The following is a 144,179-nucleotide window of genomic DNA, read 5'->3' on the forward strand; positions in this document are numbered from 1 at the left end:
CGCTTTAATTGGAGGGTCCCGGATCTGCAGGCAACAGGATCCCTCCAGCGACAGGCTGGCCTCGGCGAAAAGACCAGACTTCTCCTCCATGGGACTGTCCGGCTCACCTCTGAACAATCCCGACGACGCCATGTCTAGCAGGAACGGGTTCCCATCCCGGCCCGACATGGGCACAGGGGCGTTACTGGAAACGCATTAAGTAGCGCCTCCTACGCACCCCCGTTCGTCGCCTGCGGACGGAGGCCTCGTCGGCGGCCCCCTCTCTCATCCGCTCGTCGTTCTCCTTCTGGGACATTACTGTCTCGCAGAAGGAGACCATCGCCTTCCAGGACTCGTCGTCGCCGAGCATCGCGGTGATAACGCTCGGCAGTGACAAGTCCCCTCCGAGGACTGTCGTCAGATCGCGACGTAGCGCCGCCCATCTCGGGCACACCTCGAGGGTGTGCTGGGCAGAGTCCACCGCTGCGCCACAATCGTGACATTCAGTCATCGGCTCCCTTTGGGCCGTCCGACACAAGTATTCACCAAAGCAGCCGTGCCCGGTGAGAACCTGCGTCAGACGGAAGGTGAGGGGTTTGCGCTTACGGCGCATCCACCGCTCAAGGACCGGGCGCAAGGCAGCCGTTACGCGTGTGCCATACGGCTGCTCCGCCAGGTCCTCCCCCCACCTCCGCATTAGTGCTTCTTGCCCCATCCGGCGCACCCGTAGGATCCCGTCCAACGTGGGGTTCTCACCGAGAGCCCTCCTACCCGAGACGTATGAGTAAGTCTCGGCAAGGACCTCCGCCACGAGTTCCCACGGGGGATCGCCGGCTAGAGCAGTAGCTGCAGCCCACGATACCGTACGGTACCCCCGGATCACCCTCACCGCGATGATCCTCTGCGCAGACCGCAGCGCGGCCTTATTCCTCGCAGTGAGGCGATCCGCCCAAACCGGGGCACCGTACGTCGCCATACTCGCCTTTAATGTATTATCATATCTATTAATATCTATTAATATGAATACCTATTCATATTAGTTTGAATAGGTATTTTGAATAGGTATCCGTATTGAGAGTGTGGTATCTACTTAAAATATTTGATATGGTAAAAAAAATAATATGTACCTATTATTATTGGTCATTTGCCATTTAAAGCTTTCCAAGGAGTTTTATGTAATGTATTGTGAAACATTAGTAAACATAACGACTCTTAGTAACACTATAATTTTTCTTCTTTTTCGTGTATATTGATCAATTGAACCTGATTTGAGAATAAAAACTCTACTATTCTAGATTCTCTTTCCAGCTCACTCGATCAGGAAATAATGAGTCTAATACTAGGTACATTATTATTAAAAGGTCAAGTTCGTGAGTTTGTTAGCAGGTTTGCAAGTACATCTCTGAAACTACTGAACATTAGTTACAGGGCCTCTGCGTAAAATAAAATTTAACGCCAAGCGAGGTAAACACGGGTGAGCTAGTTATACCTACACAACGTTTATACCTACGTTTGTTATAACTTTGGGTATAAAACTTGAGGCGTTACATCCGTAAGTACTTTAAAATACTCATAATATGATAATAAAAAGCTTTGAGGTCCTCATTCATAATGTTTGAGATGACCCAGTCAATAGTATACATAAACTTATACTGGAATGTTGTTAACTACCACCTCATACTAGAGCTACTAAACTTGCTTTATACATTTCATTTCATACATAAACATTATGTTATGCGACTTCAAATTGTAATTTTAAATCACTGTAATACCATCTCTGATACATTTACCAATTTAAAATTACGGGTGAGTAGCTAGTATTGGATCATTCTGCTTCCGGGGCGAGGTGGCGAATGCTAGCGCGAACCTATCTCGCCCCACCCAGGCGGATGACTGCTCACACGTAGTGGCTTTTTAGTCAGTAGGAGTCTGAAATAATCCACAGGCACCCCCGCGCCGGAGGGTATCCATGATGGATTTTCCCCACGTTAAAAAAAGGATCATTCTGCTTTTTTACAAGTAGGCAGGTACTGATATATTGACGCTTCCTAAGTCCTTTTTTTATAAACAAATCTGGTTTCTTGGCGGAAGATCTTAAGATCCATTTTATTATTACTGTTCTAGGTTTATTTCTTCACTTCTCACTATCACAGGTTGGCTGGAAGAGATCTCTTCTTTGTATACATATAACTGTACAAACATTTATTTGATTATCAAAAAAAGTTTGAATGACTTGATCCAGGCAATAGCTATGCGAAGTAGTAGGTATAACTTTTGTCAGTGAACGATAAACTTCTTACAACCTATGACCAATTCGGTTACATGTTCGGCTACAAATTCCTTTTGTCTATGCAGAAAAATATTACAACACGTAGGTATTTTGACATCGTTTTGCATGGTTAGGAGTTTCACACGATGTTGAAGAATTTTTTAGCGAAATGAATATAATAGAATGAGAATAATTTACTTGAGAAAGAAAATTAAAATAACATTTTTTCATAAAATACTATTGACGAATTGATTATGTTCAAAAACGCCACTTGGGTAATTTTACCGAAGAGAAATAAAAGTAGAGTCCAGAGCATCAAATATAAGACTTTAAATTTAATAGCGTATTATACAATTGTAATTTAATTCATTCCGAATAAAAGTTGTACTATTAAAATATCAAATCTATTAGGTATATTTTTTATTTCTTTGCATAAAAAGGTCTCGACTTGGTGTACTTTTGATAATAAATTGACGTTGCTTATAATCTTGGCGAATTAACCGGTTCACGAAGGGGCTATACTCATAATATATTCGAGAAGAAAAAATTAATTAAGTCACTCTGTTGATTTTGAAAAAACAAATGCCTGTATACAATGTACTGTAACGCGTAAAAAAAATTAGATTAGATTAAGAGAGAAGGAGAAAATAGTTTTTTTTTTTACGTGACGAACTAAACTAGAGAGAGGTAAAAAATATTAATAGTCAGCTAATTAAAATTGGATTTGGATTTTTATCTTTATGCTTTGTTTGTAATATAGTTGTGGTGTACAATAAAGTATAAAATAAATATATTTATACAAATCTAAAGTCTTAGATTTCCGTTCCAGCGCCATCTAGTTAGTTTGCAATGTAATACTACCGATATTAATGGTGGTGGTGGTTAGGTGGCTTTTTTGTTCGATAAAAACGTTGCACATCTTCATGACGCTAATTATTATTGCGTTTCATCCGTAAAATCTTGCCCTCATGCGCCCAAAGAAGTTTCACTTCAAAAACTTTTTAAAAAATAAGCTTTTATTTTACTTCAGTCTATCGCGGTCCACTGCTGGATATAGGCCTTCACAAGTTCGCGCCAAAAATGGCATGAACTCATGTGTGTTGCCCATAGTCACCACCCTGGGCAGGCGGGTTGGTGAACGCAAGGCTGGCTTTGTCGCACCGAAAACGCTGCTACACGTCTTCAACCTGTGTATTTCAAATCCAGCAGTTGGATGGTTATAGCTTTTATTTAAATGCACTAAAAAGAATAAAATAATATCTTCCTTTAAAACTTTTACCATTGAAATTCTCGTATAACATCATACATTACACAATTTATAGTATACTAGCGACCTCTGTCCGTCATAATAATCATACTAAAACTTTCTCCGAAATACGTTGCATCTTATGTACTTATTATTCCGATCGGTTCAGTAGTTTTTGCAGTAGATATAACCAAACAAAAAACCAGCTCTCCATTTATTAGTATATACTATAATATCTATATATATAAAAATGAATATCTGTCTGTATGTCCTTTATAGAATCGTAAGCTATACATTTGATTGTGTTATCATTCTCAGCAAAGTGTTGTGCATGAGCCCACAAAGCTTTCTGAGTTGGTACGATCAAAAAAGAAAAAAAAAGAAATAAGCGTTGCAATGCGTGCAGGGTACAGCTAGTTCTCGTTGAAATGTTTTTATTTAGAATAATATTAAAGGCTAATTTAGCATTTGAAAACTCAGTGATACTAGCCTGTAGCCCAGGTTAAACCTACAACCATCTGGTCCATCACCTATTCACGGTTTATATTATTATCTCAGGTCTTAAGAACTACACTTTCTCAAAATGAATGGGATTTAATCCTTTGCTTTAGGTTTCCAGTCTTATGATTATCTTCTTCTGTCACTATTAATCTTGTTTCATCATCATTATCATTACAGCCTATACAGTCCACTGCTGGACATAGGCCTCCACAAGTTTACGCCAAAAATAACGTGAACTCATGTGTTTCAATCTTGTTAGAAAACTTCTTATTTATCTAGTATGAACTTTTGTGTGTATGTGTGTGTATGTATGTGCGTGTATGTTTGTGTGTGTATGTATGTGCGTGTATGTATGTGTGTGTTTGTATGTAGGTAAACAAACTATCTATGTAAGTATGTATGTCTATTTATTGTGTTGTTTCCTATTATTTTTTATAAAATTAAACTCTACACCTACACCGTTACTATATCATCTCCTTTGCCCTAAGGTTGCCTGGAAGAGATTGCTCTTAAGCAATAAGGCCGCCTTTTGTACATTCTTTTTTTCTACAAATTATTGCTAATCTTGCTTGCTTATTTTATTTGTTTGGCGTACAATAAAGTGTAAATAAATAAATAAGAATAATATATAAGAAGTGATAAACGATTGAGCCATTTTACATAAAACTATTTTTGTTATAATCATGAGATGGCTTATGCTTTTATTAAATAATAGGCATCAAACAAAAAACTACACGCATTATCTAATACATCAAACAGAAAAATAAAAAAGGGAGTAACTGTTTTGCAATTACTATGAATAATAAATAAAGTGGCGGGATGCGTCGTGAGTCCCGCGGGACGGCGGCGTTGCGTCGCGAATATTATACGCGTCATTTTCTCACGTACCCGCACGTACCAGCGCGCGCTCGTGGTGTGTCGCACGAGACGTCCGCCACCCGCGGGGAATGTCTACGGGGAAACTGTTTCGCAAAGATAATTAAAAAATATAACTAAGTAATATATATTGTTTTTATTTATTCTTATTTATAATAGCTAATAAAACTATTTATTTAGTTATTTTCAAATCGAAGTTCGCTCTGTATTATGTAAGGTTTTAAAATAAATAGCAGTAGGTAAGCAGTTTACGACTACTGTAATAGTAAAGTTCTCATTATTAAGTATGTATAATTTGTCTTGACATGAGGTGACAACATTCCTAATTGTGATAATAATATTTTTAAAAAGTTACCCAAATAAAATTTTTAACAAACCAGTAAGATACAATTTTTTATTAACTTGTTCGCCGACCGCAGCTGGAAATTATTACACAAACGTAGCTCAGAGCGCCCATCCTAAGACAACGATCAATCACTAACGATACAAAACCTTTTCCCTGTTCCAGATCCATCTAAACTTTTAGAATATGTCTACGATGTTATTTACCTGTAGGTATATAACAAAGTTGGAGTGCAATAGGGTTCCCGATTAAATATACCAACTGCCATTCATTAGTACCTACCTGGGCCGTTAATTACAACTTTTTTATTTTCCTCAATGACAAAGAAACTGTCGGCGAAAAGAAAAGTAGACAAGTGTCGTGACATGCACCCTCGAGCGTGGCGCGGAGGGGACGAGGGTGCGGGGACCAATGAAGCAACATCCCCGGCCGGCGGGCTCGCCCATTGGCCCTCCCGGGGGTGCGGCCCCGCCCTCTCCTCAAAGCTCGCCCTTATTGAATTAGGCTTATCATTCGATTTCAAGTGGGGCGAGAGCGCGGTCCTCCGTGTCGGTAAAAACTATCCCTGCGATCCGATACCATCTGTAATCGGCATAATTCGATATACTCGCGGCTCATCCAATTATGCGGCCGTGAGCTCTTGTGTCTTCCGAAACGCAAGGAACGCGCCCCGCGCGGCGCGCCGCTTTTGGCGGGAGCTGGGAATTTATTGTTTTCGAGTTTTGGAGCCGATGTTAGAAAGTGCGTTTGAAAGATAGCTGCAGCTATGGAGTACGGGTATCTGAGCGGTGCCAGCGGCGGGTTCGACAGCGGCTGCCTGGGCTCTGGAGGCGGTGAGCTGTCTTGGGGTGAGCTGGCGTCATGTGGGCAGATGTCGCAGGCCGCTTACCGCTACCAAGGGATGCGCTACCAGCCACCACCGCCACAGTGCGCGCGTCCTCAGGATGCTGCTATGAGAAATCATCACATATTTCCGCCAGCTATGAATTTACAACGTATGTACTACTTAGATTATTTTTTCCCGTCGGCATATGAAAATTAACTGTATTGTATTTTTATGGTGTAGAACGAAGCTAACAATGCGCTACACGTCTTTTTAGAAGCCATTTTTATGATTAGAGTAACTGCTGCGCTGCGTAGCAAAATATAGCTTTATAACCTGTCTTACACATTTCTGCCAAAGAAATTAAGTAATATAATAGTTTTTAAATGGGAATATTTATTTAATATACGCAATTTTAAAAATTTACCTATCTATTTTTTTTACGTTTTACAATATTTTTTTCATAAATGCTTTTTATTAATCATAATAAAAAAGCACGGTGTACGTTTGTATTTTACTCCAAGAGAGTACCATCTTGTTTACTTTTTCATTTATGTTTATTTCTAAAGTAAAAGTGTAATGGACATTTATTGAAATTAAATTTATATTCATAATTTCACTTAGTGGTTTTTATAGTTTAATTTATAGTTAAATTCTTAGAATTAAATAAAAATACGTAGGTATTGTAAATTTTCAAAACAAAACACGTTTTACTTTTTATTAATTGTAGGTAATAGGGTACTTGTCATCACATCAAATTATTTGCACATTAGTTTAGCTGGGAGTTTGATGATCAAACAGAATAATTAAATCAGAAACTTGTATCTGTTAGATATCCTTATTATACTTCATTAGCATTCGGTGAAACATTCTCTTAAAGTGATAACTAAAATAAAAACCCAATTCCTCTAACTGAACTACTTCTGTTTTTTGTGTATTTCAATGGTGTACAATATAGAATATAATCAATAAGAACTATCAAATTATTAATCATTATATTTCTTGTGTTATAATCAATCAATTTTTGATATGATATTCTTTTTTTTTTTATGTCACTAGGTCGTCAAACAAGCAAGCGATTACCGTAGCTTATAGACGCCTGCAACACCAGAAGCATCGCAAGCGCGTTACCGACCCAATCTCCAACCCCCCCAGGAGCTCTGGTCACCTTACTCACCAACAGGAACACAATACTGCTTGAAAACAGTATTATTTTGCTGTGATCTTCTGTAAGGTCGAGGTACTACCCCAGTCGGGCTACTCCATATTTTGAGCAGGAAATTTCTGCTGTGCCCTACCTCAGTTAAATATATTTATTCAAAAATGTTTAGAATTCCTAATGTGTGGGTAACACAAAAATAAAATCGTACATATTTTTTTATTGATTTAATGTATTTTTTATGCATAATTAAACAAAATATTAATTCTACGCTTTTTCTCTATATAAATCATAAGTGTGCAAAATTTCATACTCCTCCGTCCGCGCAATTTTCGTAAAAAGGGGTACCTGCAATGTTTTTGCTTCACATATTAATATAAAGCACACATATTAATATAAAATAACCACTAAAAAGAGAAAAACAAGCTTTACAACACATGAGTTCACGTTATTTTTGGCGTAAACTTGTGGAGGCCTATGTCCAGCAGTGGACTGTATAGGCTGTAATGATGAAGCTTTACAATTTTGTGTGAAATGTATCCAGTACATTGTGTATTACATTGCATTCGAAACTTTCATAATGTATATTTTAATGTATTAATAATATAATTATTTACTTTAAGTTACTTCTCGCGGGGAGCGAAAAAGCATCTACAAATCATCATCTTCTACAAAACACAGATTATAGATAGTTTAAATTGAATTTATATGGTTATTAATGTGTCTCCTCCTGCAATAATCTGAAGTATTACATCCATATATACTTCCTACATAAACTCGAAAAACATTAACCTCATTCTTCAGTTGGGTAAAAACCTGTTAGTAGAATAATTTAATGTTATAAAAGAACATTCTACAATTATAAGCAAGGATGCGGACATAAACGCATGAATCAAACGGGTTGTCTTGAATCTAATTCACAATTTTCTCATAATAAGCCTATTAAGACCATCGCAAACTTTCGATTTCGAAACATCGGAATTTTGTCGTTTGCATCTGGATTATTGTCTTTTGAATCTGGATTGTTGTCGTTTGCATCTGAATTGTTATCTTTTGCATCTGGATTGTAGCCGTTTGCATCTGGATTGTTGTCGTTTGTATCTGGATTGTTGTTTTTTGCTTTTGGATTGTTGTCGTTTGCATCTGGGTTATTGTCATTTGCATTCTTGTCAGCGCTCTCAGCAAGGCTGATACAGCGCTGTCGCTGTCTCGTGTCGCCTGGTGTACATTAAACAACCTTTTAAGTAAATATAATTTTCATGTTATCTATCCCTTTAAAAATTGGATTAAATAAAGATTAAAATACGCAATTGCTATACATATACATCACAACGATTTTTAAAGAAAACTTAAGTGTATATTGCATAGGTACAGGTATAATTTCTTTATTATGTTGGATAAATTAAAACATCATGGACTGCAATATGTAGGTATATAGGCAAAAGAAAGTATTCCGGATTATATTTTAGTTAAATCAATAAATTTTAAAATCAGAAAGATAAGAAAAAAAAAAGAAAATAATTAAAGAAATTAGCAAAGACTGTTAGGTAGGTATCAACTGATATGAAGGACGAAATGCTACTCGAAATTTTACAAATATTAGGGACATTAAACTATTTTTTTGTAGTTAATTTAATATTTGTTTCTTATTTATAGATCGTAATTAACATAAAAGTTAATACAAAGTACTATTTTAAAAGCTTTCACTTTACTTGGAATATATGTAACTATGAATGATTGTTAGGGTGGAATCTTCCACCTCGATGTTTAAATATATATCTTCAAGAGATTGAGTTGAAATTTTTTATACACGTTTAGTTTAGATGACAATGCATGGTTATATGACGACACTATAAATCCATCATGGCGGAATACCTAAAATGACAGAGTAGTTATTTTCAATACACTCCTACAATATGGATATCAAAGGGCTTGAATAACTTGAAAAATAAAGTGAAGTCACTCTAAATCTAATACGGTGGACTTGTAAAGACGGCGGAATAGCTATTTTTAATGTAGGTACTACTATAACATGGGTATCAAATGAAATACCTTGCTGAGAGTAACTTGAAAAATAAAGTAACGGTACTCGAAATCCAATATGGCAGACTGGTAAAGACAGTGGACTAAGTTTTTAATGATTTTCTACATTATGAGTATCAAATGAAAGGATTTGCTGAACATACCAGACTGAAAAACCTGTTAAGCGATAACTAAAAAGTAAAAATTAAATTAAAAGTAAAAACTTTTTAAATGGCAAGCTTTTATTTTAAATGCGCTAAAAAGAATAGATTAAAAGATTCCTTTAAAAGTTTTACAATAAACATAATTATGTTGGTAACCTTACTAAGGTTCTCTGGAAGAAATCTTTCCCAGCGATAATACCGCTTTTGTACATCTTTCTTTGTATGTATCACTTTTCAACCGACTTCCAAAAAAGGAGGAGGTTCTCAATTCGACTGTATTTTTTTTTATGTATGTTACATCAGAACTTTTGACTGGGTGGAGTGATTTCGACAAATTTTCTTTTAATCGAAAGGTGGTGTGTGCCAATTGGTCCCATTTAAATTTATTTGAGATCTAACAACTACTTTTCGAGCTATATCTAATAATGCGTTTTTACTTGACGCTTTTTTCGTCGACCTACGTTGTATTATACCACATAACTTTCTACTGGATGTACCGATTTTGATAATTCTTTTTTTGTTAGAAAGGAGATATCCCTAGTTTGGTTTATGATAAGGAAACCAGGATCTGATGATGGGATCCCAGAGAAATTGATGGAAATTTTTGAAAATCCGCAATAACTTTTTACTGGGTGTACCGATATTGATAATTCTTTTTTTGTTCGAAAGAAGATATCCTTAGTTTAGTACCATGATAAGAAAACTAGGATCGGATAATGGAATCCCAGAGAAATCGAGGGAACTTCTTGAAAATCCGCAATAACTTTTTACTGGGTGTACCGATTTTAATAATTTTTAATTTAATCGAAAGCTGATGTTTGTCATGTGGTCACATATAAATTTTATTGAGATCTGATAACTACTTTTTGAGTAATTTTTGATAACGCGCAGTTACTTGACTATTTTTTCGTCGATCTACGTTGTACTATACTCGTCGATGTAATTGAAGTCGGTTTTTTTTCGTTTGCAAGCAAACACAATTATTTGTTACGATTCTTTATGGTTTACAATAAAGAGTATTTATTATTATTATATAACGTTATTGCACCATTTATATGACGTAAAAGCTTATCACATTTTGTAGCGTTTTAAGTAATATTAGGATATCTACATGAATTGCTATTTATTTGCTGTTGTTTAAAAATACCTATACATTTATTAAAATTTAACTATAATGTCGCTAGAACTATTATTTTTTTCAATTGCTTGCCTCATACCTAATCTTCATCTTAGTACGTCATATAGCCTAAGTTATAATGATTCTACGGGAAGCGTAGGTACCTACGCTCTAATAACATATCGCTGCTGACATTTCGACACCGTGGTCCGTAGAAAAAAGCGTTATGTTTTGACAATCACATATTATTGTAGAATATCATTTACTCTACCACAAAAAGTAGCGTTAGATTACGCAATGTGAACGATGCGTCAATAATAGTGATTTTAAATTTCTCATGCTATAAAGGACTTGGTAAAGTCAAAACCAAAAAATTACATTAATCATATAGGCTTCAGAAGTAACTTAGAAGCTCTAAACATTTTTGAATATCATATCAAAAATTGACCGTTCCAGCGGGGGTCGAACCTGCGTCTCCGGCTGATCGTGTCGGCGCTCTAGCCAATTAAACTATGGAACGATGTACCCGTTAGAATTGCCACGGTTCGCTTAAATCGAAAATAAAATCATCATATCATAAATTTCGATCTAACAGTTTAATTGGCTAGAACGCCGACACGGTCAGTCGGAGACGCAGGTTCGATCCCCGCTGGAACGGTCAATTTTTGATATGATATTCAAAATGACCTTAAAAGCGTATATTTAAAAATTAATGTTACGGTTGTTTTAATTAAATTACAGTAATTAATGTGAAGCAACGACCGATTTGTAATGTATACATTCTGCAGAGAAAAATCGGCAAGAGACTGCTGTTACTCTTTAGAAATAAAATGTCAATAGGCTGAGATACGAACTAGACGTATGAAATACTTCCCATCTGCTTAATGGATAAAAATTAAATAATTAATTATCTTCTTTAATATGAAAATTCTGGGAAGGCTATATTATATTGCCAAAGCAACCGCCATTCAAATCAGATTATTAGCAGGCAGCCCTATGTCATCGTATTCGCAATAAAACAGCGCTCATTTTGATGTAAGATTTATTTATTTAACATGTGGGTGAAAGTACGAGAACAATATATATTATTATATCTGTTTATACCTGCCACCCAGTAGTTATGCTAGGAAAATAATAAGCAACACAACTATTGCTTTTTTACAGGTTTCATACTGTCGGTAGTAAATTATGGTTCACTTCACAGAGTTACGAAATAAAAAGAAATCTAAAATGAAAGAAGCCTAAGTGACTCCTTATTACACCAGCTATCTGCCAGTGAAAGTCCTGTCAAAATCGGAAATTATTTCGGCCATTTCAGAGATTAGCTGGAACAAACAGACAGACAGACAGATAGACAAAAAGTGTAAAAAATGTTATTTTGGTATATGTACGGTGTATACATCCATATGTATTAAGTAAAAAGCGGTTATTTTAATATAACAAACAGACACTTCAATTTTATTTATTTGTATAGATTTAAATTCGTAGGTGCATTTTTAAACAAAAATAAAAGTTATCAATTCTATATATTTTTCTTATTCCGATATCACCGATATACCGATTCAAATTACATTTGAATATTAATTTTTTCATTATATAAATTTAACAAATATTTAACAGCCTCCACCGGCAATCTTACGTTCATAATATGGTATATATATATATATATATATATATATATATATATATATATATATATATATATATATATATATATATATATATATTCTTGAAAATTTCGAATAATTTTTAAATTACAAATTAAATTAAAATGTCGATTCAGAGACTACTATCACGGTTAGTGTTATTTCTGTTCTTTTAATAAGAATTTTCGTGTTATTAGCATATTGCAATGTACATATGTTTAGGTATGACTATGCTTAGATTTATTGCATTATTAAATATCAAAAAATATATGTTTAGTGTAGAAAGTTGTAACACATAGTCAAATCGACTATGTGAAGGAGCAACGGTAAGGAGCGTCCGATACCCCACCCCTCTCCTACATAATACGACAACTACTGTAACTTGACTGGTATGGTGAAGCCGGAACGCTTGCTATATATATTGCAGTTTGAATTAAACGTAAATTGTCACGTCTATCTGGTTGGATTCGTTGTTATTTTTCATTTATGAGAGCATAATAATTATTACATGATTAGTTGACGAAAAGGCTTTGAAATAAAATAGGTAATAATAATAAAAGTAAATAAACAGTTTAAAAGTTACAAAGTATAATTTTAAAGAGACTTGTCTATTAGATACAATAAACACAACCTTATTGATATTTATTGGAACGAAGTTCCTTAAGGCAGGCTTGACATTTGGCTGGGCGACCGAACTGAAAAAAATGTGATACTAAAACCGTAAGAAAAATATATAACGGAAGTGACGTAATATCAGTCACACGACTGTATAATATGACGTTTGTAAAACTAAAATATTAATAATAAACTTTTTTTTTAAATTATTTATGTAATTTTATACTATCGACAAAAATTAATAAAAGCATATGTTTTTTTATTTCACTTAATAGTTTGAATTATTATTATTTTTTTTTTTGATTTATTTTATTTTACGGTATTTGTTATTTTTTAAAATACTAAATTTCCTAAATACTTTTATGTACTTAATTAAAAACCAATCAACAAAATAAAATAAAAAAATCAAGAACTAGAAAATATATATAAAATTCAACATTTTTTTTTCAAATTGTGTTGCTTCTATACTATCCGAAGGAACTTCGTTCCTACCTGGTGTCCCATGACACCATATAATATTTTTACATTATTTCGATGCCTTCTTAAAATCGTAAACATGAGAAAATTCAATTCAGATATTTTTTTCATTAAAAATTAAACATTAAAATTTTCAGTCATTGTAGTAATGTAAAACCTGATTTAATTTGCTTTAATTTAGAAAACTATAATAACAGTCAATTATGTTACTTTCGTTATACTTAAAACTTTATAATAATAGTAAGAAAGTATACAGGCACGTAAATTCAATTGTTTTAATAAATTAAATTTTGCAAACCAGTTATTTATTAGCAATTGCAAAGTGAAATCGTTTTTATTTGGTAAACAAGTGGCGGAATAATGGGGGAAATAAGACGACGTCACGAAACAAAGAGAGCCTTGGGCGGGCCGGGTGGTGTGGGTGCCAAGTTCCAGCTGCGTGAGCGATTGCGTCCCTAATTGGGGGCGGCGTCCGCGAGAATCTTAGAGGGAGGACAGCAATTCGAGCCAGTCTTGCTTGTGCCTTAGATCTTAGCCCGCGGACCGACCCCCTTCCGAGAACTTTGCCTCACCCCGTTAACAACCGCGCAGCAATAATTCTCATCACGTAATCTTCAGTCAACCCGACTTATGCCCGTTAATCAAGCAGAAATTAATTACAAGTTTGTATATTAATTGCTGCACAATTACAGGAATTGTAATATGATTATGTTGTATAATATTGCAAGGTTTTCTTTAAAGCAAGGAGGTTTATAACTAATGGCACATATTGAACCTTAATTTTTTTTCAAACGACGTTGTGTATCCATCCATCCTATTTTCTGAATTAGTTTAATATATGGCTAAATAAAATAAATATATTTCTTTTCCATATCACCGAACAAGTTTTTCGACGGATAAACTTTTTAAGGAATCTGTGTCTCTAAAACTTGCGATCTAACACAATGTTGGAAGTATATCGACGGATGTTTATTCGATTTGATTTGTAACGTGGAGGGAAAATTCGTATAGTTGGGTACCTATCCTCAACCAATATCGCAATTTCTATTTTCGCGTCGGCGCGCCTTTGCATGCAAGTGGACGGGTTAATTCGATTTGGTGGCACAGAGGGCAATATTTTATCGCATCATGTGATCTATTCTGTCCCAGTAAGTATAGTAGAGTGGGTCATAAAAAAGGCAATATCTCACAGTTGAGTTGCGTTTCGAGGCGCGCTCGTAACTTCTACAATGTTACTGTAACACACTTTACTTGAGGAGACGTTTTCATTTTGGTTATATTACAGGATCATTTAAAAAGAAATTTGTATTGCATATACATGTGTCCAAAATTTCACATCTTATATATAAAATATCCAAATATGTTTTTATTTATCTTTTGGACTTAGTAAATAATATAGGGTTTATCGTTAGACAAACAAAATACATTATCAGCTTCAATTTTGACATCATACTATTTCATTTTTAATTTTGTAACATTTTTTTATCATACTTACTATGCTCTTAAAATTTAAGATTCTTAAGACATAAAAATATCCCCTTTTTCGTGTCGTAACGGGTAAAATTTAACTTCTGCTTCGAAGTTCCCATTTTACTACTGCCATTATCGAAATTTACCTACATGTTTATTCGAAAATATAAATTGTATTGCCTTTCTGCATCAGTCGACTGATATTATGTATTTTTTATGACATTCCGATATTATTAGCTTTATAGTCTGGATTTTATATTCTTGTTAAATAGAAAAAATATTATTTTACTTATTATCTTGGAAGTTCTGAAATAAAGTTTTGTTTTTGTAAAATTTAAACATGTACTTGATGTTATTCTATTCATCGAGATTTACACAGATAAGTAGAAAGATTGCTTAGATTTGTCGATATGTTTCCTTCATTTTTTCACTGAGAAGCAGTGTAGGCTCAATCCAGTTTTCCATTAATCTGCTAACCCTTCCGCAATATGCCGCGTTGACGCGCCGACATCGTCTGCATTATGAATGTCGGCTAACTTTGCGCGTGACGCGAGAAAAATGAACCACGGCCGCGTGGATGGATGGCGGAACAATTTACTACGATTTACTAAAGTCAAGGAAAATGTGAAACGCTCAACATGTTTGAGATTATCATAAGTGTAATGGAAATATTTTTAGGACTTTGTAAACGAAATTATTTTTTCATTACGTTCATTTTGTTTTTCATTACTCTTGTTTTCTAAATATTTAACAAATCTCTTTCGCAAAGAACGATAAGCGTTGGTCAGAAAATTGGTCGTTGTAGCCATAACAGTTCAACGTGTATTTAAAAATTATTTAACAATAACTTTAATTGGGCTAATATACCTATTCCATTTGTATTCTACTTATAAATTTTAAACAGTACCTACTACATATCTGAGGATGGAAGTACAGTTGATTCTCAGAGTCTCTGAAGTTCCGTTCCGTTCAGTAATTAGTGATGGAGATCCGGGTGGGAATAAGTCTGGGAGGGGAGACGGGTGTTCATGGATCATATCACCCGTGAATTAATCGGCGTCTGACGATTAATTAGTACCACGTGCTTTTCATGTAACGATTTCATGATACATATGCTGGGGTAAAGGCTATAGCCATTAACTCCAAGCAGTATTCGTATTAAGTTTGTCTAAAATAATATACTTATTGGTAATAAAAATAAGGTATTGCATTTGATGCAACACCAAAACTGCTATAGGTACGTAAGTTCTAGAAGTAAAACAAAACAATTATCTTTAAAAAAAATAAAAATAACTTTTATTTTAATCATATTTCTGTACTGTGAATGAGTATTTTAAATCATTGTATGTAACTTCAAAAACAATAATATTCAACGATTTTGTAAATATATTAAAGATAATAATAACGTTATATTCTGTCGCTTTTCGATCTCAGTACGTTACAGGACTCGCTGTAAAGTAATGAAGGTCGCAATAACAATGATCGGGCCGCCTGCCTGACCCACGAACTGCAAACTCAAATTAAACATCATAAGAACAGAGACATCTTAGCGAGATCCTCTTCATTAGGTTTCGCAAATTGCGGGGAGGTGGTGTGCGGGCAGTGACATAGCTACCGTCTCCCCCTACCCGCTACCCGCTCCCTCTATTAATAATGCAAATGAGACCGCAGCTCGGCCAAGAAGCGAGTCTCGATTAATTCCGGTTCATTTGGGGTAATTGTCGCAGCGCGTGCGGTTTGCGGTACCTATCCCGCACGTCCGTACTAATGTCTGTGATAACTGTTTCGCGGTATTTAATTACATAATGTCTCTTAAGACTTAAAAGACCCAACTTTTTATTAAATTTCGTATAGAACTTTATAAAAATGACTTAATCTAATAACAAATTTATGTTGTAAGGTTGATTAAAACAACTATAGTTAGTAAGTACTAATAATGTAAATAAATATTCATCATTCTCAAAAAACGAGTTAACTTTAGACCACACGACTTCCACAATAGGCCTGCACTGTGTCTTAGATGTGCGAAACGTAACTGGCTATAAGAGAAAGAGAGAATGATAACGTGTGTTCGCATCTTTCTCTCTTGCTCCTTTAGCCTCGCCCAATCACACTTTTCATAACGCCTTCGTTACGCATTCACCAGCTTACTCTCCAAATCAAGCGTGCGTAAAGAAGTTTTACAACATTATGAAAATGCCTACTAAGCTCCTTAGTATACCGTAGCGCGTAGCTCGTAGCTCTCGGTAACAAAAGAGTGCAGTTGTTACGTACTTACGTAGTCAAGGCGTAGTGTCGGCTACGATCGATACTTTTGCCACGCGACATGCCACTGCTACGGTCTTTCTACCCATTATTATTTCAGCGGAACGTTTTGTAAAATTTTCTTATACTGTTATATTCATTGTAAAATAATCTTTAAAAGAGGGAAATTAAAAACAAATTGGGAATAAATAAGTTTTATTTTTTCTAATTTTATTTAATTGATTCCGCACTGTGTATGAGAAGTGGTAATGATACAGAAAGTACGAAGATAATCAAGATTTTAAATTGTTAAAAACGCAATAAAGAAAAATTAAAAAATACTTTATTAAATACTGGTTCGCAGACGAATTATGCAGATACTTTCAGTTCCGAGGTTGTAGTTTTGACTCCCGTCTCAAAATCTTGGTGTAATATACATAATTATTATTTATGTGTGTATTTTTACTATACATATTGTATATGTACTACACATATATGTGGGTTGTGGATTCGATTCCCACCCCGAGTCTGGGTGTAATATATATACTTATTTACATAATTATGTATTATTTATATGTATGTTTATTGAAAAAAACAAAAAATGTAGCTATACTAGTCGGCTGTTACCTATAACACAAGCATTAAGTTGCTTACTTTAGGAACAGATGACCGTCTGTGTATGTTGTAGATATTTATTTATTGTTTATTATTATATTCATTATTATTATTATAATCTATAGATTTATTGAAAAAAAACATGTGTAGGTAGCATTCGGCTCTTACCTAAAACAGATATGTTACCTACGTTACGTTAGGACCATAAGACCGTCAGTGTATGCTAAAGACACAAATAAAAAAAACATGAAAACAAAATATGTATGTGATCTTATAAAACAATATAAAAATTACAAATAAACTTAGTTATTTTAAACTCATTTATATAGTACTGATTCTATAAATAGATATAAAATTCAAAATAATTGTCAGTCATTAAAAATGCAAACCCATCTTAATTAAAATGTCAAATAATATTAACATTAACACGAGGTATATATAAGAGAGAAAGTACAATAAGTTGTACCTACAAGGGTTCTGTCGGAGGGGAGACAAAAATGGCCGCTTCTGAACGCGACCGAACCTTTCTCATTCAGTATAACGGATCTTGCAGGAAATGCTACGGGTATATTATGTATGATGCTCTATATAGTAAATTTGGATCTATATATTTCCTTCATATCAGTTCTGATTATAATTTAACGATTTTCTGTAGATGTATATATAGGTTATTCCTATCTTAATTGCGTTACTGCAAACAGAGGGTTCTGTAGGTTTTATAAATCACGTTTCACTTTTTTAAATTTTACTTTGTATTAATATACAAGCTACTCTGGCAACATACGTAACGTAAACGTAAAGTAAAATATTAATACTAACTGAAGCACACAACTAAAGAACCACATTTGGAAACAAATTCTTTTTTAACCGACTTCAAAAAAACGAGGAGGTTATTCAATTCGACCGTATATATATATATATATATATATATATATATATATATATATATATATATATATACATATATATATATATATATATATATATATATATATATATACATATATCTCCATCATCAGATCGACTCCAGACCTTTATTAAATAGTAGTGCTTTATAGTACTTAATGAAAACATGATTAAATTTACTAGTTACCCTTACAATTTTTGAAAGTTTCCCTCGATTTCTCTGGGATCCCATAATCAGCTCCTGGTTTCCTTATCATGGTATCAAACTATGGATATCTCCTTTCCAACAAAAAAAGAATTATCAAAATCGGTTCATAAACAAAGAAGTTATCTCCGAACGTACATAAAATATATATATATATATATATATATATATATATATATATATATATATATACATACATATATATATATATATATATATATATATATATATATATATATATATATATATTAATTATATATTATATTAAAACAAATACTACAACACACACACAACAAACAAATACAAAAAATATTATTAGATATGTCAAAACAATAACAAAATAATAACAATATTCAACCTAATAGTCAATGAAACAAATTATGAAAGAAAACTGAATACAACTTACTCGTACGAGTAGATACTAGAGTAGTTATTGTTTTACTTGGCACCGACTTCAAAATTATAAAATATTTATTTAATCATTTCTGATTAACTAAATCAAAATACGAATTACTTTGTATTAAGTAAATTTATTTTTCACCTTTTAGTTTCCTTTTTGAAATCGGTTTTTTTTTGTTAAAAATTATTTTTCTCCTAGAATGTTTTTCATTGTAAATTGTAGCCATGCTTACACGCTCCCGAAAGGTATCATGCGGATCGAGTGTATCAAAGTAGCTAGGCTTTTTAAACAAAGTCAAATTTAAAAATGGGATGGGTATTTTATGTTCACGTAAAACTTGATCTATTACACCTATATAGCCCCCTTGAAAGGAATGCAGTTGGGTGTCGAACACCTTATATGTAAAAAAACGTATTATTTGTTTTAGGTTACTTAATTGGTTACTACTGTCACGAAAAACGTTTTTATAAACTTTCGAATCTCCAAAATACTTATCCGGTACAAAATAAGCGCATATACCTAAATATTGTGTGATTTTATGATTTATAACATTAAAAGTGCTATACTTTATATAATTATTATTTTTAGCTATAACAGAGTTTTATGATGAGATTGAAATGTATTTGAGGAAAGTTTGATATATCTGAATAAACAGAAAAGTCATTCAGTTATTCATATCTTCGTGTATCGTATTATGTGTTAAGTCGTTTATCGTCATTTTATTTCTACTACATTTATAGAATTCAAAAGCTAGAGATATGTATAAAATTACAAAAAGCCGAAAGTATAAAATATATTGTTTTTGTTCAACAGCTGGTCTGCCTTATAAAGTATATGGAGGACACGAAGGTTCCCTGACGGAGAAGCGAAAGCAGCGTAGAATTAGGACCACATTCACGTCAGCACAGCTCAAAGAATTAGAAAGAGCATTCCAAGAAACACACTACCCTGACATTTACACGCGAGAGGAGATAGCGATGAAAATAGATTTAACAGAAGCTAGAGTACAGGTAAGTGATTACACCATGATATGTATTTTCAGCTGTTAACAATCCAAAATTAAAATTAAGACCCAAAACAATAAAATTGCTGTTATCTTAATTAACAATGAAGTTAATATTCTAGTTCATAAATATATATCAACAAATATCATTCACAAATACTTTATTAATTTCTATTGATGTATTAGAGTAAAGTAATCAAAATATTTTGGGCGGCTCCCGTTGGGCAGAAACAAAAAAAAAGGTTATTCGCTTCGTCCGTCACTGCATTTCCACAGTCCAATTAGTGTCCGGTAATTCGGCTGTGGCTGACGGCGCCTTGCCAAAAAAACGTAGCAGACATTCGCGGTTAGCTACTGTTAATTTCATAATAGGCGCTCATTTTTATGTAAGCCGGGTTTGCGACGCGTGCTCCTTGTTGCTCGTACTGAATATTTAATGTAACAGAATCGGGTGAGTGGCGCGAGAACTGATCACGTTCTGCCGCAAGCGACCCGCTGGTGACTCTACACTAATCTCATATTCTGCATGACGATGCCCTAGACAGAGCGACTCTGATAATTTGCCATTTACTTATTACTATTGTCATAGTTTTTCAAGACTTATTGTTCAGGGTTTAAATTTAATACAAAATATTTTTATTCACTTATCTTTTTTGTTACTTTCAAGAGTAAACCAAGATAGAGACAGGGTTTTTCAATTTTGTATTAAAGATAAAATACAATCTATCACGAAATTGAATTTCAAATAATATATTTTAAGCAATTCATTACGATCTTTTTAACCGACTTCAAAAAAAGGAGGAGGTAACTCAATTCGACCGTATATTTTTTTTTCACTGTATGTTCGGGGATAACTTCGTCGTTTATGAACCGATTTTAATGATTCTTTTTTTTTGTTGGAAAGGAGATATCCCTAGTTTAGTATTATGATAAGGAAACCAGGATGTGATGATGGGATCCCAGAGAAATCGAGAGAAACTCTCGAAAATCCGCACAACTTTTTACTGGGTGTACCGATCTTGATGATTTTTAATTTAATCGAAAGTCGATGTTTATCACGTGGTCACATTTCAATTTCATCGAGATCTGATCACAACTTTTTGAATAATCTTTGATAATGCGTATTTACTTGACTATTTTTTCGTCTATCTACGTTGTATTACTTGTCGATATAATTGAAGTCGATTTTTCTTCATTTGCCTGCAAACACAATTATATTAGATCGCATTCAGCCTGTAACTTCCCACTGCTGGACGTAGTCCTCTTTCTCCATGTAGTAGAAGGATTGGAGCTTAATTCACCACGCTGCTCCATTGAGGATTGGTGGATATGTTCCCTATCAGCTAACGATCGCTATCAGGTATTTACGATAACAATCCGGACTGACGGGTTAAAGTGCTCTCTGAGGCACAGTGGTGAAATCCACAAGGACAGACATCCAAACCATAAAGAAATATTTGTCCAAATACAAATATCCATCCCGAGTGGGAATCGAACCCGCAAATTGTCGGTGTTTTAGGCGATTACATCAGAACGGTTGTTCAGTATCAGATATACGTTATCAGATGATAAAACACAATAAAGTCAACGCAGAGTTGTTACGTAAAAGCGCCGCCGGTATATAATACATAATGGAAAAACAATCATAAAGCTATGTATCAGCGCAACCCCCGTAGCAACGCTCATTACGTTAAAAAGTGTATTGGAATGGCAGACAGCCGCCATAAATATCGCGGGCGGTCGCGTAATTCAGCCGCGCGCGACTCCCGATAATTAAAACTCGCCTGGAAAATGTGAATTCACATATTACAATTAAAATTGGGTGTACGCGACCCGTGGTAAATACAGTATTCATTGTAGAGTGCAAACAAATGTACAACAGGTAATGAAATTATTTTGATGTACGAGCAGATAGGTTTATTGATTGTAGGATTTTTTTTATCACAACATACATTCTATAGCTTAAAACATGTAAATAGAAATAGATTTAAAAAAGCTCGAGAATACCTTAATTAATAAAAAAAAGAGTTAAAAAATTATAGAGTGTTTAACAACTTTGACTCTTATCGAAGTACCTTGTCACAGAAATTATTTTCCGTCAGACGATTTTCATTGGTCAACCATTACACGAGGGTGCGTCGGTAAATGTTAACATTACGAAAAGGTAAATATTACGAGGCGTCCTAATTCAACACGCGAATCTTGCTCGAATTCATCAGAGGCGGTTTGCAAACACAACTTACCCGAGGCGCTAAGCAAACGTACAATTTACCGTAGCCAGGCAGGCAACGATAAAAGACTGGCCACCTGCTACCAGAGCAAAAGGAATCGTTTGAAAAATGACCAGCTGCTTCATAATACGGGACGTATTTTTCCGTACCCACGTTGTCATAGGGATAGAGCAATTTAATCCATCAAGCGGTGTTGCACGGCGCCGTCCGAGCCGATAAATTCTATATAATTGCGGACGATTTTGGTTTTATTGTTATCCACGAATGGCGAGAGATTAGATCGGGAATATTCGAAATTTACAAGTGACTCTTTTGAATTACGTTAAATTCACTCATGCTACGAGGACATGAACAAAATAATTAAACGCGAGCATAAATTATTTTTGAACACTGAATGTATTTATTTATTTGTTGAGCTATATTTGTTATATGGATGGTTTTTTTTTTTGTTTGTTTACGTATCAACGAGCACTATATAATTTGTCATCATTTAATACTTTAAACGTAATAAATAAATATAATTACGTATATATTTCATATCTAGCTCTACATGATAGATGAAGACTGAAAAATTGCTCAGGAAGCTGCCCACGAGCATTCTGATGTTTACCAGCTTTGTTCCTTTGTCAGTATGACTTTAATCTTAGGCAATCAAGCGAAAACGCTCTCGAAAGGGATGATCTTTTTTACGCTTAGATGGCCTTTAATCCGCTCTACTAGAGTATAGAGTACCGAGGTACTGCGTTAGAGCATAAAGCCAAACTGGCGGGTCTTAGGTCTTAACTTAGTCTGGGCACCAGATGAAATTTTATATAATATTAGTACATTTTTGAAATATTCTTGTATTGTAATTTATTGATTATGAAGACTCTGTACGATGCTTTTATTTATGAACACGTAGCGTCTCATTGTTATTTCATATCGGTGTGGTCACTAAAATATGACGTCTGCCGAGCCGAAATGCAATAAAGATTGACAGAGCAACCTTTGGGAACGTCCGCAAAATGTCAATCCAGGTCTTAGATCGCCGTGTGTTCGCCGCTTGGGGATACTATTTCTGGCCACTGAATAAAGGCTCCGTTTATGAAAATTAAGAATTTATTTTTATAATATTTTGTACTACTTACTTACTGGTAATCATGTACTACATCTAAGTATTTTTTTGTTAAGTTTTATGTTTCTTAAAAATAATTTTTCTTTTTATTTCTAGATAGTTTTTAAATTTTTTTTTAACAAAATCTAACTTAAAGCAATAACTATCTACTTAAAAACTGGCATACCCAGTTTTTGAGGGTATGAGTCATGCCGTCCAGTTTATCATCTTCATTTGAAGCCGTCTATCTATTATATATTGTGTGTGTATATTAATTTATTCTAAAATATTGTAATTCAAAATATAAAGAAAACATTTTGTTACATTTTCATGTCAGCAATGATATAGCTCAGTTATTTAAGTTGTGTAACATATTGGCCAGTAAAAGTTTCAGGGGTAGGTAAAAGCATTACATCCAACATTTGAAGCGTAGAAGAAGAGTTAGAGCTTAATCGACGGATATACCCGACTCAGAACTTTTATTGAGATCCATAGAATATATGTTCTATCACTGCCGAATATAATTGGAAAAAAATTATCAAGCTCTTTAAATCAAACGTTGATTAAACAAATTATTAGAAGTACTTTATCAAATATCCTGTTGTTAAAGGAACAATTCACTTATAGCAAGGACGATGAATTACAGAAAATTAAAGAGAAACTATTATAGTTTAAAGAAAATTTAGTCCTGAAAAGGATACCTAAAATATAAAAATTTAATGACAATTTTTTTTTAATTGTTAGACTACTTGCGCATTGTACTTTTTATCAAATTTCGATACTTGTCAAATTAGTTGACTTTTAACTTCCGCCTCGTGTCAAAATGTCAGTCCCGTAATGCTACAATCGACAATTTAACGATAAATTCTATTTTAATCTAAAACTATAAATTATTTTGTCTGCTTCCCACATTGGAGTTGCCAATACTTTGCTAATTCCGACCTTGTGTAAAACTAATTAGGATTTTTTAAGTATCAATAATTTTTAAAATGAATGAAGTAGATACATACGTGCACTGCCATTTTGTGCCCGGTGAGTGCGTTATGTCACGCGCTCATCATCATCATTGATGATGAATGCGTCACTTAAGAAAAACTTGGTTCGTTTTTAGGAGTATGTAGTTAAGTAGTTAATATTGATGTAGTAGATTAATGTAAAAAACAATTTTTTTATCTTTATTTATTATTATAATGGAACAACTATATCGGATTTTATCGCAGCTTATTAAGTTTTTTAGATGCACGACGTTTCGGATACTTTATAGCATCCATGGTCACTTAGGACTTTATATATTAGTTTAAATAATTATATAAGACTATGTACACAAATTATCTAATTCAAGTGAACGATTAATATCACTGTCGCCCTATCCACTCCGGCGCAGGTGGCACGTCGAAGTGGCACGCGGCCGCACGCGTGCCGGTCACGTGGTCGCGCACTTGCCGCTCGCCACATAGACAAGGATATAAAATTATTACGGTTATTGTTTGTTTGAATTGCAGTCCTCGAAATTAGTAACTGAAGTGTTATTTATTACTTTCATCACAGATATTTTTTGGTATTTACGCTACAATATATTATGTTAAGCCAATGATCGTGCTGTTTGCTAATTATTCTAGAAAATGACCTATTCACGATGTTCAATTACTACACAAAATGAAAAATAATAACAGAAATTTTTGGCATAACGGACTGGCAATACTAAGGGTATTGTTGTTTTGAGATATTTGGATACATATTACTTTAAATTACTAGGTAAATTTAACGTTTTTATTTTAAATACATTTAAGATGCAATTTAAAAAATGTAGATTATAGTATGTATTCGTTGTTTTATTATAACTGATAAATTATAATACATAATTAAAATGATGTTTAGGACGCTTACTAAATCTTCTGATTTCAAATTGTAACTTACCCTAATGAAACTACCGCCCCAGTTAATCGCGTTGATTGCGGTTCACGCAGTAAGTAATCACTTAAAGTCGACTTGGGCTCGGGTTATTCGCCAGAAGGGATCATCAAATTGTTTTTAAATAACAAGTCACCCACACCTAAGGCTTCAAAGTTACAACAGTTATCTAAAGCTGTGCTTTTTTGAAATTACTCACATCGATGCGATTTTAATATGCAGTTTTTTAAATGTTATATATGATATATAAACAAAAATAACGTAAGAAAATAAATATGTCTTGGACCTGGAACAAGTTTTCTGATATTTATAAGCATTACTACACTGTAGAGCAAGCGTGACAAATTAGGTTCAAAACTGAATAAGTTTCTAGTAAAAAATTTGCAAGCTTTTCTGTGGTAGTACAAAACGTTAATATGAGAAGAAGCCTTCGTATAACAGGGACACAACTTTAGTACCTCGACCTTACAGAATATCACAGCTAAATACATAATACTGTTTTCAAGCAGTGTTGTGTTCCTGTTGGTGAGTAAGGTGACCAGAGCTCCTAGAGGGAATTGGGGGTAGGGTCGGCAACGCGCTTGCAATGCTTCTGGTGGTGCAGGTGTCTATAAGCTACGGTAATCGCTTACCAATCAGGTAAGCCATACGCTGGTTTGCCGACACACCAATTATAAAGAACACCCAATTATAAAGAAACTGCTAGCAGCTCCTTTATCAATACAACTCAACACAACTTGTATGGGCTTAAAATCTACCCTATTGTTTAGTTTTAGAATTCCAAAAAAAAAACGAATCCCGTAGCAAATATGATCGGTGATGGGAAATATTCCCGACGTTACTTAATAGTTTACTTGAGATCCGTGGAATTTTCTAAGAACAAATGTTTTTGTGAAGTGAAATATGAGAATATTTTGAATGTAGGCAGTAAAATTCCTGATATTTGTAATTTTACTTTACCTAAGCTATATCTGTTATTAATGTATCAGATTCAATGTTCTTTTGAACACGTTTAACTCTTTCTTCTAATAATATTTCAAAAAAAAAACAATTTATTCTCTGTTACTCTTGTGACTTGTTGTCCCGTGCAATAGAGTCAGATTGATTTTTCGTAATGCTTTTGCAGTGTGACGTCACGATGTACACTTCTTCACAGATACTTACAGCCATAATATGTGAATATGTAGTAAATCCAATTTTACATATTTTACTTTATGCAGCCGAAATTATTTAAGTTACAAAGGCGTTAACAAACGATTTCTTTTTTTTTTTTTCGTTTATATTAATGAAATGTTTACTATTTTTATCAAAAAAACACTCCGACTAGATCGAATAACGCTTGTATCAAATATTTTTGCACAACAGCAACTCTTATCAAATATTATTATAAAAATTCATAAAAATAAATTATCAAAGTTTTTATCCGAGTCTTCCACTACCAATATATATTATAAACTAGATATTTTTTTTAAATAATTACATAACTATATGAGACTAGTTGTGCTAACATGCTTGTTTATCGGACAAATGAAAACGTCAAAGCGTCCTTAGTGAAACTAATCGTAGTGAAGGGCGTGACATTTGATATGGTAGCTAACAGCAATGAGTGTATCTATGCCTCGTATCGTGGGAAGTAGCGATCTCGCGCACGATTAGTTGGCGCGCCGTGACCTGCGTCTCCCACGGGATGGAGATCTGATCATGCCCGTTAATTGATTAACATCATTTCACAGACTTTATGCATGTATTATGAACTCACAGATAAAATTTGTTAAGTTTATTATAGATAGGTAAGATTAGTTGAATATAATCGGGGATAGTGCATTTTTTTTTGTATGTATGTATTCTACGTATGTATTAAATGCAGGCTAAATATGTATAAACTTAAAAGAAAAAATTTGTTTTAAGGAACCTTATTTAATACATATACTTAGATTACCTAGATTACCATAATTAAAATAAAGAGAAACTGCGCTTAAAATTTTGTTAAAAGTCTGAACTACTAAGAATCGAAGTTGAGAAGCTATTATTTCATGATAATAAAACTACTGACTAATCGTTACTTTTACATACTAAATCGTTACTTTTGTTATCATTGATTTTAGCTATATAATGTTGTTACATTAAAAATATTTTTGCATATATCTTCATTATTTTTCAATGTACGCTTTAAGGAAGGGATACAAATCGTCGTTAGCACTTAAAGTGATTAAAATGTGCCGCAAGTTGAGAGTGCCGTGACAGCGCAAGTGTCGACTGTGATGTGGATGCCATTTATATATATAGTAAGTAATACTAGCTAATACTCGTGACTTCGTTCGCATAGTAATTTTCGTAATTTTTGTAAGACTAGGGAAGTAAGCATGCGTACGGCCCATCGTGGGCTACCTTAGCCTATGGATTATGGGGGGCGTCGTGGTAGTGTGCGAAAGCGATCTCATGGCGTCCCCACTAAGGTGCCGGCGGAAAATAAGATGTGGGTTTTAGTGGATAGTCTGGCATTGCACCTCACACCGGGGGTTCCACACTCCCGTCACCCTCGTGTGGCGGGGTTAGTGCGTAAATGTATTTCCCCATCTATTAAAAAAAAGCCTATGGATATGCAATATTTTTTTTTCTTTAAAATCAGTTTTTTTTAATCAGCCTTTCTTATGAATAACATGTACAATATAAAAATCTCTCCAGTTTGATATGAATTAATAGTATTAATTTTTATTGAATCTTTGGCATACACCAGTATATGAAAACTTCTTTTAATCAAAGCTTTTTCGTTACAATTAAATATAAAACTTAAGTATATGTGAAGAATAGAAGCATATAAAGAACTTATTTATATACAGAATCAAAAAACTACATCTTAAACTTTTATTTGTGCATTTAAAACTGCAAAATAGTTTATAAACTTAAATTAAAAACATAGTTGAGAGTGATTTTTAAACTACCATAATATACATATATATTATGAGGTGATTATGATGAGGAAGTATTATGTTCTAACAAATTCAAGAGTTTGCATTTTTATCCCTACCACATATTATATATTTCGAAAGTATATTCGTATTTGTTAACACATACAACATAGTTGCACGGGGCATAAAATTATTTTGTTGAATTTGTTGTTGATATTATAATCATGTGACGACTATAAACAAATCACATTTTATTTTATTATTTTGAACATAAGTTTTACTAAATAATAGAAAATCTACTTAATAAAAATTATTTTAGTTAATTGTTATAGTTTGTTTTAGTCAAAAGCTGTGGATAAAATTTATTTCGGTCTTGTGTTGTAATATGCCTATGGTCATAAAAAATACGAATAAATGAGAGGGACGAAGATATAAGTTTAAGACATCTAAAAATATTAGAAAATGTAAGTCGAAATTATGATTACCGTTCAGTCATTAAAACTTAATAATAAAGTAAGTTATTTATTGCGATTAATCATAAATTGACTTCTGATTATTGCTCGTGCTCCCACGCAATTATTTTTCATTTAAGCTCGCGACTTGTTGTTTTGTCCCCTGAGACGATATAGGATCAACTGCAGCGCCCCCGTACAATGTAACTACAATTTGAATGTGAGAAATGTTCGCATTACGCTGGGAACACTTAGTTGCGCACTGCCTAGGGAATTGTAATTGCTGTACACAGAACAACATATTATAAAAGATGGTTGAACATTAAATGTCTTTCAGTTCTCACGCGTATCTAGCTAAAAAGGGTGACACTGAATATAATAAAGACAGGTTAACTTTGATATTCGTTGTTGTAAGATTATTCTATATTTTATTAATTACTAGCTGTGCTCGCGACTTCGTCCGCGTGATATTTACCAAAAAATATTTCACAGTTAGCAGAGTTATAAAATAAATAATTTTCTAAAACAAAAGTAGCCTAAGTTACTCCTTATTATATCAGCTATCTGCCAGTGAATGTCCCTTCAAAATCGGTTCAGATATTAGCCGGAACAAACAGACAGACAGACAGACAAAAGTTGTAAAAAATGTTATTTCTTTTTGTATATGTATCCATATTCATTTAATAAAAAAAGCGGTTATTTTAATATTACAAACAGACACTCCAAATTTATTTATTTGTATAGATTTTAACAGCATTCAATATAATGGCAGTATACTGAAATATTTTATAAAAGTTTATTTGATAGAAAAAAATGTTATGTGAAAATCCTTGAAAGTCCTAATGCAAAAATTATTCTTTAGTTTTAAGTTTTTGCAAAGTCATCATTAAAACGGTAAACTTTTTCATAAAAGAGCAAATTCATGTTCCCCATTGAATTTAGGGTCGTCTTAATGGGCAAACATAGGCGAAATGTCAAAAACTATCATATGAACCAAATATATGGATTCTATAAGCGAATCTCCGTTGCATCGGCGTAGAGGAGGGTCAGTATTTTTTTTCTTATTTATTTTCTATTCGTTTTAGATAGCATTTTTGTTATTTACTTTAAAACAATGCTCTTCTGTGTCGATAACGGTAAAACCTTGTAAGAAGCTTAATATCTCTTTGTGCGTTTGTTAAAATTAATTTATTAAATATACTTAAGACATTTACTTGAAATTCGGAATATAAGACAAATTTTTGTAATCCATATACAAACATATAACGTAAATATTGCTTGTCTTAGTTCTTAACATTTATCGGATATTTATTTAAAAAATTATAAATTTTTCTGTATGAATTGCCATGTAGGCTAAGTATTATAGTGTATTAGAGTTAGCAAGATTGTATATCTTTCGTAGGGGCCTTAATTATATAAAACTGCAGGCTTTCCCAAGTAGCCCATGACTCCTACGTTAGCTCGAAACGCCATATTAACTGTGTTTTGACACAAAATGTTTAGACAATATAAGTAAAATTTAAATTTTTACAATCATATCATAAATAAATATTCAAAATATTTATTTATATGATCCATATTAAAACGAGTATATATCAAAGAAAGATCATTTTGGGCATATTTATAGATCTGAAGAAAGGCCTCAATACTGTCAACCTTGACATTTACACATTCAGCCTGTAACATCCCACTACTGGGTATAGGCCTCTTTCATCAGATCTCGATCAAATTTAAATGGAACCACATGGTAAGCTAAAGCTCATGCTTTCTATTAAAACAAGAATTATTAAAATAGGTCCTCCCAGTCAAAAGCTCTGAGCTAACATAAAAATAAAATATAATTGAATCTCTTCCTTTTTCGGAAGTCAGTTATTAAGAAGTAAACAAGAACAACTATGACATTTTTAAACACGTGTTCTATTAAAATATATTTTTTTTTGTTATATAATATTTATTTGGGCACAATGCACGATTATCTCACGAATCATTTAACACGGTATGAGAGACAAGTGCCGATATTGTCTGCACGTTAACGTCACTACCCTCGTCCCCGTGGCATTTATCATAGGAGATTCGCGACTCATTTACTGCTCACTCCGTTCATACACTGCGTAGGGAACCTCATCAAAATATGGGATAGCCATCTGGCTCTTTGAATCTTTTGAACATAAGTCAAATGAAAATAAAACGTTATATCGACATTCGTTGTCCATTTTATAAAAATTTAATGCACATTAAGTAATAAGTAAATTGTATTTCAAATAATTTAAAGTGAAAAGATTGTTTTAAGAAACGTTGATCCAGTCACAAATAATATAACTCTACAAATGACTTAAAAAAAAAATACTTAAAACTAATAGAACCAGGAATTTTGTGGGTATATTTGAATTGTATACTGCGCCACTGTTACTACTGTACACAATCTTGGTTTATATGTACTGTTTTATTTAAAATAATTTTTTTTATGTAAACGTATAAATAAGATTCGAGCGCCTTTTTCGCCATCAAACTGTATTGTGTTGACGGTTTGGTGAATTGTTAATAACAAAACTAAATTGTAACTTTTTTTAAACTTAATAAATGAGTGAAAAATGAAAACTAATTATTATTTGTCAAAAATATAGTAGTAAGCTGTGTGGCTACGGCAATAAAGTATATAGCCACCCTCTCTCTTCCTGTGGGTATGAGTATAAGGCGACTAAAGGATATACCAGGACAGTTCCACTACCAACTTAGAACTTATAAAGCCGACCGATGGCGGGATAACCATCCAACTGTTGGCTTTGAAATACACAGGCCGACGACGGGCAGCAGCGTCTTCGATGCGACAAAGCCAGCCCTGCGGTCAGCCACCCGCCTGCTCAGCGTGGTGACTATGGGCAACATACATGAACTTGTGGAGGCCTGTGTCCATCAGTGGACTGCGATAGGCTGAAGTGATGATTATGAGTGATGAAAGATATAGTTAACCGTTTTTAGCTATTTTTAGGGTAATAATTTCCAACTTCTATGAAAGTACACAATTACTGTCGAATATCACCCCATTCAATTAATCAATCAGTCTAACAGGCACTTCCCTACACAGGGCGTTATTAAAATGTTACTGATTCATATCGATTTTGAATGATCACCGTGACTGGCTGATCTCCGCCGAAGAGACAATGCGCTCTAATCACAGATAAAGCGGCACGTGACATGACAAATAACCAATATAGATCAGCAGATGTTACACTAGTTTAATTTTAAGTAAAAAATTATTTATTTCTTTTTTTTTAAATTTGAATTCATTTTTATTACATTAAAAAACAGTCGTTTTCAGATTAATTAAAAGGTTTTCAGGTTTCAAATTAATTGTAGGTATGTACTTATATTGAAACTAATATTTATGTGCAGGTATATTATATTACTAGCTGTGCCTGCGATTTCACGCGCGTTAATTTGAGGAAAAAGCCTATAAGCCCTAAAGCCTTTCTCGGTAGATGGACTAATCACATTTGTTTCATTTACTTGAACATTATATTTTGCTGCGATGTTATTTTAAAACTGCGATATCTCCTAATATATTCGTTGAAATTGAATAGTGTGATGGGCAATTTTATTTTAAATTAAATTCTTTATTTAGATTAGGATTAATATCATGTTTATAAAAACACCTTCGCTAATAATAATTATTTGAAAAATAATAATATTTAAAAAATAATTATTATTTTGGAACAAATTTGTTTAGCATAAAAAAGGTTATAGTGAGCCAGCCTTAAAAGATAGACATATGCTGTCGCGGACTTTTTGTAGAACTTTTAAAGGTGAACAATTCTGTTATACATGATTTTTGCCAAACTAACTGTTTACGCAGCGCACGCAGCTCTCAAATGGAAAAAACCCGATTTTGAAACATTCTTCATTGGTGGTCCGCTCCTCTTAGTTTTAGCGAGATGGATATAGCCTATAGCCTTCCTCGTTAAATGGGCTATCTAAAAATTAAGGAATTTTTCAAATCGGACCAGTAGTTTCTGAGTTTAGCGCGTTCAAGCAAAAAAACAAACAAACCCTTCAGCTTTATATTATTAGTATAGATTTTAAGTTAATTTTACTAATATTGCATTTAGTGTGATACGCTTTTGAGATCAACTTTGATTTACGATTACAAAACGTAAAAAAGTAAGGTTTTTAAGTAATTTTACTAAGTTAAAAATATACATGTATTTTTATTAGTTCAAGACTGTCCTCGTAACCCTATATGGACTTTTACGGTTACTGCTCTGCTCACGACTCCACAGTCGTGATGTCTTGTTTTATATCCTGTAACCTTAGAATTTTCAATAAATAAACTTACTAAAGCAAAAAACCATTTATAAAATCTAAATAAACGTTTTATTTTGTCTTTAATGTTTATTTTTGCATGGACTTGTTTTTTATAAAAAAAAAATTTTAGTTACTTGTATAAAGTTCTCTGTCGGATATTAATGATAAAGTAACTAAATCGAATGAATGGTTTAGTTACAAAAGAAAGTATAGGGGCTCGGCATGCAGTCGAAGCCAATCGAGCGCTAACTATCATTGAGGGCGCATCTGTCGCTAGGCGCATTATTAGAGACTTTTTGTGAATTAGACAACTCAGACCATTAAAAATTCATTGACGAACAAGAATAAGCAAAATGATAAACGGTGTTAATAAAACTGTTTGACGGTTAATGTTTAATGAGACTTTAATCGCAGCTCCGCCTACATACAACATTTTTTATTGTCTATTTTCACCATGAAGAAAATCTAGAGTTACTTTGAAAGACCAATGTTAAAATGATGAAGGCGGCTGTAGGTTTAAATCAAGGATAGCGTAACAAATATTTTAATAACTACAATAGTTTTTAATATACACCTAGTGATTGTGAATCCTATATATACAAATTCGTAGGGAAAACATCTTGGGAAAATAAGGAATGCTTACCTACAGGCCGTTTCAATACTTTCTTATCATTCTTTTATATATAATGTTTTTACCATACAAATCAAGCAATGAACATCATAATTATTAATAAAAAATTTATTAACAAGGTTTTAAGAGTGTTTGAAGAAAAGAAATGTTTTTGCAGTTGAAATGGTTATCTTAGAAATATAATCACATAATATTTAATAGAACTTCGTGATTAAATGTTGTTAACTAGCTATGACATATTGATTTTAGTGACTGTCTAATTTATTAGTTTAACAAATGAACAAAAAGCAGTTTGTGACATGTATAATATATATGTAAACATAAAAGTGAGATCTAGTCAAGCAAAATATTTTTGTATGTTTTTGAGCGTGCTAATACCCGAATCTATTAGTCTAATTTGTAGATTATTTAGGTAGTTAAATACTCCTGTAATGGGTAGAGAAAAATTATAAAATAATGTTATTAGGACAAAAACTAAATAATTGTGTAACGATTATTTTACCGTATCGCTTAATGTATAGATTATACGTCCAAGGATTGAGAGTGTGAGTAAGCTATTTAAAGTCAATTTCTAGTCTTTCATATGATATGTTAGTAAACCATTGGATTGTAAATGTTTTATGAGGTCCAGACAAGGGGTTCAATCAAACAAAATGAGTTGCGTCAACGCACCTGTCGCTCACTAAACGCTATCGTATAGTGGCGACAGACGGACTAAACAAACTTCGCATTCATCTCTTTATTATGATGTGTTAATCCAGGATTATCAGCAAATGTTAACACATGTTACTAGTTACTAAAAAACTTTGCTATTTTAAAACGGTTTATCGTACAAATTACATGCAATTTAAAATAGTTCTTATATAGCTAGCAATAAGTTCGATACTCCCAATAGACGGCAACTTATTAACATTGATCATATTATTGAGGGTAGCTAATATTATTCCGGGGCGTACGGTGTTGCCTTTTCATCCGCTAAGTATAAACAGGGGGGTGTGTTTGGTGTTTGATGGCTCAGCCACATTGCCGATTGATTAACTTTGTACTAGATTATGAAGTAAGTAATGTTATTAAAATGAAATAATTATAACTTTTACAAAATTTTAATCCTGACAAGACTTTATTAAATGTTGCTTAAATTTTTTCAACAAGTTATTCTACAAATAAAAACATATTATTTTTATAGCGAAAAGTACAGAGTTAATATTCGTTTTCACAGATTTATATTTAGCGATATACATTTTGCGAGATAACTTTTATTATAAGTCAACTTTGGGTTTTTCGAGCAGATATGGGATCAAAGCGAGGCCGTGCGCCCGAGGCGAGCCGGCGCAGTCAATATTTGCGCGCCGCCCCGGCTAATGAATACAATTAGATCATTCCGCGCGGCCTCACGTTTTTCATACGCCTCGCTAACGCGCCCTCTGATGTGTCGCCCTAAGACGACCTTTGCACATAGTGCTCGTGCAAACATCCGTTGTGGTTTTTGTGAAAATCAGTCCGAATAGGACGAAATTAGTATAATTCTTTTAAAAACTGTCTATATCTTTATTCTTACATTTTGAAATTAAAAAATAACAGAAAGATTAACAAATACTATATGGTCTGTTATAGACATAAACGTAATTTTTCGTTAATCATAGGGCTAATAGAACTTTGTGAGTTATAATACGTTTCACGACTTGTTAATCGCAAAATATCTAAAAAAGGAAAATCTGTCTTCTATATATTAATTAATACGTGAGGCATAAACTTTGTATCCCTTTTTACGAAAATTGCGCGGACGGAGGAGTAAGAAATTACACAAACTTATAGTTTATATAGAGAGATAGTGCAGAATGCAATTTTTTTTGAATTATGTATAAAAATACATTAAATCAATAAAAAAAACATTACACATGTATTTGACCCACATACGCATATATACTCTTTTGTTTATTATTATAGAAGTATAGTCTTTGAGAATAGAACCTTAATGTGTTCAAACTTATAATCTAAATGAATTATGGTCGGATTTCGACCACTGGGCGACCACTAGAAACAATTATTATGCATTGTATTCCTGATTTTCTTATCTTGTTTTCCACGCAGTCAGTCAGACTGGGTATAGTAAGTAGTTGGTAGTAATAGCTCATATTATTGATTACTAATCTTTATTCAAATACAGGTTTGTAATTAATAGTGGGTAAAATTTTCCTTAAGAGTTTACATTACCTACTAATAAGAAGAACAATTCAGAAAACAAATCATAACAGTTCAATATCAGAAATATAATATGATCATTATTTAAATTAGCGCTTTTACAAATATCTCACGAAATAAAGGTACGTCCAGTTTTTGAAACAATTTGTTTAAGAGTACAAGATAGAGTTGAATGTAGCATTCGGTACCGCTGAATATATTAGCCGTTGTTTGCTGTTTGCTCGCCAGGGCGCGCCACATGGCGACGTTTCTGTTTATTTTAATACTCAACCTTTGTTGTATGTCTGTTTGCAGAGGGTACAGTGTTAAACTACCATAGAGAATTTGTTTAAGGTTACTGTTAGAATTCGGTTAATATTTTGACCACGTACATGTCACGGCGTATTGAGAATTACAATTATATAAACAATAGTAACTATGATAACAAAATAAAACAATATATTAATAAAACTTATTTAGTAAGTTTTCAATAAAACTGTTTTTTTTTTATCGCTATTTTAATATGATGTATATGGCTCATTTTCTACGCTTAACCACGCACAGATATTTAAACTAATTTAGGTTTTAGCTATATAATTTTATAACGTACGGTATTCCTACATCAATTTTTTACGGTGACATCGGGGAAGTTGTTATTTTTTATTATTAATCCACTTATTCTTTTCTAAGCAGCCAATAAATATTATAAATTTTAAAAGACATTTCTTTTAAGGTAAGACTCCACAAAACTTCAATAATAACAACTACTACTAACTAAACTTCAAAAACTACAATAACAAAAACGTACTTCACGTTATTTAATGATTTTTATAAACAAGTCTTAATATAAGTATATTATATTTCGTATTTTTCCATTTAAAAGTATGCAAAACATGTTTTACGAATTTATCCCTTGGGAGTAGTATTGTATAACACGGATTGTTCAGAGGTGAGCCGGACAGTCCCATGGAGGAGAAGTCTGGTCTTTTCGCCGAGGCCAGCCTGTCGCTGGGGGGATCCTGTTGCCTGCAGATCCGGGACCCTCCAATTAAAGCGGCTGAAGGCTCCCGCAGGGGTTTTGGTCGGTAGTGCACCCCCAAGTGCTAAGCCGACATACGGTCTAGGAATGCCTACCCGGGCATCCTGGATATCACCCGTAAATGGGTTACCCTGCGATATCAAAAAAAAAAAAAAAGTATTGTATAACACTTTTCTTTTTAAATATTCATTTTTGAAAAAGTAGGTAGGTACTACTAACCGCGTTCGTATTACATTTTATGGTTTTAAGAGTTTTTGCTTAGCGTTAATAAACCATTCGTGAGTACTTTAATGCAAAAGTATTTTACGAACACAAATATAAACAGAACAATTTTGATATATTTATCGATGATTGCAAATATTTTATCAAAGGGACACAATCATCGTGCTCAATTAGATAGAGTTCTTATCTTCCTGGGCATCTGGAGTGTGTAGGTCAGAGATGGCATCTGCAGAATGCATCTCCCGTTTAATTACATTTGTCGTCCATCGCCCCGCCCCGCCCTGCGATTCGGTTCATTTGCAAAGTGCATTTCGATGCTGTCCGATTGTTCCGACCCCGCGCTTAATTGCCCGCTGCCTGAATGTAATTTATTATTGACATTTGTTTGAATATTTACTCATATTCGTCGTTCATTTGGTCATTACGTTATTCTGGAAGATAATAACGATGATATAACGTTAGAGTAAACAGCACCGATGCGGTTAAATTTGTTATTTTTTTGGAACGAACGGAAAGTATGACGTGTTATCGATATTATAAGCACGAATCGTATGATAAACATCGCAACAAATTCCTACAAACACATCGGCGGACGTTTATTTGCGTCGACCCCACGCTCGACTTCGCTCCGACTTCGCATTCCGCACGGCGTCGTATCGGTACTCATTTGTATTGGTGGTGGTTTCGTATTATTTGTTTGTTTGCGGTTGCCGCATACGTTGTGGGGCTTTGATTTTTTCCAATTCGGAAGTAATGCGGAAGGCGTGGAGCTTGGGGCGATCGGTGCTCCGCCAGCGCCAATCAAGCGAGTCGTTGTTCGTTAGTCGCCATCTAGTGAGCCTTAGCGCTTGGTTAAGCCAAGCACGTACGTGGGACCTTTCCACTCGGAAACACTGATTTTCTCTAGATTCTAACGAAATTATGTTTTGCCCCTTGTATAATATTTTAATTTCCTCGATACAATATTGAATAACATGCTGTCATTATCATTAAACTGATATTTTTAACTACGTCTTGTAATTTCATTCTAGACAGGTATTTAAAAAGTCTAGTCTGTCTAAAATAGTTATATTTTATAATATTAACCCCAAAAGCTCTGATTATGTGAATTATGTGTCAACCGTTTCTACGATTATATGTATCAAAAGCTGACATAGACTCTCAGTTAAGAAAAAATAGCTTTATTTTTTAAAATAGTTAACTAACATAATATTACGTGTGTTTTAAGATACGAAATAATTTTTTTGACGTAGGTATATAAATGTCATTTTACAATAAGTAAGTACTACGTAGGATTAAGTTTTCCACTAAAATTTATCACAAAAAAATATTAAATGCTAAACCGTTTGTAATCATTATACCTACCTACATTTCAAATACCATATCTATAAATCTATTTGCATGTATAATAAAATCCCACAAACAATTTTGGAATTGTTTCAACATACGTTCGCTCTTAGGGTCTATTTGAATAAAGCTGTTTTTGATTTTGATTTTGATTTTATACAAATAAATAAAATTGGAGTGTCTGTTTGTAACATTAAAATAACCGCTTTTTACTAAATGTATATGAATGGTATATACGGTATATATACCAAAATAACATTTTTTGCAATTTTTGCCTGTCTGTTTGTTCCGGGAAATCTCGGACACAGCTGGACCGATTTTGACGCGACTTTCACTGGCTATATAGCTGATGTAATAAGGTGTAACTTAGGCTACTTTTATTTTAGTTTTTTTTTGTAACTCTACGAACTGAAACATAATTTTTTTTTAATTTCACGCGGACGAAGTCGCGAGCACACAGCTAGTGAGTATATATAAATAAATAAATGTTCAAAATTTTTATTTATATGATTCATATTAAAACGAGTATATATCAAAAAAAATATCATTTTGGGCGTATTTAGTTAATATAAAATATAATGTGCAATATCAATATTAAAGTACCACTTTATTACAGAAAAAAAATTAGCACAAGCACTTCACGCGGGTAGCACAAAAATTATAGGGTACTAATTTATATCGTACGTTTTCGTTATGTATTAGTTAACAAAACTATGAACTTCTTATTTAGTTATATTATAAATATTACTTATTTTTTGTATTATAAAATATTTTTTATACTTGTATTATTATAAATAAGAACAAATTTAGCAGAGTACATTTTTTACTAATTGGTAACAACGAAATAAAAAATTTAGGAGTAAATCTTAACCTTTAAAAGCGCTTAATGAGAAAAGCATGCAATTTATAAGTATTTCATGAATATAAAGTTTGACATAAAATTTTCAAATTATTTTAGAGTTGCTTAATTTCAATGAAATTAGTTAATAGCTTCTTTATTTTTTATTATATTTAATAGTTATACTTGTTTATTTCAGGCGTTAATACAGTTTTACGACGATATTCCGGAAACAATTATTTAGAGTATTATTTAGACTAGAGTATATATATATAAATATAAATAGTTATTCTAAATTTAATATGTCTTTACATATTTCCTGAAATATGTATTAAATCTAGAAAAAAACCTTACGTAGTAGTAATAGGAAGTAAGCATGTATTTATTAATTACAGTGAAAAAGCAAACATTATTTAACAAGCGGAATTGTTTGTAAATGATCTTGTCCACTAATGAATGTCTACAACTCTACATCGTTATGATTTATTTTAATGACAGAGCCTCGCCAAAGGTCGGTAATGTATTCTATAAGCGGTACCGTAGTGTAATGGACATGAGTACTAATTTGTCATAGTAGTCATGTGGAAGGTGCAAAGGTGGATGTGTCAGATTCGTTATGATATAACGAATAGACTGCATGCACAAGTTAGGGATGTCATTTTATGAACTAAATTACATTTCTCAGTTTTTCTATTTTCGTAAAGTAACAGTTAAGGAACTATTATTAAATAAATAAATAATATATAATCAAAATGTAGACATTTTGACTATCTGTATTTCGTAGTTTTCGTTTAGCTAATATTTTCAATTAGAAAGGCAGAATTGTAGACTAACTTTAAATGAATAATTTCGTTGCTGATAATTAATTATTAAAATACAATTTTTTTTGTTAATAGCTGGAAGAAAAATAAATTAAATACCTATTTATCGAACCACTATGGTGTGTATGTAAAATCAATCATATTTATGGGTATAATATGCCGTCCGTAGTCGACCCTATTTCCAGTGAAGCAGTTGTGAACTGATTTGACGTACGACAAGTCACAGGCTTGGTGCTAGTACTAAATCTTCAATTTCAATGTCATGCTTCCTACATGTCTTGGCAGTTTAAATATTTATAAATGAGTTATAAATTTGTAAAGTTTAGATATTTCTAATCGAAATTTTGGTACTAGTAACTAAATAATTTCGATTAATTAATGTGTTTTAAATGTTTCAAATCTATTATTTAGCACGCATAAAAAGTTTCCTTAAAAAATAATCTACTAAAGTTAGCTTCTGAGAAAAAAATACGCTTCAGCCTGTAATATCCCACTACTGGGCATAGGTCTCATACCCCATGAGCTTAATCCACCACGCTGCTCCAATGCGGGTTGACGGATATATTTCCTGCTATGAGTCTCGATCGCTATCAGGTGTACATGATAACAACCGGGACCGACGACGACTTAACGTGCTCTCCGAGCCATGGTAGGGAGACCCATAAAGACTGCACAAACACCCAGACCACGGCAAACACCTGTATGGCAAATACAAATGTTTGTCATGTGCGGGAATCGAGCCTGCAACCGCCAGCGCAAAAGGTACAATCCATGGCTGTGACCGTTGCGTCAACGCGGCGTCAACGAAAAAAAAATGAGGCGGTGAAATTTTTATTTTTATAAATTCTATATATACTAGTTGACCCCGCAAAACGTTGTTTTGCCATATATGTTATTAACCTCCTAAATCCTCCCCCCCCCTCTATAGCTTAGGGGTATAAAAAATAGATATTGGCCGATTCTCAGACCTACCCAATATGCATACAAAATCCTCCGTTTCGGAGGAGTCTGGTAGCTAGCATTGTGACACGAGAATTTTATATAATATAAGATAATTATTTTGCACACAAACCGTTGTCTTTTACTTCTATTTTTAAAAGTTTTTGAAGTGTTTTTTATTATTGTTTGAAATATAACACTTTTGATTTTTATATTTGCAGAAGTAGTTAGTAATAAGAAATAATAAACGCAGATAATTTAATGTCTGTTTCTGACAAAATATATGTTTTCATGTCAAAACTATTAAATATATTGCGTATAAACATAAATCTAACATTTTTGTAACTCTACTCAAGATTTATGTATGTAGTTTCAACAACAATTTTACTGACTATAGTATTAATATAGTATTAGCTTGATTGATTGATTTAGACTATAGTGTCTCACTGCAGGGTGGTGGGGCTTAATCAACCGCCCTGGGGTCACGTGGTTAACGGATAGTTTTTTAGCTCGAATGCTGTCAGATTTCTACCCCTACGTGCTCTCCGAAGCGCGGCGGGGAGACCCACAAGGAAATACAGAATAGGAATATTAATTCGAACGGTTCAAAACAAAATTAAAAATTAATTTATTCGAGTACGCCTCAAAAGCGCTTTGGAATGGTCATTTCATATATTAAAATAATATTTGTTTTTAAAGATGCTTCATTGTAACTAATAATCAGTGATCATCCAGTAGTGGAAATTCGACCAATAAACAAAAGAGCGCTACTCTTGCGCGTGTGTGTCGAATACATGGTAGTGTATGTAATTTTTTTTATTGATTTTATATATTTTTATGCGTACTTAAAAAAACATATTAGCATTCTGCACTTCTTCTCTGTATAAACTATAAGTGTGCGAAATTTCGTACTTCTCTGTCCGCGCAATTGTCGTAAAAAGGGGTACATAGTTTTTCCTTCACGTATTAATATATCTAGATTGAAACCATTTGTTTTTTATTCGGGATGTAGATTGAAGAATCGAGAAGACACTCCGCTGTTACTCTTTTGAAAAACAGTTGTTGCTATAATTATTAAGCGAGTGTCAGAATAGTTAGATTGCTTATTTGTTTTTTTTTTTCTATTATAGTAGCATTTTAATTTGTATACGTTTTAGAAGTCTCAATATAATTCCTAAAAGACAGTAGTAATCTTCCGACACATTTTATAATAGTATAATATATGACTTTCATCATACAGACATGAAGAGTAGTGTCCATATTTAGTTTCACGAATTTATTTGTGACGTTAGTGTAGGCGTCTGAGAAAACTGTCCACGTGTGCTGAGCAATATGAAGATCACAGAAATATCTGATGAAAAATATCACGACATCGCCAAGTTTAAACATAGTGACGAATTGCTACTGAAACCAATAAAACACTGCGAATTGTTTCTAGAGAACTAAAGTTCATTAACGTCGGTTGTTATCAGTGCCAGGGAAAATGTTTACGTAGACATCTACGTTAAATTTTTCCTACGTAGGCGTTTAATGTACCTATTACTGCTAAAACATGAAAGAATAACCAAATAAATCCTAGATTTACTTACATTGATAAATACTTAATGATATGACACGTGATTTAATAAGCTTTTGGACAATGAATTAATATAAATATTTACATAAATATTAAGACAGAAATTATACTAGTCATGAAGAGTATTTTCTTAAACATAATGAATTACCTAGGATACACAATACTGCTGTATAATAAATAAAATTATAATGAAGTGATAAATTTATATTTATTACTTTATTAAATATATTCTTTTCTTGAGTTGTCGTTATGGAAAAGGAATTTTCAAACCGCATCGGTGACTTGTTCTTAAGACGATCTTCTGACTCAACATATAGGTACCTAATCAGATGAAATTCTCGACCGATGACGAAGAGTGCAAAACGAAAAATGATAATATCTCATAGGAACTAAACGGTAAAAACTGAGCAGAATATCTACAAATGAACGAAGAAGCACATAAATGAACAAGAAAATAAAATTTAAAATGTGAAAGGTTTCTATATCTGATAAACTAATTTGCTTATCATAGCTCACTTCATATTGCTAATTTGCGATATATATGTATAACACTACAAATTTATCACGTAATCACTAAACATTATGTTATTTAGACGTAACTATTCGCTAATAACCTGGTTACTGTTCAACGAAATTCCAAAAACATAAAAGCGAGCAAACATCATCAACGAGGACTGCGATGAACAAACAGAGCGTGCGTATGATTGTCGAACGACTCGCGTGCCACGATTTTTTTACTGTTACATCGTCCAATCAGTGCCAGTGGCAGTTGCAATTATCTCTCGCACCAAATCGAATTACGATCAATTCGGATTTGCGCGCATTCGTACGAATATAAAACGGTTTGCGTTAAAATTTGGCGCTCAATGCATGGGATGCGTTCCCATTAGTCGAGTCGGACGCTAACTTTGTTTATTCATTCTGACCTGCGTTTTCTGGCGCCAATATTATCTATGAACATCTTATGTATTCGATAGTCGATGCTTTACATTGTTGACCTTAGTTTTGTTATTTTCCTTAGCTACACCATCATGCCTCCCCCCCTCCCCTAGGAGGTTTCGGGGGAGATAAATCCATCTAGCTAGGATTCATTTTTGGAAAATGTCGTTTTATCACTGTTTTTAGGGAGTGAAAAAATATCGTTAGAATACGAAGGTAAATTTCGCAACTGTTAATAAAGTTGTTACAGCTCGGCGGGAAATTGGCCGGTCAGGATCAACCGAGAAGATCATGGTTCAAATCCCCATGTCCCTGAACTTGTAGTTTTTCCTTTTTTTTCTAATTGCACTCGTTATTTTTTATTTAAATAGGCAGTTCTTATTTTTTATTATTATGTCGGTAAAATCGAAAAATATAATTCATATTTTATCATTATTATTTTTTATTTTTTTTTATTTTTGATTTTTTATATTTATTTATATTTTTCATTATTGTCGTAAAAAAAATTATTCATGTTTTATAAATATGTAATTCGTATTTAAATATGATTTCAAAAAAACACGATTTGTTTTGTGGAGCAATTACTCTCAATCTTGTAATTGTGTGATTTGTATCAATTTTTAATTTATCCCCATTTTTTATTTTTATTTAATACATTGCCTTTGTTACACATCGTGCTTTCATTATTAATAATTGTGTTTGCAGGTAAACGAAAAAAAAACCGACTTATTTACCCCGAAACTATAAAAAAACCGACTTTAATTATATCGACAAGTAATACAACTTAGGTATACGAAAAAATAGTCAAGAAATACGCATTATCAAAGATTACTTCAAACGTTGTAATCAGATCTCGATGAAATGTGACCACATGATAAACATCGGCTTTCGATTAAGTTAAAAATCATCAAAATCGGTACACCTAGTAAAAAGCTATGCGGCTTTTCGAGAGTTTCCCTCGATTTCTCTGAGATCCCATCATCAGATCCTGGTTTCCTTATCATGGTAACAAACTAAGGATATCTCCTTTCTAACGAAACAAGAATTATCAAAAACTTTTCATAAACGACGAAGTTATCTCCGAACATACATTATATCTAATATATAAAATTCTCGTGTCGTGGTGTTTGTAGTTAAACTCCTCCGAAACGGCTTGACCGATTCTCATGAAATTTTGTGAGCATATCGGGTAGGTCTGAGAATCGAACAACATTTATTTTTCATACTCCTTAGATTATAAGGGGGGGGGGGTTAAGTGGTTTAATAAAATATTATGAAATTTTGTGTGCATATCGGGTAGGTTTGAGAATCGGCCAACATCTATTTTTCATTCCCCTAGGTTATAAGGGGGAGGGGGATTGAGAAGCTCAATGAAATATATGGCAAAACAACGTTTGCGGTGTCAGTTAGTTTATATATATATATATACCTCCTCCTTTTTTGAAGTCGGTTAAAAAAGACTTCATCCGAACCGGCACCGAATCATTTTAACTCTCTCCTCTACTAATCCTTCACGATTTACTAAAAATACCGAGCTGAGCTCGGTCATCCAGGTAATATTTTATTAAATATTTAAAGGCAGGTAATAAAAGGCAGAAAATAAACTAACTGACCCCGGAAACGTTGTTTGGCCATATATGTTATTAACCCCCTTAATCCCCCCCTTATAACTTAGGGGTGTGAAAAATAAATGTCGATCTTAGACCTACCCGATATGCACACAACATTTTATAAAAATCGGTCCAGCTTTTTCGGAGGAGTATGGTAACTAACATTGTGACACTAGAATTTTATATTTAAGATATTTATGGCCATTATTGAATCTGCTGTAACCCGACTACAAAGAAAGCAAAAATGAGTGTCGTCTTTTTATTATTGCAGTGTTATTACTCTTTTTAAAAGGCAAATTTTGATTAATATACCTCAACATTCAAGATTTCATATGTTTAATTATGTTCATTACTTTTAGCTATGCTTCAGGGACATTCGCAGGTTATTTGTGAAGTTTATATGTAAAAAAAAACAACTACTTTAAAAACTCTAGTCAAAGGCTGAAAATATTAATATAAAACTGTCCTTCTAATAAAAATATTCCAGCTAAGACGGGTTTTTCCCTGTCAACAATTGATTTAATTTAGATTAAAATGGTCTTAATTCATAGAAAACACGAATCAATGTCAAATGGCCGCGGGCTTAAATTATGGTTGATCTCTAACTTTTCGTTATATTAATTATTTTAATACGAGTATTCTTCTTTTGATTTTAATGAGAAAATGGTAGTAAGCTACATGTTTTATAAAAGATTCTGAGCAAAATATATTTTACACATCCGCTTGGAGTAACGTGGCGAATTAAGTTGAAATTTTACTCTTTTGTATATGTGAAGATAATTAAGGTGAAAAATGTTATGAAATGGAACCTAATACGAATAAATTAAACGCATTAGGCTTTTAACTTTATATTCTGGCAACCTAATGATAATACAAGTGACGGTTGGCGTTTTGCTCATGAAATATTTAAACTACTGTGAAAACCGCTGTGAAATGCTAACGAAGCAATTTTACTGAAGTTTTTTTTCTAGAAAAAGAAAGTTTTATTACGAAATATCGTAAATTACTGGATCTAATCCTTATTTCTAAAAATACTATCTACTTTAACTGATATTTATAATCATATATACGATCAATTTTGCAGGGCAAGTTGAAAGATCTTTTGTTAAAAGCTGTCACAAATAAAGTGAAGCTTTCAGTATTATAATATGATTTATCTAAGGATCCAAGTGGCATTTTGGAAAACAAAACCAATGATATGTTATTTTATTTTTATCAATCGCTGTATAATTATAAGAAAATCAAGACAATAGTAAGTCATTATGGAACACGAGATCGTATGTGGATAAAATATTACTATATCACAATAATTAATGTGTTCAGACATCGAACTGAGGTATCACTGAGGAGGGTAACTGAGGTAACTAGGGCATTAAGAAATTTCCTGCTCAAAATGTGGAACAGCCCGACTGGGGTAGTACACTCGACCTTACAGAAAATCACAGTAAAATAATAATTTTTTCAAGCAGTGTTGTGTTCCTGTTGGTAAAGTGACCAGAGCTTCTCGGGGGAATAGGTGATAGGGTCGGCACCGCGCTTGCGATACTTCTAGTGTTGCAGACGTCTATAAGTTACGGTAATCGCTTACCACTAGGTGAGCCGTACGCTTGTTTGCCGACCAAGTCATTTAAAAAAAACTGTTATATGTATTATCTAATAATCGATGTAATAAAATAACGTGAGTAAATGGAAATAAAAAAAGTAGGAGTAAATTTTTTTTGACACATAACTACAGATAGATATTATATAGATGAGTAAGGATCCGTTTCAGTACAAAAATTTTATACTTGAGAGTAAATAATGACTTAAGAATATTCTGGTTGCAACTGTTTTAATTTTGACCGGACGTTTCAACATATTGATGCTGAAAATATTTCCAATTGGATTGGCTACAAAAATGTGAAAACGTATAGAATTAACGTCACGTAGGCGCCACGTTGGCGCAACGGTCATAGCTATGGATTGTGCCTGTTGCGCTGGCGGTTGCGGGTTCGATTCCCGCACATGACAAACATTTGTATTGGCCATACAGGTGTTTGCCATGGTCTGGGTGTTTGTACAGTCCTTGTAGGTCTCCCCACCGTGCCTCGGAGAGCACGTTAAGCCGTCGGTCCCGGTTGTTATCATGTACACCTGATAGCGATCGTTACTCATAGTAGGGAATATATCCGCCAACCCGCATTGGAGCAGCGTGGTGGGTTAAGCTCTGATCCTTCTTCTACATGTGGAAAGAGGCCTATGCCCAGTACTGGGATATTACAGGCTGAAGCGTTATACGTATGAAGCTTTTTCTTAAATTAGTAACGTTTTTTGTGCCTATTTAGACAGGCGATCTGAAGGAGTAAACTCCAGTCGTGCGTCGGAGCTGACACTTTTTTAAATATATTCATACCCTTCGAACATAACATTTAGAATTATAGTTCATAATTACATACACTTACAAACTTTTATTTTAGTGTGTGTAATTAATTTATTATAAATACATCTTCATCATAGCATATTGTTGTGTTAAATGTTATTTATTTGAGTGAAAAAGCTTTATAGAATATTTGCATAATTTACGAAAGAAATATACTTTTTAAATATATTTGACCCACACTCGGCTGTCTGTTATTAAGGTAGGTAGCAACTTCAGGCCTTTCTTTTAGGTAAAAGCTAACTGTTATACATATTTTGAGCACTCGAGGCTGTAATCCTACCTATAAAGGGCTAGTCAAAAAAAAAATACCTCACAGCTTAGTATACCAGAATTCATCATTAAAAACATTAGTTTATTGGTAAAATAAATACAAAAATAATTAATTTCCAGGTATGGTTTCAAAATCGGCGAGCAAAGTTTAGAAAACAGGAGCGTTTAGCTCAGCAGAAGGCGGGTGAGGCTCCAGTGAAGGCGGAGGGCAAGCGCGACAAGCCCGGCTCGCCCGCGATCTCCCCGCACCCCGCGCCGCCTGCGCAGCCCGCGCACCACAGTCTGCCGCATCTCTCACCGCCTGATTTGAAACCTATCACCTCTGCAGGTACACACAGTAACATAAATATAAAGTAAATGCAGGTAATTTGGAATACAAATTTGTAATAAAATCATACCGACTTACCAAGTGTTAAGAGCAATAATGGTGAAAACTATATACAAAGAGTGAAACATATGAATATGCTTAAAAGTCGAGACACGAATTGATTTCTTACTGACTTGAAAAATTGAACGAACTGCCCTTTCAGTCGGGTAATACAATGACACGACACTGAAAACATGCCGCGTTTTATGTATGCCGCGCTTTATTCTTCGACTAGTATGTAGACTATCTAATATTTACGTTATTTAAAAGATGTCGCCATTAGAAAATTGAGTACTTCAGTGTTACAAATTACCAACAGTATTCTAAATTACCCGCACTTACTCTACTGTTTAATTTTTATCTGTAACTATTCGCACTGACATCGCTTTGGTATCGTGGTTGATGCATCGTGTGGGTCATCATAGATAATACACTTAAACTAGCTAGTGTGGGTGCTCACACACCGGTGATTGCGGGCTTGATTTCTGCTCGGGTATTCATCCTGAGCAGAAATCAATATTCTATGTGTATAAATAATTCTATTTGTACAAATCATTCTTATCGGTCTGGTTGTCCGTCCTTATAGGTCTTCCCACCGTGCCTCGCAGAGCACGTTAAGCAGTCGGTCCTAGTTGTTATCATAGATACCTAATAGGGACCGTTACTCATATTAGGGAACATATCTGCCAATCCGCAGTGGAGAACGTGGTGGATTAAACTCCGATCCTTCTCCTACATGGAGAAAGAGGCTTATGCCAAGCAGTGGTATGTTACAGGCTGAATATAACAATGTTATTCAGAAGAGATTTAATTTTTTCAACATAGCGTTAATCGTTTTTAAGGAGTTAACTCCAGTCGAGTGTCGCAGCAGACAAATAACCTCTTTTTATATAGATAAAAACAAAACCTTTCAATATTCTTTATTTACTCGACTGACTGAAGAGATTTTTAAAATTATTTCACCTAAAGAAATCCACGTTATCAGATACATTCTAACGTGAGAAAACGAAACACCTAAAACAGTGTTATACACGAGGGCGGGATTGCGGGTATATAAAAAAGTATACTTGTAAAATTAGTTATTCTCTTTATTGTAATTTTGTACCCAATTCTTTTGATTATATTTTTCTAAAAGCTTTATTTACTTTTTAAGTTTTGGTATTAATATAACTAAACTTATATCATGTATAATAAAGTTTGACGTACGACAACACTAACAATTTTACGTCTTAATTAATTACAAGGTTTCATCGGATTATTACAACTTATAAATATAAATTAGAATCAATTCTACGAATAACTTTGAATATTTACATTCGTTTATCGTCATGTAAGCATGATGTGTGTATTACGCAAATTCAAATTTATCATTTCACGTTAATATTACAAAGTTATTAAATACAACAATGTGTTAATTAATTAATAATCAAAAAAGTAACATATTTTTAAATAACAATGTAAAATCATATATTTTGAATTAAAACTATTAAAAACGTACCACAAAACATTTTTATGTGAATGTAAAATGAAACATAAGAAATGTTACATTTTTTTTATATTTAGAAATGACACTCCATGTAGGAATTTCTCAATCAGTTTTCTTATTCTAAAAACAGATGTAACCGATTGTTTAACTTTAACCCAAAAGGTATATTTTTTAAAATAATTTTGAAAGCTTTTGTTTGCTAGCAATTTTTTAATGATGAGCTAAGAAAAAAATCGTTTGGGGGTAACACTTCTGGTAAATTTAAAATTATTAACGAATTATTAACAATTACGACCTAAAGCTGCTTTCACATGTTAAAAAATGTTAACACCAAAACTATTTTTACAGGCAGTAAAACATAATTATTATCTCTACCTATAATTAACTATGACAGAAATAATTCTGCGATTGGGCGTGCATTATGAAAAAACTACAGGATATATTTAATATTTAACGAATGTTATTCCATATAAAAAGTTATATTTCCTGATGTTTTTCGTTATATGAATAACATGGTTAATATTATACATATAGCAAAGGACAAAGTTATGGAAATCGGCTAATATTTCGACAAACTGCTGTTGTAGGTATTAGTATAATTCCAATTTTTAATTTTTCTTTGCTGCGACGAGACTTAATCATAATTTATTAAAATTATTTTAAGAATAACACGGCAAAAAGAGAATTATAAAGATTTGAAATATTTATAAAAACAAAAAGTTTATGTGAGTATCTATTTTAGTTTCAATTTATATTTTTTTAAAAGTCGTATCATATTTTTAGACGTTATCTTTTTAAGAAATTTGAACATTGATCTGCTTGTATTAAAATCTCATGAGTCACGCATTCCACTAGATCGCAGCCCAATCGCACTATTTCAGCGAGGCGCGTGGGAGAACATAACAAGACTGATTTCAACAACAGAAATGTGTGTCCTCAAAATAGATGTTAAAATTAGTAGATGCATTGAAATGTAACCATCCAATAATACTATATTAAACAGTTTATTAATAGAAACAAACGAATCAGGTCAAGTTCGACGGGTTTATATTTTCGAAAGATTTTACTCCGATTTTCAAGGTAATGTGTATTTTCTAGTCGGTTGATAACGAAAATTGTTTAGTAGAAATGTTTAGTAATATATAGAATAGAATGGATAGGATGCATTAAAATATGTACACTTTTGAGATGAAATATTAAGTAATTTGATTACAAAAAAAAATGCTACGATTTTCCCACAAAATAGGTTAACAATAAGATTAAACAATTACAAACGTAGATAACGCAAAAAACTTTATCAGCGTTATTCAGGAAAATGTATGATAGCTCGTGAAACTTGTCTCTGATTTTTACTTGTGTACCAATAAATTTTACACTTGCTGAATTGTTTTGTATACTTAAAAGTTGAGCTCTTAGTTATTCATGTTCTAACGTTAGTATTGCTAGTTATAGAAGCTGAAATAATCATTGATTATCGTGGACACGGAGTGTTAAACAATAAGAACGTGTCGGTAGCTCGGTTCAGGTGTGTCGGAGTGCGTAGTGCGCAGCGCGGTAGTCCGGAGGGTGTATAATAGCTTGTGGCTGGATTAATCACATTAAGCCGCCACCACGCCGCACCATCCGTGCCAGATTTTCACTTCGGCTCATTTGCGTTAATTGTGCGCGCGATTGTCACTCAGGCTTGAATAAACAGCAGAGCGGCGGCAAGGATTAGGTGATTAGCGCTTAATTGCGTTACCACGATTATTTCATATCCGGCAGCGCACCTGCAGTCTGATTTCACATTCGGACAGATTTGATTGCAAAAGTTTTCACTGCCTTCATTGCAATTAGGAACCTCTTCTACATGATACGATTTTTCAATTTTATATTGTACCTCACGTTAGTGCGTCTAACATTTAAGTCTTATATTTCATATTTGTTAAATTTATAAACGAAATTCCACGTAAACAAAATCTGTTAGTTTACGTCGTCTTTTGTTATTGTTGTACAATTTTTACTATACCTTTTTAATGCTATATTTTATTATATTATCTAATTGGTCATTGTTTAATTTAACGTACGCCAATAATTTTAAACAACTTTACTTTTTAGTTCCCACTACCCTAGTAGGGTAACCAATTTGAATTTTAGATCTCTAGTTGTATTATATATCGTAACCATATATTAATTGAAATTATTCACATTCGAAGTTTTACTAAATAATTAATTAGGTTTGTATGTTATATAAATACGGTAAAATTTTGCTTATTTTTACAGCTAACAAATTATGTGAGGAGCTAAACGGAGTCGGCGGTGGTTCTGAGCCTCCAGTCAGTGGAGTAGGGAGTGGCAAGTGGACGGGTGGTTGCGGACTCCTGCGCCAGCCATCAGGCTTCCCATTACTAGGGGTTGCGCCGCCCAACTACTTACTGTCTGACCACCTCGGCACACTCGCCAAAACAAACAACCATCTTTTCTAATGGTCACAAATTTTCAACAACCTACCTGCCCAAGCGTACAATGTGCAGCAGTTTGAATAAGTCCGATGTCGCAGCAACGTGTACGGGTAACGGGTGTAACGCGAGCTGTGCGAACAAGAGAGTAAATTAGTGTAGTTGAAAGTCTACACTAAGAACTAGGGATGTGTGACATTTGGGTGGATTTTTTCGTGTAGTGTTTAATGACTTATTAAAAGTGAAATAATATTCCAAGTGCCAAACAGTGGTGTCCATTAAATGTAGGTGAAACGCAATATTAAACTTTACAAGGATTTAGATGAAGTATTGAGCGTAACGGACGTGTTCTTATCTACATTAAATGCATGTAATTTAGTTGTAACAAACCTTGTCTTGTCTGGTCTACGCTATCTTTAAGCGTTTAGTTAAAACTATTTCATTTGATAATTGTCAATTTTAAACTGAAATAAAGGTATCATTCTGTGGCTAGCGAATATTATTTATGTAAATACGAATAGACTTGTATACGCTAACTTATTTCTCTATCATAAGTGAAAACTGTTTGAATTCTAAATCTTATAAGTAAGCCACTAACAATAAGACATTCCTGATACGAGCGAGCGACTGCGTTGTGATAAGAAATAGTATAGGTTTAACAGTAATCTAGTCAAATTAAAGTCATAGCCAATTTGATTCAATTGAGATTGTGTTATTATAAATTATTTAATTTATCAGAGATTTATTTATAGTTCATAGTAGGCTATATTTTATGACGTTGTTCCCGTATCTTTCAATATTGAAATTGTAGGTGAACGATGTTGTAAATATGTATGTAAAATTGTTGTACATATGTATTATGCATTGTAGTGTTGTACCCTGAATGTATGTAACGACGACGACTAAGTGGAGGGTGTTTTTAATAAAGAAATTAATAAATCGACGTATTTTTATTATATTTCTCGTAGGTGATTAAAATATAAATAATGATTAGTTTACTTATATCACTGTTTGAGAGAAATATTGAGCTTCTTATTTTCATTAAAGTATATTAATTTAATATTCAACTTACATAAACAAATTAATAGTAAAATATCGTAACAAGTAGGTACATTGTGAATATTAATAAGTTAAGACACTATTATTATTATTGTTCAACCATTTATTTAATAAGCTGTCATTCTTCAATGAGTGATAGTAGTTATTGTAAGTAGGTACTAATAATTATAAGTTTTATTAATATACTATACAGTCAAGTATACCAATATTATAAAATACTATTGTCCAATTAGTAAAGTAAGTGATTTATGTAGAGGTATGTGTCTGTGTATCTTAATACAGAATAGTGAATGAATTTTATTAAAAAGTAGCTGACCGGGCGAAATTCGTACCACCATATATTTTTAAATTAATGAACTAAGATTGTCTACCAGAACTTTGCTTAGTTAAAAAAAAACAATGCCTATCACAAATATTCTATTTCGTTCATTACCAAAAATTAAAACTTGATGGCATGTATAATAATTACTACAATCTTGCATTTACATTTTAATTCACAATATGTATTTTTTGAAAAATTTGATAGAGTTTTCAGAACAACTGTGATGGGTAGAAGAAAAAAATACTAGGGACCTAAATCCAGTCCTCCCAAATATATCGAACAATAAACTTATTGAGAATGTTAGTATTAACATCCAGGAAAGTAATCTGTGAGGAACGTTTGGTATACATAAAAGCTGAGTATGTAGTTGAGTTAAGAAGCTACTTTAATAGCAGATTATTTTTATAGATGCTTATAATAAAAATATTCATAGTTGATTTATGTTATACGCGCACATATTTAGAAGTTACCAGACACTACCGAAATGGCCTCTTCGTAATACCATTACGCGATGTAACGCTATAAAACAATTTAGAGAATTTACCAAACTTTATTAATAGAAACACTTAAAACTAAATTGATTCAATCAACAACTACATTTTTCTATTTTTCTTTTATTTTATTACGCTTTAAAATTATTTATAAATACGTATGATGAAACATTCACGACAGAAACAATTCGTTTACATAAATATTAGACTAATTGATAAAACACAGTTTTTTGTTTAAATGAGTAACTGCGGAGTTTCTTGCCGATTCTTCTCTGCAGAATCTATTCCTAATCGGTGGTTGTTTCAATTTTAGCTATATTTAATTTGAAGTAATATAATTTTAATATGTAAAAGCTTCAAAATTGCTTCACTAGAGTGAATACTAGGACCTGTGCGCGGCTCGAACACGACGACTGCAGGAGTATTGCAAGCTCGTTGTCGACTCTAGGGACGACCCTCTCCTGAATCTCTGGCTACCTTACTCATGATAGGAACACAATACTTTATACTACATAAGAGCAATATTATTTGGTAATGGTCCATTGTAACGTTTGATGTATTTCTTCAATCTTTTACAGCAGAGGTTCCCAAACTATTTTGTATCGTAGACCCCTCGCCATGTTTTTCGGTTTTGGGTAGTACTTACCTGACATTGACTTAAAGTAAAAACATATGTTAAGTTTTATAAATTTACTAATAAAAATTAAATTAAAACTACTAAAAATAAATTTTGTAATTTTGTATCTGTCATATAATACAAAATTATACGTTTCATACCATAAAGTCGGATTAAATTTTCTTATTATCTTGATGTTGCAATTTTCAATTAAATATATATTTTTAAAATAATTAAAAATAGTCAGTTAAGACTTTTTTAGGCAGCCCATTTTTAATATTTTATATAATATACTTAATTTATTATCAAGTATGTTTCATTCTATTATTATCAGCTCGGTGAAGATCGACTTAGATCCGGATCTTCTACTATTAAGGGAAACACTAAAACATATAGTCCACCACTTTGCTTCACTAATGGTTGGTGGATAGTTTCCCTACTATAAAAGAGATCTTTATTATGTGTCTAAGATTTCTCTCCGAAGCATGTTTGGTAGAGTCACTACGAAACACTCTTATTAATCAGACAAGAAATTAATATTAATTTGTATAAACATTTGCCTCAACCAGGAAGCAAACACGCGATTGTTAATAATAGTGACTACACTACTAAATCAGAATCAATATGTAATTCACACTAAAAAGTAAAGAAACTAACTAATACAAGTCGTTCATTCCTCATATTATACAAATGAAAAATAGCACTTTCATAATTAAATTATATTATTTGTAAACAAAAATATCGTCATATTTTACAAAATATTTAAGTGTTAAAACATAAAGTAGCGTTCATCATAAGCGTGGGTATCGGCGACAATGATAATTCATCGGGTTTTCAAAGACCCGCGGTGGGCGGTGAGACGCCTTGGCGGTGTAGCGGTCGAGCCGCGTGTACGATCACGCCCGCAATGACTGCGCGAATTGTCACACCCCACGTATTAGTTTCTTTCAACCACATAGAGACCATGTAACGTGTCAATGTATATAGTATGATTAATGAGTTACAATACTATATTGCCAGAATCTCATATAGACGCTGTAGCGCTTTGTTTCAAAATATGAATAATAAGAAGTATGTTTTATAATTCATAGGACAATAAAAAGACGTAATTCAAATCGGTATGATGTCTTTACTCAATTTGGAAATAACTTCGTTGTTTATGAACCATGATAAGGAAACCAGGATCTGATGATGGGATCCCAGAGCACTCGAGGGAAACTCACGAAAATCCGCATAACTTTTACTGGGTGTACCGATTTTGATGATTTTTAATTTAATCGAAAGCTGATGTTTATCATGTGGTCATATTTAAATTTTATCGAGATCTGATTACAGCTTTTGGAGTAATCTTTGATAATGCGTATTTACTTGACTATTTTTTCGTCTACCTACGTTGTTTTACTTGTCGATGTAATTGAAGTCGGTTTTTTTTTCGTTTGCAAGCAAACACAATTATTCATATATCTTTTTTAGGTCAGTCACGAGATAGGTTAATAATTTTTAATTAAAACTTGCAACGCTACAAATACTTCTTCATCCATCACTTTACTTAAAAATATTGTTAACACAGCTTTAATAATTATCATGGTACCAAACTAGGAGTACCTCCTTTCCATCAAAAAATGAATGAATTATCAAAATCGGTACATCCAGTAGAAAGTTATACGGTATAATACAACGTAGGTCGACGAAAAAGCGTCAAGTAAAAACGCATTATTAGATATAACTTGAAAAGTAATTGATAGATCTCAAATAAATTTAAATGGGACCAATGGACACACACCACCTTTCGATTAAAAAAAATTGTCGAAATCGGTTCACCCAGTCAAAAGTTCTGATGTACCATACATTAAAAAAATTACAGTCGATTGAGAACCTCCTCCTTTTTTGGAAGTCGGTTAAAAACTATTAACTAACAAAAATCCTTATGTTATAATTATAACCATTTGAACGATAACTATTTGTCAATTTAGTGACCTTTGTATTTTTAGAAAAAAAAATTAATAGGGTTGAAGTAAAAAAAGAAAAATAAAATTTAAAAAAAAACCTTTAAAACATTTGATCTAGTTAAAAAAAAATACACGACTATTATAGGCGCAAATTTTTCAAAATATCACTAAAATATCAAAAGGAATCCTGGTACCAAATTCCTGATTAAAAATTCATCATCATCATAACGAATTGTACAAAATAATACAAATTATACAGATTGAAGACAGCAAAACAACTTTGGAAGTCTGAGGTATAAAATACTATTTAAATGTTTTTATTTCAAACAATTCACTTATTGTCTTAAAATTATAGCGCTACAATATAAACAGAAAAATTTTCAACAATATTAAATAGTTTTGAAATAAACCTTTAAAAACAGATATCTTGTCACATATTCTACTGCACTGACTTCTACTTATAATGATTTTATTTGTTACAACAATATATATGTAGCTCTAAATAATATACTCTTTAGATAATAAGCGACTTTCTAAATAATAAGCGACTGAACGAACAGTTTTACGCTTTGTTTTTAAATGTACCTTCTGTTAGAACTATTAAATTTTCAGTCACGTTTATAAACAAAAAGAAAGTATTTTTTATATTGCAAGTGAAATTACATAAGATGTATATAATGAGCATTAATAATTTCTCTAAATAGTGCCTCTTACTAAGGTTATTGAGTCAGAAGTTTATTTGGTAGCCTCGTCAGAGGTAGAGGAGTGCTGCGTAAGAGTTTTCCAGAAGGGCGCAGCCTCCATACTCTATAAATACGTGGTAACGGCTTTCATGAAATCAGTCTAGCGGTGCTACTGATAGAGTGATCATCACCACACAGTACTACACATCTCACAAAAATGTCTCTGGAACGCCAAGTCCGCGCTAAGGTCAGTACTTCTAATTATAACACGAATTCCGTTTGTGAGAAATTGTGAAGTTTTTAAAATTCAACCATCAGATTTTATTACTGAAAAAAATTAATAAAAAAATGATTGTATATCCAATAAAAATATTTCACTAAAGCTTTTTTTATACAAAAAAAAATTAATATAACAAATAAAAATAATAATGTCATATAATTTGATATTTTTCGTACTCTTAGTAACAAAGAAGAATAATAAAATAAAATTTATAAATCCTGATATAATAATTACATAAAAAACTCCACCTATAGATCGCTGCTAAGCGCAACCCTGAAAAGGAAAAGGAGGCCCAAGAATGGATTGAGGGTGTCCTCGGAGCTAAATTCCCACCTGGTGAAGTTTTCGAGGATGTACTCAAGGACGGAACTGTCCTCTGCCAGCTTATTAACAAGCTCAAGCCTGGATCAGTGCCCAAGATCAACACAACTGGTGGACAGTTCAAAATGATGGAGAATATCACCAAGTTAGTTGCTACTTTATTTTCTTATTGTATTCAGTAAGCCAAAAAAATAATATTTAACTCACGGTTCAATAAAAAAATAAGTATCATTAAATTTAATGACTTCATGCTAATGTTCACAGTAAAATGCTGCTAAATTATTATTTATTTGATTGTGTTACTTAGTTGTTAGAAAAAATAATATACTTAGTACTAATTATGTACCAAACGATCAACCTAAATTGGCGATAAATGAATATCTGTTTGAGTTTGTTAAATTATTTTAAAATTATCATAAATTTAATTTAAAAGTTTTTTAGTATTAAATGAAAATTATACTAACGAAGCCTTAAATTTCAGCTTCCAATCTGCAATAAAAGCGTATGGCGTACCTGACATTGACGTATTCCAAACGGTAGACCTTTGGGAGAAGAAGGACATCGGCCAAGTCGTCAGCACACTGTTTGCCCTCGGTCGCGAGGTAACCATAACCTACTGTAAAAAAACTCGGCGGTTTTTTAAGAGTTCAAAAATCTTTATAACGATAATAGATGACAATTTCATAAAGAAGATTAGATATAGAGTAGATGATAAGCATGTACTGGTTCTTCTTATAATGGTTTATATTATAACGAATTACAAAATTTTATTAGTTCTACTAAATATTTTATAATCCAAAATTAGAACGGATTGCGCATTAGCCTGTTCTGCGTTAGATTGTAAAGTTTACTCTTTAAAATTAACGACTCACGTTCATGTTTCAGTTTATGATAAACATGGCTACATTGACGGGAAACAAAATATTTGGTTTAAACACGTTTAATTTAAGAAATTGAATCCTTGCCAATATTACCCGAGATTTAAGACCTTTGCGTAACTTTTTATAAGTAAACAAATATTAAAGGAAAGAGAATTCTCACGAAACTGAAACGCTGCACAGATATGTCTTAGACGACCTTTATTTTGTGTTACGAATTTCGTTCAAGGTTTTTGTTTCGTTTTAGACCTACAGGCACCCTGAGTGGAACGGTCCCTACCTCGGCCCCAAGCCCGCTGATGAGTGCAAGCGTGATTTCTCCGATGAAGTCCTGAAGGCTGGACAGACTGTTATTGGTCTCCAAGCTGGTTCAAACAAGGGTGCCACACAGGCCGGTCAGAACATGGGCGCTGGCCGCAAGATCCTCCTCGGCAAGTGAACACCTCGCCTCACCACAATCCAAAGTGATATTAATTTTAAGTTATTTTTTTATTCAAAAGTGTGCATACGGACGCTATGTTACGACTGCTAGCTTCTCGTGTACATCTAGTCATGTGTGATGTGTAAGATTGTGAGTTCTCTTGTTCGTCAAGAAAACCTTTTCAAATTACCTGTAGCTAAAAATTATAGCTGGTATAATCTTATACAATCATGTAGCACCAAGTCGGTTTTTATACCTAGGATAAGAAATTATATTTATTTCCATTCTATTATAGCCTTTTATAATAAAAGATATTCTTATCTATTTTATCTTATTTATCTCTAATAAAAAACTACCTAGTTCCTCTGCTCCCATCAAACCATCTTATTAATTGGATGCGGTGACAAGCAAAAATTAGTTTTTTGTAAGTTTCCTTGTACATTCGACACCGATAAACCGATTTCCATAAATTAATTACTTCGAAATCGTCCATTGATCACAGGATAGGTTAAAATTATAAAAATATTTATATACATCTATGGCTGGATTGGAATTTTCAAAGAATTTCCTTCACGACTTAAGGTTATCAAAATAAATGCCTTAAAAAAGAGTAATAAATGCGACCCTTGACCTAATTGAAGGATTTTAGGCGCCATACAAAATATTGATATATATATGTATATATATATACTTCGTTCTAAATATATATATATATGGAACGAAGTTGAAAACGAAGTTTTTTAAATAAGATTGCTACTAAGAAAAAGATTAATGTACCTGTATTAGTCTCTTATCGTACCTTTACTGGATGAACGTAATCTACAATTAAGTAATGGATCTTAATTTTCCACTCTACTCCACTACGAATAAGTGAAATATTTTCTAATAAGTATTTAAAAGTGCGTCAAAATTTCTTCTGAAATATAATTAGTCAACTTAATGATTTTCTTTAGCGTAGGGTAATATTTTGAAATTTGAACTGGCTTTGAAATACACAGGCCGAAGACGGGCAGCAGCGTCTTTGGTGCGACAAAGGCAGCCCTGCGGTCACCAACCCGCCTGCCTAGCGTGGTGACTATCGGCAAAACACATGAGTTCACGCCATTTTTGGCGCGAACTTTTGGAGGCCTATGTCCAGCAGTGGACTGTATTAGGTTGAAGTGATGATGATGATGAGGATAAAACAGTTTGTTAAAAAATAAGAAAAAATCAAACAAGCATTCATCATAATAAGTTGCAAGGGCCTCTACTATATACATTTATGGCAGGTACTATACTAGATTTAGGACCCCTGTTAAAAAAAATCAATAATAATAACGAGTAACAAAACCATATGCAATAAGAGGAAGAAAATGGTGTAAAAATTTGGTTCCCTAGCAAAAAAAAAAAACAAGTGTGCTTTAGACCACACAATTTAAGTAAAACTTCTTTAGCAATAGGCCTGCAAAATAGGCCTGCACCGTGTGTTAGATATACGAAATGTAACTTGCCTATGAGAAAAAGAAAGAAAGAAAATATGTGCTCGTACCTCTCTCTCCTGCTCCGTTCGCCTCGCCCGATGACACTTTTCGTAACGCTCTCGTAACGCATTCACCAGTTTACTCCCCAAGTGAAGCGTGCGTAGAAAAGTTTTACTTCAAATAAAAAACTACTACACATTATTAGAGATAATTTCAAAACTAATTTTCAAATTTCGTTTCTATTTAAACGGCTATCTTCATAATATAGAGCATAAAGAAATATCAATTTAATATTGCTTGCTCTAAAATTTAATTTTACGTAATTACTATAACATACATTTTATTTATATAACTACTATTCAAAAATTTTGCGACATTTTTCTTTGTAAAATAACCAGTTTATATAGTTATTACTTTATAATAACCAAAACTGTAAATTAGATAACCATAACATTTTAGCTGCAATTAAATTGTATTATATTAATATAGTTGAGGGTACAATCATAATAACAACACAATATAATATATGTTAAATAAACATACATACACGTAAACACTCTAAGTAAGACTCGCGTGTGTTAACCGAGTTCAAAAAAGGATGAGGATTTTATTTTTAATATATATTTCACTTCATACTTTCATTACTGGCTGTATTGATTTGATGATTCCTATTTTGTTCGGAAGCTTGTTTATCGTATGGTCTCATTGAAATTTGAGCGAGATCTGACAAGTACTTTATGAGTTATATTTTATAATACGTTTTGTAATATACATTGACATAAATTGAAGTCGGTTTTTTTTATTTGTTGAGAACTTACATAATTATTTGTATACTGGTGCAAGCAAGTGTTGCGAACGTTAAGAATTAAAATATATATATATATATATATATATATATATATATATATATATATAAATCTTTCGAAATATTTACGAACCTACTTTTTAATGTTGTAGATGGAAAATATAATTTAGATTTTGTTTGGTAATGCACATAAATGAATTTTAACTTTTCGTTCAAACATTGTCTAAAAGTAACATGGGATGTAAATATATAAGTAAAGTCGAAAGACAAAACTACTAAAGTAGGACTAGGTACCTAATATATGAATGACTTCAGAGCCATCTGGTACGAAACAATGTAGAATTTTTAGAATAATTACGTTTACGTATGAGATGCAACCCTGTTGGTAGTGTGGTTGGTATATTTATTTCTTAATCATTTTATATTTTATAAACTTAGATATAGATACAAAGAGACAGTTAAATATACCTAGTCAAAAAGTAAAAGAATAAAAATTTATCTATTTATTTAACAATTTATGTACACTAGGATAGCAAAAGGAAATAGCTCTTATAAACAATGCAGGTACAAAGGCACTACTTATCCCATGATGGAATCTCTTCCAGTAGTCCTGCCACAGGAAACTTATAAAACAGTCGCAAAATTAGCGTGTACAATCTAAACATATTGAGAATAAAAATATAATATATAATAAATACATAATTATACAATATATAAATGCACACATATAATAATGTATACACACGTAGATACAAATAATACGATACTTATACATACACGCATACGATACATAATATAATACACATGATAATATATGGCAATACGCATAAGGACACTATATATATTGGATGTATGTAAGAAAATGAAAAATAAAAAAATTATACATTGATTTCTAATGTTTATATGAATTTCACTCATTATAACGAAACAATTTTTTCGTTTTTATCAGCGTTTATGACCGACGGGAGTACTACTCCTTGACCATGGTTGCTTTACAATATCCGAAACTGTTTCAAAAAATATATTAATTTAAAATACATACCTCCTCGACCTAGTATTAAATGCAATAATTTTATTTATTTAAATAAATGTAACAATTTTCTTTATTTAAATAAACAATACTAGTTATTAAAATAAAATACAATTCTGTGCCTCTCGTGACAAGTAATAAAAGTCGGAAAATATCATTTTATTTTAATATCGATGTTCAAGAATTTTTTAACCCAGTTTTATCACTATGCACAAAAATTGTTTCCGTAGCTAATAGCTATACCTATTAAATGAGTGAATTGGACCAAAAAAATCGTAATTTTTTCTGATAATACAACTGTTAAAAACACTAGAGTATAAAAATAGTATATATATATATATAGTAAATATAGTAAACACAACCCGTTTTATCACTTATCATACAAGGCATAGAATTAATGTTACTTAAACGTAATAAAAACTTATTTCGTGTGAAAAAGGGCTTTGATTGAATTGTTTAGAGCTTTGTGGGTTTTGATTATAAATAAACTCACGTAAGTACTTTGATAAAAATAAATGCTATTGAGGACTTGCTGTAAAAAAAACAATATTTCAATAAATGTGTTCCAAGACCGCCACCTGTCCCGTGACACGATAAAAAATACGTTCTAGAAAGCTCAAAATAACGGCGGACGAGAATAACGACACCGTTCTATCGTCATCGTTAGTTTGTAACGCCTAACGCGGCCGTTAGACTCAATACAACCTCGTATAAAACCTTAAAATAGGATTCCGCCTGCCGTTCTCGATTTCAGTGTGGGCTTTTATTAGTATTAGGCGTGTGTTAGTTGTAGAAGCCTGAGCTAGTCAGTCGGATAAAAGTAGTCGAGCCTTCAACACCACAGCGCGTTGTACCATCAACAGATGGCGCTCGGTGAAATTCAAAGGCTCTTAGTTTACTTAAGTTCCGTTAGATGGAGCTGTAAGGAAAAGGGTCTGGTTGCCCATCGACAATTTTAGTATTAAGATAGTTTTAAAACTCACCGCTAGATAGAGACACAAGTAAGTAAATATCAGGTAAATATTTAATAACAATTTACCCATTTTTTAAATTGTACTAATAAAGTATTATAGACAACCCATGTTACATAAATTTATTACTAATTAACTACTGTTCTATGAATTATAACATTATTGTTATGAAGTATCTACTTGTAAAGTTGGTGTCGTTGTAATTTTTTTTTTTTTTCTACGCAATACTTTTAATTTTATCTGGCAAATTAGATTACCTCCAGCCAACCTATTTGAATGTGCACGTAAGTTTTTAGGTATATATTCTTAGTTATTTGACAATTTTCCTCAATTGTAAAGTAATGTAACTTAGTATAAATAAATCCCATTGCATAAAAAGTTATCGACGTGTTAAATAGAGCTTTATCTACGTTTTTTGAACTATTTTCGTATAAAATATTTATCCAAAAATGGCGCACGTCAGCATATCGGTAGAAGAAATCAAGAAACTGTTAATCACGTAAATATAGCCGTGATTCTCGATTAGGTACCGCGGACCGCGCAGTCTACAGACAACTCCTACGCACTAATAGAAATTTTATTCGTTATTAATTACGTTTCAGCAACAGTAGGTAACATTTTAGTTATTTATTTGATTTTTTTTTTAAGCGAACCGAAAGAATTTTAGAAAAATACTGTGCTTTTTTATGTATGTTACAGATGTTAAATTATAGCTCATGGCTTATAAACAATTATTATCATTTAAGAAAATAAACGTGTGGCTTATAGTTTTTTTTTTGCCGCAAAAATTAAACAAGTTTTCATACGACAACATAAACTTTACAATCAAGTGGTAAAAATGACTTGTAACGTGAAAAAAAAACGATAAATTACTTTTGAATTTAACTTCAACGTCGAATAACTTTGAAAGGAGAGAATTTAATTAAAAATCTCAAGAAACTTTTTTTGTAGAGTATTAAATTTCCTTTGAATATAAGTATTTTGAACCATAAAAATATTGATATTTCTGATAATTAACGTTTGAGGCACGATTTCATGGAAACGGCTTGTATTTCATTAATTTACTAAGAAAGCTTTTTTCTAGGAAATTTAATTTCCTTTAAGAATATGCATCGCTCAAAATTTTCAAATTGATAATTGACGAATTTTGAGTAAAAAAATGAGATTACTTTAAAAAACCTATAGTCGTAACGATATACCCCTTAATATTTTTATTAAGGGCTCAAACTTTTACGATAATCATTTTTATCATTATTAATGTCATTTTCATAGTATCGTTAAAAATAGTCAAATAATACACAATAAAACACCTACTTACGTACGGTATTAAGGTGATTAAAACCCATCAAAATCATTAAAAGTACCGCCTACTTTAAGTTGTATCTGTAGATTGCTTTTATGTGTTACAGTAAATTTCATAATTTGTCACAAAATATCGATAGCTTTTCTTTAATGGCTTTTTTTGTGGCGAGGCACACAACTAATTTTCCGTTTACATTAATAAATAAACCACTTTGATGATTTAGCACATAATTTTAATGGAAATCCTTGAATTTGAGATATCACGTGATCATTATTACAGAGGCGGTCTCATTAAGTCTAATTACATTTTGGCAACCCTGATATGAATATTTGATTCATGACAATCTTTTTATTTTCGGACTTAAATAATATTAGATGGAAACGCATCGTTTTGTTATGCCCGGCTACATAAAATACAAATTTGTAGACAGTTTAGCGAGTTTTAATCAGTATCAAAGTTAAACAGCAAAAAAAAACCGTCCTCCCGTGACCATGATTGCTGTAAAGTGAAAATGAATCTGATAGAACTGAATATTTATTCTAGTACTTACGTTCGTACGTAGTTCTTAGTAGCGAAGTTATTCGTTCAGTAGATTTTACTCCTCATATTATTTTCATACTGAGAGCCTGAAAATCGATTCTTAAGGAATAAAAAAACGCACGCCTTTTAGTAACAAATATTTTATATAGTACAAGTGGCATGAGAGCCCGTGGATATTGTTAATATAACAAAAAAAAAAAAAAAAAAAACATATTTATTATGAAAAATATTACCCCAAGTTTAAATATACATTAAACTAATTTTTTAAGTTTAGTATTCATGAAAGTGTATATTATTATACCCATTTTTTTTCCAAGACGAGTTTTTGGCACAGCTGTAAAACTTTTACATTACTCATCAATGATAGTTTGACATTGAACGACAATTTTTGAATATGACACACTTGATGGGTATTCGCTTTGTTTGCGTCACACAGGTAACAGGAATTTAATCCAATCTTGTGAACGGACTAGAGGTGTCACGATTTTAACGAACCAGATAAAATTTTACGACAATATGTCTTTTTAACCGAAAGAGGTTCTCAATACGATCGTATATATTTTTTAAATATTTTAACTCAGAACTTTTGACTGGGTGGAACTATTTCGATAATTATTTTTGGAACGAATTTCCTTATGGGGCGTTGCAGAGGGGTATCCTAGCCGGCAAAAAACGCCCGTAACGTTAAATAAAAGCGTAAAATTCTTATGTATCATGTAGTCATATAGTGTAGTCATGTATGATGCCTATACAGTGTCTAAAGTATAGTCTTGCGATGACTGTTATTATTATTGCACTTTACTATTATTACATGTTATAATTATCATTCGATAATTTTATTATATATTTTTATAAATCATTATAAATAAAATAAAGGTGCTAAGATAATTCTGTAAAGTAGTTTTATTTTTATTTTTATCGATTAAAAAAAATTATAATATTAATTTATACCCGAATAATTATTTTCTTGATACCTCGAATAGAACATGAAATTAATATTTAATAATAAGGAACTTTATTCCTATCTGGTGTCCCACGACACCATACGGTTTTCTTTCTTAATCAAAAGCTGATACGTGTCATGATGGTGTGTGATGGTGGCATTTAAATTTAATTGAGATCTGACACGTAGTTTTCAAGTAATCTATACTGATATTATAAAGCTGAAGAGTTTGTATGTTTGTTTGTTTGAACACGCTAATCTCTGAAACTATTGGTCCTGTTTAAAAGATCTTTTAAGTGTTAAATAGCCCATTTATCGAGGAAAGCTATAGGCTATATATCACCACACTAAGACTAAAAGGATCGGAGCACAAATGATGAATGTTTCAAAATCGGGTGCTGCGTAAACAGTTAAAGTTTCGCAAAATCATGTATATCAATCACAATCAAAATCATATGAATTGTTCCTATTCCATGCGGACGAAGTCGCGATCGAATAATGCGTATTAACTTGATTATTTTTTCGTCGACCTACATTGTATTATTCTCTCATATACAAAATTCTCGTGTCACAATGTTAGTTACCATACTCCTCCGAAATGATTGGACCGATTTTTATGAAATTTTGTATGCATAACGGGTAGGTCGGAGAATCGGGCAACATCTTATACATATGGCAAAACAAAGTTTGCAGGGTCAGCTAGTACCCTATAACTTTTCACTTAATGTAGCAATTTTGATGATTCTTACTTTAATCTAAAGCTGATGATGATATGGTCCTATTTAAGTTTGATTGACACCCGATGACTACTTTTTTAATTGATCTTGGTAAAGCTTATTTACTTGACTATTTTTTTTTTGTGTACGTATTTACTACTTGTCGATGTAATTGAAGTCGGTTTTTTTTTTTCGTTTGTGAGAAAGCAGTACTATTTTTTATACAACTAGGTCGGCAAACAACCGTACAGCTCATATTATGCACGCAACAACAGAAGCATCGCAAGCGCGTTGTCGATGTCGGCCCTACCCGCTATCCCAGGAACGCAACACTCCAATCTTCTATAATGTCCCAGTCGGGATGCTCCAGATTTTGTGCAGTGCAATGCAATATATATATATATATATATATATATATATATATATATATGACACTGCTGTGAATATAGAAAATTTCAGGTTTTTTCCGTTTCTATTCTATAAATAAATAGAATCTATGAGTCGCTTGTAACAATTTTTTAAGTACGTGATACAGATGTTTGCACGAGTTTTTGTGAATATGATCTCGTAATGTTATTGTATATCGTTATTTGCATGTTCGAAAAGCAACGAGAAATGTAGGTATTTGGGAGAAAAAAATCATAAATAATATTCCTAAAATAAACAATATCAACGAGATAGAAACAATATCAACGAGACGGGAAATTAAAATAAGTTATTGTTTATATTAGTCAAAAAATCGTAATCTTGAATATTTGATCATAAACTTTTCTGCTTAGAAAAATGGGCATCCATGGGCGGAGCTACGGGCAAGAGATCGTTTGAAAATAATGCGCGAACTGCGGCCGCTCGCGTTTCTGTGCCACGCTTCCACAGACCAAAATAACCCAGATGTAGACACATGTATAAATGCACATGTACAACGTTTCGTTATGTCCGCATTGGGCGCAGTCAGAAAACAAATTTATATTTAAAGTTTATACATATGCTTAAAAACAGACATGATATGATTTGAAACAGAAAACATACTATGTTTATAAAGCCTTTTAAAACCTTTTTTTTTTAAATGAATTACACAAAGCTAAAATTTATATTAATTTGGAGTAATATGTCTGCTGTTATTGATATGATAATGCTTTTTTTGTAATATATTATATCTTCACTGTTTTGTTGCCAACCTGTTATTACTTTAATATCAATGATATTTATTTTAACCGAACTCTAATAGAAGATTCCGTTGGTCATCCGTAATCCGTCTGTCAGAACGTTATCATTAGCACCTTATTAAACACGTACCTACAATATTCACAGAACATCAATTTTACAAAATATCTTTGAATTTGATCGTTGGAATCAAAAATTCTTTTTAATTTTTCTATTTGTGTCTATTCGACTTGCTTACTGTTTTTGAATTAGTAGCGGAAATCGTTTTAATAGCAGGTTGATTTATTCACACTCAAATTAGGTAATTTTTGTTTATAAAGATAAAATTGTCATAGTACTGTGAAAAGACTACCTCAATCTTTTTGCAAACGTTAATTTAAGAACTCTTGAGGGTTTAGCGGGTTTAGTGTAAATAATGTTTTATATCATACAGGATGTTAAGGAATTTTACGACTGCGAAATTAAGCTGATTGAAACCGAATCACTTTACAAACGGAAACATTAAAATTAAAAATAATTTTAATCGATCTTAGTTTTAATAATTATATATCTCCGTAACTCCGTACGTTTAAAATGTGTAACTCAAAAATTTAATCCTGCTTACATTACCATCATTTACGAGTCTTACGTATTTCACGTGACGGAGGGTATATTTTTCAAGTAGGTATATCGAAACGTGCTGTGTGGCTACGGCACTAAAGAATTTAGCCACCCCCTCTCTTCCCGTGGGTGTCGTAAGAGGCGACTAAGGGATAACAAGGTTCCACAACCACCTTGGAACTTAAGAAGCCGACCGATGGCGGGATAACCATCGAACTGCTGGCTTTGAGATACACAGGCCGAAGATGGGCAGCAGCGTCTTCGGTGCGGCGGAGCCAGTACTGCGGTCACCAACCCGCCTGCCCAGCGTGGTGACTATGGGCAAAACACATGAGTTCACGTTGTTTTTGGCGTAAACTTGTGGAGGCCTATGTCCAGCAGTGGACTGTATAGGCTGTAATGATGATATCGAAACACTGAAATCACATTTTTTTTAATAAGATAGATATATATTTAACTATATACAAATACTACTACTGACATGTGTAGTGTAAGTATCGATAAAATAAATCACATCTTATAAAAGTTATCAGGCTTACATACAATTTTTATAATATGTATTAATTATTATAGTACCTATTATTAAAATCTAAAATACATGGGAAACATATAGGTGTACAACTGAAATGTTATCCAGTAAGTCAATTGAAGATACAATATTTACACTATTAAAGTATAAGTCTTTCCATACAAAAACAATAAGTATTTTCATATTATAGTCATCTAAAAGTAGTGTATGAAATTTTGATACAGCGTAGGCGGTTACCTACAGCGGGGATGAGTAACACACCAAGAGTTTCGTAGCGCTGAGTAACCGCAGCTTTGCGAGGGTTTCCATGTTATTTTAGAAGCATCCTACGCACGCACGGAGAGATCTGCCATACCTGTATAGAGAATCATAAACACCTGAGTGTTATTTAATCTCATTTCTTGTACATTCCATGAATAAATTCGATCGCGGTTTTTAAACCATAACGAAATTTATTTTTATTTATGATCTTTGAAGTGTGGCTATTTATATTTCTTGGTGTCTAAAGTAGTTTTGACTTATTACTGTTGTATTACGAAACATGTGTTTATCTCATCACGTTATTTTTATCCTTAAACTAAATTGAGACGTGATTGACCTTAATCCAGAATGGCGTTGGTAGAGTCATTTCTTAAATCAACTTACATTTTACACAAACCATAGTCGTAAAAGGTAAAAAATCTAAAAAAAGTTTTCAGTTTTTTTTTTTTGTTATCTATATCGTAATTAGTAACAATTCTATATTTAAAATTTACTATCTTAGTTCTAAAGCTAATACTTAACGTAAAACATACATTTAACAACTAAATTATTCATTACAATGCATAAGAAAATATGAATATCAATTAAGGGCTTAAGTATGAACTTAATATGTAATTAGTTCATATAAAAATTCCACATAAATTTGTAAAATAATGAGAGTCACGAAGAGGCGCGATCAAGATATGGACAAGTTTGAAAACGTGCCAGTTCTCGATTTTGCTGTTAGACATTTTTCACATTTCACGGCCATAAATTTTTTGTCACATGTAATGAAAGTTAGTACAAAAATATCGTTGTTGTAAAAGCGTTACATTTAATCACTTTATTCGTAGATAAGTACCAAAATTATAAGAGCATCACATATTTACGTTACATAATTAAAATTTTCCTAAAAACTTGATAAAAAGTGGTGTATCGCTTCACGAGCAACCTTTTCTAGAATTGTTGTTGGCAAAGAGAATAAAAGAATAAAGTAGGATTGTTTCGGTATTATAAAGTTATGATGTTCTCGAGTATGATCACAGCATTCTTTCAAATTTTTTAAATTCATAAAAAACGTTTCACATAAAATAATTAAACAATAGTTTAGTGGATAACTAACTACCAGTCGCCCGTAACTTCAAGTTCGGACTGGTACGTGGGCATTTGAAATACTAAATTTGCCTTTTAAATTTTTCAAAAAAAGAAATCATTAAGAAATTTTTCTGTTTGAAAAAAAAGTGTGACGTAAAATAAGTGAAGGTCGAGGGAATTGCGTGTAGAGTAAAGATGAGTTATATACTCGTATCTTTGTATATTACAGTCCTTAATCTAGAACATGTAGGGGAAATGTGTATGAGTTTGTCTCCTTACAGAAAAGTGCTTGTAGACGATAGATGTTTTCGACGATTATTAGACAGTCAGACAGTAGATATCAAATAGTTAAGGGGAAGCAAATTTAACTATCTACCTGTTATCATTATCAATATGTTTAATTGATTGGTCTTTTATTAAAAAAACTACTATTTCCAAAACCCTACCAAAAGATCATCTTGTACTACCCGGTCTCCAAGATAATCCCTAGGGTACGGGAAAGACGATCCTCGGGATCAACTGCCCCTAAGTTTTAAAAATTATGAACTTTTAGGTGAAGTAAATAAAAGTGCCGGGCTATGTATTAACGTAAAAAACACCTAGATGGAGTTTATAGTTTCGCTGCAATTAAAAAGGATCATCTTACCTAATATGATCATCTCGTACATCTTACCTTAGAGGATCATCTCTTACACCTTTCCGCTAGCTGGCATTGCAACCTTAAATGGCAGGTAGGTAAAGGCAGCCAAATTCCTAATATTAAAAGTTGAATCCTAAGGGCCACTTTTTTCAACGAATTTCCTTAAATAGTGAAGAAAATTGTATGTCCAGGGCGAAGTCCATTATATAATGCAGTTTTTAATGTTGTGAAGGAATCAATATATTTTGTTTAATAGTTTTTAAATAAACAAATATCTCAAGTTAATAATACTGGAATATATGTATTAACTATAAATTAAAATATATAAACATACTATAAACATATATAACAATTCATTATTCTTATAAAACGTATTCGTACTTCTATGTACTCGAAGAGTGACATTGATTCAATAGTCATAAACATAAATTAAAACATGACTGTGTATTACCTTGTGTAATTGATTGCTGCAGCAGTTGAATCTGTGGTTAATAAGTGGCAATATGAAGTTCGCCAAGTCATGACTCATCTGACAGACGACTTTTATACACATAAATATAACTGTTGGTTGTTTTACAACGCGTTGTTGTGTTTACTTTGTATACGTAAACATAATACGAAACATAGCTATTCTAGATATATTAGTGTACTACTGTTATGCATTTTTTTATTCGTATATAAACACGTAATACATTATTGTAGGTAGGTACTGCTTTTGAGCAGACAAAAAAGCTTTACAAAAAAATATGAAATGAATAGATGCTTAGAATGATATATAGAATGATAGATGTTTAGTGATACTACCTAAGCTTTGATAGTCTCTAGAGGTAGACGTAGAGCTAGATGTAGCTTAATATCTAAGATATCAAAAATTTTAAACGAATTATTGCTTAGGTATATTGTTTAATTTAGAAAATATTTTTCACACTATCGCACATCAATAAAAATTTTTAAAAATACATTTTATTTATTTATTTACAGAAAAAAAAATAGATACAATTTATGTGATAATCATTGCAGCAAAAACAATTAACAGTTTTACAGTGCACTGTTTTTCTAAAGTAATAAAACTAAAGTACACACGATATTATATACTAATATAAAATATGATATTAAGGTATATAAATAATAGATTATACGTCTGAATATAATTGGAAAGAAAAAAAAATCAAGTGGTTAAAGAATAATAATAATTATAGTAAAAGTAATAAATGCGGCCATTTAATTCTCTCTCTATATGTTGGTCTGAAAAGTATTTTAAAATATGTTTTTATAGTTGTTTTTTGAATTTTTTCTTTTAAATCTGATGGCAGATTATTTATTAAGAAAAGAATAATATTCAAGCGTACGTTTCCATAAAAATTACTATGTCTAGGTATTTTTAATGTGTGATTTGTAATATTTCTTTTTAGTTTATTGTGACTCATTTTTATTTGAATGTTTGAATTAAAATATTGTGCTATTAATCTATACATATAATAAAATGGTAGGAAAGTCAAAAATGTACATTGAATATTTTTTTTTAAAGAATACTTGGGGTGTGATCTACAATCGATATCGAAGCCAAAAATATAGTTTTTAGCATTTTTGTCTGTTTGTCTGTTTGTTTGTATGTATGTCCGGAATAAACTCAAAAAGTACTGCATGGATTTACTTCAAATTTGGTACGAATATTATTAAAAAGTCGGGTCAACATATAGGCTACATATTATCACGCTATTACCTACTGGGAACGAGCAGTGAACCTTTATTTCTTCAATGCACTCTGTAACAACGTGTAATCTAATGAGGCATATTTGAATGTTGTTGTTATTATGTTGATAACCATGCTATAAGCTAGTTTCACACTATAAATAAAGACATTCTGTAGTATATTTAGTAAAAGCATTGCACCCGAGCAAAGCCGGGGTGGGTCGCTAGTAATGTATATTTTATTTTAGTAGGTATTGGCATTACTTTGCAGTAGTTAAATAATTTCAAGGAGTTGTTTTTGTATTTATTTTTTATCTATATGGGTACAATTGTTTTTAAGATTCGTAATTGGAGATGATAGTATCTATCGAGATGTGATTTAAATGTAAGACCGTAGGTGCTTAGTTCATAAGATATAATAGATTCACCTAAAGATTTATAAAACATTAATAGTATTGTGAATGGAATTTTGGGCCTAATTATGGTTAATTTGGGCACAAACAATGTTTATATGTTCCTTCCCATTGAGGTTAGTATCTATAGTAATACGAAGGTAACGCTGAGTTTTAAAAAAGTCAATGGTGTTACAGTTACAGGTACCAGTATATGAATTATGAAAACATTGATGGCTATGTGCAGTGATTTATATGTCTCCAGACAATCTATTTTGCGTTGAGCTTATATAGATGGCTTTTGTTTTTTCTCTGTTTAATACTAGGCCAACATCGTGGGACCATTTTGAAAGTTGGATGACTTTAGAAAACACAAGTTGCATCAGTTGCAAAAGGCGGCCTTAACGCTAATGCAGCAACCTCTTCCAGGCAACCTTTAGGCTGAGGAATAACATAGGTAATGTGGGATTTGGCGCAAAAATCTACAACCATTATTTATATGACTTTAATATATGATATCAAAAATCTAAAAAAATTACAAATCTCTATCCGTATTATAAACAAGAAACTATGTGAGAATAGATGAACACATTGATCTTTTCTTTTATGTTTTAACATGCGCCATTTGTGTCTAAAATTGACATATATAACGTACTTTTTTTCTTCTTTTTTTATTAAATAACTTAACATTAAAATAATATATAGCACTATATTCCTTTCTAAATATAAAGTATCATCGTCAAATGATTTAATTGATTATAGATGTACTTGCATTATTTACAAACAGCACTTATAAAAGTAGGACATTTTTACTACATTTCGTAATCACGTCTAAAAAGGAAACAAGCCGTTTGTATGACTCTAATTCCATTTTAGCTGTATAACCTTGTATATGGACTGCGATCGCCATGTGTTCAGCGAACAAAGTCGAACTTTTGATTAATTACGATCTTTATCAAATTAAACAGCTAAATAGTATATTTTTTATATATTATATACTATTAGGTACTAAATATAAAAGCAATGAATTAAAGGAAGTAAATAAAAATAAGTAATAATCATATTTATTTATTTCAGATTTACATGCATTAAATTGTATGTATGTATGTTTAATAATTTGAATATTTATTATAAATTTGTTGTAACTTGTACACCTATGCTGACGCTGCTAGACCATTTCCTTTGCCCTAAGGTTGCCTGGAAGAGATCGCTTTTTAGCGATAAGCCCGCCCTTTGTACCTAATGAATATATTGTTAATATTTTTCTTTCTTTGCTATGTATTATTTCTGTTTTTGGTATACAGTAAAGTGTATTATTATTATTATTATTATTGTTAGTAACATAAGAAAACTTAGAAACAAATAAAATAAAAAAAATAAAAAAATTATTGAGTATCTTTTATAAATAAACGAATCTCAGAAGTCTTCTGGACTCAAAATATTGTTATTTATGTTACAAACCCTAAATATACACCTTTTGATTATTATTTTTTTGTAAGTATAAAATATATTTTTCTGATTTTTAAGCAGCACTACAAAAAGTACACATGAAGTTATTTTTGTGAAAATATTAATAGATAAGCAGGTGTGCTGAAGTTGGCAAGGTGTTTTATATCGTTATATGATGCGATTCGCAACTGGACCAATTGTGCACGTACAATAAGAAATATTACGTTATATGATTTTTGACTACATTTTACCCACAACTACGTTCATATATTTTACCTGCAACTACGCCCATATACTCGTATATTAAAAATATAAATAAAAGTTGATATGTTATTAACATTAATAACGAAAAAGCTGTAAATGTTACAGCTCCAATAAAAAAATTGGAGATTTATGTTTAGCAACCAAAAATGAGAAAACAATCCACTACTTGAGTATTTCGTTACGGCGTTTTTATTATCTAAACTTAGAAATGCCTCGGCAAGCTATTGCAAAACAATGTTTGTTTAGTAGGTGTCAGTAGTCAAGTCACCCAGTAGTCAACACAAAAGTAACATGTGACGAGGCTCTATCAAATAATATTCTAGCTATATTTTCTTCTTTTATTTATTTTTCATTTATTATTGATTTCAGCCTATAATGTCCCAATACTGGGCAAAAGCCTTTTTTTTCTATTTAAGAGAAGTTGGAACTAAGGCATGTGGGTGAATTTTTGGCCGTACTCAATTAGTCAATATAGTCTGATCAACTCAGATCAGGCTAAATTATTAATTCGGATGACCATGCATTATCAGAGATTGTTCTCTTTTCATTCCTTAGGCACATTAGAATCAGGCTGTCCAAAAGAAATATTAATATGTACCTAAGAAATTCGATAAGACTATTGACGACTATTCGACTTCCAATATAATATACAAAAATAAAATACAATCGAATTTAGAACCACCTCCTTTTTGTAAGTCGGTTAAAAAAGACCACAATGCTCTTGGTCATTGTCGATTTATGTATAGTTTAATCTTGCCAAAATTGTCAGTCAAGAGCGTTGTTCTTCGGTTTATCATTAATGTATTTTTGTCTAAAGAGGCTGAAATCGGAAATATGACTCACATAGAGATCACATTGGGAGACGTCTCTGGTAATAATAAATAATTGACGTCAACATTGTTATCACTAACGTTGACGTGTACGTATATTGCTAAATAGCTGCTATTAATAAAAAATCTAAAATTACAACGGTACTAAAATTAAAGCCATCGATTCGGTAATAAAAAAGCCACCAAATTATTCCATTGACACTTGTTGATGATACGAAAACGTGTTATATCCAAATACATAAGGTTAGGGCATGTTCTGACTTACGCAGCGGCTTGTTATTAATTACGTATAGTTCCCGGCCATAAATTAATTATTATTAAGCTTTTATCAATTATGCATCTTTTGTCACCCGACTAATAAATATTTTTATTTTCATTTTTTTTATTATTATAAATTATGCACATCGATCTTTGGAAAGAGACAATCCGCTAATTTCACCTTCGTAACGCATTATAGTCCAAGATCGCTGACTTAAAGTTGCAGTTCATTAATTCTGCTGCCCGTCTTCGGCCTGTGTATTTCAAAACCAGCAGTTGAATGGTTATACCGCCATCGATCAGCTCTATAAGATCCAAGATTATATAAAATCATATAATATTAAAATTATTAATATACCACGTATTGCTATAACCGGTGTGAAACTGACAAAACACTTTTCACTATTTCCTGATTTTGCACAAATTATAATACCAGTGAAGTATATGGCCACCCCCTCTCTTCCCGTGGGTGTCGTAAGAGACGACTAAGGGATAAAACAGTTCCACTACCACCCTGGAACTTAAAAAGCCGACCGATGGCGGGATAACCATCCAATTGCTGGCTTTGAAATACACAGGCCGAAGACAAAATTTTCTATTTTCTCATGACTGATAAAACAATGTGCTACCACATCCTTAGTAATGCGGTGAGGTCGTTGATAAAATTTGAATACCTACACCTTGCATTTCATATTTTGTTACGATTTTTAACATTATTGAGAAGTAGTTAAAATGTTTATTTTACAATTATTTTGCTTTTATTTTACCTATTATATATACTTATTATTAAGCAGGATATGTATGCTTGCAATGCTTCTAATGTAGCAGGCGTCTATAGGTTACGGTATCCACTTATTATCAGATGGGCCGTACATTACCTATGTTACGTGAAGACAACCTAATAATTATAATTATTATGATTATTTTATTAAAATATTTTGGTGCGTAACTTACAAAATAGTGACGGTTATGCTAGTGTGTGAAATGATTTTTTAATCGACTTCAAAAAAAGGAGAAGGTTACTCAATTCGACCGTATATATATATATATATATATATATATATATATATTTGAGTATGTATGTAAGGGGATAACTCCGTCGTTTATGAACCGATTTTGATAATTCTTTTTTTGTTGGAAAGGAGATATCTCTAGTTAGGGACCATGATAAGGAAACCAGGATCTGATGATGGGATCCCAGAGAAATCGAGGGAAACTCTCGAAAATCCGCATAACTTTTTACTGGGTGCACCGATTTTAATGATTTATAATTTAATCGAAAGCCGATGTTTATCATGTGGTCATATTTAAATTTCATCGAGATCTGATTACAACTTTTGGAGTAATCTTTGATAATGCGTATTTACTTGACTATTTTTTCGTCTACCTACGTTGTATTACTTGTCGATATAATTGAAGTCGGTTTTTCTTCGTTTGCCTGCAAACACAATAATGTGATGTAATAGTGATGTAATGTATTTTTATGCATTATTTTAAAGAAATATATTATATTTCTGTACTCCTTCTCTATATAAACTATACATAAGTATGCGAAATTTCAAACTCCTCCGTCCGAGCAATTTTCGTAAAAAGAGTACGTCGGTCATCTAAAAAACTTAATAAACCGCGATAAAATCCGAAAAAGTTGTATATATATAGTGGTTACAAGGTTTTTACTTCACGTATTAATATATCGATAGATAACATAAATACTTTTTAGCCATAAGTAATAAAGCTTTAAATTTAATTTGTAAAGTGAGAAAGTACGATCATTTAGTCAAACGTGAATATACTTACCTACATTATATTTTTAATGATAAATCCAGTTTTTTTTTTAGTTTTCCTTGCCTTTTGTAGAATAATTTGATCTAATTTATAAATATAAGAATATGTTAAGTTAATTTTTTTGCTGTTTGAATTATCATAAACTTTGTATTTTTTTCTAGTTTCTAGTTTGTAGCAGTATGTTTTGTCATTTTGATTAATGAATAATTGAAGTCTCTTATTCTTGAATCAAATCTTAGTTTACGTAAATCACATTTTCTTTAGGATCTTCTGAATCTACAGCTAGCTATTTTATATACATCCATTCATGAATTTTCTAGCCCGTCTTCATAAACTTTCGAAATTATAACATAAGAAGAATTACGTTAAAATAGGAGTTTAGTCCAAGAGTGTTCAATTGAATAAGGTTGAGATTTGTTTGCGACGACAAAGAGTCTACTTACGGTATCACGAACAACGGCAAAATAAAAATGTTTAAAAACATAACTTTTTTAGAGTATTTTATTATGTTTTCTTTACAGTCACGCTATAGTGTAATTATCGAAGTAATTAGTAGGTGTAATTCGTTTGTTCATCTATTTGTTTTTTGTTTTAATATGATTACAAATGAAGATAATAATATTATTTATTAATAAATAGAATTGTAAAAAGCCCACCTTAATGTTGCCTGAAACTGTTAACGAAAATTGTCGAAAGCGTGTTTAAAAAGGCTCTTGATACCATGCTGAAGCTTAGGAAGTTCAGTTTCGTATTTTTTTTTAAAAATGTTTAATGTACTATAAATTTTTTAGGCAAAATATATTCTATATATTATTTAAATCATCCTTATAAAAAAAATTGTGTAAACGGAAACGTATATGTTTTACCAATGTGATCAATTGTTAATTTTGGGGGTAGTCACGAAGTAGAGTCGAGGGCGAGGGTGCGAGGGCGGTGCGGACGCCCCTCCACTGGGGCCGTGTGCAACTCGAACATAGACTACGGTGGCCCACTGCCCTCGCGCATCATTCGACCTCCGCGAACCGCAGTCTCGGCATCACCGCCCTGAACTGTATACGCGTCCGGGAGCTCGACTCTCGTAGCGACTCGACGAACAGGTCCGTGACTGGTGAAAGTGATTCTAACAAAAAAAAACTTAACCTGATCGCGAGTGATTTAACGGCTTCTTCCTTATGCAATCTATTTATAGCGTTGCATTACCACTCCAGAAGCGTAACTTTACCTGAACGCCCCAAATTAGGAGCGCCGGAACACAACCCACGCCCCGCCCGCCTTACGATTCGCACGTCTTTACGCTGAATATTCTTAATAATTGGAAAGAGTTGTATTAAATAGTATTTTAACGTGTTTCGTATGTGGCTTTTGAGCAATAAAGTGCAGTTTTAATGCGTTGTTAGTGAATGTGGTAACTTGGAATTAGGCCAACGAATGTAATAATTAAAATTATTTTTGTCAGTGATTAAATGATGCTTTATTTTAGCACTAATTATTTATTTCTTTAAGTGACCTTAAAAATTGTGGAATACTGATAAGTGAAATACGTTTACAAATTTAAAGTATTAATAAAAACAGGATATTTCCACGTTGCCGCATAAACAAAACTTAACAATACTTTAGATCTTGACTATAAAGTCATTACAAATAAAAAATTTAACTTTTCTTTTCAGGATAAGTTAAGCGAGCACAATGCCTTTCAAACCTGCAGATAACCCCAAGTGTCCGAAATGCGGCAAGTCCGTATACGCGGCAGAAGAACGTGTCGCTGGCGGACTCAAATGGCACAAGATGTGTTTCAAATGCGGTAAAATATCTAAATTAAAACTTAATTACTGAGAAAGATGTAACATTGACCTATATCCAAATGTACGAAAAATCATTATAAGGATTTAAAACAGTATCTAATAATTGTTTTCTCGCAAACGAAAAAAAACGACTTCAATTACACCGACAAGTAATACAACGTCAGTTGACGAAAAAAAATATTAACAAACGCGCTAGCCGTCACTACGTTTTTCGAAGGTTTACCTCGATCATCAGATCCTGGTTTCCTTAACATGGTATCACCCTTGGGATATCTCCTTTCCAACAAAATTTTTTTTATCGAAATCGGTCCATAAACGACGGAGTTATCCCCGAACATACATGAAAATATATATATATATATATATATATCCTCCTTTTTTATATATAAAATATTACCTCTTCCTTTTTTGAAGTCGGTTAATAAAAATATTTAAAATTTATTTAACTGATAAAATATCATTTTATCTAATACTATACGGTATATCGGTACGGTATACGGTAAAACCATCGCATCTGGGAGATCGAGCATATCTTTGGCCATTGGGTGGTTTTATTTTGTTGGTTATTCAGTTACAAAGAAATAACAGCCACTATTGGTTTAGGAATCTATAATTTTATTGAAATATATAATAAAATCGTTTCTTTTTCTTTCGATCAAATTCTAGACAACAAAACTCCGCGTAAACGTGAAATCTGGATGTTGATTAAAATTTTTTGTTAATGCAGGTCTTTGCCAGAAATTACTGGATTCCACCAACTGCTCAGAGCACGAAGGTGAACTTTACTGCAAAGTTTGCCATGCGCGTAAATTCGGACCTAAAGGCTATGGCTTTGGCGGCGGTGCTGGCTGCCTGTCCATGGACACCGGTGATCACCTTAAAGGCGAGAACGCGTAAGTACCAAATTAATTCGAACTCCCGCCGCCCGCGCATCTGAGGGTCTTTCCTTATCTAAGGTCGCCGTGCCGACCGGCCTGCGGGCCCGTACGTAACAACATTAACCGCGTGTACATAATCTCATATGAGCAGAAAGTGCGCGCTCGGCTGTAAATTATGCGCTGCCCGACATATGCATGACCAGTCTCCGTTTATGTCGCAACAGGAATTGAGCGCGAGCAGCCGTCCAGCAGAGCTAGCGGGACGCCGACACGCATCTCGGCCAACCAGCGGTGCCTCGCGATCGCCACTGTACTTTAAATGATTCTAGTTAGGGTTATTTATTCGCTATCGCTTAATTTATTTTGTTTATCAGTCTAATTATTTATAATTTATAAAAAAAATAATAATAAAAGAGTCGACTACCACTTCCAATTGTTGTTCAATGGGAACGTGGTCGAAACCGGTTTGGGCCCGAGTAGTAACGGCAAAGGCTCTCGCCGGGTAGCCGCGTTCCCTCCCTAGATTTTTCCTTACTCCTAATTGGGGCGAACCGAATACAACAGAACAATGGTGAGAACCCATTATATAAAGCCTAGGCACGGCTTTGTAATGCTCGAGTCGCACCATTACAGCATGCAAAGAAAATCTATCTCATTTTTATTATTCGTAACTTTCTCCGCAACTGACCCAAACTAACACTTAGTTAACGCTTCTCATGTATTTAATTAGCCAAATCATGTGATGGGATAAGGAAAGCGCCCTCTGATAGACCTATGTAGAATGTGTGACTAGACCTAATCACGAGCCACATGGTGCGGGCGGTCGGGAGCCCTTACCTTCTCCCATTACGGCGGAGGTGCGCCGCCGGTATCATCTGCTTCGCTGCCATGAGTGTGAATCATTTGTTCGTAGGGGTCAATTGGAATACTCCGATGCCCAATAGGCTTTTAACACGTCTTCTGGATTGTGGCTCTACCAGATTGTAGACTCTGGGGAGCACACAATGATGTGGTTTATATGTACAGGGGCGTACGAACGAATGGAGCCTGTTTGGAGCCTCGTATGATTGCAAAGGCACCGCCAGGAGAAGGATGTCCGCGTTGTGGTGGTTATGTTTATGCTGCCGAACAAATGCTTGCTCGTGGAAAGGTAAGACTTTTTTAAAATATCGCTGTATTAAAAATGTCTATTATTATTAATGCTCTACTTTATATTAATCGTTATTATAACTAAATTATTTACTACTGTACATATTTTTTTCATATCATAAATTAAACAAGATAATAATACAAACACTTGTTCTTCATCAAAACTATGTACGACTCTATGAAACGAAAGAGTAAGCATTGCTTATTAACATACGAATAACACCACAATTTGTACCGTAGGCGTATCACAACCGATGCTTCGTATGCTTAACTTGCAACAAGAATCTAGACTCAATGACGCATTGTGACGGACCAGATAAAGAAATATATTGTCGAGGTATTTTAGTCCTTATGTTGACTACCTGAACGCACGTCCAATTAAGAATGTTTAGGTGTTAACACCAAGTATCACTGTGATAACTGCGTGTACCTTGCGTGTAGTGCCCTTGCATGAATGTTCCCACATGCCTTCATTGTTCACTATATGTCCAGGCATGGCACAAGGAGTGCTTCAAATGCGGCGACTGCCAAAAGCGGCTGGACTCTACCAACTGTTGCGAAGCCCCTGACAAAGACATTTACTGCAAAGGTTTGTTCTCCTATCCAAGTTACAACAAAACTAACTTTCCATAATAATTTAATATTATAATTAAAATACCCATGTCTTGCAAGAACTGTCTATATTTAAAAAAATAATTACCTAATATTAATTAAGCTTGATGGAGTATTGATCACTAAATTATTTAATTGATACATATATTTTTCTTTAGTTTGCTACGGTAAAAAGTTTGGACCCAAAGGATACGGTTATGGTAAAGGAGCTGGAGTTCTACAGAGTGATCCTTATGCTAATGGGTAAGAATGATAAAAAATTTAATCATATGCTTATAGTTCTATATGGACGTATCGTATGTAGAAAAAATATTACCATTGTTTATCTAAAAGAAAACAAACCACTTTATATTTATGCTTGATAAATATTTGTAAAAATAATAGTTTTAGTTATTAATTAGTATTACTTAAACAGCTAACATACATAGGTAAAGAGTTTGGCATCTTTTCTATTTTTATTTATGGTAGCATAATTATGTCAAAAATTATCTTCTCAGGTTACAGACAGGTTTCGGTTATTTCCATCGCTACACTTTCATAAAAACAGCTTATAATACAAACAAAAGATGGCAGATTGCCAATGCAGGAATAGATCTCGCTATTCGTTCTCGAACGAACTAATTTTAATTTAGGCAAGACTAGCCACGCGCTCTTACAACATATTTAATCTGATGTAGATTTCACCTATATCTTATTTATATTTAGAAGCGGATGACTTTTTTACTCAACAATTCACTTATATTATTAATTTACTTTATGTTTCATAGCAGCTCATCATTATTTTTAACTTATACGTAATTGGTATACAGATTGATCATTTTAAAAACAGAATTGAGTTATAATCGATAGATAGAGCGGGAAATGATATATGTGGATACATATGGAGCGAAGGCACAATTATACTATTATATTAGTAGGGTAGATGGCTAGTCTTTAGATTAAGAGCCGTCATTTTAAAGTTAGATAGGTTAGGGTTTTTTTTTTGTAACTAAATTTTGCTGATAAACGGTCAAATTTTGAGCTTAGATAATTCGACGGCTCTTAATCTAAAGACTTACCGGGTCAATAAATTATTTAAAAACTTTTTGACTTACATTTAGGTACGTTAAATTTTACTTTTTTGTTGTCTAGTGATCAGGCACCAAAAACTACGGTGATTGATACTGCCGCGATACAAGCACCACCTGGCAAAGGTTGTCCACGATGTGGTGGGGTTGTCTACGCCGCAGAACAAGTCCTTGCCAAAGGTCGCGAATGGCATCGCAAATGTTTCAAATGTCACGACTGCACCAAAACTTTGGATTCAATCATTGCGTGTGACGGACCTGATAATGATGTTTATTGCAAAACTTGTTACGGAAAGAAATGGGGACCTCACGGTTACGGTTTTGCATGCGGCTCTGGATTCCTTCAGACCGACGGCTTGTCGTAAGTTTCGAATATTATATATTTTAAAATAAATAACGTATTTTGTGCGAAACAAAATTTAAGCTTAAACTAATTATTGTTTAACAGCGAAGAAGAAATTTCGGCTAACCGTCCTTATTATAATTCGGATACCACTTCTATCAAAGCGCCAAAAGGACAAGGTTGCCCAAGATGCGGTGGTATGGTGTTTGCAGCGGAACAACAGCTGGCTAAGGGAACTGTAAGTATAGCAACTTTTGAAGAAAGAAATAGATCGATCGAAAAATTATAGTTGTTGTCATCAAACGATGACAATAGCTATAATTTTTTTCTCAATCACCCAGAATAAAAATGTTAAAGATAAAAATAAACCCAAATCGCTCAGTAATGCCAGCATAAATTTGAGCCCATAGATCGTCTGATACTAAACACACGTTCCGAAAAATGGGCCATTTCTACTTTTTAACGAAATTTTAGGGACGTATATTTTTTATTTTAAGTACCTACCTATATATTTTATGAGACATATTACACAAGGTACCTACATGTAATCAAGTGCCTATAAGTACATTATTGTTATAATAACACACAATTTTTATAACTCACAAATATCTCATGTTATACACATTTTTAAACTACTTATAAGTAGGATCTAAAATGCAAAGTACATAGACCAACTATTGAATAGTTGGTACTTTTATAGATGTGGCACAAGAAATGCTTCAACTGCGCCGAATGTCACCGGCCGCTGGACTCTATGTTGGCTTGCGACGGTCCTGATAAGGAAATTCACTGCCGCTCATGCTATTCTAAACTCTTTGGACCAAGAGGATTCGGCTATGGACACGCGCCAACACTAGTTTGTACCGACTCCGAGCCAACTGTTACATAGTAAGTAAACAATTATTTTAACATTTGTGATTCACTATTATACAGTCCTTAAATAACGAGTTATAATAAGTCAACTTGTTTGAATTAATGGTGTGTTTGATACATATAAATATTTTAATTTTGTGGTCTGGTAATTTCTAGAAAAAAAACAAAAACAAATTGTGAAATAGTTTTTTTTAATGATTGTGTTTGCAGGCAAACGAAGAAAAACAGACTTCAATTATATCGACAAGTAATACAACATAGGTAGACAAAAAAAAAGTCAAGTAAATACGCATTATCAAAGATTACTCCAAAAGTTGTAATCAGATCGCGATGAAATTTAAATATGACCATATGATATACATCGGCTTTCGATGAAATTAAAAATCATCAAAATCGGTACACCCAGTAAAAAGTTATGCGGATTTTCGAGTTTCCCTCGATTTCTCTGGGATCCCATCATCAGATCCTGGTTTCCTTATCATGGTACCAAACTAGGGATATCTCCTTTCCAACAAAAGAAAAATTATCGAAATCGGTCCATAAATGACGGAGTTATCCCTAAAAAATAAATTAGTTATACATAAAAAAAACATATACGGTCGAATTGAGTAACCTCCTCCTTTTTTGAAGTCGGTTAAAAATTGTCATTTTTCCTCAATATCTTAATATATTAACAACTTAGTTAATTTATATCCTTATTGTGCATTATCCCATTCGACTGCACATTAATTGTTTTTTTTATCTTGCATGAACATCCAAATTAAAATTTTATGTAATTTCCTTGAAGTAAATAATATTGGTATTTCAAAATGCGATGAAACAAAGTTTACATTTTATTAACATACCGCAATACTACTACAGCACCGAACAGTTACCTTTCACGGGACAGAAGGCAGCTAAAGGGCAGGGTTGCCCTCGGTGTGGATTCCCTGTATATGCTGCAGAGCAGATGCATTCAAAGAATGGCACATGGCACAGAAGGTGCTTCTCATGTGCAGACTGCCACAGATCTCTTGTGAGTACCTAAGGGTGTTGTAAGCTAACTAGCTGACCCGACAGACATCTCGACAACAACAATTTATACTATGCCAACACAAATTAAAATAATATAGATAATGGGTTTTTTAAATTCATACTTGATAAAATGTGTTTTTATATGCACTAAAAAAATGTGAAATTGCAATGAATAAATTAACTATTAAAGATTCCAAATTTCTAATAAGTTTCTTAATTAATATATAAGGTATCACATTTTTCCCTTTTATAAGCCTCTATTGTAAAGTTCACTTTTACAAGTTAGGTTAGTATAAATTGCTGGAGTCGATCTTATGTTGCAAACTGTCAAACTCATGATTTCTAAGTAAACAATACATTTTTTAAGTATTGGGAAAGTTAAATAAAAAGTTAGTCAAATGGATCCAGCCATTATCGAGTTCTGCACTTGGCAATGCATTTAGCGATTTACTTTTATTTTATATACATGACAATTTGTCAAGATAGGATCAAAGTTCATTAGATTACAAGAAATGTTTGGTTTTAAACAAACAGTAAAACAACCAGTCTTATTACATAATTTATTAAATAAGATTAGTTTTTAAGAACCCTCTATCGTCATCCTCTTCTTTTATAAGATGTGTGTTTAAAAATTCTTCAACAGAATCTGTATTCCATTTCTCAATTGCGACAGTTTCTTTGACTATACCATCCTTGTCCAGGAGCTTGATTATTGGATCCAGTCCACGTAAATATTTGATTTGCAAATTTGGAAACTTAGCGGGTCTGTCACTCTTAACGAATGCTTGAATTTGAGGATATGCTGGAAACTTGCAAGTACAGACCTCTAAAATAGCACGTGCATATTTCTTTTCCTTTGGTGCCGATTCATCATTATGACAACATTCCTTACAATGTTCCACTAATTGATCTAAACTGAAATCCTTTAACTGATCACAAGAAGAACATAATAGATTAGCTTTTATGAAACCTAGAGAAGCACAATCTTCCGTAGAAAATTCGCCTAAAGTACTACCGGTTAAGTAGACTGTCACGAAAACAACAAGTATGAGGGTAATTTTTATAGCGCCCATTGTAATTAGGCGAAATATTTTCCATAAATTGCAAAAATTAAAGCCTCAATCTTTTTATAAGTTGATAATGGCTAACTTCACAGAAAAATCACACAACTCAAAAACATTGAAGTCAACTTCAACTATATAATCAACTTGTAACTTGTCAACCACCATCTTACAATTATATTATAAATTTCAACATAACAAATGTCAATTCTGACGTTTATATTTAGTGTTACAGTTTACAAATAAAAATTTAAGAAAATGTTAAAAAAATTACGTGGTATTAAGCACATAAAAAAATTGATAAACAGTATTCGGAAAAATTTATAATGTACATTTTGAAGTAAGGCGATACAAAGTTATTTACAGTAAGTACAAAATCAAAATATTTTTGTTTTGTTTTAGGATTCCACTAACCTAAATGACGGGCCCAATGGTGAAATCTACTGCCGCGGATGCTACGGTCGAAACTACGGGCCTAAAGGTGTTGGATTTGGTATTGGCGCAGGCACATTGACCATGGCTTAATTTTAATATGAAGCTGGACTTTATAAACTTACAGAATGCGTGGTAGCATGAAAGGAATTTAATCTATTGCATAACGCTACCTTTTGTTCATCATACCATGTATTAAACTGGTTTTAATAATGGTTGATAATATCAAATAAGACTCATAAGTAAAAGATTTAATTATTTGATAAGGCGAATATTTTATGATAGGAAAATATAAATTAAGGTTACATTCCTTTCATATGTACAAACTGTGATGAATGTGTCTGGGCCCTTAGTTTATAAATTCGTCATAAAATATCGTAGCGTAAGGTGCATAGACTTAATAGTTATTATAAGTACATAAGGTATTAAACAATTAAATAAAATAAATACAAAAAAAAATATAAAAAATTCAACGACTTCATCAATGGCATTGTGAAAAATACCTAAAATATCACTTTTTTTGATATAAGGTAAACTATCCTGTAAACGCGGCAAAGATTGCAATATGCAATCGTTTCGACCGACCAGATCTCATCGTGAAGATCTGAAGCACATATATATTACTATATGTATATCTTTATTTAAAAAAAATTACACCAAAGATTCTTTGTACATACTGATGTCAATTAATTTTTAAACAGCAGTAAGCTGTGCTAGGTTTAATACCAAATGCTTTGAAGCTTTCGCTGTGTAACATATAAATATTCATAAATTAAGGCAGCTTATTGCATTATATTGCGACTACAACTACAATATTTATTACTTTTCTTTTTATTAAATAAATGAGCACCAATATTTTCTTCTTTTTTTTTAAAAACCCTTCGTTTTTAAATTTGCCTTTATATTAAAAATATCTCATACAATGTTATATTCATTTTTAATAAGTGTTTATTTTTAAACTTCAAATTTTTACAAATGTTTTCTACATAAAAAGCTGCAATATAAAGTACAATATTGTAATTTAAAACTTAAAATGAACGATATTTTCAAACCTGGCTATCTATAGCTACATATAATAAAATGGTAGGAAAGTCAAAACTGTACATTGAATATTTTTTTTAAAGAATACTTGGGGTGTGATCTACAATCGATACTGAAGCCAAAAATATAGTTTTTAGAATTTTTGTCTGTTTGTCTGTATATATGTCCGGGATAAATTCAAAAAGTACCGCATGGATTTACTTCAAATTTGGCACGAATATTATTAAGAAGTCGGGTCAACATATAGGCTACATATTATCATGCTCTCACCTACCGGGAACGAGCAGTGAACCTTTATTTCCTCAACGCATTCTGTAACAACGTGTAATCTAACGATGCATATTTGAATGTTGTTGTCATGTTAATAACCATGCTATATAAGTTAGTTTCACACTATAAAAATCACGTAATATAAGTAACTAAGCCGATAAACATAATTAAATGAATATAAGTAGACAAGATAATTTTAAAGCAGCGCCACCTATGAGATTTTTCTGTAGATATGAAATGTAAAGAAGAAAAGGGTAAATGAATGTTATTTTAAAAGCTATAATCGTAGGTATTTTTGGTGCTGTATAGCGTTCACACAGACGACGTCGCGGGCAGCAGCTAGTAATAAATAATTGGAATTGTCCGCGAGCAAAGCGGAATTAGTTTGGAAGTAAAAGTTAGAGGTAAAAAGAAGTGAGAGGTCTTTAGGATAAGACACAGTACTTAAGATGCAAAGTAAAGACATGTTAGTAATATTTAAATTAAAACCCTTCCTTAAACAACAGTTGGCAATCAAGCTTTACTTACTTGTGACAAAAAATTGGTTGGTATTGCGTATTTTCATAGTGAGTCTAGGTTAATTTGGACGTTTGTTTGGTTGGGGCAACAATGAGATGTGGTATGAAGCAAAAGAGCATCCCATCCAATGCACCTTTTTGTTACGTAGAATAAACCTTCATAAAGATGTCCAGCTTCTGGATTAGAATAGTCTCTGCGATGGCTGCCATCGACACGCAGTTGGAGGAGCTGTGGGATCAAATTCCGATTCCGTGCCTCACTTCACTTGTGGCAATTGGAGGTCATTTCAGATATAATAGTCTTACAGGAGATTACCACTATTATTATATTAATTTTGATGCTTATCATATCATTGTATAAAAGATTTTTTATGCAAGCCCTTACACACTTGTGATAAGTTTTCCATTTAATAATGTCGTAGAGTGTATTACAAATACAATATGACCATGTTTCATTAATATTGTATATTGTTAGAAAAATATCAGTATATTCTTGAGTGAAACTTCTGTCATGATGCTGATTACTATTGGTGATAGATGATACTTTGACGAAGTTATTTAAACAAAATATATAAAAAATAACATTTATTTGAAAACCAATTGGAAACAACATAATTACCGAACAAAATTAAAATGGGTGTAAAAAATACTCACTTGCATAATTCTTATCCTAGGCTTATAATAAATCAACAGGTTGAGCAGGCACAACAATATTATTTGATATTTCTAATACAGCACTGTGTGTTTAAAAAAAACCCTAATTTTGACATAATTAAAAATAAGTGTTTTTAATCATAAAAAATTAAGAGATTTTATTAAGTAGCAATGGCAATAAATCTTAAAAATATTTTTTCTTTCGATAGGGATCGAAAAAAATAATAATTAAAATGACACTGCCAAACAAAGTAAGATGCAAACGTTTTCATTCTTACATAATTTTAAGCCTAAGAAGCTTACAGAAAATTATTGCTTAGTTTTTTGAGTATAAACCCTATATGAAATATGTGGTAAATTTAAAGTTGTTGTTTATTTAATGCATTACAAAATCTTATTCTTAAAACTTCCAGGTAATTTTTTTAACTTACAATAAACTAAACAGAGTATGGATGGTGTGTGATAGTTACTTTGAAACATCAAAGTGAAAAGTTATTTCGTTTAATTTTTTCCACATATTTCCATCTTATACATTAAAAATTACTAAACATAATACAATTAGGATTTCAATGTGCATTTAAATAGGATTGTAAAACATAGACAAAGTATATTATATACTAATTGAAAATTATGCTGTTAAACTAAATTCAATAAAGTACATATTGTTTTGCAAAGTACATAATACATTTTTGAGGTAGATTATACTGAGAATTTTTATTCACTTTACATTATATTAAAAATAATTTATTATATATATATATATATATATATATATATATATATATATATATATATATATAACAGATAAATACGGGAAACAAATTGCTTGGAGATTCATAATAGTCCAGTAAAAATAGAATTTAACTTCGCATATGTTTAGGATCACTTACTGAGTATAAAATCACAAAATGCTGGCAGATTAAAGTGGAGCTTTAAGCGCCATCTTGGAATAACTTTTTTGGCCGATATCTCGAAAACTATGCACTTTAGGGCAAAAGTTATTAAGTCCTATATTTAAGAGAATAATATTTTGGATCTTATATACCCTGTTAACTTACCATTAACGATCTATGGCCCATTTAATGAACCGGTTAATCTATCTCCGCGGATAACTCTAAAGAGTTGACTATCTGTACTATCTCGTCAACGAGTTGATGTGATCCTAAACCTTAACTGGAAATTTAGCGCAGGGCGACTTTAAAATGGCTTTTATTTTACTGGCCTATATAACAAAACAAAATATATACATATAAAAGTAGGCGGATCACATTTACTATGGCATTATAATTACTTCTTTGTTTTTTAAAAGCTAATTTAAGTTAACATTATTTTAGAAATATGTTTTTACAGTTTTCAACTACCAGGTTTGCCTTCAAGTAGGAGAAAAATTCTTCATCATTTGTATGGAATTAATTGTCCTTGATATTTATCAAGCAATTCATTACAATCGATTCATAATAATTAATTAGTCAGCTATGATATAGTATAACATAAAATAACGAAGAAACAAATAATAGAAAAAAAAACAAAGACATTGTGATACCCTTCTTTTTGTTGTTTGTTTATTATTTTTTCTTCACAACGAGTCTAGGACCTTTTGCTTTTGTTTTCGAAGTGCTTGGCTCTTCGAAACCATATTTAGCTTTGAGCCTCTCCTTTATGAGCAAACCTCTTATAAGTTTTCTCCAGTTACCGTAAACTCGAGCTTCTAATTTTTCTTCCTCTTTGCGTTCTTGTTCTTCTTGGTCCTGAAATTAAATACATTGTTTTAATACATTAACAATTTGTCATAATAACATAAAGGCAGTCATAGATACATTGCTAATTAAACAACACTCTATCAAAGTAATTGAAAATATGCTTTGTACTTTTCAGACTTAATTGTTTTACAAAATATTTCCTTAAAATACTCTCACAAAAACATTTTATTTTGACAATTATAATTGAAGGAAAAAAATGGGAATATATTAAAAATTTACATAATTTTGTTATATATATTATATTATATATTTTATACTTATTAGATTAGAAAGTAATTTACAGTGTGACAAAATTACACCTGAAAAACATAAAAAAAAATTACAATGTACTCTAATTACCTGCTGCCATGCTTCTGTAATAACGTCTTCAAATTCCTTACACACAACAAACCCATCATACACGGGATGACAGTAACCTCCATTATAATCAAATCCGGTCATCGCTGGAGCACAGTCTATATTTAACTTCTTGGCAATTCGATTTAAGCCAGGTACTGTAAATAAAATTCAAAGTAAATGTGAAATGGTTTAAATAATAAAAGATAATAACTGACGCCGCGTTGGCGCAACGGTCACAGCTATAGATTGTGCCGGTTGCGCTGGCGGTTGCGGGTTCGATCCCCGCACATGACAAACATTTGTATTGGCCATACAGGTGTTTGCCATGGTCTGGGTGTTTGTGCAGTCCTTGTGGGTCTCCCCACCGTGCCTCGGAGAGCACGTTAAGCCGTCGGTCCCGGTTGTTATCATGTACACCTGATAGCGATCGTTACTCATAGTAGGGAAAATATCCGCCAACCCGCATTGGAGCAGCGTGGTGGATTAAGCTCTGATCCTTCTCCTACATGGGGAAAGAGGCCTATGCCCAACAGTGGGATATTACAGGCTGAAGCGTAGATAATAACTAGCTAGACTTTATTTGGTTTAATACACTAATATCAACGTTTTAGCCTGTAATATCCCGCTACTGGGCATAGGCCTCTTTCTCCATGTAGGAGAAGGATCAGAGCTTAATCCACCACACTGCTCTAATGCGGGTTGGCGGATATATTACCTACTATGAGTAACGATCGCTATAGTTCGCGTCATGTAAAAAGAACGCTGGCCTTGAAGCTGTGCAGAAGCGATTTATCGGTCTATTTGGTGGTATGGGGTAGCGGGACGGGAGTGTTTATCACGTGTCGCATGCTTGCCGGTGTGCTATTGGTTGGACAGTTCAACGTCGACACAAAATACTATCGCGCACAAAAGTTTTAAATTACGAAATAGTTTTACATAGAGAAGTGAGAAAAATTATTTATAACATATAATTCGCGTCATGTAAAAAGAACGCTGGTTGTCAAAATGCGCAAAGGCGATTTACAGTGTTGCCAACTCTTGAAAAAACTTTTTCGTACTGTCCATTTTTTGGAACAGTCTCATTTGGTAAACAACCACTTTTACAACACATTAGCATACGGACACTTGTAAAACTCCATTTACTATTTATTTCACTAAAAAGCAAATAACAATTTATCATTTTAAACACATAAAAACTATTAAGATACTAATATCGAGAGTTCAGATAATTGATATTTTTGAATACGACATTTCAATAACTAAAAAATTTGTTATTGCTTTTGTTTGAAAAAAAAATTGTAATTTTGTAAAGTGATAATTATTATACTTATTTAGTCCGAATTATTCACACTGGTATTTCTAGTATTTTTTAATGTAGGTACATTAAAAAATATAACCATTATACCAATAACCATTATACGAAGCAGCGAGTGAAAGCCTAATTAAAAAATAAAACAGTAGTACTTTTGTGCGCGAGTATACCCATGCGCAAACGCACCCCCTCCAGTTTCTTTCAGCGTTCTTTTTACATGACGCGAACTATATCAGGTGTACATGATAACAAACGGGACCGACGGCTTAACGTGCTCTCCGAGGCACGGTGGGGAGACCCACAAGGACTGCACAAACACCCAGACCACGGCAAACACCTGTATGGCCAATACAAATGTTTGTCAAGTGCGGGGATCGAACCCGCAACCGCCTGCGCAACAGGTACAATCCATAGCTGTAACTATTGCGCCAACGCGGCGTCAATATCAAGAATTACTTCAATTTAAATTCTGTTAGTGTTTGCTAATTCATATATTAAGAATAGGATAGGTTAAAGAAATAAATGAAACATTACTGAAACATTTGAAAATGAGGGAAATATTAATTTCATAGAAGAACATATGAGATGATAAAGAAATGGTAAAGCTTTAGATTAGGAAAAACCGAATTTCGGGACCGTGGGGGGAAGGGGGGAGGGAGGGTGGTGAACGCTACCCCTGTTACCACTGTCACACCTCAGAACCCCATGGTTATGGAGATATCCATGGTTATAGTTTTGAGGTTAGAAGAAGAATTTCGAAAGTTAGAGGAACGCTTGGCTCCGGCGCTGCGGGAAGTGCAGCCCTTCCGCCCTTGCGTGCGAAAGCACGCTCACTCATGCTCCGTTCCGCAGCGGAGGCTGAGTCTAAGAGAGCTGGGTATTTTTAGAATTTCTAAACCTATATTCTAGCACGCAATGTTACTAATTTTATTAGAATATTATGTCAGACGCGTTATTTTGTTTAAAAGTGTCGATTTGTCACACAATGCAAACAGTACGAGCTCAAAGGTATTATAATAGCTTTAAATTCTTCTTCTAACCTCAAAACTTTAACCATGGATATCTCCATAACCATGGGGTTTTGAGGTGTGACAGTGTTACCTTGTATAGCTTCCCCTACAACCTCCACCCTCCACACCCAAAAACCCCATAATTCGGTTTTTCTAATTCGGTTTTTCCTAGTCTAGACCTTAGCCAAAGAAATTTTTAGACAAATGAAGTATGGATGAAGAGCTGATCTTTAATAAGCAGTCTTATTAAAATATAAAAGGTATATAATTTCTTTTAATATACTCATCATAGGCCGATCAGATTTCAAAACCTAAACCTAATGTTGGAAAATTGGTTTATATTCAAAGGCAAACTTTCTAACGAATAATATTAATCCAATAATACTACTTTTCCATAAAATATGCTACAATTTCAAAATATGGAGAAATAACCATAAAAATAAACTGATCAGTCACTTATTAATATTCAACACAAATGAAAATGCAAGCACCGTCTAGTCTTTAGTGTATAGATTATAAAAAAATTGTTGCTTACACTTTATAAGTACTGTCCCTTTTGGTAACATACATTCTTTGAACAATTCAACATTTCCATATGGGTTCCGAGGTACAATTCCATTTTCAGCTGTAGGAGGCTCATAATCTTGTACTTGCCACGGACCAAACACTTCGAGAGGTTTATCAGTTATTAATTTATTTGAAAGCTGAAAATTAACAATACAATAATAACATAGTATAACTATTAGTCTTACAGTTTGCTATGAAAAAAAAAAAAACAAAATGAAAGATATAACATTGCAATTAGATAAGTTTCTATAGTTCACATCGATTCCATTAAATAAATTACTAATAAAAAACAAATACCCTGTCCCATTTTGGTCGTGCTTTCACAATTTTGTAGGGTTCTTCACCGAGTTTTACAACTTTTGCTTCTTTTAGCCAAATTTCTCGTGACCGACAAACATATACACACTCCCGAGCATATACAGGTTCACCTCTTACAAAGCCTAGTACTGCTGCATCGGGCGGGTAAATCGCTTCAAATTTAAGCAAATGTCGCTTTAAAGCATATAGGGGATGATTTTTGTATCTGTAATAAATAAAATAGCTTTGTAACTAATTATTTAAACTAATATTAAATATTTCACACATAGTTTCATGTGTTTGTTCGCAAACCAAAAAAAAAAACAACTTCAATTACACTGACAAATGATACAACGTAGTACCTATACGAAAAAATAGACGAGACAAGTGAATACGCGTTATCAAAGATTACTCAAAAAGTATCCATGACATCTCGATCAAATTTAAGGGGGCTACAAGACAAGTATCGGCTTTCGATTAAAATAACAATCGTCGAAATCGGTACACCCAGTAAACACTTATGCGGTATAATACAACGTAGGTCGACGAAAAATAATTAAGTAAAGAACGCATTATTAGTATAACTCAAAAAGTACCAGGTAAATCTCAATTAAATTCAAATGAGATCAAACTGGTATTTTTTGAGTTACTTATACTAAAGGTTCTGAGATAACATACATAAAAAAAGAGAAAAATACAATCGAATTGAGAACCTCCTCCTTTTTTGGAAATAGAGACATTTTATCCTTTTTCAAACAATGTAAGAGTGTAGAAGTACTTAAAATGAGAAGTAACATTTTCATATTAGATGCATCTTTCATATTAAGTGGAAAAAAAACATTTAGAAAAGAGAATTCATTGTTAATTTTTTTTAATATTAAATTAATTTTCGAGTCGTGTACTTTGCACATATTTATATGGTACGAGGATGTACATATATATATATACGTATATATGTATATAGATTAAGAATGAAATATCTCCTCTTGGGTGAATCTCCGGAGAAAGTTTATCATAATTTTTTGAGCAGGTTTGATAATTTATCAGTAGTCTAAACAGATATCATGATTGGTTACTTAAACTACTTAGGCTTTGCTTAAGGATTATACAAATACAAAATATTTATTTATTTAATATTATATTAAAATGTATTTGACATTATACTTACTCAGCAATACTTTTAGGTAAAGGTGCTTCTAACTGCATTCTGTCTAATCTTTCATCTTCTTCTCTGTCTCTAGCTGTTTTCGGTCCCGTCCAAGATTTTATAGCCTTGTCCCACCACAGAGGTTCGACACGTTGTTTACGTGTTACTGTATTCCAGTGTGGCACATAACGTCGGGTCAAATCTTTTAAATAATTGTTGTTATCCCAACCAACGATATACCTCACAGGATGAGTGACTCGATTCTGCAGAGTTAAAAAATGATGAGAATCCTTCTGTAGTATAGTTATACGTGGAGTTGCCTTGCTACCACTGATCAGAGCAGATATTTGTATACATTTTATTACTTATCTGGGTGTCTGTGGATTCCACTTGTTATCATAGATCTGCATTCTCCCAATTTGTATCATAGAAACCTGATAGTGATTTTTAACTCACAATGATGCAGCGTCGAGATTTAAGGTTCAAACGTCATCTTATATAAGGCAAAAGGCTTTTGCCTAACAGAGTGGTAATATGGACTGAATCAATCAATCAAATAATTTTGTTTGCTTCCGAATGAAAAAAAAAACTGACTTCACTTACATTGGCCAGTAATACAACGCAGGTAGACGAAAAAATAGTAACGTAGTGGCACCAATCGTCGACACTTTAAGGAGATAGTGGACTTCTTTATAAAATTAAAGGTCATTTAGTTATCTTTAAACCAAAAGTAACGATTGAGTATGGTAAGGTATATTCTTGATATAAGAATAGGATGTAATATTTTTATTAACTATATCCGGATTAGAAAAAAATCCTAAAAATGGAAAAAGTGTATAAATCTCCAATCATCGACACCGAATCTCCAGTAATCGACAGTTACCAATTACCGACTCCCAGTTATCGACTATTACCTATAATGTGTATCTGCCAAATCGCGGCCTCCTTAGTGGGTCGTTAAAATAAAATTAACAGTTTAATAAGTATTCATCACCAATTTTTTCGGAACCATCTGTAAGAACCAATCATCGACACATTATTTCCCAATAGTCGACACTTGTCGATTACTGGTCTCTCGACTTTGTTTATTTTACTTCAAATATCTACCAAATACGCAAAGTAAGAAGAACTACATTCGCTTGTCAAACGAAAAATGTTTTCAAAAATTATTATCGACCCGTGTCGATTATTGGTAAAAGTCAGTTTATAAAAACCAGTGATCGACACCAACATTATACTAATATCAAAATAACCTTAAACTTTCGTTAGAACAAAAATCGATCGTATAGTTCTTATAATAACCCGTGAAAAACATAAAATCCAAATATGTTAGACTACATTAGTATAATTAATAAAAAAAATGTACCCACTTCCTTAAGGATTTCACTAAGAAATGTTGTAATTTTCACCGGTACTCCAGGCGCAATCAGTTGTCACACCGTCATTTTAAAAAAAAAAGACGGATATCGCTCAAAAGTCACTGGGAGCCAATCAAAAGTGTGCTATCTATGGTACAGTTTTGCTATATTAAGAAATCGTTTTCCTACTCTTATTTTATTGAATCAAAATATAAAGTGTCGGTTATTGGGTCTTGTCGGTCATTGGTGCCACTACGGTATATAATAGTATTAGTAAATACGCGTTAACATCCTTGTTACTCAAAAAGTCGTCATCAGATGTGAATCAAATTTACAACTCAAAAAGTACTACTATTTTTTTTAAATATAGTGTCTAGTTATGTATTTTTTAAAGATTAATATTTTTATATATCAGTGTGATCCTATTTTGGCCATATTTGTACATTATATTGTAACATACTATTGTAACATAACGCTGTCGGATTGCCTATAAAATAAATAAATAAATAAATCTCGATTACATTGAAATGGGCCACATGACCGAGTAAGAATAAGTGAGAACCAGTATACCCAGTGAAAAGTTGTGATGTTTAATACAACATAGGTCGACAAAAATATAGTCAAGTAAATGCGCATTATTAGATACAACTCAAAAAGTACTAGTCAGAGCTCGATTAAATTTAAATGGAATTATTGATATCCCATAACCCAGTAAGAGGTTAGGACACATAAAAAAAATAGTTGAATTGATAACCTCTTCCTTTTTTTATGTTGGTCCAAAATAATATATAAGTTTGATTTTAATTATGACACTATAAATAGTTAAGTTACAATAATAACACTCACATATATTTCATTAACACAATGCACTTTGCCTTTAATAACATCTACAGGAACCCATTCCTCTAATTCTTCAACAAATACTTCACACCAAACATCAATTTTATTCAAAGGCAATTCATCATCTGTAGATACCACACGACGATCTATTTTTTTCACAGATAATTTGGCTTTTGGACTTATTTTAGTAGGTTTAAAATCTTCATCACTTTCTGCTTTCTGCGGTGACTGTACAGGTAGATAGTCACTATCATCATCAGACTCCTGTTTTATTTTAGCTAAAAAATTTATAAACATTTATGCTTTATTCCTATATTTAATTTTTGTTTTAGTATAATCAGAAAATTTCAAGAAAACTAACAAGCTACAAATAACTTTGTACTCACATTTTACAATACCCTTTTTAGCTTCAGCTTTTGCTTCCTTAACTCTACCCTTAATTATTTTTATTAAATCCTTTGTAACATCATTTTTAGGTACCTTTTTCATTGTAAGGTCCCTATGGCTTACTCTCTTTTTATCTTCTGCAATATTATCTGTCTGTTTACTACTCCTAGACCTAACAGACTTTGTTGCCGGTTCTTTATCAGTATCTTTATCAAAATATTTACTTTTGTTTACAACAGTATTAGCGCTTTTTGCTCGTGATTTTGATACATTTAACTGCTCAGCTTTGTTGTTATCTACCTTTGGTTCTGATGTTCTTGTACGTTTTCTACCACCTCTTGTCCCTTTATTTTCTGAGGAATCAAAGTATTTACTAGAAACATCATGATTATTCTCATTTGTTACAACAATTTTAGGTGTTTTGTTAGATTTTTTTCTTGATGTTGACTCATTTAGATCAATAGGCTGTTCTACTAATTTGGAAATATTTGTAGAGGTTTTACTACTTCTTGTCCTTCGTGTATTTACCGAGTTCGGCTTTTTTTCATCTTTAATTTCGTTTTGAGAATCCAAACGATTCAAACTTAATGATTTTCGTGTAGTTGGCTTTTTAACATTTTTCTCATTTATATCATTGCTTGGTGTACTGTTTTTACTAGGGCTAGTTTTAGAAATATTATCTTTTTGTTTTGTAGCAGGACTTAGAGTATCACCACTCTTTTCTGCGTGCGATGTTACATTTTTTCTTACCCTTTTTGGAGGTGAAATACTTTCTTCGTCAACATTTATTTCACTGCCTAAATGTTTTTTGGAATTCTTTGCAGCTTCAATCTTCTGTTTTCTAGTTTTTACAGAAACCTTATCATCAGCTCCATCAACTTGCATAATATTTTCAGATTCACTTGAGCTGTCGTAATTTCCATCAAGTTGAGGTATATTATCTTCTTTACTTTTTGACATCTTTTTCGATCCACTTGATGACTTCATTTCTTCTTTAATTTTTACATCTTTTTTATTTTTTTTACTTTCATCATTCGTTTTTGTTGATAATGAACATAATTCAGAAGAAGGTGGCTTAATCGGTAGAACAACAAAATTGAACATGACTCGACACTGTAACCCAAGGCTTCTTAGCATAGAAACAAAAGTAAAAACCATATACTTTTTAGTAGTGAAAACTCTGTGTTTCATTTGTTCGAGTAAGATATTTTTTAATGGAGGTGATTTAGGTTTGAATTTATTTTCACCCTTGTCTTGTTTAATCGACATTTTATCATTGTACCATGTTGTAATTTGTTCCAAATATTTCATATCTACTCTTTCTCCTGGGTAACATTCTTTTGATGGAACCACAGATAATGCAGCTGCCAAAATAGTTTGATCATTTAAAACTTGACTGACATAATTACCGTGACCCAACCAACAAAGGACATGAACTTTATGCATATAAACCTGATACTCTTTTTTGACTCTGTTAATTTTCCTTTTCATCATCATTTCGACATCCAGTTTTTTTGTTTTTCTACATGTTGCATTTGGAATATCTACTATTAATTGCAGACCTTGTTGTGGTATTCCTTTTGTTTCTACAATATAATAATAAGATTTTTTTTAAGTACAATAAATAATATAAATTACATAACTTACAATTATATTTAAAACATAAAAAACTGTAAATAACTGTATAAAATTAGTTTTGTTTAAACAAAATTATATAATCACTTTTTTAAATTAAACTTAAAAATCTTAAATCTGCATACATATTCCAAAACATACCAGAAATTCTTGCAATACAACTTATATTAGTATAATAATTGTGTTTGCTGACAAACGAAAAATTACCAACTTCAATTACATCGACAAGTCATACATACAAACACAACATATAAAACAAAACTACAACATATAAACTACAAAATATATTTCGGTGAGTGTGCGAAGGAATTACACGATCTAATTCCCCCAACAACCTTCCGCCATCGGGACACTAGGCGCGGTCGATCGTTCCATCCTTATGTCATCGATATGCCACCTACGCGCACAAAACGCTTTGGCTCTACTTTCCTGATGCGCACAGCTAAGGAATGGAACTCGTTGCCCGCGTCTGTGTTTCCCGAACGATACAATCTGGGTGCCTTCAAGGCCAGAGTGAATAGGCTGTTATTAGGCAGGCATGCTCCACCTTCGACCGCATCGTCACTTAACATCAGGTGAGATTGTGGTCAAATGCCTGCCTATTTGTCATAAAAAAAAAACAAAAAAAAAACAACGTAGGTTGACGAAAAAATAGTCAAGTATATACGCATTATCAAAGATTAGGTACCCCAAAAGTTGTAATCAGATCTCGATGAAATGTAAATGTGACCACATGATAAACATCAGCTTTCGGTTAAATTAAAAATCATCAAAATCGGTACACCCAGTAAAAAGTTATCGATTTCTTTGGGATCCCATCATCAGATCTCGATTTGCTTATCATGGTACCACGCTTAGGTTATTTACTTTCCAACAAAAAAAGGGATAATCAAAATTGGTTCATAAGCGACGAAATTATCCCCAAACATACTAAAGACCTCCTCCTTTTTTGAAGTCGGTTAAAAAAGATCTTGCATGCTATTTTGTTTTTTTTTTTAGTGCTACAACTAAAAACTTATTCTATTATCTATAATAGTAGGATTGTCGGGATGAAAAGAAGCCTGAATTATTTTAAATCTTCAGCTATCTCCATACCAAGTCTCATTAAATCGGTCCAGTAGTTTTTAGGTGAAAGAGCAATAAACCTACAAACATAAATACAAACATAAATACATACATACATGCATTCTCACAAACTTTTTCATTTATAATATCAGTAGGATAAACAAAAATAAGTATTTCTATTACTATTATTAATAATTAGATCTTTACCATTAACTTCTTCCCAGTCTTCCATTTCAGAATCACTATCTTGTTTATGAATTTTCTTTTTTTTCTTGATAGGAGATTCTTGTTTGACCTCTTCTTCCCCAAGAGCGAGTAGGTCTTTAACATCAGATTCATTTGTTTTATCATTTTTTGCCTTATAATTTTGTATTGATAATTTAGTTTCTTCGATTTTAAGTTTGTGCTGTTCAAGTTCAAGAAATGTTTTCTTAGCTATCTCCTCACTGTCATCCTGTATATTGTTTGACCACACCTGGTAAAAAACCAAATTTTATTTAATTCACAGACTCACCATCGAGTCCCACTTTACTTTACATTTACACATATTTTTCAGTATGATTTGTATTTATAGATATACTAGCTGCACAACAGGTTTTCACATGCGTAATTTCTGATTGCATGGAAAAGTCAGGATGAAAAGTAGCATGTGTGTTATTCTAGATGTTCAGGTATCTTACGGATTTACTTTAAGGAATGCAATTAGGACTCGAACACCTAATATATTTTGTGTAGTTTAAATATACTTACATCTTTATATTCTATTTTAATATTGGCATCATCATCAGATTCAATAGTTTTAAACGAAGAGATATTTGGTTGATTTGCTTTTTTAGTTTCTGTTGGAGATTCATCATCACTGCTGTCTGTAAAAATATTGTGAAAATTAAGTAATAAGTCAATTTTTTTTTATGAATAAAAATAATTTAACATCATCATCATCATCATCATCATCATCATTACAGCCTATACAGTCCACTGCTGGACATAGGCCTCCACAAGTTTACGCCAAAAATAACGTGAACTCATGTGTTTTGCCCATAGTCACCACGCTGGGCAGGCGGGTTGGTGACCGCAGTACTGGCTTTGTCGCACCGAAGACGCTGCTGCCCGTCTTAGGCCTGTGTATTTCAAAGCCAGCAGTTGGATGGATTTAACATACTCTATATTAATTGTAAATAATATTAAATTGAAGTATGAATAAAAACGCAGATTATTTGTTGAGATCAGCTACTAAAGCAAATAGGTAAATGTAATGTTCTAATTGTCTCTTACTCATCACATCAAGGAAGATTTCTTTATAAAAAGAAATCTTACTTAGATTTAAATTTACTTAGATTTACTAAAATTACTTAGATTTTACTTTTTTTGTAAAAAAAAAAATTAATACAAATGATAGGAAAATTCAGTTAAATATAAAAAAGAGAAATAGATTTGTAGGTTACTTATAGTCATATAAAGAGCATAATTTAGTTTTGAATCACTAGTCTTCATTTTACACCTATTCAACGTAAGCATTGCACTGTGGTGGCAAATCATTTTATAAAAAGAAATATTTTTTGCTTATTTTAAATTAATACTTACCACTTTCTGAAAGGTTTAAAATTGGTAAAAGCTTATCGGCATCAGTTAGATCTTTGACAGTAAAAAGTGTTGGAGTAACATTTTCATTATCTTCACATTCTATATCTTTTTGTTTATTTAGTTTACTGATGAACGATTTTGTAAAGTTTGTTTTCTTTGTAATGTTTGTTTTTGTCGTCGAAATTGATAGTTTTGATTTTATTTTTTTAGGTTGAAAATCGTCTTCTGAGGAATTATGACATTCCTCTTCCTCATCATCAGAACTGGATTGATCAGTTATAACTGCCTCAGAACCGGAATCGCTAAAATCGCGACCCTCATTTTCACTCTCTTCGTCTTTGTAAACAGTTTTTATAACCTTTTTTCTGGTTGTCGGCATTATTTTTATATTTATTTATAACTAAATATGTATCTTGTTAATTACATACCAAAAACAGGGCATAATTTAATTCAAATTAAACTATTGTTTAATAGTTGTCAGTCCTGTTATTATTGGACAATTTCGCGTAAACTTACAAAAACGACAAATGCTAAGCAATCCTAAATGTCTTGACCATAGATTATACACTTAAATACGGTCTTGACCATTTTGAAGATTTTGAAGTTCAAAATAGGGATGCTAAGTCGATTCCGATTCTACTCAAGAACCGATATTTCTCTTGAAAAAATCGATTACTTAGAATCGACTTACTCCTTTCAAAGTCGACAGGGAATCGATTCTTAGCATTAGACTTTTCGACTAACTACAAATTTCACTGTCAGCTATGAACCTAGTTATGTAAAGTAGAATAAATTAACAATTTGGATTGCGCGCCTTTAATTTCGCCAATGAGAATCGTAAGTCATAATTTCGACAGTTCGATAGTAAATTAACTTAATTATTTATTGCATTTTAAGATAAATGTAGATAATGTTTATCATTTATTATTTTTATGTTTATTTTTACTATTATATACAATACAAATCATTAAAATGATTATAAATGCAATATGAATTCCTTTAAAAAAACGAGTGTTTTAGACTACACGTCTTAATTAAAACTTTCTATCTTTAGTAACTTATATTTCCTTCTCAACTTCCGTTCGCCTTGACCGATCACACTTTTTGTAACGCTTTCGTCACACATTCATCAGCTTACTTCCCAAGTCAAACGTGCGTAAAGAAGTTTTACTTCAAAAAGGACTGTGCTTATAGACCACAGGACCGAAGTAAAGCTTCTTTAGCTCCTACAGTGATATACGAAACGTAACTCTCTCTTTCTATCTTTACTGACATATCTCCCTTTCAACTTCTGTTCATCTCTCCCAATCACACTTTTCGTAACACTCTTAATCACGCGTTCACCAATTTACTCCCAAAGTCAAGCGTGCTTAAATTTTTTTTACTGCAATGACAGATTAATTGTTCAATGCAGAGTTTAGTAACTTTTACGCTATAAGTAGTACATACACATACATACATAAATATAAATAGTAACTTGTAACTTTCTAGCTTTCTTCTTCTTCTTGAAGCTTTGTTTGTAATGTATTTTTAGTGTACAATAAAGTATGAATGAATAAGAATTAATAAATAATTACAAACGTAAGAATAGCTTTAAAAAAACTAAAAAAGAACGATTTTACAGCCGATTAACGATACCAAGAATCGAAAGATAAAAATTAGAATTTGAATCGAGAGTTAATTCTCTTTTAGTATATCCCTACTTCAAAATAATCACAGATGAATGATATGGGCTGCGTTCAACTAAGCGTCCGCAACTCCCGCGGCACCCATTCTATCGTTTCACCTAAGGCTACGACCACGGGGGTCGTCGCAAGCGATCGCTCGACATCACAGACGACGTCACTGTTCGCGACCACATCGCCCACAAAATATAGGTATAATTAGGTTACAACCCAAAGTTGGCTTTCATCAAAACGTGGCGGGAATTTAAAAACAACAACCATCAATGTCAAATTGTGAATGTTATCTTTCATTCGATTCTGCAAAAACGCAACAATAAATTCCCGGGATCCATGTTGAACTAAGTTTTACTCCAATCCATGCAAAATATTCACTCATAACCCCCACAAAGATTAAAAATGTTTTACCATGCCGCCATGTTGCGAGCACACAGCTGACATCTGACAGCGCCCAAATATGCGTTCCACTTACCGGCGACGTTTTTTACGTTAGCGGAAAGGCAATTCCAGCGGACTTGGTCAATAGCGTTGTGGGCCTTAGGTGGAACGCGGCCATGGTATCTATTGACTATTCCTTGCGTTATTACGGGTATCTATACGATAATGACTTTCTCACTAAGATAAAATATTTATAGTCCCTAAAAGTACTCTTTTAAAAGTGTTTAATAAAATCTAAGACTGAATGTGAGAAAATGTATTTTTGTAAATATCATCAATATGCTTCAGATTTGCAAATTTATATTTCTTGTAAGTCGCCAGATAGCCATGAAGTCACATGAAAACTTAATGAGGATTTAGCAAGGATTCAAGCATAGTGAGATTTAAATGGGCTTGTTTTGATCGGAGAAAAATTGAAATTTTTAATTGTATTTTAAAAAAGCAAATACCAAACTGATATGAGCCAATACAACGTTCATATAAAAAAATAGACAATGATAATTTAGAGCATGTATATGAGGCACGCAATCAGGAATTATTAATGGATGATAAACTTCGTTTTAAAAAACTTAAACTTCATACTTCAAGAAATCGTTTCTACAGACTACAGGTATACACCAACAAAAATACACTTATCAAGTTGTGTGATTTTAGTTTTATTTAAATCGTTTAACTTTGAACAATTTGATCTTTAATTATATTTTATTAATTAAATGATCAATTCAAACACGCCCGATCAAAAACTCTGTTTATGTTTGTTATAGTCTATTCGCATTAAGAAATAGTGAGTTATCACTGTCACTTAGTTTAGCCTTGATCAAATAAATCTTAGTAAATTAGAACGCTGTGTTCAAAGTGATTTCAAGTTGATGTAAGTCATTTAAACATTCTGGCGGAAAAGGATAAGAGGTTCTATGACCGGAAGTCATGTCCTAAAACATAGCGGAGAAAGTTTATCAAGTCTTAACAGTGCGCTCGAAGCAATTAAACGACAGGAGCATCGAAAGTTTCTCGCAATGTGGTACATCCGTCTCCACGGAGAGCGCTATACGCACAAACGCGTTGTACGAGCGAAGCCTGGATGACACAAAAGCGTCGAGTCACCTTTCGATTTACAGAGTTAATGACTGGTCATGGTTGTTTTGGCGAGTACCTGTATACTATCGGACGTGAAGCGATGCTAGTTTGGCACCACTGTGGTGCGGATCAGGATTTGCACATTATTGTGCTTCCCTCTAGCTGCAGGCGTGTGAGAGCGGACTAGAACGTTTGTTTTTCGAACAGCCCAGTGGCAACCGGGATGGCCTCGTGCTGTTGCTCGCTCAAACGAGCAGTTTGGTTGGAGTATAATAATACTTGCCTTGTATGATTAGCTCCAACAATCTGGGTGAAGCAAGGCACGGGTGTAGCAGCGGATGCGCATGCGCAAGTGATCCCGTAGATGGTCCAGCTTCGTGTCGAAGACGGCCATAGCAGAAGTTTTAGTGGGTAAGAATCCCACATAATCAGGTTCTAACTCAAGAGTCGGGCATCTTCTTGAAGATTTCCCCTGTGTAAACAAAAAAGTAATTTAAACATATGTTCATGAGTGTAGTGTAAATTCTACATCAACGCCACGAAAGGAAATCATTTTTGCATAGAATTGTGATGGGTGACGAAAAATTTACTTATTTAAAAAAGCTGAAGCGGAAAAAATTTTGGCTTTCACCTAACTAAGCCGGTCCATTAACATCAAAGTCAAATCGCTTCGGCAATAAGGCCATGCTTTTTGTCTTGTAAAACCAGAATAGTATTAAGTATTATGAATTTAAAAAGGTCGACAAAACCGTTAAAACATAACATTATTTTCAATAAATGAATAAATTAAACCATGCATCAATCGAAAGACGACTAGACTGAGACAGAAGCCCAAAAGATGACAGAAGAATGATTTTGTTACACGATAATGCTCCATCTGTCTCAGCAAATCAGTAAAAAAAAACACCTTGAAATCGTTCGAGTGGTACATCCTTCCACATCCGCCATACTTCGCAGGCGTAATCTGACTATTACCTCTTAACATCAATGAGGTATTATATCAGGGGTAGCGACAACGCCTTGGCGCAACAGTCACAGCACTGTTTTGTGGTTGTTGCGCTGGCGGTTGCGGGTTCGATCCCCGCACATGAAAAACAATTCTATTGGCCGTTGTGTTTGCCGTAGTCTGGGTGCTTGTGAAGTCCTTGTGGGTCTCCCCACCGTGCCTCGGAGAGCACGTTAAGCCGCCGGTCCAGATTGTTATCATGTACACCTGATACCGGTCACCAACCCGCCTGCCCAGCGTGGTGACTATGGGCAAAGCACATGAGTTCACGTTATTTTTGGCGTAAACTTGTGGAGGCCTATGTCCAGCAGTGGACTGTATAGGCTGTAATGATGACACCTGATAGCGATCGTTACCGCATCGGAACAGCATGGTGGATGAAGCTCTGACCCTTCTTCCACATGGTGAAAAAGCAGTGTGATATTACAGGCTGAAGCTAGATCGAAGCGAAATCAATTTCGAGAAAGTGGAATTACTTTTTTGGCAGGTTATTCATAAATTATATGAAAGATAGGTGAAACGTCTAGAAACCGATGGTCAATAAATCGTATGAAATAAAAAAAATTGTATGTAATGAAGAATTAAAACCTATTTTCACTATTAAACATATCAATACAAACGTTATTTTTATAATTTAAAATTAATTTATGAATTTGTACTTTAAATCTAATGTTTTTAACTTCGTTTTACTAAAAGGTTTTATAATTTACTATAATGGAAAGGTTTTTGTGTTTGTTTAAAGAATGGTAAATGGTCTGAATCAATCCCGTTAAGTGCTTTTCAACAAAGCTTTATTGCTTGTATAGCGATGTTGAGTGGATGAGTCGCAACCCGCAGAAACGTCTATTGACACCCTTTTCATTGCCTAGGTGATCTTTTAAGAATTAAATACCGTTCGATTAAGGTAATTAAGGCAACTCGAGAGACTATATTCTTGTTTTCTTATTTTTATTCTCTAAATGTGTACGTGATTGTTTTTACCAAGTAGTTTATTACATTGCAGTAAATGTGGTAAATTGCTTTTCTCTAGAAGTATAGGTACTTGTTCTTACTTACTTATTCTTAGATGCCTTTTCAAGAAGACAGTGCTCGCCATAAAGCATAAACTAACGTAAATAACTTCAATTGTTTGCCGCCTTATTGTTAACTTTAATTACATTTTGAATTAATTTTGTAATTAAAACGGAAGCTAGAGCGCGGCGCGTGAAGTTTAAGTGGCTGGAAACGGATCGACCCGGCCGGGGATGAGGTGCGGGTGGAGGGGGCCTTTAGATGCAATCTCTGAGTGGATTAATTAATTCTGAGGTGCCGGTTATCTCCTGTTATCATTTAATAAAGTTATGTTAGGGTATAGAAACCTCGCTTTAGAGGCTAGGCGATGATCTATTCCCGGATCGGTGGCGGTATCGAGGTCGGATAATTTGATGCGTGCCGAATCTGTTATCACATTGATATGTCGTTTAATGTTTCATGAGGTGTGCAGACATCACCTGGAATGATGAAAATAACAAATTCAGAATGCTTTTCAAAACAACACTGTCGGTGTTACATTATGCATGAAGCACTCCATTTACTGATCCGCTCAGGAGTTCGGCTCGCGGCTCGTTAAGCGCTTACATTACATACAAGCACTTATTGATTTTGAGAGATTGATGTAATTTATATTTTAGATAGACTGAATATTTTGTAACTGTCATAATAAAAAAAAGCATGTTTTTATTTTAGCGTTTAACAAGAGACGACCTAGAGAATGAAACGGAGTAAATATTTTATTTTATTTTCAAATTTAGAAAACTTACAGCTAAATTACAAATATAAGAAAAACAATGATGAAGTTACGGCTAATTTCAAGTTTTCACAAATAGTAATAATAGGATATATGGAATAAAATTAATTTAGTATAAGATCGAAAACAATAATTATGCAAACAACTCTATACAAAGGACCAAGAACACACCACCTTTGAAATAAATAGACTACCTTTGATATGCGAAAAAATCGATACACAACGCTCTTTTGAGTCCTGTCACACTCGTGCTAAAGATATCAATATCGACCCTCCGGCACACCGCATTGAACAAACGACAAGCTCTGATCATAAATGAATTCGCCTATAGATACTGCGGGTAGCAGGAGTGTAAAGAAGATCATGTTTTTGTAATTGATCTGATGGTACGCGCAGTCCAATTTTGTTCACCAGCTCGGCTACATCCGTCGACCCGTTTGCAATTTTAAATAAAAAGGAAATATCCGCTATTATTCTTCGCTGTTGCAAAGGAAGTAAGTGAAACTTTCGGCATCGGCTGAAATCATCCGGCAAATATGTTTTGGAACGATATTGTATAAACCTTAAGAATTTTTTTTGAATGTTTTCTAAACGTAAGATATATTTATCATAATTGAGATTCCATACCTGAGAAGCGTATTCGAGGTGACTACGGACAAAAGCGCAATATAAAATTTTGATCGTTTTAATGTTTTTAAATAATAATTAAATTATAAGAGATTTAAAAGATTATAATTATTTAATGACGATTATATTGTTTAATATAATTTATAATTATTGCACTTTCATGTTAATATTACATCGATAAAGTATTAGTGATAAACACTTAGGAAAGTAAGTAGTGGTCGTTGCGGAGAGCGAATATGGCATAGAATGGAGAATTAGAGATACAACATTAATGTAGTGCCGAGTGGCAGCTTGAGTGAATTTACTTAATGGATCGTAGGCAAAATATTTACACTAGCACATACATACCCGAAAAAAAAAACTAGTCAAAGCAGTAGTTAAATAGAAAAACTCTTTCACAAGTTTAACGTGACTGGCTGGGGATGTGCAAAGTTAAACGTATAAAAATTTGCCATTTCCGCCACTCAAATAAAAAATAAACTTACACAACACCTCTACGACGACGTTAGGAAAGAGCAGGATACATTACCGGAGTGGAAAAGTTAAAAAGCTTAAATGTATCTTCGACGCGGCTAAAAGTGTCTGACAAAAGTTCGACTTCCATTTTAAAAAGCTTCATTACAAAACATCGAGATTCGCTTCCGCCACAGTGCCGCCACCATATCTGGCAAACTGACGGTGAGGTGGAGAGATGGAATTAAGCTCTAAACTTTTCAATCTATTGCATTGAATTTGCTTGGACTTATAAACTTGATTATAAGTGTTTAACGTGCTAGTGCCTTTTTAGGCTTGAAAGACTAAGTGGGTTATTTTAAAACTCAACACCACTTATCAATCTTGGGTTTTTTTGTAAGTAGGTAGAGATATAGTATTAAAAAAAAAAAACAAAAAAAGGTAAGTAGGAATATATGTATAACATTTTTACCACAACGAGCTACTAGTTTTTTGAAGCGTGTCTCCACCGTGACCAAGTGCGATGCAGTTTTTTCTACGTTGTGCGATGCTAAACTTGAATTCGTTACATGAACTCATGTAGATACTGCAACTAACCACTCTTAATAGTTTTTAACAAAAATATTATTTTATCATTTTTTTTTACAAATAAGAAATGCTTATTATAAACATTTAAAAATTTATAATAATTTTATAACAGGAGTAGTATAATTTCATTATTTTATTATTATCTATAGTTATAAAAAAAAAACTAAAACAGGTCCCGTGAACTTTAAATACTGTATACAAAGTTGTTGCAGAACATTCTTAATATATGTAGTGTGAAGATACTGCACCCAAAAATGTATAAGTATTTTTTTTAATTTTATCTCTCTTTCTAATCATCACATCTAAAGTAACTAATGAATATGAATGAAACTAGTTATCATTGAGAACACTGGGGATTTTATGTTTGAAAGTTAATTACGTATATTTTAGGATAGGGAATAATATTAATAATACGTAATCGCGAAAGACGTCACAGATAAAGCTTTTATGTCTACCAGTATAATAATAAACGTGGTCAAGGATAATAGATAATAAATCAAATAATTAATAATAATTAATTTATAGCTTTAGCAAGTACTTGAGTATTAAATACAATAAAACCTTTATTTAAAACCCAAGTTTCAAGATTATCTTTAATAGTACACACATCCATATGTGTATCTCCGCGCAGAGCAAAGTAAGTTGAATTCGAGAAGAGTTGTAAGGCTTTGGCTTCGAGATAGTGCTTTTAGGCCCTAACCCCGGGGGTGATGCAGTGGGTCCGTGGAGCTTCTTAAAATGTTTTCACTTATGTATATCTGGGAATACATTACCCTTCCTTCGGGTTACTTGAGGCGCACGCTTACTACTAACACAAAATTGAAGTGACGTAAAGCTTTCACTCGACTCCCGGGTGTAAGTTAACTTAAATAACGTTGTACCTATTTGAAATTTGGAACATATCGCACTTACTTATTACCTTGGTGTGGATTTTATTCGAGTCGTGAATAAGCTCCTAAATGGAAATATGTTTAGTGAAAAAATGTCCATGAAATATAGATTTAATATTTTCTTATAACACTAAAAATATTTATATTTACGTTTATACTACATGGAAAAAAGTAGAGAATAAAAACTGTGAATATAAAAAAATTCGATAAATTATGGTTATATGTTTATTAACTTTTATATTATGTACGTAATAAGAATAATGAAGCTCTATTTACTTTGTAAAATATTTGACACAAATATAAAATATTGTGAAATGAAAATCATCTCTCTGACTAGCTCTATATCTGTATACTACTGCAATTACTATAAAATAGTAGTGACAGGTTAATATCATTCTACATCGTTATATCTACATTCTTAAGGCTCATCAGTAAGTAATTACATATCTAGGCTTTCTTACATCTACAATAATCACTTAGCTTAATTACGGGCGTTAATTACCGCCGATCTCGCCGGTTCAAATTACGTACTCTAAAACGCATTAGCGTCTGACAGCTGGAGATTATCCGTCTAAGCGACGACGGCCGGCCGCCGCGGGACCAATGCTATAATGAAATTTAATGAGCCTTAATCGTCGACGAATTAATGAACAAACTGTTAAGATAAGTGGCAATATCCACTGCTAAATGTGAAAAAAACAAAAAAAAAAAAAACACTCCATCCCGGTAGCTCTATTCACTTATAGTACGTAGGTAGGTACTGTTTTTGCAAAATAAGCATATAATAGGATTACGTAGCTAAAAGGTTCTGTTATTCTACAGAGATTTTAAAGGAAATCGAAATGGAACAGGTGTTATGTAACCGAAATGTATTCTCTATTTGTTTAAATTATGTAATTAAATGTTTTTGTTACGTTTTGTAGTATTCGATCTTAAATGATAATTAGTTTGTTAGGTACTACTTTCTTACATTCATATTTTCTTGAATCAATGTAAGTTAACAATAGTGTTTTAGATTTTTTTAGGAAAATTGTCCGTAATTAATGAAATAGGTTACCTAGTTTTAAATGGTCACCACTGCTCACAAACACTTTCATTTCTAAGAGTCATAATTTCATTACTGGTTAAAGAAATTTAGGTGATATCTTAAGTACCGTACTTTTTGGATGGTAACTTCAAAATTCCTTATGCCAAAGCAGTTTCACTCTTATAACTCCTCACTCCTCACAATTGCTTGTAATAGCGTGATTTTAAAGGTAATCAGTTCTGCCTTATTTATTCTGATTGGTCAATAATTCCGCGTGTATATATATATATGTATGTGTAAATATGTACCTACTAACTTTATACGTATGCGTGAATGTACTTGTGGACATACGTAGCTATGTATAGCACATAATTTTGTCTGGGTATTGAATCATAAGATCTGTTTAGAGCACATTGAAGCTTCTACGCAAAAAGGTAGTACGATATGGATCCTTTGTAGCAGAACTCTGTAGCACAAAAGTATGCTGACGTTACGAGAGACAAGAAAGTTTTTGAGTAAAGTTGTTAAGATACTCAGATGGGGAGAGAAGACGAATTAACATAGAGTTTCAATGAGCGGATTTTTTATCATTTACCAAAGACTGATCAAACTCAAATCGAAAACTATACAACTAAGAGTCCCTACATAGAAAAGGAAATAGAAAATAAAATTTCAGAGATATATTAATAGACTTGAAAATGAACAAAAAAAATTTAAGGAGCACAGGAAAACTATACTTGGATAAACAGAATTATTGAACCTGAAATGCGACAAAAATGGTTAAAACCTCATAGATACTATTATGTATATTATTAAGATTCTTGGCCATTTTATTCGCAAAAGTGTTTTGTTCAGGTATGGCGCAGTAGGAAATATCTTGCTTCAAATCTAGAGCAGCCTGATTGGAGAAGTACCTCAATCTTACAGAAGATCACAGCTAAATAACACTGCTCTCAGTTTCAGGCAGCCAGAGCCCCTGGGGAGGGTAGGGTCTGCAACGCGTTTTGCGATGCTTCTGGTGTTGCAGGTATCTATAGGCTACGGTAATCTCTTATCATTATCTCGCGCGTAGTCTCATATCTGATTCTTTCTTTGAGAGGGTCTCCAAGCATAGCCCGTATATACCAAAAACTGTGTGGCTACGGTACTAAAGAATATAGCCACCCCCTCTCTTCCTGTGGGTGTCATAAAAGGCAACTAAGGGATAACACAGTTCCACTACCACCTTGGAACTTAAAAAGCCAACCGGTGGCGAGATAACCATCCAACTGCTGGCTTTGAAATACACAGGCCGAAGACGGGCAGCAGCGTCTTCGGTGCGACAAAGCCAGCCCTGCGGTCACCAACCCGCCTGCCCAGCGTGGTGACTATGGACAAAACACATGAGTTCACGTTATTTTTGGCGTAAACTTGTGGAGGCCTATGTCCAGCAGTGGACTGTATAGGCTGTAATGTAAATGATGATGATGATGGATATATACAAAAAAAAAAACATAGTTCGATTCTCTGGTGAGTTAGTGCGTGGGATCTTTATGGCTCTACCAATTTTACCCCGGTGGTACCAACTTTAATTACAGACATCTATTAGAAATTGTTACTGAAGGTAGGAAAATTACCTGCCATCCGCGTTAGAGCACTGCGGTGGATTAATCTCCATCTCAACCTTTGCCTAGCCGTGGGTCTTTTACAGACTGATTAAGTACCGTTTATATCAAAGTATAAATAAGTCACTTGGTAAAATATTCGAATGCAATTGTTTCAATTGCAAAATATTCTTTAATGATAGAGGTGCATGGGAAAAAATCGATGAATACTGGTTACATAATAGATAAGCACATATTCCATTATAAAGGAATGACAATAGTATGTTGTGGGTATCTTGTTAACTGATTAGAGGCGAAGTGGTGTCATCTTGGAACGTTCCAATTACCGGGAATGGGGCCGGGTGGGAGTGGGGTGCACAGGGTGCGAATGATCCATTTCGAAAACTAATTTAGAGTTGGCAACTAAACAAAGAGCACTCTCGCAGATAATAATTAACGCTTGTGGTTTAGTTCCACTAAGTCCGTAACGTTTAAACCTCATCGACCGACTTAATTAATTTTTTTCCGGCTCTTGTATATTAAATAGTTTTTTTAAATAGCCAGTGCTAATTTGTTTTGCCGAACATAAAGCTTGTATATTTACGCATGTTAGTTATGTGAGAGACCCTTATAGCATATTTGAACTGTCGTTTCGTATTTATTCTTGTAAACTGGTTCTACGTTTGACAGTTCATATTTGTATCATTAAAACTTTCCACGACTTTATAATTATACAGTTACGAGTAAAGCAATTCAAAGAATGTATATAATTTAATGACGACAAGAATTGTTCGAACTCTTTAATCAACTAAAAATCAATATATGTATATTAATTTAAATTATACATAAATTATAAAGCAATCAGTTATTTATATATTTTATTTAAATTAGTAGATATATACAAATCTAAATGAGATTAATCTAAATAACTATGTTAATTGAACTCACGGTAATTGATCTAGTAAATTTTTAAATCATTTGCAGTTAGTGTAGTAAAGACCTTGCATTTTTTATCAATTAGAAAAAAACGAGAAAAAGTAATATATTTATTTAATGTATTTTGTCTTGAAACAGTGGTTCTTAAGGTCAATTAGGTATCGCGCCATATAGCTTGAAAAATACCAACAAAACGCCAAACAGAATAAGAGTAAACACTTGATGTAGAATTTTAAGACAAATATTTTTTAAATATGGTCTCCACTTCAACCTTTAATATCCCACTGCTGGGCATAGGTCTCTTTCCCCATGGAGGAGAACGATCAGAGCTTAATCGCTCCAATGCGGATTGACGGATATATTCTCCTTACTATGAGTAACGATCGCTATCAAGTGTACATGATAACAACGAGTACGGCGGTACTCCGAGGCCCGGTGGGTAGACCCACAAGGACTGCACAAACACCCAGACCACGTCAAACACTAACTAATACAAATGTTTGTCATGAGCGGGGATCGAACCCTCAACCGCCAGCGCAACAGCGTCGTAATAAATGTGGTTACATATTTATTAATACAACTTTTCTCACTTGTTTTAAACGTTTTTGTTTATTATTATTTTGTCATACCTGACATGCCTTTTTTATTTTAATTTATCATATGCATTTTGTCATTTCTCATTTAATAAGTTGGCTTTCACCATTTAAATAAATATTCAAATAAAGTTATTTCACCAGATTTAAATTTATACTTAATTCTTCTTTCGTTCGTTTTCGTTTCGTCGTTTCCGTTTCCAACTTATATACAATATCATAAGAAATAAATACTTTTATTTTAACAATATTTTTTATTTTATGTTACGTGACTACGGAAGCTGGTTTTTTCTAGCAATAACATATAAGTTTATTAATCCGTTTTGTGATTTGAGCATTACAACAAGACTATTGTATTATCAAGTTCATTCCGATAGAATTAAAGGAATCCAAAAACGGTCGCAGCTTACATAATCATAAGACATTTAGTTTGCCAGAGTAAAAAGTAATTTTGGTAGACATAGTCCGATGTGCAGTTTTTCTCAAATTGATGGTGTTTTTGAACGTTTATATTCCTTACTTGTGATTTTGCACTATAGTTAAGTTACCTGTTTTGTGTTTGTCATAAAATGCTATGTCCATGCTATGTGCCAATTGTAGATACGTACCTACTTTACTCTTTTATAGTTTACTTAATATGTCTATATTAAACGATTGTGGACGGTTTAGTAAGCTAGCAAAAAAATATTGATATGATATTTTATAAATACAAGCCAATTTGTTTTCGTGATGTGTTACCTATATATTCACATAATGTCTTTAAAAAAAAAGAAAAACATCATTACACTTTAAGAAAAGTAAAAGGTCTTACAAAATAAAATGTAATATAAAAAGGCACATTCTTTAATCAGTAAAGAGCAAAGAGCTGTGGCGGCACGTGGGGGTTTAAATCGCGTTATGTTAAAGTGAATGTCTCTGTCTTTGAGTGTTTGCGCCGCGGCCCTTGTCCAGATAAAAGCTTCTCCATTGCACGAAAAAGCACTCACTCCAAATATTGATTTGTTACTTTGCTACTAAAACGGGATATAGGTGTGTCTTCACATTCTTCTAGAAGCGGAAGTGAACAGATTTCTTCCATTTCAGCGTGTCTTCATCAGGTTTTTCTTTGAAAGTTGTTTTACGAACTTATCTTTTATATCGTTTAACATACATTTTAGGTTAGTGTTTCTTCGAAACTATTTATTTAAAAAACTTAATTTTTATAAATAGATCAACTAAAAATAGTAATTTAAGTTTTATAAATCACTTCGTGGGAACGCTCTAAAATATTTTAATATATTAAAAACATACGTTTTTAAATACACCTAGTCAAAAAAAATTTACACCTATAATAGGTAAAAAGTATAATTTATAACATGATTAAGAATCTGATGAATATTCAATGTCCGTAGTATTTTAAATTAAATATTACTAAAAAGTTATTAATGAATTAATAACATTAATGATATTCATACCAGTAATAATACTAATACATCATCATTATCATTACAGCCTATACAGTCCACCGCTGGACATAGGCCTCCACAAGTTTACGCCAAAAATAACGTGAACTCATGTGTTTTGCCCATAGTCACCACGCTGGGCAGGCGGGTTGGTGACCGCAGTACTGGCTTTGTCGCACCGAAGACGCTGCTGCCCGTCTTCGGCCTGTGTATTTCAAAGCCAGCAGTTGGATGGTTATCCCGCCATCGGTCGGCTTCTTAAGTTCCAAGGTGGTAGTGGAACCTTGTTATCCCTTAGTCGCCTCTTACGACACCCACGGGAAGAGAGGGGGTGGCTAAATTCTTTAGTGCCGTAGCCACACAGCACTAATACATAGTCAAATTATATTACATACTTTATACGCCGAACTAATATATAACAATTTAACATAAATTAACTAATCGGAAGAATTATACTAATTATTTAATAAACTGGGTAATCTTAAACTCGTTTTTTTTTAATTATCGCTACAGTTTTTTGATATGTACACTATTTTTTTTTATATCACTAGGTCGGCAAACAAGCATAGGGCTCACCTGATTACAAGAGATTACCGTAGCTTATAGACACCTGCAACACCAGAAGCATCACAAGCGCGTTGCCGACCCAATCCCCCCCCCAGGAGCTCTGGTCACCTTACTTACCAACAGGAACACAATACTGCTTGAAAACAGTATTATTTAGCTGTGATCTTCTGTAAGGTCGAGGTACTAACTACCCCAGTCGGGCTGCTCCATATTTTGAGCAGGAAATTCCTGCTGTGCCCTACCTCAGTTCGATGCTATACTATTCTAATAATAACTTAATTATGATGGTATTCATTTAATTAAATTATAATTTATTTTTAACTAGCGACTCGTCTCGATTTCGCACGGTTGCAAAAACTATCAGTATTCCTCTGATATATTATGCATGTATTATACATATAAACCTTCCTCGGGAATCACTTTCATTACTGAGGAAAACTGCATCAAAATCCGTTAAGTTGTTTTAAAGATCTAAGCATACAAACAGTGGCAAGCGACTTTTTTGTATACTGTGTATATGAATGACATTTAAGTCCAGCAACATTTGATTAAAATGTAATAAAATTAGTTTTAATATTAATGAAAGAAAAAAGTTGTATGATCTATTAAACATAAAATAAAATTTTCGTACCTAAAAAAATTTAAAAATTGTTGTGTCTCTCTCTCTTCTACCGTATTCAAGACCTGATACAAACTTACTCCAACTATTTCGTGAATTTATCATTGAGCAGTTCTAGAGTTCTTATAAAATAGTCGCACATCCAGTAAAGACGTAGCAGTGATGCTTACGCTAAACCCTAATTAAGCACTTGATTAGAAACAGAATAGAAAGGTCGTAATCTTAATTGGTAATCCAAATAAAAACTACGAACCGATTATTCCAAGCTGACTTAAGAGTTTACAAATTACTAAATTAAATTTGAAAACAAGTATACAATATTTAACTATTTCAAAATACTTATTTTAACAATTTTTTTTTGTAACATAACTATAACAGTATAATTATTTTCGTTAGTTATTTCTCGTTTGGGCATACTTATAAAGAATTTTCTTATGAAAATAAGGATTAAGGGATTTCATTATTAATATTGCGGAGCACTAATTGCAGGGTAGGTAACCTTCATTTAGTCGTGACACCCCTATTGGAGACCGGCCAGGGCCGCATGTAGCCACTGCGATAATATACCTTTTAACGTTGCAATTAGTCTGTGTTATTTTCCGTAAATTTACTCTTTACCCTATAGTTTAACTAACCTTAGGTACAATAAAACTTAATTAAGTATTAAATTCATCTAACAAATGTAAAATGTTAGTATAATTTGATTAAAAATATGTCAGATACTGTAAAATGAATGACTACATAAATTGAAATTTAAGTAAAAAATTCATAAATATAAATTTTATGTTGTTTCAGCTTGTCATTTTGTTTGGCATCTTAATAAGAGACTCTAAATGCGATCCTGGCAGGCAATTACAGTACCTATTACTTATTAACTTTCAACCTCCCTTAATGGTTTAGGTATTACAATTAGAGCGGAAATGTTTTAGTGATTACTAAAAGTAATTATACTAGTATTCAAATATTTTGATATAACTATTTATTAATTTATTTATTTATTAAATATTGTTATACTTGTACGTTTTCTTACACTTTACACATAATTAAGTTATTATAATTAAAATTTTGTGATTAAACAATGTACACTGTGTGTGATTTTACTATTACCGACTCCAATATTCTATTAGTGGTTTTATTATGTTAGTTTTAAGCATTTTTTTTTTTAATTTTATTGGTAATTATCGTGGTTTAACTATTATGTAGATAGTTGAAAATATAGTCAATTAAATACGCTTTATGAAGGATAACTAAAAAATACTCTTTTCTCACAGTTTTATTCTTTTATATTCTCTATTTGCCACGTTGGCGCAGCGGTCACAGCCACGGATTATGCCGGTTGCGATGGCCGTTGCGCGTTCGATCCCCGCACATGACAAACATTTGTATTGGCCATACAGGTGTTTGCCGTGGTCTGGGTGTTTGAGCAGTCCATGTGGGTCTCCCTACCGTGCCTCGCAGAGCACGTTAAGTCGTCGGTCCCGGTTGTTATCATGTACACCTGATAGCGATCGTTACTCATAGTAGGGAATCCGCCTATCCGCATATCCGCCAACCCGCATTGGAGCAGCGTGGTGGATTAAGCTCTGATCCTTCTCCTCATGGTGAAAGAGGCCTATGCCCAGTAGTGGAACATTATAGGCTGAAGCGTATATTCTCTAATAGTTTTGGATCCCATTTAAATGGAACTACACGATAAGCATTAGCTTTTGATTAATCTCTTCTTGAATCTTTCATTGCATCAAAATCGGTACACCCAGTAAAAAGTAATGTAACAAACATAAAAATGTACATACATTTGCATTTAGAAAGTCTTCCTCTTTTGAAGTCAGTTAAAATATGACGCTATTGATTGTTGCTTGCTATGCTTATTAATTACTAGCTTTTACCCGCGGCTTCGCCCGCATTGAATTTTTTTTTAATAAAAAGTATCCTATGTTACTTCTAATACCTCCAAGAATATGTGTACAAAGTTTCATGATGATCAGCTAAGTAGTTTTCACGTGAAAGCGTAGCAAACAAACTTATATTCACGTTTATAATTTATAAAAATAATATAGTATATATAATAACAGAAAAAAATAACAATAAATATAGAAAATGCCAAACAGCTGAAACTATAGTCAATTGGATTGGATACTGACGTGACCGTCGATAATACAGTGCAACGGTATTACAGTACTCAGGATTGGAACTTCATTACTGGACTGTTAGATGGCGTTGAAGTAGCTAGATTTTGAGATTTTTTAACAAACATTTTTTTTAAACTTCGTAAAAAATATTTTTTTTTTTCATAAAAAATATCCTATGTTAATTTGATACTTCCAAGAATATGCGTACAAAGTTTAATGGTGAGCTGAGTAGTTTTCGCGTAAAAGCGTAACAAACAAACTTAGATTCACATTAATAATATTAGTAGGGATTATTATTTACCAAAAATCGTAAATAATTAAAAAATGTGAAAGAGAAAAATTTTGACAATTTTTACGTTAAGTACGTTTTCCAGTTATTTTAGAAAGCTTGTCTTACGCTCTATCTAATAATAATAATATACTCGTAAGTATAGATTAGTGATCTAACATTAGTATTATAAATAAATATTATAATAACAGCCGGAGGGACTTAAATAAAACCAAGGTTTTTAAATACTTTATTAACCGACTTCCAAAAAAGGAGGAGGTTCTCAATTCGACTGCATTTTTTTTTTTTTTTAATGTATGTTACATCAGAATTTTTGCCCATGTGGACCAATTTCGATAAATTTTCTTTTAATCGAAAGGTGGTGTGTGTCAATTGGTCCCATTTAAATTTATTTGAGATCTAACTACTACTTTTCGAGTTATATCTAATAATGCGTTTTTACTTGACGCTTTTTTCGTCGACCTACGTTATATTACACCGCATAACTTTCTAATGGATATACCGATTTTGATAATTCTTTTTTTGTTAGAAAAGAGATATCCCTAGTTTAGTACCGTGATAAGGAAACCAGGATCTGATGATGGGATCCCAGAGAAATCGAGGGAAACTCTTGAAAATCCGCAATAACTTTTTACTGGGTGTACCGATTTTGATAATTCTTTTTTTGTTGGAAAGAAAATATCCCTAGTTAAGTAACATGATAAGGAAAACAGGATCTGATGATGGCATCCCAGAGAAATGGAGGGAAACTCTTGAAAATCCGCAATAACTTTTTACTGGGTGTACCGATTTTAATAATTTTTAATTTAATCGAAAGCTGATGTTTGTTATGTGGTCACATATAAATTTTATCGAGATCTGATAACTACTTTTTGAGTAATCTTTGATAACGCGTAGTTACTTGAATATTTTTTCGTCGATCTGCGTTGTATTACTCGTCGATGTAATTGAAGTCGGTTTTTTTTCGTTTGCGAGCAAACACAATTATTTATAAAAAATTAAAATTACTATTAATCTTATTCTAATCAGACAATACTGATTGATGCTAGTATCAGACATCGAATGATAAATTTATTAAATAATAATAAAGAAAATTTAAGAATGATATAAATTGAATATTGGGGTCTCTCGTTCGTCAGCAAACCGCTTGTAGGGTACGGTATCCAATAAGCTAAAGAGTTTGTTGGGTTTGTTTTAACGCGCTAATCTCAGGAACTACTGGCTTCGCTTAAAAAAAAACTTTGTGTTAGACTATATATTATTTTAGTACGTTTTTCCTCAAATTAACGTGGGTGAAACAACGGGAACAGCTAGTGTTTTATATTTTGATTTATTCGATAAATAATATTGCTATTGTCATAGTGGTTTATACACAGTTATGAAGTTGTAATATAAATTAACATATTTTTGTGTCTTTATCAATGAGTCTACAAGTAGTTCTTAAAATATCAATACATATCCACCGCAATAGGAGTCAAATAAGTAAATTTGCATTGCAATTGCATTAAAAAATGTTATTAATGTTTTTAACTCAAAGCTTTTAAAAAGAAATACATAAACTAAATTGCTTTCAATTTAAAAAAAAAATCTGAATAAGGTAGATACTGTTGTTATGTCCGATAAAATGCATCACAAAAAATGTTATTAGAAAAAACATGCATTAAAATTAATGATAAGCTGACATTTTTTGCCGTTTTAATGTGTAATTAACATTTTTATTTGTATTAATGTTAGCCGAATCGACATTACCTACTAAAATTTGATGACTACTTGAATCGTTATCGCATTTAATAATGGGTTTTATTTTATCTCATTGCAATTACATTTGGAAAATGTTATTATCAACGCTACCGCGTCAAAGGAGTTGCACCGCGTCTCGTAAGTGGCTACAATAAACCTCTCGCTACATTAAGCTTCCGCTATTGCGCCGTTAGCGAGATAACGAGACCCAGTGCCCGCACCGCACATAATTTATACCGTCCGAGCTCGTTAAAAACTTATAAAGACGCACATTGTTAGTGCGGCCAATATTCGCGGTTATCCCGGGATATACGACCGGTCTAACGACTGTACGCTCCATGTGAACCATTGCAACAACTCTAATAGCTAACGAACAAAATTGCAAGGCGATGCAGAATGCGATAATGTTTAAATCGCTCAGTTGCATAAACTTGCGCCGTACCTTATCTTATACAACTAAAAAAAAAATCGGTTGTTAGCAAATGATACTATACTACAGGTTAAAAATTTAGGTGCATAAAGAACTCGTAATGGGTAATCCATGTGCTGATTGAATCTGCCAAGCTTTTAGGCAGACCAGCCGAGTGTTTCGTTTTACACTTAGTTTATATGCGAGCAATTACATTTTGAGCACGAAATGCAACTCCCTCGTTGTATCGACGTCTTGTATTTCATTTTCAAAATATATTTTGGGTTAACAACTATATTGATGTAACTGTTATGGTAGAGTAGCGTGTTTTCGTCAAGTTAGTGCAGTGGTCTCCGCAACAGGTCCATTTTTTAGTGATTCTACAAATATTTGTATTGAAAATATTGATATTTGGAATAAATTTTAATGTATTTACGTCGCATGAGTACTTGACATTTATAAAAATCGTAATGTATCCTAGATGAGAACTAGAAGTTCAATATTTTCATTTTTATGTCATCTAAACTGTATGATAATTTAATACTTAATTAAGAATACAATTCATTTTACATTACATAAAGCTTATAAAATCATGTAACAATATTATAAGCTCCACAAAGAATATTGATCAACGAACATGGATAGGTGTGGCGACGCGGCCGGGCGGGTGTAGATCACGGACTCTAAACACAAATCAACAGCGATTCTCCATTTGTTAGACACGGGAATGTAATTATGGCCGGAACACTTAGCGGGCGGCGCGGGATGGCAGCGCATGTCATTCAAGCTTTTAGTTCTGCTCGACAACGATACTTACTTTGGAATCGTAACGTACGCTCAAAAATACATTCATTCAGTGTCCAATTATATTCGATAAGGATATTTGTATTGAATAATTATAAATATTGATATTAATATAACATTTTTATGCAAAGCTAAAACCAACGAATTTTAAATTTTATTCATAACTAGCTGTACCCGCGATTTCGGCCGCGTGGAATTTAACAAAAAGTTCGTAGAGTTATAAAATAAATAAATTTTTGAAATAGAAGTAGATTAAGTTACTCCTTACTACATCAGCTATCTGCCAGTGAAAGTCGGAACAAACAAACAGACAGACAGACAAACGAAAATTGTAAAAATGTTATTTTGGTTTATGTACTGTGTATATATATGTCGGAGAAACACTAGTCTTCACGACATCGTCATTAGTGGTAGCAGGTCTAGTGGGCGTCATCGTCGGGTTAAATGCCAGCACAAAACAAAGTATTCACTGTACTAAAAGTTTATTGAATATTTTTACACAACGAATAACTTATAACACTAATTAAACGATTAATTCGAGCAGCGGGTTCAAGGTACCGATCTGACTTCACTAAAGTATTAACCAACCACACCGTAACAACCACGATTTTATAATAATGATCCACCGCGCTCAATCACCGTATATCTACCCTCACCACTGAACGTTAAGATGGCGCCTCGACCCCGCTCGAGGCCTACCCTCTGCTCTGACATAATGTGCAATAATAAAGTCTTTATAAAAATTACTTTTAAGCTAAATTAAATTTAAACAATACAATAATCTAAGAAATTAAACAAATTATAATTATGATTTAACAAAGTATTTTCTAAGCTTATTGATATAGTCTTCATGTAACCAGCAATCAACTCCATTCTCACTACTTCCTCCGACATATATATATCCACATGCATTAAAATTGAGTAAAAAGCGGTTATTTTAATTTTACAAACAGACACTCTATTTATTTGTATAGATTAGATATCACTAAACTGGTTTTATTCTTAAGTCTGATATGAATGCTAATGATGTGATTTAGTTTCAAGTGTAGCCTATAAAATTCACTAATTAATTGAAATTATATATATATTGTAAAAAAAACTGCATTTTTGTTGCTGTTTCAGGATTAGGTTAAGGTTAGGATTCCATACTAAAACGAAATTGTTGGAACTCTGTAATTGATTCTTTACTGTTCGTCTATCTGTCTGTCCGGGTCTCAAAAAGGTTATTGGATACGTAATGGATATGGGCCTATGTACTCGTAACGCCTACGGTAAGTAACCTGTGAAACCGGAGTGAATAAATAATAATTATAGATAAAATCGACATGACACCAAATGTCTGAAAAATTGAATTACTTAAAGGTGAACCAAAAGAGAAAGAAAAGAAAAAATAAACTGATGACGAAGACAGTTTAGTGATAACGGTAAAAGAGAGCTACCACTATTTCAACTTTAAACGATACTATTTGTAATCTGTGAACCAAGACCTTTCTGACGATTATACGACTTAGGGTGGCAAACGAGCGTATGTTTTGTCTGATGGTCGTGGTACGCCTGATGGTTAGCGGTTACTGTAGCCTATTCATGGCCTCCAACAGCGGGTGTATTACTCACCATACATAACACTAAAGAAGTATTATATTAAAAGCTTTGATTCTGAGTCTGGATAAATGTTAGTCAAGTCAAGGTCCGTGTCCATGTCATAAAAAATGTGTAATGTCTTGATGCCACTAACGAACCCATACGAGTATAAGTCGAAGTATTTTAAAGTATTATTAGTAGCATTTTAAAATGTATTTTTTTCTCTATTTTACAAACCACGATGTTAAAAATGAAAACTAGTCAACAGACAAAGCTACTATTTGTTGTGTGAACAAATATATTTTACTTCCAAAACTATACAAATACAATCGATAATTTAATGGGTAAGAACCAAATTAAAAGTTTTAACCAAATATAGAACACTTATTGTTAGCTTTTATAGAATATCGACCGCCTCATTAAGAGAAAAGGTTTTGGTTCAACAGCTTTTACAAGCTCTCAGAACAGTTTTAACATATAACATGTGAAATAAAAAAAATACAATATGAGCACTGAAATCATTTACAATTCGTGGTGAAAGTAGTGAAAAACTACTTAATAAATAAAACAAAGAAAAACTTTCATATCGCTAAAAACCCTGTACCATAACATAGGTAAAGAAAATAAAATTAAATGTTCACTGGGTTTAGAGAACTTTAAAATATTCCTATTATGTAACATTTAATTGTGTTACGGAACCTTTCGAGTCTTCGCCTTTTTCACACTTGACCCGTTTTTATTATAAGAAGTAATATGTATTGATTAATTTATATGGGTAATGCAACGTAATAATAGCATACGTAAATTTAAAACAATAGTACTAGCGCGCGAGCCAAAGCAGAAGTGCTGAACCAGTACCGTGACACGGGTTAAACTAAATTAATAAACTTGCAGCAGTCTCTGGCTTTATTAAAAAACACTCATTAAAGCAGAGAAAAAGTAGGTAAAGTCGCCGGCGGGGACAGCGCCGCTAATTGCGCCGCCTTTATTGCTTAAATAAAGTTTTAGTGGGGAACACAAGTTTTAATTAAAAATGTGAGAATAGTTTTTAATAAAGGACGGACTCGGAGCGCGTATATTGCGAAACTTTAAGCGATACGCTTAGCTTACGGGAAGTCCGGTCATATTACGTCTTGGGCTCGAACCTATTGACCGCGGGTTTGCCTCCATCTTCACTACAGCGGTCTGAGATTGTTACGTGTTATGAACGAAAGTGAGATGTTTTTAATTATACGTTAATTATAACATATTTATTGTAATTTGACAACAATTATAAAACTTGCTTCATAAAATATAATTGAACATAGTTTTTTTTTTTTTGTTTAATATCTAGTTATTTTGTTATAGGTACAATGCATGTCTATATTGATGCATGACAAATGGCAAAAATAACAAGAGAAACTAATAATGGTTGTGATTTACGCACGCCCTTGTTATTACGACTCATGTGAAATGTAATTTCGGCATACTGTGTAGTGTGGCACGCACACACCGAGCGGGCGAGTGTGCAATACGTTTAATAAAGGAGGGACGCGAAGTAAATCCTTCAATTTCGCCGGCACACAGCGGCGTATTCTCGTTAACCGTGGCAATAAGTTAAACGGGCGGGCGGGCCGGTGGGCCCTGCCGCGTGGCCGCCGCGCCGAGCCTTCGTCCGCTTCAGGAAATTAAAAAAGGTCTTGAGCCACAACGTCGAACCGCGGCCTTTCGCTGCCACATATTCGCTATTGCTTTCGAGACACTAATTACCTCGTGTTACTTTAAATGGAATAACGATTAGGCGACCAGTTACCGCATTTGGTAGACGACGACCACCGTATTGAATTTTCGATTACTTTGTATGGAAAGTATTTTTACCAAATATAGATTTTAATAAGATTTTAAGATATTATATTCTTCATGTAAACTAAACGAAAGTATTTACAAAAGATGTATAGTATTTCTAATAATACGATAACTAAAATATAAATTAGAAAAAGAAGTAAAGTGCGCTAATGCAACACCGCTCTGTTTTACCTATCAAGTAGCACTAGTAGTCATTAATGATAATTATTTTAATATTGATAATGGTTGCGCTAATACTGCAATCAGTCGTTTTAATCAAAGTTGGTTCGAAGCGAATTAAGTTCTACAAGATTGTTTCATATCGAGGTAACATGGGTCAGGAGTAATATCTCTCGAACAAGGAATACACACGTTACTTTCCCAACTTGACTGCACTCCCAATTAGATGTTCGATGAAAGTGTAATCAGACGTTGGCCGGATCCTGGACGTAATTAAACGGCGCAGGCGAAGAGTGATTTATTAATAGAAAAGCTCGAGCTGTAATGAAATACTGAGCGGACAATGGCGGTAAGGGCGGCCCGCCCGGGGAAATTAAATTCTCAGAGGCGGTGTACGAATACTGGACATACACTTTCCGTTTCTTTGCGGCTGCCGTTGACCACCGGTTGCTTAATAATGTATACTGTCCGCCAGCCATCGACTCTACTCCTCACAAGCGGCTACCTTTCGTGGGGACGTATGGACGAGCATAAATTTGTCGACGAGGGAATGTAAAGAAGATTGGTTTCCTACGAAAAAGGGTATGGAGAATAGGGTGGAATTAAATTTAGGCCGGTATTCACTAGCGAAGGAATATTATATTCTGAACGATTTATGAAAGCATCAGAAATAATAGAACCGGTTCTATTACGATTTAATTTTGTATACACTTTACAAGATACTTTAAAGGATTCTTAAAACCTTTATCAATGTATTAAAAAGTACACACCTGCAGACTGTTTACTAAAGGCTTAAAGCTGTTGTTAGTGTGCTTTTCAAATTAAAGCATTAAAGTGTTCCGACCCCATCATTATATTAGAGTGTTGTTCCATTCCACCCCGTATTCCGACGCCCGCCCTCAGCGCAGCGCCCGATCCACGACGTCGGGTGCCTGCTTTCGGCTTTCGCTCGTATTCGGATCATTCCGCCGTAAGCTTTAGTAAGGAGTGGACGTGCTACTCTGCCTCTTCTCAGCAGAAAACTTTACACGAGTTCGCTCATTAAAACATTTATGACGTTTGCTTACAACTATTTTAATTAATCGTCGCATTATTAGCGTTATTTCGGGCTGCACAAGTACGTTACTATTCGCTATTTAGACTTAATTAGTCGGAAGCAATTAATTAAGACCGTAAATTCTATTCAGAGTGACAATTATAGTGGACAAACAAATTTTGTTTAGTGTTAATGATATAACTGTGAAATTGTTATTGTGAATTAAAAGACACAAAAGAAGAGAAAGAAGAAAAAAGTTTCAGTTATAAGTGTGTATATATCAACAAAATAGCATCTACAAAGGTAAGTTGAATATTATAAATTTAAACGCTTCAGCCTTTAATATCCCGCTGCTGGGCATAGGCCTCTTTCCCCATTTAGAAGAAGGATCAGAGCTTAATCCACCACGCAACTCCAACGCGGGGTTGCGGATAAATGTAAACAATTGATATAAAATAAAATTTTAATTGGTACTTTTAAAAGAAAAGAATTGACTCTCGTTGAAATTTATAAATGACGTTTTAATCTCATATGAAATCTCTGAATCTGAAATCAGCAATTAGTTCGGCTATAAAAAATATAATGGAATTTTATTTCTCTCTGTACGGGTAATTGAACCAATTTCCTTGCACGTCGTTCGAATATGTTGTATATTTAAAATTTTGATTTGTTCAATAATTCTACAACTACGACTCTCTACTACTCTTTATTCTACGACTACTCTCTATTCTACGACAAGAATAAGAAATAAAATATAAATAATATTTATTTATACTTACTGTGTGAAATTTTTACGTCAAAAATGTTATTTTAAATTTATATTTCGAAGAATGTACTCAGCTTACGTTAAAAATTACTATAATTTGCCAACCAACCACGCTAATTATCAATTATGACACGTTGTTACCGAAGAAAATAATTAGACTAATTGCATGTATTTGTTTTTAAACTATGACATCAAATTTAAGTTAACAATAGAATGGTAGTAGTCATAGCAAATATGTGTACAAACACAGTGTAATGAATCTATTTAAATATTATGCATTTAATAATAACTATTAATTCTGTTTTAATCTTGATTTATGTTTGTTAAATGTAATTAATTTTGTACTTTATTGCCTTTATATTTTATTATCATGTTTATATCGCTAACGATATAAAAACAATATTGTATTTATAATAAGTATAAGAAAAAGTATAAAATAATAATGTGATGATAATTTGCATTGAAAACATTTACCTATTTTTATCAATAAGTTAAATGTGTCTAAGAGTTATTAAGGAAGTCAGTTGTGTTGTAGAAAAACTGATCTTTCTAATATGATTTACGCCTAATCAACCACAATTTTTCGTTGCTGGTTGGCGGATAACTTCCCAATCAAGATCAACAAACGTTATCGTGTATTTATGTTAATTACTGATACCCATTTTACGTGCTGTCCGAAGCACAGTAGGAAGAAAAACCAAGAATTAATACCCACACAAAAACAAATATGTACAATAATCAATTGCAAGCGGGTATAGAATCTGTAATATTCGTCACCACTATACCTGAACCGTAATATCTTATTAAAATGAGGAAAGCAATATAATTAAAATCTATACAACAAAACTGAATTGAAAAATCTATAAAACCTGTTCAACGATGCATTTGTGCATTGGCTACTTTAAGTGGCGTTTATAGAATATAATCGCTGATTGGAACCTTTCTCATTGCAAACTTTCTTATACATATTATTAATAATAGAATTTACACTTACAATGTACCTCATACTATTCTGTTTTAATTTCCTTATTAATGGTATTTATTCATTTCCTTATTAATGGTATTTATTATACCTTAATAGGTACATTTATCTTTATATTACGCGATTTTTATCTTTTTGCGACTTATTATTAGTTTGTCGTAACTTGCAAAAATAAATACCCATCTCTTAGACAGTGGTGACGCTATTATTTTAGCACACGCTAAACAAGGGCACAACAAAAGAAAAAGCAACAAAGTAAGTCTAGTGGATTAGTGACGTCGCATGCGCTCCCATGACCCCGCATAATGACTCGCCGCGCCCGACGCTTGTTATTTTAATTGTTGTGTCTTAATTAAACTTCATTCTTAGCCTTTTCCCCCTCCTTTAACATTCGACAACAGCTGAAATCAATTAAATCCAACATATTGCAAAAGAAAGCCTTTTTTTAAAGATAGTAAGAAAGTAATTATTTAATAATTACCTATGTTATTTAGATAAATATGTAATGAAATAAAAATATTTATTTCACCAAAAGGTTTCAACAAAATTCACAGCATGAAGTTATCATGACAAACAGGAGACAGTTAATCGAGTGTGCCGAAATCACCAGATGCCACGTGCTTACAATATTTAGAGCTACGTCTAATGACAGGGCGGGATATAGAGATAGTTTTTTTCAACGTGGGGAAAATCCACCATGGATATCCGCCGGCGCGGGTCGCCAGAGGGTTGGGTTATGTCAGACTTCTACTGACTAAAAAACCACCACGTGTAAGCAGTCGTCCGCCTGAGTGGGGCGAGATGGGGGTCGCACAAGCAATCGCCACCTCGCCCCGGTGGTAGGCCCGGACGAAACTTCCGGGTCCCGGCACAATGATGCGGGGGGACGCTCACAACAAGGCCACCCCTCAGACGTGTCGTCCGGCTGCCCGAGGTCCCCCGACTATCGGCCGGTGACCCCACTATTACGAGGGGGGAGGAGATGGGCAAACCGTTTCCTCCTTGCCCATGTACGTCTGCGCCGGAGTGGGTCAGCGGAGACGTCATTCTCCCTGGCCCGCTCCGCGGCCTCCTGCGTCATTACCTCTTCGCAGAAGGAGACCGCTGCTTGTCACGATCTCTCAATGCGAGCATGGCTTTTACGAGGCTCGGCAGTGAGAGATCCAGTCCAAAAACGGCCGAAATCGCGCGCCGCTGCGATTCCCACGTGCGCACACCTCCAGCGTGTGGAGCGCTGTATCCTCTGGCGCCCCACACTCGTGGCAGGCTAGAGTCGCCTCCCGTCTCGCGATTTGGTGCAGGTACTTACCGAAGCACCCGTGTCCGGAAAATACCTGCACCAAACAGTATGTCGGCGGCCCGAACCGCCGTCTCATCCACTTCCGAAGGACCGGTCTGACCGCGTCCATCGTCCACTGCCCGCGGGACCGGCGGGGCCAGGTCCTCCGTCCACCGCCGCAACAGAGTGTCCTGCGCCTGTCTCCGCATGTGTGCGACCTCCTCCAACGTCGGGGGCTCCCCCCAGATATAGAAATATCCTGGCCAAGCCTAATTCAATCCTATGCCTTTTCAACATTAAGGTATTCATTGATATCGTAATAAGCTATTCTAAACAAAGTTCATCACAATCAGTTCCTATTTTCCGGAGCCATATAAATTTTTAAATTACAAAATGTGACATTACTTAACCGAACATTTAATTAAAGTTCTACTTATCACAAAATTAATAATGTAGGTACTTATAATTATCATTGACGTTAAAGTAATACTTATGTACCGACATTTATTTCACCAACAAAATTAAACTAATTATAATTGTGTTTGCTCGTAAACGAAAAAATCCGATTTCAATTACATCTACAAGTAATACAACGTAAGGAGACGAAAAAATAGTCAAGTAAATACGCGTTATCATAGATACTCAAAAAGTTGTAGTCATATTTCGATAAAATTGGATGTCGGTTAAAAAGGCCAACCTGTTTAAAAAATTTAAAAGTTGCTACCTAATGATAATTTACACCGAATATATTTTAATACCTCTGAATTTATTAGCGTTCTAATTAATGAAGCGGTCTGTAATTCAAAACTATAAACGAAATAAGTATATTAAATTAAAACGTGGACTCATCGTTATTATAATATAATTAATTACGTTTCGTTTTCATAATTTTAATTTTATGTAAAATATTTGACACTAGAACTCGCTCGAAAATTTTAATTAAATAAATAGTAATTGGTTTGACCTTATATATATTTACAAACAATCAGCTATAAGTATTAAGTACATCTAGTATAATAATATTATTAATTAAAAATGCTATCCAATATCAAAACAATTTTTTTAAAATTTTTGACTTATTGCTAGTTTCAAGCATAAAATGAAATACTTAGATTTGGATATGGGTGCGCAAAATTTTATTAGTTCTGTCGAAAGTTTTTAAATAAGTTGACATGTGTTTTATTATAATTATTATTTATGTGTTTCCGGAACCACGAGTTATGGAATGTCCAAGCGAAAGTCGTTGAACGACGTGTTACGTTGAATTAAAACGTTAATTTTTGTTTTTTCTTAAAACGCTAGTTAGTGCAGGTAGCGGGTCATTTAGGATAACTGCAAAAAATAATTAATTAAGTTTCGTATTAGGTATGTCCCAATTATAATTGATTCCATTAAGTAAGCTTCGGCTATAATTGAAAGTAGACAGTTTCTGCAAAGAGGGTAAGGTAATTACAAGATCCAATTTAGAATTGCCAACTCTACACTTTGCTGTTAGTTTGAAACAAAAGCTTAATTAATTAAGTCGAGAACAATTTAGTTCGGAGCCGTAATATTCTCAGCAATTACGCGAAATTCGATGTGTTTTGTAGTCGTCGGTAATTGCCGAGTCTCGGATCAGATTGTAACCGACACTAATACGGCACACATCCATTAATTAAACAGTGAACGCAAACAGAGCTAATTGGAAAATCTAATAATTAATTAAGATGTTTGAAATTGTCGCTAATTTTAAATATTTTTAATTAGGCAGTATCATAATTTTGTATTATTTTAGTTTGTTTTCATTTGAAATAACAATGAGAAAATGTTGTATTTTTAAATCATTTCTAAATGTTTCAATTAAAAATAATTTGCCTGGGTATGAGCTATATCATTTTAGTTTCCGCCGATTTGATTATTCATTTATTTTTAAAATATATCTCTTTGCTCTACTTGTAAACTAACTATGACCATTATAAATGTTTAATATATAATATAAACATTACCGAGAAGGTATTATTGATAAAATAATCGATATTATCAAATTCGTGATAGGTTAGTTGTCAACTTGAATGTATAGGCAGTAATAAATCAGCGGCGGTGTCAGTGAGATGGGATAGGTAGGCGCGAGTAACGAGACACATATCCGGCTGTATATTCCCAATTAGCGAGCCGGAGGGTTCTGTTCGGGCGCGAAGCGAGTGCGACCGGGACGCGGGTGCTAGTCTCCGATGCGAACGCCTCCGCCGGCTGCTGGTCACCACCGCATGCGCGTTCGTTACGCTCCCGCATCGTTATGAGAATTGTTTGTTCGAGTATGTAAAAATGTGTTTATTTGCACGTACGCTTCGGGCTAAAAAATATTTGAAAAGACCCTTTTAAGACTTTTAATGATTTCTCGGCAAAGGGAAATTGGGTTAGTTATTTTCCCCGGGGTTGCCCCTCGTTAAGTTTTAATGGGGTAGCTAGCTACGACGTAATCAAACGTGCTTATTTAAGTTAACGACGTTTACAGGTTTGTATACTTTGTCGTCAATAGAAGTTACTTAACGAAGATTACTTAAAGAAGATTGCTCGTAGTTACGTTACCCTTGTTGTACACGAATAAAGTTTTACAAAAAGAGTGAAAGTGAAATAACGCCGCGAAAAGCGATTTCTACGGAATCATTAATTAAGAGAGTTTTCAGGATGCAGCGCCTAAGGAACATGTTAATCAGTAATAAGCTAGAAACAGAGGGGTTTCCGGTGTGGGCAGTGCAAGTCCCTGTATAGGCAGAACGCCTAATTAATCTTCAGTAAAATGTCGACTTCACTTGTTTTTGCCAGGAACTCAGCTCATTAGAGCTACGAGGCATGTTGATTACATTCTGTTGCGCTTATTAGCGCAAACTCTCATTAGGGGCCACTATTGTTGTAATTAAACAACGAGCATCAACGTTTCGTATCGAAATCCTCGTATCGACGTGAAATCGCCCCTATCCAATTGTAATACCGCGCCGAGTGGTTCAAGTCGTGACTAGCGGTAGAGCTGTGTGAATTTAATTAACAACTCAATAGTAACGCAGAATGAAGGGGAGTTCTTGTGGCGTCTAACATAATTCCATTGTTATCTATGATATAAAAAGCCGAGGTTTGTTTAGAAGTGAGTTATGCGATTACGTTGTGGTACTTGGTTCCGGGCTTCCGAGGTAGTTGTCGACGGGTGTGAGTTTAATTGGAAGACGAGAGCCGGCGGCGAGGCTTGGCGCGGCTCGGCACGGCGGCAGCTACCTCCCTAACACTTCTAATTGGCTCACCAGCTCCACCAGGAGTGCTTTTCTCTAAAATGTTCGTTCATCCTCATTACTTATAATAGGGTCTCTGTTAGTGCTTCACAACACTAGTCCTATTAGAATTAGTTTAAACTAATCAAATTAAATCAAATTGTAACTGGAAATCGTTATCAATTTTTAATATGTTACAAATTCCATGTTATTGTCCTTTAAATAAGATTAACTTTACATTTGATTACAGTAGAAGGAGTAAATATAGGTTATATTTTTAATACAACAATATTCACGATTCACACGGTCGATATTTTATTTATACTTATATAAAGTGATACATAGTTTATTCGTATTTGTTTTATATACACAAATCTGACTTAATTGTACGAAGTATTCATTGTGATATCAATCTGTGTCAGTATTTGATCAAAACTGATTACCAGTAATATATTTTGATTGTCGCCTCACGTTTGTTGCGCGTGCGCTGATACGACGAAATGGCTGTAAACATTGCCTTAATTGCTTATTGAGATAAATGTATTTGAATGACAATAGATTGCATTTATCTTAAGAATAAATTGTTTCTAATTGTAAACGAGGATTACATAACATTTTAGATGAAAACATAATGAAATACAAAGATATTAATATTCTAACAAACTTTGCCATACGTCACGTAATAAGTCGGCGAGAATAATCGGAAACTCAGTGCGCAGATAATAAAACAGATTACAGATTAAAATGCAATATTTACGCTCCATAGAACGTAAAGTATGAAAAGAGTGAGAATAATCATTTGTAAAACCGAAATGCATTGTGTACTACGGCTTTGGTACCGCATCGGCTTATTTGGGAACGAAGCGTCGAGTCGGCACACTTCACAGTCCGGATATGAGCGGCTATTTAATTTCCGCGTCTACAATGATTGTTTGTGCCCAGTGATTTATCAATTTTTTAAGTTTCAAAACTGCAAAAATATGTTGAAAGATTATTAGTAGATAATTTCGTTACTAGACTAGAGAGACAGGTGGCAAGGTATAAACCTACATAAGTACGCTAGTTTATTTTTATTTTTATCGATTTTTCAAATCCATCACAAAGTTTTAAGATGGTGATTATTTTACGTTCTTAATAAAGACTGTATATTAAATTTTGAACTGGTGTTGAACAATAGATCCGTCTTGAGCTACACATAATTAAGTTCCATGCCATTCATATATTTTTAATACTTTTAGTTTTAAAATAACAAATTAATCATTTTACATAGAACGTTCTGCATTTTTCATTTCAAAACGTTTCCATTTACAACAGAATAAGCACGTAAGCAATAACTTTATAAGAATTTGAATTGAATTATACTCGTAGACAACGCAACCGATAGTTGGTAGTTCGTTAAAGGCTAATCCGCAAGTCACTGGGTAATATATGATTCAGTTGAGGCAGCATGATTCAATCTCATTGCACGCCTCGCGGCAAATTTAATTAGTACTAAGTGAATCGTCGACGTACTGAATCAGCGCTTTATACATCTTCTGAAAGTTTATGCAATTATTGCATGATGAGATTCAATTTGTTCCATTCTCGACGAAACTATATCATCAGATTTTTGATATTTCATATATTCGTATGAAGTTCATAAGTGTATACATACGATTGAGTGATAAAAGAAATTATATGATTTCTATCTGTAATTAAGAAAGTAAAGTAATTATTAATTATTTATGTATTGTGAAGAATTTCTTATTTCAACAAATTTCAACAAAATAACAACATTTCTCAAAATATCAGTAAAATTTTACTGCATGTTTAAGACTTTATAGTCGAAGGAAATATTTATTAGGTACGTAATACTTTATGGATCAGTATTACGTTGGAAGTACCTATGTTATTTATATAAAGCAAGTTTCGCATTTAAATATCAAATCCATAAAGTTTTATTGCTATTGTAACATTGCGATTGCTGCTTCGCTGACCTTTATTGGCCTCAAATAAACATTAGGTTACTGTTTCTTGGTAATGGTTATTTAAATGAGGAAACTTATTTAATTAAGTGAGTGATGTGTTATTTACATGAAAGTGAATGCGAATTATTTTTTTTTTAAATTGCTTTAATATTATAATTGCGGTAATAACAGTTATTTGCTAACTGCAGTGTAATTTGAACTCAGTGTACCTATACATTGATACTATAATACAAAAGGATATATCACAGTTTTTTGAGATCGTTTATTTGAACTCGATAATCTTGTAAACTACGATATTTTTTTTTAAATCCTATCTAGCAAGTAAAGAATACAATACAATAATCTTTACTAACACGACTAATAGTAGCCCAGCAAACGTAGTTGCAAGTTTGACCGAACGGGACGTCTTGTTATTTTAATAGATAGAACAAGTTCACGTGGAGTCACTAAGGCATGAGAGCGGCAATTAGGGTAGGTCGCGCACACGCTTGCTTGCCGTCGATCCCGCTCGTTCCAGTACACACGACAAGAGTTTTGTTGCTTATTCGTTATAATTGTACTATACACAATAAAATAACGGCTACACAACAGAACAAATAAATGGTTATTTACTAAGTTGTTTGTCACTATTTCGTAAGAAAAGTAGTTGTATTTTTAAGGTTTTTTATTATTATATTTTACCTCACATGTATCCGTACATGCTGCATGCTTTATTACGCATTAGTAATTGTTGTTAAAATAGAAATTTGAATTGATTGATTATATTGGATTTGAAATAGTTAATTGTAAATCATACACTTATTTATTTCTAATGGAAAACTAGTTGAGGTGTTTTCTCATATAGATTTTCGTAATTAATTAATTTTAAATTTATGAACTACTAAAGACAGTAGATAGTCTTTTACGGCAACTTCTGCGTATTATGTAACCTAAAAAAGACTTTCCAATGTAAAAAATATATTTTTGATCTGTAATCATCTGTACATTTGGTAGCGAAATAAACAAGATAAAAAAACCTCTTTAGCTTTATAATATTAGTTAAGAGTACTAAACTACGTTATATTTTATATTTCATAAAAACTCACATTGTTATTATACTCTTTGTGTACGATATTGAATCAAAATTGAAAGCTCCAACGCAGCTTATAAAGTGCAATTCACTCTAGGTATTAGATTTCTTTGCAGATTCCCGCCGAGTGGCGGAGACGATCTGTCTTATGCGATAACAATCTAAAGGGTGGCAAACAAATATAAAGTCAATGTTTGTCTTCTAACCACTCAAATCTATTGTTTAAATATATTTGGTGACTACTTATCGTAAATTAAAGATGATAAACTAATTTTCGTAATAGAAATAAATATTTTTCTATATTATTAGAATTTTATATTATAAACTTATTTAATAATATGAAATCCATTCTTATACTATCTACCAAAACTATAATAAAATAAAAAGTAGCAAAAATTGAATCTTAATGTCATGTAAATAAATGTGTTGAATTTAATTATTGTAAATGTCACGTTCATTATCCATAATGTATACAAAATTTCTTTAAATAATGTCAAGGAATGAAAACAACACATTGTATAGAGAACTCAAAAGCAAACAACGATGGCTATCACTGAATGAACCGCACGACTAAATGCAAAGGGTTAGTTCAAAGGCTGAACTGTTCCGATATGCTTTGTAGGGTTACAATAAATTATTACAAGATGACATTGAAACATTATTCATTTATTCAAGAGACATGTGAAAGTAAATAAATCGAAAAATATTAATAATATTCAATAAATAAAGAAGCAAATAACTGTTTAAATATTGCATTGCTGATTAACTTGATTCATACTTCACTCGATCCATATTATCTATCTTTAAACTTGAATTGAAATTCGATACAAAATACTTTCTTGCGAAACTTTAAGGCAGTCTTATGTTTTGAGTGACAAATCCAATTTTATTCTCGACTGCCCTCCCCCCGCCCTCCGCGGACCGATCAAGCCTTATCCAAATTGGATCTTGAATAATAAAGAATCGGGCCGATTGAATTTTATTCCTTAAATTCAATTAGCACACGAGGGTCGTGTGTGTGACTGCAGACGAAAGATAGAGGAACATTATCGTATTAAAAGGGATCGTAGGGTTTTATATTGTTGGTAGGGAGATTTAACCCCATAGCAATATTGTCCTGTCTTATAATCATTTCATGGATATGTGTGATTTGCTGTATTAATTTTTGTTTCAGGAACAGACATTGTTTGGCTGAACGTACAAAATATAACTTCAATTGCACCGTAAAGTACATCCAATACGTCTTAAAACGAATATATATCCTTACGATACGCAGCTTAGCCAGCTAGTGTAAAAAGCCCTAAGATTAAAATGATCAACAAATAAACTAATTAAAAATAAATAAACATAAAGTGCCATAAAGCTTTTTTGTTCTTTTAAAATAATAAAATATATAATAACTACAGCAACGACTCACAAGTTGCTGTTCCAGTTCAAGATTTCATTTCACAAGAACATTCACAATTGATAAGTATACATTACTAAAAATAAGTTTATTTTGACGTAATTTTCTGTGATGGTAGAAGTGATTCATAGCTGCTATTAATTTCTTTTCCTCTACACTATAAAAACTGTATAATATTGTGAAATTTTAGAAACGATGACTATTTATACACTACATTGGTATGAAATTAAACTCCCTAAATAAATTCCCTAAAAATTAATTCGAATCGGTTGGTAACGATTTTGTCCCATTTATTTATGTTCATACAGAAGCTAACGAGCGGCGTATAAAATTATTATTAATTAAGATGTAATGTGCTTTTTTATTGTAGCGATCTAATGTACGATTAATTCTCAGTAATCATGTGAAAATATGTGGTGTCTATTAATTTGAGCGAACGCTTCATTCCACCTACACCCCATTAGTATGAGCGTATATTATAATAAATCGGTGTATTATCGCCGCTGCGTTTGACATAAACATCGAAATCTACTTAAAGTAATGGAAACGATTTAATATACTCGCAACCAGAATCAGGCTGCGATAAGACGGGTTTCTTATTTACATTCCGTTTTGACGTAATTTCTAAACTTATTTCACTCCAATTTCTCTACTTATTCTGTTCTGTGTATCCCATTACGTCTCAACTTTAAGTATAAAAGTTATGTAATCTGGAGACTAAGAAATACGAAATAACAACGGTCTGGTGTAGTGGTGCGAGTAGTCACATGAAACAGCGACAGTTTGTGGGTTCGATTCCAGCTCGGGATGGATATTTGTATTTGTGCAAAGATTTCTTTCTAGTTTGAATGTCTGCCCTAGTGGGTCTCCCCACCGTACCTCGGAAAGCACGTTAAGTATCACAAATACCCGATAGCGATTGTTACTCATATTTGATAACGTAACCGCCAACCCGCAGTGAAGAAGCGTCGTGGATTAAGCTCCAATCCCTCTGCTAGATAAAGAAGAGGCCTATGCTCAACAGTGGGAAACCTGAACGCGAACTACGAAATGTCAATAAGCTCGGCAAAAAATAAGAAGTGGTGTCTAGTTAATTGAATGATGTTGTCCATTCAAAACTATCTGGGTACATTATGAATATTCCAAATAATTATAATGATCAATTGGTTCTCGAAAATATTTTAAAAACAGGTGTACTGTGTCATCTTAGGGCATATCGGGGCCCTTGTGCATACTCAAATATGGGGCCGCGATGGAAAATAATAAGTAGTAAATTATAATTAACTACGTCGTAGTTGTTTACAAACAATAATAATTTAAAACAAGCAGAACGACCTAGGATAGGTACAAGATATGTACAGTACCGGACAAAATTAAGTACGCACCGCTCAAATTTCACTTTATGTATAGAAAATATTCTAAACATCACATATAAATCAAACTTGGAACATTCTCGACGAAAGTTCATTGGTTTGCTTTTACGCTTTTTTATACAACCAGGTCGTAAACGAGCTCCACATGGTCGTAAACATTTGCCGTATTCTACAGATTCCAGCAACACCAGAAGCATCTCAAGCGCGTTGCCAACGCTGACCCTCCCCAGGATCCCTGGCCACCTTATTAGCCATGCACTACTTGAGAGCAGTGTTATTTAGATGTGGTCTGCAAGGTTGTGGTACTTCCCCCAGACAGACTGATCGAGATTTTGAGCGGGATATATCCTGCTGTGCCCAACGAAAACGCTGTCTTTGATGCTCAATCTTCTTAATAGTCAACGTAGTAGAAAGCATAAAGAAAACGACTTTAGAAGTATTTCCTATTATTTACTATACAAATAAGTACGCAACCCAGGTTTATTTGCTGTCTTTATTAAAAGCGATGTGATTTAGTTCCAATGTGCCTTATATTAGATGTGATATATTAGAAAACAAAAAATTCCGGAAATGTCGAAAGTTTCTGTGCAAGCACGCAAACTTCCAGATAAGATAAAAAAACCTGCATTAAATAGAATCGCAAATAGTGAATTTAGCGATATTCGAAGTTTTCAAGCTTACTGCACGAAAATAATTATGTATTTACTGCCGGAGTTAATTTAAAATTTATCCAGTGGATTAATTTTATTTTAATTAGCTGCACAAAATGACATCAAAATGCATCCATTTTCCAAGGTTCTATGTAATTCTGAATTAGTAATTCTATGCTTTAAAACCGATAGTAAAGTCAAAAACATACACAGAATATTACATAATGTTGATGTATGGTACAAAGTTGATCTCATCGCAAGTTCGATCTCGGTCTTGTCATGTGCGATTGTGACTGGAATGAGATTATATCACAACTTGACTAGTACTTCATATTAATATACAAATGCTCTCATTGTTTCTCAGTTAAAAAAATATTATGACGAGAACTAACTGATCAGCGTTCTAGTGTGCCCAAAAAAGTGCTTTAGGGAGTTAAAATTGATTGTAGTTTGTATCCTATTAAAATCTTATTATATTGTTGATAAATTTAATAATATAGATATCTTATTAAATTGTTATTAATGTTGCTGTAACTTTTTAAAATTAGTTAATTTTGTTTCGAATCCAATGATACTATTATTTTTAGCAGTCACTGTCATAATCAGGATTTTGCCGTTTCAAGATGAGTCACTAATATTCAATATTCGTCAATTAGCAGATAGAGATAACGTTGGAAAGTAAAAGCTTATGACAACAAAAAAATAGTTAATAGCTTATTTATATTCATACTTTTAATAACTGAATATGTTGCGCAACCCGCACATTGAATCCGCATGCTATAACGCTATTATAATCAGTGAAAGGTTTTACCTTTTTTAAGCTACACAAATCACGTGGGAATCGTTAAACTAAATAAATAATAAAACAAAAGTTAAAACATACGTTGGAAACATGTTCGAACCTATTTAATAATATAAAATAAATATCATCTGCGACAAGTTCCGTTACTTTATTTTAATTTAAATGATATTTATAACCTATGTTGTCGATTTTTATCGACCTTGTCTTTACAAGACTGAAGTGTTGTTATAATTATATGCTCTTGAGACTTATAAAATACATATTTACTATTTTCGATATATCAGGAAATGTCACAGAATATTTGTGTTATGCAACTTCTCCTTTTTTTTTGAAATACTTACAAAAGAATTGTCAATGATCCCTGAATCAATAAATTCTTAGACAAGTAGATCAGATAAAAATAAAGGTGAAATAAATACATGATAATTATTACCGTATAAAAAAAGAAAGCGTAGTCTTTTAAGTATATATTTAAATAATGTCGAAAATTTCTTTAGAAAGTGATTGGTTACGTTTTTGGTTAAAAGTAATGCGTGTCACCGTAAGTGGCAAGCGGGTAGCGGAGCGAGAGCGGATGATGCGAGTATTTCGAAGCGGTGGCGTGCGGCGCAACCTTAAAAGCAATATCCGGCACCGCGCGCGTCGTCCGGAAATGAATCGGAAACAGCGGTGTATTAAGCCGCAGGTACCAGCCCTTCAATTTATAAACGCTCGCGGCCACACTAAAGCCTTCTCCATAACGCTCTTTCTATTTAGCCTTGGATGATGTTCGGATGATTTAATTTGTATCTCACACTCTACAGTCCATTTAATTTGATTATGACACATGTGTTAAAGTACCTACAAGTTATTATGAATAACACATGTACATTTTAAGAATAAAAAATGAGCCCTCGGTAGTCGTGAGATGATGACTATGGTATGTAAAATTATATTCTCTCGGCCTGAGCTAACAGAGAAATGAAATAAAGTCCCCAAACAAAAGTTTGCAAATCCAATATGATTTGGCGCGTCGGTAAACATCGGCGGCATCCCGGTGATATCGCAAACGAATAACATTAAACTTTGTATGGATTGAATGTAGAAAACCAATTTCGGTGCTCGGCGAGTGCGAGCCAATAGGATGAGGGTGTCAGACGCTTTGACAGCTCTCTGATTGAAAAATACGGAAGCCTGTTTATAGAGCAAGTGAGCTCCGGTCCGCGGCCCGGCTAGGCGCGTAGCGTTTCTCACTTCATCAAATTACATTTGCATAAGTAGTTAAGCTGTTTTAAATTATTTGACGTCACTGACACAATATATAACTTGAGAATGAACATCTCAAGAAATAAAAAAGCCATATAGATATAAACTGTGGGAACAATATTAATTAAAATTCTGCTTATAAGTAATAATTAATTGTTATTTCAAAATAACGACACAATAATTAAAATATAACTAAAGGTAATAAAATTAAAATATGTTGCCATTTATAGCTTTAAGAAATAATAAGGTTGATAAGTATGGTTGTTTTTCCCTTTTACGATAAGTTTATATAATTTAAGGTAGACTAACTGTAATTAATATTGACCATTTAAGTATTTTTTACTCGTTCTTGCTTTTATTTATTTTGAGATCACAATAAATATTACACAAATTACTTTCGAAAGTAGGTATTATTTAGCGTGGCACTTAAACAATTTTCACGTATCTGTTAAAAGCGGCAATTCGTGACAACTGTATTTCTTGGAGCGTGTGTATATGAATTATGAATATTAAATAAACAAGATGAAGATAGGTACTGTCTCAAACATCAGCACTCTTGTGACTATATTTTAATAATTTTCTTATATTTAGTAAGTTCGAACAAAGACTTTACAATCTTGTTAAAATTTTAATAAATGTGTAGTAGAAAGGAGAACATAATATTTCGATTAGATAGATGATTTTTTTTAAAGGTGTCAAACGTAAAAGTTATACAATTTTGAAATATACCTTGAACCTACAATACTTAATGACCTACAAATCTGATCATGCAACACTTAGCACCTACGATCTGATACGTGCTGTCGTACGCTATGGTATAGATGGTGAATTACTCGAAGTCGCGTTATGAAATATCTCATAAACAGACAAGTCGACCCTCGCATCGATATATCATGAATTTGGACATCAGCACTCTGCTATTGGAATTCTGCAGATGATTTTCCTTCAGAATTTATACGAACGGCGGAACGAGCCAATCGTAGCGAGGATTTCGGGATGGGATATGAGCTCAGCGATTCATTTAAAACGGCGAAATTAAATGTCTAGGAGATTACACCGGGACCATTTGGGGATCACTTAGAGATAACTAAGACATATATTGAACTGCTCTAGCGAAACTTTTATTAGACTTGTATTACTATGTAGTTAAAGTATCGTTTTCATTAATTACTAATGTTAAAATATACGTCCGTTTTTTTATTATTTCGTGTGTTTGATAACACTAATAATAAAAGGCTTATCTTTGAACAA

General features: G+C 33.1%; 5 protein-coding genes and 3 long non-coding RNA genes across 11 annotated transcripts; 5 read left to right on the forward strand and 3 right to left on the reverse strand.

Annotated features, from left to right (window-relative positions):
- The first annotated feature begins 5,980 nt into the window (after positions 1-5,980).
- Positions 5,981-52,280, forward strand: LOC123669872 (paired mesoderm homeobox protein 2B-like). 3 transcript variants are annotated; one of them, XM_045603397.1, is made up of 4 exons: positions 5,981-6,209; positions 19,891-20,087; positions 47,931-48,138; positions 51,926-52,280. In XM_045603397.1, exons 1-4 carry the CDS (start codon positions 5,981-5,983, stop codon positions 52,126-52,128), a joined length of 837 nt encoding a protein of 278 aa, XP_045459353.1. In that variant the 3' UTR covers positions 52,129-52,280. The 3 variants fall into 3 exon arrangements, 1 of the variants encoding a protein (XP_045459353.1); XR_006745813.1 differs by lacking the exons at positions 5,981-6,209; positions 19,891-20,087; positions 47,931-48,138 and adding an exon at positions 51,302-51,380 and having other exon boundaries at positions 51,926-51,985; XR_006745814.1 differs by lacking the exons at positions 5,981-6,209; positions 19,891-20,087; positions 47,931-48,138 and adding an exon at positions 51,419-51,547 and having other exon boundaries at positions 51,926-51,968.
- On the reverse strand, positions 47,858-48,367 carry LOC123669873. Its single transcript, XR_006745815.1, has 2 exons — positions 48,217-48,367; positions 47,858-48,132 (listed from the first exon to the last, which is right to left on the reverse strand). It is a non-coding gene; the product is annotated as an uncharacterized LOC123669873 (long non-coding RNA).
- A 5,075-nt stretch (positions 52,281-57,355) lies between the features above and the next one.
- On the forward strand, positions 57,356-59,443 carry LOC123670160 (muscle-specific protein 20). The gene is made up of 4 exons (XM_045603671.1): positions 57,356-57,468; positions 57,756-57,967; positions 58,304-58,424; positions 58,948-59,443. The coding sequence occupies exons 1-4, from the start codon at positions 57,439-57,441 to the stop codon at positions 59,137-59,139; spliced, it is 555 nt and encodes a 184-aa protein (XP_045459627.1). The 5' UTR covers positions 57,356-57,438; the 3' UTR covers positions 59,140-59,443.
- Positions 59,444-78,797: 19,354 nt separating this feature from the next.
- On the forward strand, positions 78,798-87,913 carry LOC123670163 (muscle LIM protein 1-like). 2 transcript variants are annotated; one of them, XM_045603675.1, is made up of 11 exons: positions 78,798-78,924; positions 79,495-79,628; positions 80,357-80,522; positions 81,534-81,657; positions 82,149-82,245; positions 82,427-82,511; positions 83,400-83,696; positions 83,784-83,916; positions 84,379-84,566; positions 85,413-85,566; positions 87,029-87,913. In XM_045603675.1, exons 2-11 carry the CDS (start codon positions 79,514-79,516, stop codon positions 87,149-87,151), a joined length of 1,482 nt encoding a protein of 493 aa, XP_045459631.1. In that variant the 5' UTR covers positions 78,798-78,924; positions 79,495-79,513; the 3' UTR covers positions 87,152-87,913. The 2 variants fall into 2 exon arrangements, with proteins under 2 accessions (XP_045459631.1, XP_045459630.1); XM_045603674.1 differs by lacking the exons at positions 81,534-81,657; positions 82,149-82,245; positions 82,427-82,511; ... (3 more) ...; positions 85,413-85,566; positions 87,029-87,913 and adding an exon at positions 80,732-80,933 and having other exon boundaries at positions 78,803-78,924.
- LOC123670162 (selenoprotein F) lies at positions 86,112-86,778 on the reverse strand. The gene has a single exon (XM_045603673.1). The coding sequence runs from the start codon at positions 86,636-86,638 to the stop codon at positions 86,129-86,131; it is 510 nt and encodes a 169-aa protein (XP_045459629.1). The 5' UTR covers positions 86,639-86,778; the 3' UTR covers positions 86,112-86,128.
- A 3,162-nt stretch (positions 87,914-91,075) lies between the features above and the next one.
- On the reverse strand, positions 91,076-103,412 carry LOC123670164 (DNA repair protein complementing XP-C cells homolog). The gene is made up of 10 exons (XM_045603676.1): positions 102,843-103,412; positions 102,009-102,124; positions 101,466-101,733; positions 98,547-100,144; positions 98,178-98,435; positions 95,995-96,236; positions 94,827-95,052; positions 94,498-94,666; positions 91,641-91,795; positions 91,076-91,289 (listed from the first exon to the last, which is right to left on the reverse strand). The coding sequence occupies exons 1-10, from the start codon at positions 103,219-103,221 to the stop codon at positions 91,107-91,109; spliced, it is 3,594 nt and encodes a 1,197-aa protein (XP_045459632.1). The 5' UTR covers positions 103,222-103,412; the 3' UTR covers positions 91,076-91,106.
- On the forward strand, positions 92,199-93,469 carry LOC123670165. The gene is made up of 2 exons (XR_006745877.1): positions 92,199-92,244; positions 93,403-93,469. It is a non-coding gene; the product is annotated as an uncharacterized LOC123670165 (long non-coding RNA).
- Positions 103,413-136,365: 32,953 nt separating the features above from the next.
- On the forward strand, positions 136,366-138,815 carry LOC123669874. Its single transcript, XR_006745816.1, has 2 exons — positions 136,366-136,470; positions 138,628-138,815. It is a non-coding gene; the product is annotated as an uncharacterized LOC123669874 (long non-coding RNA).
- Positions 138,816-144,179: the final 5,364 nt, after the last annotated feature.

Source organism: Melitaea cinxia, chromosome 4 (assembly GCF_905220565.1).
Source record: "Melitaea cinxia chromosome 4, ilMelCinx1.1, whole genome shotgun sequence".
Lineage (NCBI taxonomy): Eukaryota > Metazoa > Arthropoda > Insecta > Lepidoptera > Nymphalidae > Melitaea > Melitaea cinxia.

Excerpts from the sequence above, each read along its gene's own strand:
- LOC123669872 (XM_045603397.1), top strand. The coding sequence starts at position 5,981 with ATGGAGTACGGGTATCTGAGCGGTGCCAGCGGCGGGTTCGACAGCGGC. Across the intron at positions 6,210-19,890 it reads GCCAGCTATGAATTTACAAC|CTGGTCTGCCTTATAAAGTA; the intron begins GTATGTACTACT and ends TTTGTTCAACAG. Across the intron at positions 48,139-51,925 it reads GAAACCTATCACCTCTGCAG|CTAACAAATTATGTGAGGAG; the intron begins GTACACACAGTA and ends TTATTTTTACAG.
- LOC123670160 (XM_045603671.1), top strand. The coding sequence starts at position 57,439 with ATGTCTCTGGAACGCCAAGTCCGCGCTAAG. Across the intron at positions 57,968-58,303 it reads ATGATGGAGAATATCACCAA|CTTCCAATCTGCAATAAAAG; the intron begins GTTAGTTGCTAC and ends CTTAAATTTCAG. Across the intron at positions 58,425-58,947 it reads TGTTTGCCCTCGGTCGCGAG|ACCTACAGGCACCCTGAGTG; the intron begins GTAACCATAACC and ends GTTTCGTTTTAG.
- LOC123670163 (XM_045603675.1), top strand. The coding sequence starts at position 79,514 with ATGCCTTTCAAACCTGCAGATAACCCCAAGTGTCCGAAATGCGGCAAG. Across the intron at positions 79,629-80,356 it reads CAAGATGTGTTTCAAATGCG|GTCTTTGCCAGAAATTACTG; the intron begins GTAAAATATCTA and ends TTGTTAATGCAG. Across the intron at positions 84,567-85,412 it reads TCCGAGCCAACTGTTACATA|CACCGAACAGTTACCTTTCA; the intron begins GTAAGTAAACAA and ends ATACTACTACAG.
- LOC123670162 (XM_045603673.1), bottom strand. The coding sequence starts at position 86,638 with ATGGGCGCTATAAAAATTACCCTCATACTTGTTGTTTTCGTGACAGTC.
- LOC123670164 (XM_045603676.1), bottom strand. The coding sequence starts at position 103,221 with ATGCCGACAACCAGAAAAAAGGTTATAAAAACTGTTTACAAAGACGAA. Across the intron at positions 101,734-102,008 it reads TTAAAATAGAATATAAAGAT|GTGTGGTCAAACAATATACA; the intron begins GTAAGTATATTT and ends GTTTTTTACCAG. Across the intron at positions 91,290-91,640 it reads TTACAGAAGCATGGCAGCAG|GACCAAGAAGAACAAGAACG; the intron begins GTAATTAGAGTA and ends ATTTAATTTCAG.